This window comes from Liolophura sinensis, chromosome 13 (assembly GCF_032854445.1).
Source record: "Liolophura sinensis isolate JHLJ2023 chromosome 13, CUHK_Ljap_v2, whole genome shotgun sequence".
Classification (NCBI taxonomy): domain Eukaryota; kingdom Metazoa; phylum Mollusca; class Polyplacophora; order Chitonida; family Chitonidae; genus Liolophura; species Liolophura sinensis.
The window spans coordinates 14,809,274-14,939,644 of NC_088307.1; the positions used below are offsets into that span (position 1 = coordinate 14,809,274).

A 130,371-nucleotide genomic window follows, 5' to 3' on the forward strand; every position below is an offset into this window, starting at 1 on the left:
CCTCAGCTGTAAATAAGATACACCTCGGGCATCATATTTTTTACCTATTATTTACAAGGTATAGCTCCACTGTGGTGTACTATAGGTGTAATTGAGGTACTAATTTGCATAATTGGCAGTACCTCGGATACACCTTCAACACACCTCAGATACACCTTAAGTATACCTTAGACACACCTCAGTTCAGATATGCTACACCCCAATGGTACACCTCAAATATACCTCTAGTATACATCTAGTAGACCTAATAAGGGTAATGGAAAGCAGCCTTAGTGACAAGTAAGTGGTAAATGGTTCCGCATTAAACGGAAGCACATTAAAGACTTAGATAAATACGACAAAATTAAGCACTGCGCACGGGGGAAGAGGGGTCACACTATACACTTACGTAACATGACACACGGGGGTCACGCTGAACTCTGACGCTGACATAGCGCACTAAGGTTACAACAAACACTTACGTAGTAAGACACACGATAACTCACTCAATACACTTACTTAACAAGACACACGGAAGTCACATTATACACTTGATTAGCAAGACACAAGGATGTCACATTATACCCTTAATTAACACGCAAGTCACACTATACGCTTAGGTAACAAAACACACAGATGTCACACTATACACTTACTTAACAAGACACGCAAGTCACTCTATACACATAGCTAACAAGACACAAGGATGTTACACTATACACTTACTTAAGAGACACGCGAATCACATTATATACTTAATTAACAAAACACAATGATGTCACACTATACAGTTACTCAACAAGACAGTCAAGTCACACCATACGCTTACGAAACAAGAGACACGCAAGTCACATTATACACTTAATTAACAAGACACACGGATGTCACACTATACACTTATTTAAGAAGACACACGCGAGTCACATTATACACTTAATTAACAAGACACAATTATGTCACACTATGCACTTACGTAACAAGACAAACGGAAGTCACACTATACACTTACGTGACAAGACACACGAAAGTCACATTATACACTTAATTAGCAAGACACAAGGATGTCACATTATACACTTAATTAACAAGGCACGCAAGTCACACTATACACTTAGGTAACAAAACACACAGATGCCACACTATACACTTACTTAGCAAGACACGCAAGTCACTCTATACACTTACTTAAGAAGACACACGGATGTCACACTATACACTTACTTAAGAAGACACATGCGAGTCACATTATACCCTTAATGAACAACACATAATGATGTCACACTATGCACTTACTTAACAAGACAGTCAAGTCACACTATACACTTACATAACAAGACACACGGATGTCACACTATATAGTTACTTAACAAGAGACACACAGGTCAAATTATACACTTAATTAACAGGACAAACGGATGTCACACTATACACTTACGTAACAAGACAAACGGAAGTCGCATTATACACTTGATTAGCAAGACACAAGGGTGTCACACTATACACTTACTTAACAAGACACGCAAGTCACTCTATACGCTTAGGTAACAAAACACACAGATGTCACACTATACACTTACGTAACAAGACACGCAAATCACTATATACACTTAATTAACAAGACACGAGGATGTCAGACTATACACTTAACAAGACACCCAAGTCACTCTATACACTTAGTTAACAAGACACACGGATGTCACACTATGCACTTAATGGACAAGACACAATTATGTCACACTATGCACTTACTTAACAAGGCAGTCAAGTCACGCCATGCACTTACGTCACAAGACAAACGGAAGTCACATTATACACTTGATTAGCAAGACACAAAGTTGTCACACTATACACTTAATTAACAAGTCACACAGGTCACACTATACGCTTAGGTAGCAAAACACACAGATGCCACACTATACACTTACTTAACGAGACACGCAAGTCACTCTATACACTTAGTTTACAAGACACACGGATGTTACACTATACACTTATTTAACAAGAGACACGCAAGTCACATTATACACTTAATTAACAAGACAAACGGATGTCACACCATACACTTACGTAACAAGGCAGGCAAGTCACACTATACACTTACGTAACAAGACACACGGATGTCACACTATACACGTACTTAACAAGACACACGCAGGTCACATTATATACTTAATTACCAAGACACAATGATGTAACACCATACACTTAATTAACAAGATACATGGAGGCCACACTATACACTGGTTCCACTAAACACACACTTCACATTCTACACTTACTTAAGAAGACACGCAAATCCCATTATACACATACTTAAGAAGACACACGCAAGTCACCCTATACATTTACTTAACAAGACACCTGGATGTCACACTATACACTTACTTAACAAGACACACAAATCACACTATGCAATGACGTGAACACCACACTCGGGAGCACACTAATCTACACACATCTGAATACGTCAGAACAGATATATTTATTTATTTGATTGGTGTTTAACACCTTACTCAAGAATAGTTCATTTATACGACGGCGGCCAGTTTTATCGTGGGAGGAAATGGTCAGAGCCCGGAAAAAAAACAGACCTTGTGACAGACCTTCCCACGTACGGCCGGAGAGGAAGTCAACATGAATTGAACTTGAACTTACAGTGACCACATTGTTGAGAAGCTCCTGAGCCGTTGCACCGCGCTAGTGTGTTACCCACCTTTGCCACGGCGCAAAAGGTTGGACTAATACATACGTGATGGTACTATTATAACTAATAATGCAAGCAGTCGCAGAAAAACAAAAATAATTATGTCACTGTCTGCGTCAGGCAGGACTTGCCTTGTTAAAACCAATACCCCAAGCAGACCCCGGCCATTTACTTATACCTTAGATGTTCCTCAGATACACCTTGAAAACTTTAAAAGTTAAAAAAAATTAATAATATACTTCAGGCACACCTTATAAACTCTGCGAGTTTTTTAGCGGTTTTTGAACACGAAATAATGTACCTAGCTCAAATACACCTTAGGAAAAAAAATCAGCACTTAGAAATTTTGAAAGTTAAAAAAAGTAAATAAAAGTGAAGGTACACTTCAGGCACTTTTTTAAAGTTTTAAAACAAGAGATCAGATTTACACTTCAGACAAAATGTTTAGTACAAAACTATTTTTCTTATGCACAAAAATGTTTACTAAATAAATATAAGCCTATATCTCACCCAAGAATGACTTGCCGTTCAGCTCGCAAATACTGATCGGTCACAGAGCATGGATATATTTCAACCTGATTATGCCAAGATGGCTGCCCTGAACAAGGTGCATACATATTACAGCCTTTGGGAAACCAACCCAATTATGCACTGAATGATGCTTCCTGGAACAGAACTTGTAACATTTTTAGGCACATAAACAGTGCTGAAAGGCAAAGAAAAGGGGTAGCACTGTTGTCGATGTGAATCCGCTATTTACAGATACTGTAAATAAAGAGCATCAGGTACTTACAAACTTACTTAAATTTATCTATAATTTATGCAACCAATATTTAAGTGTTTTGAGCATGTTTTCTGTCAAAACAAAAATGACAACAGTTTACACCCACCTTGCCTATAAGCATCTACCTCAGCTGTAAATAAGATACACCTCGGGCATCATATTTTTTAGCTATTATTTACAAGGTATAGCTCCACTGTGGTGTACTATAGGTGTAATTGAGGTACTAATTTGCATAATTGGCAGTACCTCGGATACACCTTCAACACACCTCAGATACACCTTAAGTATACCTTAGACACACCTCAGTTCAGATATGCTACACCCCAATGGTACACCTCAAATATACCTCTAGTATACATCTAGTAGACCTAATAAGGGTAATGGAAAGCAGCCTTAGTGACAAGTAAGTGGTAAATGTTTCCGCATTAAACGGAAGCACATTAAAGACTTAGATAAATACGACAAAATTAAGCACTGCGCACGGGGGAAGAGGGGTCACACTATATACTTACGTAACATGACACACGGGGGTCACGCTGAACTCTGACGCTGACATAGCGCACTAAGGTTACAACAAACACTTACGTAGTAAGACACACGATAACTCACACAATACACTTACTTAACAAGACACACGGAAGTCACATTATACACTTGATTAGCAAGACACAAGGATGTCACATTATACCCTTAATAAACACGCAAGTCACACTATACGCTTAGGTAACAAAACACACAGATTTCACACTATACACTTACTTAACAAGACACGCAAGTCACTCTATACACATAGCTAACAAGACACAAGGATGTTACACTATACACTTACTTAAGAGACACGCGAATCACATTATATACTTAATTAACAAAACACAATGATGTCACACTATACAGTTACTCAACAAGACAGTCAAGTCACACCATACGCTTACGAAACAAGAGACACGCAAGTCACATTATACACTTAATTAACAAGACACACGGATGTCACACTATACACTTATTTAAGAAGACACACGCGAGTCACATTATACACTTAATTAACAAGACACAATTATGTCACACTATGCACTTACATAACAAGACAAACGGAAGTCACACTATACACTTACGTGACAAGACACACGAAAGTCACATTATACACTTAATTAGCAAGACACAAGGATGTCACATTATACACTTGATTAACAAGACACGCAAGTCACACTATACACTTAGGTAACAAAACACACAGATGCCACACTATACATTTACTTAACAAGACACGCGGATGTCAGACTATACACTTACTTAAGAAGACACATGCGAGTCACATTATACACTTAATTAACAACACATAATGATGTCACACTATGCACTTACTTAACAAGACAGTCAAGTCACACTATACACTTACATAACAAGACACACGGATGTCACACTATACACTTACTTAACAAGAGACACACAAGTCAAATTTTACACTTAATTAACAGGACAAACGGATGTCACACTATACACTTACGTAACAAGACACGCAAGTCACTCTATACGCTTAGGTAACAAAACACACAGATGTCACACTATACACTTACGTAACAAGACACGCAAATCACTATATACACTTAATTAACAAGACACGAGGATGTCAGACTATATACTTAACAAGACACCCAAGTCACTCTATACACTTAGTTAACAAGACACACGGATGTCACACTATGCACTTAATGGACAAGACACAATTATGTCACACTATGCACTTACTTAACAAGACAGTCAAGTCACACCATGCACTTACGTCACAAGACAAACGGAAGTCACATTATACACTTGATTAGCAAGACACAAGGATGTCACACTATACACTTAATTAACAAGTCACGCAGGTCACACTATACGCTTAGGTAGCAAAACACACAGATGCCACACTATACACTTACTTAACGAGACACACAAGTCACTCTATACACTTAGTTTACAAGACACACGGATGTTACACTATACACTTATTTAACAAGAGACACGCAAGTCACATTATACACTTAATTAACAAGACAAACGGATGTCACACCATACACTTACGTAACAAGGCAGGCAAGTCACACTATACACTTACGTAACAAGACACACGGATGTCACACTATACACGTACTTAACAAGACACACGCAGGTCACATTATATACTTAATTACCAAGACACAAGGATGTAACACCATACACTTAATTAACAAGATACATGGAGGCCACACTATACACTGATTCCACTAAACACACACTTCACATTCTACACTTACTTAAGAAGACACGCAAATCCCATTATACACATACTTAAGAAGACACGCGCAAGTCACCCTATACATTTACTTAACAAGACACCTGGATATCACACTATACACTTACTTAACAAGACACACAAATCACACTATGCAATGACGTGAACACCACACTCGGGAGCACACTAATCTACACACATCTGAATACGTCAGAACAGATATATTTATTTATTTGATTGGTGTTTAACACCTTACTCAAGAATAGTTCATTTATACGACGGCGGCCAGGTTTACCGTGGGAGGAAATGGTCAGAGCCCGGAAAAAAACAGGCCTTGTGACAGACCTTCCCACGTACGGCCGGAGACGAAGTCAACATGAATTGAACTTGAACTCACAGTGACCACATTGTTGAGAAGCTCCTGAGCCGTTGCGCCGCGCTAGCGTGTTACCCACCTTTGCCACGGCGCAAAAGGTTGGACTAATACATACGTGATGGTACTATTATAACTAATAATGCAAGCAGTCGCAGAAAAACAAAAATAATTATGTCACTGTCTGCGTCAGGCAGGACTTGCCTTGTTAAAACCAAATGCCCTATTTGTTTTGATAGGATATATTGTTAATTTGACCAAAAAAAATGTTTACAGTTGGCTTGTAACGAACGGAGTCTAGCAGCAGCAGGGTGAAAGTAAACGTAATAATGTGTTGTAAATTAGCAAAAGAAAATAAAGTGCATTCCACTAGCCACTAAATTACGGTCCTCCAGATTCTCCCGACGACCACATTGTGTCAGCTTACGGCCTGATCGTCTACGGACCCTCAGACACCTTACTGCATATCTCAGACATCCATGTCGTGTCAGATGACGGCCTGACCGTCTACAAACCACCAAACTGCCCCGACTGCATGTGCCAGATGTCCAAATCGCGTCAGCTCATGGCCTGATCGTCAACAGACCGCCAGATTCGCCCTACTCCATGTTTCAGACGTCCTCATCTAGTCAGCTCACAGCCTGACCGTCAACAGACCGCCAGGTTCCCCGGACCCCATGTTTCAGACGTCCTCATCTAGTCAGCTCACAACCTAACCGTCAACAGACCGCCAGATTTCCCCGACTCCATGTTTCAGACGTCCTCATCTAGTCAGCTCACGGCCTGACCGTCAACAGACCGCCAGATTTCCCCGACTCCATGTTTCAGACGTCCTCATCTAGTCAGCTCACGACCTGACCGTCAACAGACCACCAGATTTCCCCTACTCCATGTTTCAGACGTCCTCGTCTAGTCAGCTCACGACCTAACCGTCAACAGACCGCCAGATTCCCCCGACTCCATGTTTCAGACGTCCTCATCTCCCTGACCGTCAACAGATCGCCAAATTCGCCCTACTCCATGTTTCAGACGTCCTCGTCTAGTCAGCTCACGGCCTTACCGTCAATCATGGGCCCTTGACACATTGTCTAAGATCTTTTAGCCAGGCATGGGACCTCTAAAGTATGCATGTTTCAGACGTCCTCATCTAGTCAGCTTACGGCCTCATTTAGCCAAACATGTGACATCTAAAGTATCCATGTTTCAGACGTCCTCATCTAGTCAGCTCACGGCCTGATCGTCAACAGACCGCCAGAATCCCCCGATTCGATGTTTCAGACGTCCTCATCTAGTCAGCTTACAGCCTGACCGTCCACAGACCGCCAGATTCCCCCCGATCCCATGTTTCAGACGTCCTCATCTAGTCAGCTCACAGCATGACCGTCAACAGACCGCCAGATTCCCCCCGATCCCATGTTTCAGACGTCCTCATCTAGTCAGCTCACAGCCTGACCGTCAACAGACCGCCAGATTCGCCTGACTCCATGTTTCAGACGTCCTCATCTAGTCAGCTAACATCCTGACCGTCAACAGACCGCCAGATTCGCCCTACTCCATGTTTCAGACGTCCTCATCTAGTCAGCTCACGGCCTGACCGTCAACAGACCTCCAGATTCGCCCTACTCCATGTTTCAGACGTCCTCATCTAGTCAGCTTACAACCTAACCGTCAACAGACCGCCAGATTCCCCCGACTCCATATTTCAGACGTCCTCATCTAGTCAGCTCAAGGCCTAACCGTCAACAGACCGCCAGATTCCCCCGACTCCATGTTTCAAACGTCCTCATCTAGTCAGCTCACAGCCTGACCGTCAACAGACCACCAGATTCCCCGGACTCGATGTTTCAGACGCCCTCATCTAGTTAGCTTACGACTTGACCATCAACTGGCAGCCAGAATTCCCCCTACCCTATGTTTCGGACGACCTTATCAATTCAGCTCACGGCGTGACCGTCAACTGGCAGCCAGAATCCTCCTACTCTGCGGGGTGGTTTGTCTAAGCTGGTGTATAAAATTCAACACATTAAGAAGTACCAGAGCCCAGGTACAAACAAAGCCCACAGTATTTTACCTTGGACCTCGAGTAAAAAGAAAAAAACGGAAATGAATAAACTAGGTAGGATTACAAATATTGATCCAAACTAACGAAGTAAAATGAAAATATTCAGGTGATTTGTTATAGACGACAATGTAATTAGGACTGTAGTGGCATCGTGGGAATCATGGGCCCTTGAAGGTCTAAGATCTTTTAGCCAGACATGTGACATCTAAAGTATCCATGTTTCAGACGTCCTCATCTAGTCAGCTTACGGCCTGCGTCAACAGGCCGCCAGAATCCCCCGACTCGATGTTTCAGACGTCCTCATCTAGTCAGCACACGGCCTGACCGCCCACAGACCGCCAGATTCGCCCTACTCCATGTTTCAGACATCCTCATCTAGTCAGCTCACAGCCTGACCGTCAACAGACAGCCAGATTCGCCCTACTCCATGTTTCAGACGTCCTCATCTAGTCAGCTCACGACCTAACCGTCAACAGACCGCCAGATTCGCCCGACTCCATGTTTCAGACGTCCTCATCTATTCAGCTCACGGCCTGACCGTCCACAGACCGCCAGATTCGCCCTACTCCATGTTTCAGACGTCCTCATCTAGTCAGCTCACGGCCTGACCGTCAACAGACCACCAGATTCGCCCTACTCCATGTTTCAGACGTCCTCATCTATTCAACTCACGACCTAACCGTCAACAGACCGCCAGATTTCCCCGACTCCATGTTTCAGACGTCCTCATCTAGTCAGCTCACAACCTGACCGTCAACAGACCGCCAGATTTGCCCTACTCCATGTTTCAGACGTACTCATCTAGTCATCTTACGGCCTCATTTAGCCAGACATGTGACATCTAAAGTATCCATGTTTCAGACGTCCTCATCTAGTCAGCTTACGGCCTCATTTAGCCAGACATGTGACCTCTGAAGTATTACTTCCATGGGGAACAATTGTGTTCAGGGAGATAAAATACGCTTGTCTTAGGAGTTTGTTTTATAGATAGAATTTACTGTACAACAAGATATATGATCAGTTACATGACACCAACTCTGCGAAAGGATTTCGTATGTTTGTGATAGAATCCCTGTCATGAGTGATGTTTACATTTTAGTACCATAATAATGGAAGTTGTCATTAATCAACGAAAGGTTGTGTAGAGCAGCAACATCGAGGTATTCCGTCCAAACACTGAAAGGTTCAGCATTTCGTGCGCCAGAGGCCCGCACCTTTTCCGGTGGGCCACGTCCCGCTGCCCTAGAGGATGTCTGCCTTCACACACGTAATTACTGCGTGTCCAGTTCGAGTCATCGTTGTCACGTCACAGCGGATCGGCGAGTCTCAGCAGGATGTCAACGCTTGAGCGAGGTGAGTCATGTGGATCAGACAGCTAGGTGGTCTTGGTAGACAAAATAATTATATAGCTGATTGATTATGCTGACATCTGTTGTTGGCTGTCTGGACAATAGCAAGTGGAAGTGAATGTCTATACCATGGGTGGTTAAACAGTTGACGGAGTAGTCAGAGAGTCGTTTACCTTTTGTTTAGATTGCGGTGAACAGATACTCTAGCTACTTTACTAGATCTTTGGGCCATATTGAGTTTTTGTTTTTGTTTAACTGGTTGCTTTACCGCACATGTAAATTATTCGACGATACATGAGCAAATTCCTAGACTGACTGTCAAAGACTATTGTGTTGTTTGTATGTAACTTTAAAATTAAAATCCGTGGCTCAGTTGGTTAGCGCGCTAGCGCAGCGTAATGACCCAGGAGTCTCTCACCAATGCTGTCGCTGTGAGTTCAAGTCCAGCTCATGCTGGCTTCCTCTCCAGCCATACGTGGGAAGGTCTGCCAGTAACCTGCGAATGGTCGTGGGTTTCCCCGGGGCCCTGCCCGGTTTCCATCCACCATAATTCTGGCCGCCGTCGTATAAGTGAAATATTCTTGAGTACGGCGTAAAACACCAATCAAATAAATAATAAATATAAATAAAATTAACGCACTAGTAAGGCAAATGTAAAATTCAAAGATGAAACTAAAACGCCTTTGTCAATATAAAAGCATTCACTTCTTATTTCGACGGGAAATGTGTAAAAAGCAATGTGATAGCCTTGTCTTGCACTTAGATTCCTCAGATATATGAAACTACGTAATGATTTGCGGAATTGTTACGTGTCAAGTCATCTTTGTTTATTTGATTATTAATTTCATTGGTGTTTTACGCCAATGAAGACATTTCATTAAGACATTTCACTTATACGACGGCGACTAGATATATGGTGGACATTCGTGTATTTGCAACACTATGTATGTCGCTGGCGACATTACACAGTACGCGTGTCGGAACAGCTTTGTGGCTTCCCAGTAAGTCATATCCATGTATCCCACGGCCTTATATGCATCTTCAGCCTAGGGTGTATCCTTACAACTCGTCCTCAGTTAAAGTCATTGGATGGTGAAGTCTGGTGTAATATAATGACTCGCTCTTTCACGCACAATTCTCAAGACTCTCAACAGCCTTGTTCAATTTCACGGTGATGTGGACATTGGAATTGGCTGTTGATCATTTTGTAACATAACCTGGAAACTAATAAAAAAGTAGTCTAAGTTGATTTCTGTAAATAATAATGATGAAGCCCGAGGATGTATTGATTTTATGGAAAGTGATACCCGCCATCAAGGTTGAGGGGTTTCCTTTCATCAGAGAAGTAAAGCTGGGGTACGTGACGTGACGGTCTTTAAATTGTCTGTACACGTGCCGTGCGGATTGGTTACATAGCTTTATCTGGTGTCTTTGGCGGCATAAAAAAACACAATAGGTGTCACACATATTTCTACTGAAGATGATGATTTCTTTTTTCAAAGCAAGATAATAAATCAAATATCACCTTAGATGTGTCGAGTGTGATTTCTCTCATGGGAAAGATTTCGGCGCCTTCGCCTTCTACCCTTTGTGATGACGTTTTGTGGGATAACTGGTGACGCAATACTAGCAGCACCATATGTCTTACAACAAAACATTTGTGAATTTGGCTTGGCTCGCCATTGCGAGAGAAATCGTATTTCATTCCACGTACTGCCAGATCATGAGCTGTGCTAAAGAATAAGTGGATGGTGCGGTGAGAACGAGACAATATCAATTGCAAATGACTGTGGTAAACTACAACCATATGCGAATGAAAACCACTAGCATAAGATTGTACAGATTTACTCCTGACACCAAAGTAATCGACGTGCATCACTTGACCATGTCCTGCACGTGGGAAGGTCTTCCAGCAACCTGCAGATGGTTGTGGAATTCCGCAAGGCTCTCCCCCACCATGATTCTGTACTGCGTAAAACACTAATGAAATAAATAAATAAACTAACCACTTTTCTGGGGAACTAAGGTCACTAAACAGGCCAATACTCTCTTAGTGCCTTCGCAAACCACAATTCTTGAACTCCTGGCCTTCACAGGACGCGCGGGAATTTTACGCGTCGGCTGTTAACGTTCAGCGACGAACGATTTGACAGATGAAAAAAAATATATATGAGGTGTCTTTCCAGCAAATTACAACAGTTAATCTGATACAAAAAATGGTTCGTTGTATCAAATACTCGACCATTTAACAGTAAGCACCTTGAGATCCTGACGTCTCTGTATCTCTGTTATTACTCCCTTGGAGCATCTATGGAATGATAGTACACTAGTGGCGTAGACGGGAAATTCTACTCCTATGCAGCATCTGAAAAAAGTGATGTAATACCTTATAGCGTATGAAAAAAAATGTTACACCTCTCAGAGCTAATAATGACATCATCACCATTACATGATATCACAGTATGTATCCTCTGTGTCAGATACTTTCACACTGGCAGACTTACAGCACTCATAGTCAAATGACGTGAAGGAAAAAAGTTAGATATTCTTGCATCTTGTCTTTTCCGAGGGACAACTGTGTCCATTGTGAGAGCATGTCTTCTAAATTTAAATAGAGTTCTCTTCGTACATATTCATTCATTTATTTATTTTGTGTTTTATGCAGTACACAAGAATGTTTCACTTACAGGAGGGTGGCCAGCATTATGGTTGGAAGAAACCAGGTAGGGCCCTGGAGAGACCAACATTCCACGTACGAGCAAAGAGGAAGCCAGTATGAGCTGGGTCACACCGACCGCATTGGTGTGAGGCTTCTGTTCGTCATCATGTTCTTTTTACATAACTTCATCAGATACAGGAAACCCCCTGTTTGGGTTCCACTCTTTTGTAATGGCAACTGCATAGTAGCTTAAAAGGTAAGAATACAAAATTAAAGCATGCATAGGCTCTCCGTTGTTCTCTGTACATTGTAATTTAAAGAAAATGTTCAGAAATGGAACCTTTTTGTCTCATCTAGGCTCACGACATCAATGAGTGTACTTAGATGAAAAAAAAGGTTGACACGCTATCGTTGCCTAGGACAGACACACAGACATCGGCATATCAAAAGTTATTGTCAAAACCGTATCTATTCTCTCCGTGCACATTTACCAGAAGCATGTTCATACCTATTTAATAAACCTCATACATAACTGCTTTCCTTGTATTCTTTAACGGTAAAACGATCTTGAGATACGCGGGAAATAAAATGGTTTTTACTCTGTGGCAGAATGTATTTTCTCCTTTCACATAACTGTTTTGACGCTTTTAGAGCTATTTACGTCTTTGGACGGGTTTATTAATACTACATGGTTAAAAAGCTCCAAACTGACAAATCCCTGCGACATTTAGAATCTGGAAATTGAAGAGATTGTAAATACATGCAATTTGTTTTTATATTCTTAACAACGAACACACACATTATTTATTTATTTATTTGATTTATGTTTTACGCCGTACTCAAGAATATTTCCCTTATACGACGGTGGCCAGCATTATGGTGGGTGGAAACCGGGCACAGCCCGGGGGAAACCCACGACCATCCACAGGTTGCTGGCAGGCCTTCCCACATAAGGCCGGAGAGGAAGCCAGCATGAGTTGGACTTGAATTCACAGCGACCGCATTGGTGAGAGACTCCTGGGTCATTACGCTGCGTTAGCGAGCTAACCAATTGAGCCACGGAGGCCCCTAACACACACATTAGTACAACAGCTTGTTTGATTTGCGTTACACCATGTATTTATATGTAAGAATCGTTCCACTATACGATGACGGTTACAGGTTTACAAGGAATCACGAACTGCTCCAATTATTAGCCAAATTCATATATAAACTCCGAGACAAATTCAATAAGAGAAAACAAAGCGTTAACTTCACAATGCAATTAGTTCAACGCAATGATTTCGATCTATGCGTCGAAACAGACATTCGTATACAAGCCGACATCCAAGATGGACGTTCCGGGTCAATCTCCAGGCCAATTCCCAAAACGACCTTTAACACAAACTATCAAAGAACTAAGAAAGTATATAAAGTACGAAAATTGAACGGAATTATACAGGAAGAACAGACTGTCGTCTGTTAAGATTTTATTGTTAGAATAATGCGGGGGTACAGTTTTGCATTTTTGCATGTATGTATAATTAGTCATTTCTAAGCCATTCTGTTGTACGGTAAAACGACACATACGACAACCTCCAGTGAACGACAAGGACCGTTTTGCCGTATCTCTACATTGTACTCTACATTGCGCATTGTGTACACTGCTACAATCGTTTATTTAATGATCACCGTTCTGGCACAGTCACATTCAGCTAATGGAGTTGACAAAGGTTTAAGTGGATTATTAGCTATGCTCTCCAGTCATGAGCAAATCTGTAGCGACAGAATTCCGTGTAAAGAAAACTGACGCGATTATTCTAAAAGACTGAGCTGCACTTATGCCGGCAGCATGATGTTGTCCTCATTCAAACATTCTTTATATAAAGTTATCGTGTTTTTGAGTACGTCTGTATAACGTGTTCGCCCGTCTTATACAACCTTCAAATTCATTACCGTGTGGCACCTATTTTTTTTTGGGGGGGGGGGGGGGAAGGGGAGCCCAAATTTCTTCGCAATTTGTTTTTCACACTTTCAAAAGTGGTGATGATTTTGACTACAACGTTCCATCATAGTTATCTGCCTGGAGTCAAGCGATGAGTCAAGCTCTCCCGTCTTTCGACTGTTCGTGTATCTATATCATCTATGGACCGAGGTTATCTGAGTCAGATAATAGATTAACATTATAGCACCATTCTACCACTAACGTTTAACAGTCTAGCCCTGTCAACCATGCTTTAACCTGGCGGAAGTTTAGATCGCACTGAAGCGTTCACTGCGCTCCATAAAGATTATGCTCTGAGCAAACATCAAAAAGTCGGCTCTATGGTTTCCTCCACCGCCATGTTGTAATGGAGCGCTGCAAGCCTGAAATTCCGCCAGGCTGAATCATAACGAGTTGGCAAGGCTGTTAAGTATTAAGCCCAACGTTGGAATTGTGGGGATTTGTAGTTTTGGGGAATTTGGCCTTCATAGGTCGCTGTCACCAACCATGTTCGTAGTTTAGGGGGCATGCAATTCGCTATTATTTAACCATTGACGTGAACAGTTAGAAGAAAAGCCTAATTGAGGTAAATTGACAAGAAGACGTATTTCACCTGTTACGCGTGTCCATTAACCAGCTCTGGACTTGCTCTCTATGTTGTATTTCTTTGACTACTTTCACAGGAATGGACTGAACAAGCCGTTCTGGCAGTCTGTATCTCAACATGGATTGAACGGAAGTTTGCTGAATGGTTGAGATTTTGCCCTTATTGGAGGTTGGACAAACCAATGTCGCAATCTATGTTATTGACCTGTGGTTGTCAGGGGCAACCGCAGTCTATGTGGATGGGCCAGTGGTTGTCGGGGATAGACGGAAAATACTTATCGAATTACAAAGCAACAAGCAAGTCGAGTTAGACAAATATTTAAGTTCCAGGGCAAAAACTGTCAATGACAGTAGCGAAACGATACAATGACATGCAATAACAAGTGAATAACTTTAATACGCCATTCCGAGACCATGACATGCCATGACAATCCGTGTTGTCCTCATAACCCATGGTATCGCGATTTTATCTATGGCGAAGTATCCATAATGTCATAACAATCTGCGATGAAGTTTCCATGATCGTAATTATTGGCCGTGAGATATCCTTGGGGTTGCAATTAACCACAATGAAGCATGTAAGGTATCGTAACTATACATGGTGAACTATCCATGGTGCAGTAAATATACAAGTTGAATCACCCATGGGTCATAACTATATATAGTGAAGTATACATGGTGTTGTAATTATACCTGCCTAAGTATTCATGGTGCCGTAACTATACATGTGGGTTTTTCATGGTGTCGTAACTACAAAACACTATGAATACGTCATTCGAGAATGACGTCATAAGAACTTTTGACTTTTCGTCTTCGGGTATATTTCTTTTCAAGTTCGTTTTTATCCGCCTTCAGGAATACTGTGTTGGTGGCTACTGTCTACAAGAGGTCAACTACGTGTTGTTCTTTTCTCAAGCATTAATGATCAGTAACAGGGTGATTCTTCTTGATTCTGCTATTTGTGCTGTTTACCTATTTTTTAACTTTCTGACTGGAATGTGTGGGGTATATTTGATGGCATCTATTACATTGCACCGCTACATTGCCTGCTGCCGACCCTTTCAACATGCCAATGTAGTGACAACTCGCCGCTGCAAAGCTGTGATTGGAACTGTGTGGAACCTTTCCTTTACTTGTTCTCTTTTAATCATTCTAAAGTATGGAGCTTACCGCTATAACGCCTACACACATATCTGCGAGGTAAACTGGTCCGGAAAGTCTCCCAGCAAGCCCCACTCAACGTCATTTCCGTGGTGACACGTGGGACTTCAGGAAACGTGTTTTCATCCACGCACAAAGCAATGGTCACTGTGTCTCTGGTACCTTATGTGTTGGCTTCCTTTTATAGGTGTTCGCACCTCGGCTGTATTTGTGAACTGGCAAAAATCGAAATCCCTTCAAGAGACTCTCTTCATTCTGAGGAAGTTGACTTTTCAGATATTTATAGTGTGTAAGTTTGCCAACCCCATAATTTACGGAATATATATTCGCGAATTCCGGACTGAATACCAAAAGTTACTAAAACGTTTTCTGGATGCCTTCAAAAGGACACCATAATCGCGAAATTAGGACTGAATGCCACATATTTCCCAAAAGAATTTATGAAGCCCTTTCGGATGACCTTCTTCCATATCCCCGCTTTGTATTTTTGCAAAATACTGGTATCCCTGTCAATATATGCTTTCTACTTCCTCAATAGAGAACACCGTGCCGAAGACACCGGACACGACACAATATTCAGCCTGAGCGCACGGACACTGGCTTGACGAGTACAAGACCTATCTGTTTAGGCTGAGCACCAAACGATAAAGCTACCAGTTCTTCTCAGCATTTAGTGTTTCGAATGTTTTGGGCACTAGACACGAGCGTGAACTCCTACTTTATCAGCGGCGGTAGCTTCGAAATCCCAGCAGGGTAATGTAGTGCAGTCAGTTTATCCAGGTTTATAATCTGTGGCAAGCCAGGTGTATTGCTTTAGCCAAATGAAAACATCGACAAAACTGTGTTTTGTGAAAATAGTGACTAGCGCTTTCTATCTTTGATACGGCCAAAGTTAGTACTAAGAATATTTCGCGATTCCAGTTTTGAAAATGACACGTTTTTACAGGATTAAATGGGTATGATTTATCTTGGGCTAGAGAATATCTATTCATCGTGTTAAATTAGACCGTATCTTTGGATATATGCAATCAAACAGCGACTGAAAAACATGTTTCATTATCAACAACTGATATTCTAGCATAGTGCTCGGTTTTAATACTGATTCAGTCGCCTAGAACATACCTTGCCCGCAATACTGAAAACTGTTGATTGCTTCTTTGCATGATTCCGTCCTTTTTTCGTACCTTGTATACTTTCTTAGTTCTTTGATCGTTTGTGTCAAACTTCGTTTTGGGAATTGGCCATGTCATTATTGGCCCGGAACGTCCATTTTGGTTAAAGGCTGGTATATAAATGTCTGTTTCGGTGCTTAGATTGCAAATAACACACGACGAAGAGGCCATAAACAACTTGAAGCAAATATGGATTACTTTCAATGGCAATGGCTCTAGTGTGCCTAAAGTCTCATCGGTGAACAGTGAGGTGTCTTTTACGGAAAGCGTTTTACAGACAAATTTTTAAAAACAAATCGAAGGAATTTTTCTGCTAAATAATACCCACTATGATATCCACGGGAATGGGCATGGTACAGTAATGCGGAGAATCGGCCCCAGAGAGGTACGATATCCAGCATGATACCCACGGGAAAAGGCTTGGCACTTTATGCGGAGAATAGGCCCTAGAGAGGTACAATATCCAATATGATATCTACGGGAAAAGGCCTGTCATTGTATTGCGGAGAATCGGCCAATAAAATTTACATCACCATTAAAAAGAGACGGCTACTTAGTAATTACCAGCCGAGAACGTACTCTCGACCAAACTTTTGGGTTCAAGCGAGTCTCTGTGTGTTTAATTTAGTGTTTAATTTAGTGAAGATCGACGTTAACCAGAATTTTTTTCAATGAAAACTTTCACGTATGTATTCCTACACGTGTGCTGACTGAGTTTCACGTCTGTTAACGTTTTGTCGTCATGCGTAAAACATAAACTTATGATGTGATCAGCTTTGTCATATTTTGGCAAGTTTAAAATCCGTATATGTGCTAAAGTCTGTGTGGCATCCTTCGTAGTACGGTCGACTATCTGAGTTCTCATCAAATTTTCAGAAGGTTACAGTTTTGGTGCAGTTATCTATCCCTCTTTTCAGTGTGCAATACCACTCCAGTGTGACTGGAGTAGGCTACAATTTTCTTTTTATGACATATACATCTCTAAGATGGATACATGTTTAGACTCCCTTTAGTGCATGTCTTGAGCCTTATAACTCGCGCGCTGCCCATTTAATGGCCAGCCGCTGTCAAGTACAGCTGTAGTCCGGAATAATACACATTTTTTAGCACTTGGGGCCGTTTCCCGCTTTATCACACCATCTCCTTAAGTAAATGACTAATTGTTGGAAAGAACCGTTCGCTTGTCTTCAAGGACTCGTCATGAAACAACGATAGAAATGTAAACATCGTTAGTTAAGTTTTCCAGACTGATAAATAAGAAATAACTCGCAAAGGAGTAATGGGGAATTTTTCATTTAAGCGTTTATTTTGAATTTTAATTAAAGCGTTGTCCTTTTAACAGTATGTACCTTACATAGGTATACATTGAGATAAACGGACATTTGTTCATAGACTTGTTGGTAAAAGCACACATGTCAATGTCACCATCATAGCAATAAGCAATGTTAGTTTACCTGTTTAGGCACTGTTGAAATGAAGACGTACGTGCACGTCACTGTGTAAGCGCTATTGAGGCTTGGTAACTGTGTACATTAGCTTGTATCAGCCGATAGTTGACCTCAAACATTGACCGTTTAATGGAGGGACAAATGTGCACGAAAACCACGCACGTTCGTCATGGCACTTGAGCAAAATCCAATATTTGGTTTAGGCTCGAAATTATACCAGATGAAGAAGCACTTACAGCACTCGTCCAAGAAAACCGATAAAGCATTAAATATGTTCCACAGATGTGGACATTTCATCGTCCAAACAAACCCGTAGCATTATGTAATCAACTTTACTGCACTCATGTAGGAAAGGGCTCAGGTAAAAGACAGGTAAAATAAGAGTAATATATTATCAACAATTATTTACTGATAATTGAAAAATTGAAATTGAAAAAAACCTATTCTGAGCCTTGCATTTTAATTGACGTGTTTCACGCCAACCTACTGCGTACATTTGTAATATTACGTACATCTTCTGTTGAAATATTTCGTCTTAGACAGGTCAATTCCAATGCCGACAGATTCGTCACATGAAACTTTCTATTGAGTGAGTTTAACGTCGTACTTAATAATTTTTCAGTCATGTGAAAGAATCCCTAGACTGCATGTAATGTGCCTCTGTGTTGCAGGACGGATTTCCACCGCTCTTTTATCTAGTGCTGCTTCACTGAGACGCCTCACCGAAGGCAAGTAAGCCGCCTGCCCAAGCCATTATAGTGATACAGGTCAACCAGTCGTTGCACTGTGCCCTTCATGCTGAACGCCAAGCGAGGAAGTTACCACTTCCTCTTTTAAAGTCTTAAGGTGTGACTCGACCCAGGATTGACCCAGATCTACCGCTCCCGAGGCGATCTTTACGTTGAAGATAACATGATATTCCATTCAGAAAGCATATCATCACTGAGTGCTAATCTCTCTCAGCTAACCGTAATCTAAATTTTTTAAAATGATAGACCCCAAAACGGGAAATCAACACGGGGCATTATGAACATCACATTGTTTCATTTTTATCGTTAATCTCAACAAAAAAGGCAAAATGCGGATGATCCAGAGGATGATGTCTCTGCATGAGAGGGAAAATAAAGTAAAAAAAACCATACAACAAAGCAAAATAATTTTAGAAGATCAAAATGATATTGGCCCTGTGTATGATTTTGTACGAAGTTTTGGAAGACACAATGACAAAGCAGAATAGTATGTAAAGTTGCCATGTATGTTTCTCTCAGTTTGCTATCGAGATGTCCTCGTTCTACAACCTTTTGACCGGCCTGCAGAAAGATTTCTTGACATTGCGTGCTAAGAGCGTCCTGCATGAGAGTGCTGAAAACGTGGATTTTTCGTGAAATATAACGGTATTTTATAGTTTCGATGACTTACACAATGGAAGCATTACGTTTCCCTGGTGTTACGTAACGCAAGAAAAGCGTCGTCCCTCGGCACAGACAAACTTTCTACGAGCCCTGGGCGCCTACACAGTTCTAGATTCTCTAAACGTTGTTCCTCCGTGGCCTAGTGGTTAGCGTGTTAGTGCAGCACAATGTCTTAGGAGCTTCTTACCATTACAGTCAGTGAAACATTCTTCAGCCAAGCTTAAATCACCAATCAAATAAATAAATAAATCTTCAAACGTGCTTTCAATGTCCGCACACAACAAGTTTTATCTGCAAGACCATCCCAAATGCGTTCACGATTTTTACGAACTTTTTGCTCAAGTGTGGAATTTTTGATAAATTATGGAACTTTTGCTGTCAAAGGTACAAACGAAGTATATTTAACATAGATGGTACGTTTTCAAATAGCATTGCATTCCCCCAGTCATTTAGCTTCAAGAAGAATACATCAGGTTAATTTGATCAGAACTGACTTAACATCCATTTGCCAAGGAAATAATCTAAACCCCACAAGAAAATGATATGACATCATTTTATTTCATTGGTCTTTTACACTCTACTGAAGAATATTTCACTTATACGACGGCGGCCAGATATATGGTGGTAGGAAACTGGGCAGAGCCCGGGAGAAACCCACGGCGATCCGCAGGTTGCTGCAGACCCTCCGACTTACTCCCGGACAGGAAACCATCAGGAGCTGGACTTGAGCTCACAGCGACTGCAATGGTGGGAGGCTAATGGGTCATTGCGTGGGGCTGCCGAGCTATCCCCCTCGGCCACGGAGGCCCCATAGTACACTTAATCGTAAAGAGACAATATTTATAAATCACGATGAAATCTTTGGTGTGGTCGTTCTAGCTAAAAGCCTCACAGTTGATTAATTTATTTTTTTGATCAGTGTTTTACGCCGTACTCAAGAATATTTCACTTGCACGACCGCGGTGAGGATTAAGGTAGGATCATAGTTAATGTTTAGATAATAAAAGCAAACAAAGTTTTTTCAGAGCTAGTCACGTAAAGCCGTAAATTAACTCAGCTGTCCAGTTTATCCCAAAAATTATCGGCCGCACAAATAAAAACCGTGAATGAGGTAGACATAAAGAGGGGCTTGGATTAGTCGCCCTTGACACACTGATCATGGCATATATTGGGTTAAGTTTATTTTCTGGACTTCATTCAACCGGAAACTACCGCAAAATGTCTCAAGAAAGCTTGTTTCCTGATGCTACCTAATAATTTCTAGGCTCCTGGCATGGTAACAGTAACACTTACTTGCCGAATATGACATCAGCACTATTGAACTGGAAAGTGTCCACCGTGGTAACCAAATGACGCGTGAAGTCAGACAATTCAAACAGACTTTATTCACCAGTCGCCCAGTTATGGGATATTGTAACATAAATATTTCACCTGTTCGACGGCAAAGCATTAATAAAGGAAGCCAGTTAGACTATTAAGGTCTACTGAATTTCAAGTGACGTTATTGCATCCCTTACCTGATTCTGCTTAAGCGGTGGTACTGCGGGGTGTTGCTTTAAATTGCTTTATGTGGTGCTGAAAATCTGATAAATATATTAGTGTAACGCTCACAAAAGGGGGAATTGTGCCCTGAAGCAGAATACAGCAGAATCCTTACACTATTGGAAACATTTGCTACCCATAGTTTAATAATGCTACATTACGAGCAGATGCTACCAAAAGGAACGTTTCGGTGGCCGAGTGGTTAGATCGTCTGCCTCGCGTGCATTATTTTAATGTTATTGTATTTTAAATGTGATCACAATACAGTGACAACTAATAAATCGTAATTAACATCACTGCAATTGTTTTTTTTTATCTAATTCTGCTTAAGCCAAGGCGCTCGGGGACGTGTAATTTGCTGCTATTTATGCATTTACATGAACAGTTAGAGTAGAAACTCTAGCTTAGGTAAATTGACAAGAGGTCGAATTTCACCGGCTATTTGCCAGCTATCACACTGTCGTCGCTGTTCTGTTTTTTTTTTTTTTTTTTTTGGTCTGTATATGCTCTACATCTTAATTACATCGAAACCGGGGGAACAGTTTTAAAGACTTTAAAAATGGTTCTTGTTGCCGCCTCCCTTGGCCCTCAACACCCAATGTCAGTATAATCTGACTGGGAGAGGTGTCATATCTGGTGTCTTTGGCATGATAAGGTCTCGCACTACCATAAAAAAAAAACACAGTATATGTACACACACACCTAGTAACTCATCGTCGTCACATGACTGAAAAATTCTTAAATACGATGTAAAATTCCAAGCATCCACACATTCTAGCAATAGTGTGCTAAATGGCACAATTTCGACTTGATCTCCATCAGAGCATTAGGTGGCAAATTTGGCTTTTGTCATCCAGGAGGCTTAGAGCAATGGCTATGTTCACAAGTGAAAGAGAATTTATGTCAACAAACGAATTCAAATGAGTTATTTATGTAATAATCGAATTGGTGTTTTACGCCATATTCAAGAATATTTCACTTATACGACGGTGGTCAAAACTATGGTGGGAGGAAACCGGGCAGAACCCGGAGGAGACCTACGACTACCTGAAGGTTGATTGCAGACCTTATCACGTACGACCAGAGAGAAAGCCAGCAATAGCTGGACTTGAACTCGCGGCGACTGCATTGGTGGGAGGCTCCTGGTTTGTGCGCCGCTCTCCCTCGGCCACAGAGGCCCCCCGAATTCAAGTGAAAACGTCGATGGAAGTGGGAGGTCTCGAGAGAAAGTAAGGAAAATTTTCCTTCTATATAGCGACTGATCTCAGTCATCCATAGCCACAGAATAAAAATATTTCGCGTGTAAACCCAGTCTGTCTAAAATATCCCAAAGCAGGGTATCGATATTATTCAGTTGCCCGTATTCATTACCTTGATCCTTTATATGCGCGTGCTGAATGAATATCAGTACTAAAATACGTAATATTTTATGAAATTTTGTTAGCCAATAGCCACTTACAAGTTCAGTGATTCAAAAAAACAACGGGAACCGGCCTGAGGGAAGGAGGAAGAAAATCGGCATCTGACGGAGAGTTTTAACAACCTCCACGTAACAACTCACAGTAGGGTATCACAGGGTACTTACTTTATTCCACAACAACTTATAAAGGACTAAAGAAAACTACACAGAATCAGAAGAAAACCATCCCATTTGCACGAAGCCTCAGAAACGTGGCAGAAAACCGCGATCGATTCATTGGCAGCTGGAGTCGAACCTTGCTTCCTTGATCGTAGTCTTTTTATCTGTGTTGACTCTCTAAGCCAAAACCATTTGGTGAACAGAAAGTGCAGTATGAAATAAGTATAGTCTTATTTAATGCCATGCTTTCTTGTTCCTCTTTAATGCCTTCTGAAGAAACGACAAGGTATGATCACGGGTGTCTTTTAGAGGCATCAGCAAACATCAGACGATGCCCAAAGGGAATGTTATCGACATGCTAAAATAACCAACCTAGACAGCTTGAAAGTAAGAGAACGTTGTTTACGCTTCCAAATAAAGTTCCTGCTGGGTCGTCTATTTGCAACACGATCGTAACTGTATTGCCCAACCTAACACTGCTTTCTTGATTTCTAAAAATAGGCTTCCAGACACATTTCCTTTATTGCTATTCCTTTTTTTTGACTGTTTCTAATAGACAGTGTGTAAACTTAGGACGCCTTTCGTACAAAGACAACAAGACTCATCATAAGAACGTTGGACGGCATGCCCCCGGGGCCTTACACTATTTCCTTTCTGGGGGTTGCCACGTTGACAATGTCCTCATGTCCTTAAATCCACGCTATATTTCCCAAGTGTGGTAACTGTGGAAATAACCGATTAGGCGGAAGCTAAATTTCAAATGCGCACCTGCTAATTGTTACTCTATGATATCCCAGTACAAACTGTTGGTGGAGTTGGGTTCACAAGCATTTGTTAAATTCAGTCGATGCCATCTGTATAGTGTACGAGTGAGCAAAACAAATCCAAACAAACAATATTTGTAATGATTCTTGGAAACGTTTCGCTTTGGTTTCTCAACTCAGGTTTGACTTTGCTCGTGTCATTATAGTGTCTAAAAATAAGCGGACAAACACTTTGCTGAATTGGAAGATCAATAAATGATCCAGCTTTTGTATGTGTTAATATCGATGGACGACAAGCGATCTGAGATGAGTGTTATTCCATAAAAGGCTGTTGTTCTTACCGGCTTCTAACCCCGAGCTATTTTTAGACTGAGAGTTGTGTTATTGTGCTAATTAATCCGCTTCGCTCACGCGGTGTTGCACCGGACGAAGCTAATGAGCGAGTCCGTGTTGTTGTAGTTTCGTTCTCACGGGAGAATTAATGATCCTCCTAATATAGCTACCATGTGGACAACAATGGCAGGTGTTCCAGGTCTTCTTGAAGCCACATACGCCTTTCCTCAAAATAACACCGTTTCCGGGAATAGTCTGGGATCTATGATAATTCACTTAGCCGAGACAATGGCGTTGAGGCTGAGAATTTTGCTCGTTTAATCCCTTCCGCCTTTTCCCCCGAGGGTCTGGGGTAAAGAGACCGTTGGACAGGTACAGTCTGCCTGTTGGATATCGTGTTTACACCAAGGCAATGGTAATCTCTCGGCTCATTGGGCCTGTGATACATGAGCCGACCAAATGCCTATGTCCCGTGCGAACGTCTACGGAGAAATGCTGTTTTAAATTCTCCTGAGTTGATTGTTATTCGAGAGGAAAATTAATGGCCCGTGAAAGTCTACGGTTGTTCTTAGTGTGTATTGGTGTGTAGCATAAGCACGAATTTTAAGGATTGCTTTGTAAGAGCTCAAACCTAAATATTAACTATATCTGTAGAATGCTTCTGTATCTTTTTTTCTTGTGCTTTTTTTCTATAAGAATTATTCTTCGGTGACTTTTTGAATTCAGATCAGCTTGCAGACGAATCGGTTACACAAAAGCTTACCTCCCGCTGAATGATCGCTCTTGTGATAGATAAATATAGCCAAGCTGCTGGGTGACCAGAATTACTTGCAGTCTACATGTGCAAGAATTTGGTAGGGGCAGTAGGTGATCGACAAATGGGGCGGGTAATGACGTTACAGGTTCAGATCTCTCAGGGCCTAGTATTTAGCGTCCTTGTCCAGTACAATGACTAGGCCATTCTGGTGCTTTGAATTCAGCTGATGCTGGATTCCTCTGGTCGTTCGTGGGACGATCTTCCAGCAACATGCGGAAGGTCATGGGTTTCCCACGGGCTCGATTTCCTTCCAGTATTATGCTGACCGCGGTCGTGTGAGTGAAATATTCATAAGTACGGCATAAAACCCCCACCAAATAAATAAATAAACAAATCAAATCCAGCTCACAACTTCGACCGCGGCTTTGTTTGTCGAGGTAAATAACGAAGTGCAGTGGTTTACTCCGCGCAATTCAGATTCGCCACCAACGATATGGTTTCGACATTAAAATCAATCAAAATAAACTCTCCCGGTAGTTCTGAGTAGTGTTTGCAGTGTCTTTTTGTGACAAGGCGAGTCCATCCCGCCGAATTACTGTCACCACGAAAATCTCATGCCGACGACAGCAGGCCCAATCACATTATAGTGACTCCGGACCAATCAGTCCTGTTTCATTGCGTCGTGTGAAGCGAGGCAGCAACACGTCATGCGTATAATCCCAACCATGTTCAATCCCACATCTTCCAACATCTGAAGCTTGTGTTTGATTGCAGCTTAGAGAAGCGGAAGTGTATGGCTTCAGGCCGTCAGTATAGATTTGAATTAGCACAGCTTCAAACCTTTTCATTGGTCGAGTGTCTGAAAGACCAACTGCGCAATTGGAGACAAGTTAGAATAGTTGGTTTATTTCTTCAGTCGTTTGTCGGTCTTCGGAAGGTTAATTCCACGTGTGTCAAGTTGTGAAAAGTGCTGTCAGGCATAAAGTCGTAGCACAGTAAGACTTAAAGCCCGTTCCGAAATTCGGACTCAAATGCCAGGGAATTTCCCAAATACCTGTCTTCACTCGCTTGAAATCACACAGGATCGTGTCAGGGACTGGTAATTTGCTGTCACTTTTATACACATAAAAATTTTTAATAATAAAAAAGATGTAGGAATTGAAAATGTTAATACTCAAATATTACATACTATGAGGAACTCTTTTGCCCTGAGCAATTATCCTGAATTATTATTCTGGCATTAGCAGCTTCTGCCATCTACAGGAGTGATAATCGCCTTGATTTCTGATTCTTCACTCTGGCTGCCAGTGATATACCAATCCGTGTCGCTTCTAGCAACATATCTCACACATGCTCTCAGTAACGCAAGACTTTCTGGGGTTAGCGTGTCTAATCAAAGTCTAGACTCTCGGTTTACGGGCTAATTTCCATGTGGTAGCCGTGTGACTGGGCAAACCTGAACACCTTATTAAGTAGACACGCAGCCAATGATTCACATCGTAGCCAAGAGGACCAGCCCCTAACACATCCAGCTCGACTTTATAGTTTGATACACAGTGTTGTGGCATAAATTCTTATGCACATAAACCTTTGTACCATGGCAGAATCGCATCCAGAAAGGTTTTCAAAATCTCATTTGTGTAAAACGCCGATTCAGTTTATTTATTTATTTTTTTTTTCTTTATTTATTTTTTTTCTTTATTTATTATTGATTTATTTATTGATTTTTTTTTACATGTTTTATTAATTAGTTTATTTATTTAATTATTTATTTATTTGTTTGTTTGTTTCTTGTCTTACGCCGTATTCAAGAATATTTCCCTTATTCAAAGGCTGCCAGCATAATGGTGAGAGGAAATCGGGCATAGCCCCGGGGGAAAGCTACGGCCATCTGCATGTTGTTGAATACCTACCCATCTACGGCTGGAGAGGAACCCAGCATGAACTGCACTTGTACTCACACCGACCGCATTTGTGAGAGGCTCCTGGGTCATTGTGCCGTGCTGGCGTGCTTTAATCCACGGAGGCTCCTCATCGAATCAGAAGTATAAAGCTTAGACAAAGCGGCCAAAAATGTTCTAATGCAATGGGAGCGATAGCCATCCAAAAAGACGGTATCCATCAAAACTGATAATTTTTTTCTCCGAAATTAGGCGTTATGCAGCTAATTTACTGTACGAAGGGCGACATTAATGAGAAAAAAGTTTTTCTGAAATTTTCACGTTTTTCTCCATGCTGTTAACATTTCTTTTTGGTAACTTAATTCCTCACGCAGATCTGAGAAAAGTGACAGTTACATTTGTGATATATTGATTCCCCTCACTGAATAACAAAAGTTGAAAGAAAAAGTAGTCTTACCAGTGTGTTAGCAGGTGGTGTCGGTGACAGCTCAAGTCATTTTTGCTTTTTCAGGTGTTTCATGCTTTGTGGCCTACACAGCAGGCCCTTTGTAACAAAGAGTGCTATGACTGCCATCGCGACTTTCCTACTCGCGATGGCAGGTAGATGTAAGATTGTCCAGTGTAAACCACCTACCTGACGTTACTGACGATGCCACTAACATGATTCAATGTGTATGTATGTTACCATAATATCTGGGGTACTATATGTAGATTCACTTTACGCAAGTTAAGACTAACTCAGACTTATTTTGTCTGTCTTGTTGCTTTCTAAAAAAAAGCCTTTAGCCAACATATGGTTTTCTAGTTACCTTCATTCGTCGCGTGATTTTCCAATGTAGCCAAGACATGTACAATAATAATTTGTCCATATCCTGCGAGTTTTCAAGAAATACTATATGTGGACATATGCATCTGTTTATATCGTGCAAGCCGTAATACTGAAGGGGTTTTTTTGTTGATTTTGAGCCCACATCAAAGGGAAATGAATTTCTAACAGTCACATTACTTGTTTGTTGTTATCACTTATTTGGCGTAAAGCCACAATTGTCATTTGACTGATATTTAGTGTCCTGCAGTATTTCAGTTGCTGTACAGTCCAAGGGAGATCACTCAAAGTTTAAGACAAAGGAAGCTGTCAAGGAAATCCGTAGTAGTTATAACCCTGAGTGCACGATGGCATATGATGACTTCTACCTAATTCAGAGCTAGAGCAACTAAGACAATGATTCTTTTCGTAACATCACTTTACCTGTCTTAAAGGGTGCCACTATCAAAGGGATAAGATGAGAAAGAAATGGGTTGTTTAACTGTCATGTCAGCGATAGGCCCTACACAAGATGAAACAAGATAAACGAAGACGCTTGAATAAGTTCAATAAACATATTGTAGCAAAATAGAGAAATAATACAAATCATTACAAATACATACATATAGTCTCTTACTGAAGATGGCGACCAAATCCTGATGGAATATTTCGGGTTTGAAAGGCGAGTTAGCCCCTGAAAATATAGAAGTTAAGAGGAATTCTTCAATCTACGGTAGACAGTCCGATAAATGGCTTCTTCCCCAAAGCCTGTGGATGTTTAAGTTCTCAGGACAGACGGGTTGACAGCATCGTCCGCGGTGCCGAGCTCCAGATGTATGTTTCACTTATCGCAAATATTCACATTTCCAGGGTAAACTGGGATGACATGTACGTATTCACACAAAAAGACCATGAACGATACAAGCTGCAAAAAAAAGTCCCCAAAAACAGCAATGGGCGAAACACAAGCTCACATAGTGCTCTGTACAGAAAATGGACTACAAATGACGAATGTCGAATGGCGTGTAAGCCGATATCTCCAAACCCAGCAAAATCCTTCATAGTGGATGATTGTAAATGTGACTGCTCTCAACTGGACTTGATTAAATGACTGCTCTCCAGTGGACTTTGATCGGCATAGGACCCGATCATCATCCGCGTAGAACTTTTACGACATACACTAACATTCACACATAAACTCATCTAGCTTATAATAAATGTCGCTTTGTTCGACACTATACCTTGTTTGTTCTCCCGGATAGAAGAATATTCACAAATGGTCCAGTTCTCGACATGGTTACTAATTTGCATATAATCATGATATTACGAAGATCGAGTTTTGACTGTTTCCACAGTTATTCGGTAAACGCAAAACAGTACAATACACGATTTTTTCCAGTGCAAAGTTTCAAGGGAAGTTAAGTGAAGTACAAAAATATTGTGTATAGTTATAACAGAACTTATTCATGATAATTTAGGCAAAACGATTTGATAATTTGGTACAGCATTTAATAAGAGCTTATGTCATTTCTGGCTGTCAAGGAAATGCAGTTATAATTTTACATTTCCATTGACACAAATAAAGTTCATCGAGGAATGGGAAAGCAAAACTCGGGAGTCATACATTGGGTTAGCTCACCCTTTTACTGGCTTGAATATATGACAGTTAGGTGAACGATAAACCATTCACTAATATTTTTCTCGTCACCACGCCATCCTTACCGGGTAAGCAAACTGAAGATACATTGTGTCATGTTACAGCTAGCATGTAGGCAAAGGCTAAAATGTATAACGGTCTAAACGAAACTACATGCACCGACCGATTAAGATCCCATCAGGATGGTGCAAACATTCGCGCGTGGGCGGCCCGTCATGGCTGTATGATCCGCGTGAGACCCGTGAGAAGATCAAGATGCGCGTAAGATGAATGCTTCCTTGATCGTAGTCTTTTTATCTGTGTTGACTCTCTAAGCCAAAACCATTTGGTGAACAGAAGGTGCAGTATGAAATAAGTATAGTCTTATTTAATGCCATGCTTTCTTGTTCCTCTTTAATGCCTTCTGAAGAAACGACAAGGTATGATCACGGGTGTCTTTTAGAGGCATCAGCAAACATCAGACGATGCCCAAAGGGAATGTTATCGACATGCTAAAATAACCAACCTAGACAGCTTGAAAGTAAGAGAACGTTGTTTACGCTTCCAAATAAAGTTCCTGCTGGGTCGTCTATTTGCAACACGATCGTAACTGTATTGCCCAACCTAACACTGCTTTCTTGATTTCTAAAAATAGGCTTCCAGACACATTTCCTTTATTGCTATTCCTTTTTTTTGACTGTTTCTAATAGACAGTGTGTAAACTTAGGACGCCTTTCGTACAAAGACAACAAGACTCATCATAAGAACGTTGGACGGCATGCCCCCGGGGCCTTACACTATTTCCTTTCTGGGGGTTGCCACGTTGACAATGTCCTCATGTCCTTAAATCCACGCTATATTTCCCAAGTGTGGTAACTGTGGAAATAACCGATTAGGCGGAAGCTAAATTTCAAATGCGCACCTGCTAATTGTTACTCTATGATATCCCAGTACAAACTGTTGGTGGAGTTGGGTTCACAAGCATTTGCTAAATTCAGTCGATGCCATCTGTATAGTGTACGAGTGAGCAAAACAAATCCAAACAAACAATATTTGTAATGATTCTTGGAAACGTTTCGCTTTGGTTTCTCAACTCAGGTTTGACTTTGCTCGTGTCATTATAGTGTCTAAAAATAAGCGGACAAACACTTTGCTGAATTGGAAGATCAATAAATGATCCAGCTTTTGTATGTGTTAATATCGATGGACGACAAGCGATCTGAGATGAGTGTTATTCCATAAAAGGCTGTTGTTCTTACCGGCTTCTAACCCCGAGCTATTTTTAGACTGAGAGTTGTGTTATTGTGCTAATTAATCCGCTTCGCTCACGCGGTGTTGCACCGGACGAAGCTAATGAGCGAGTCCGTGTTGTTGTAGTTTCGTTCTCACGGGAGAATTAATGATCCTCCTAATATAGCTACCATGTGGACAACAATGGCAGGTGTTCCAGGTCTTCTTGAAGCCACATACGCCTTTCCTCAAAATAACACCGTTTCCGGGAATAGTCTGGGATCTATGATAATTCACTTAGCCGAGACAATGGCGTTGAGGCTGAGAATTTTGCTCGTTTAATCCCTTCCGCCTTTTCCCCCGAGGGTCTGGGGTAAAGAGACCGTTGGACAGGTACAGTCTGCCTGTTGGATATCGTGTTTACACCAAGGCAATGGTAATCTCTCGGCTCATTGGGCCTGTGATACATGAGCCGACCAAATGCCTATGTCCCGTGCGAACGTCTACGGAGAAATGCTGTTTTAAATTCTCCTGAGTTGATTGTTATTCGAGAGGAAAATTAATGGCCCGTGAAAGTCTACGGTTGTTCTTAGTGTGTATTGGTGTGTAGCATAAGCACGAATTTTAAGGATTGCTTTGTAAGAGCTCAAACCTAAATATTAACTATATCTGTAGAATGCTTCTGTATCTTTTTTTCTTGTGCTTTTTTTCTATAAGAATTATTCTTCGGTGACTTTTTGAATTCAGATCAGCTTGCAGACGAATCGGTTACACAAAAGCTTACCTCCCGCTGAATGATCGCTCTTGTGATAGATAAATATAGCCAAGCTGCTGGGTGACCAGAATTACTTGCAGTCTACATGTGCAAGAATTTGGTAGGGGCAGTAGGTGATCGACAAATGGGGCGGGTAATGACGTTACAGGTTCAGATCTCTCAGGGCCTAGTATTTAGCGTCCTTGTCCAGTACAATGACTAGGCCATTCTGGTGCTTTGAATTCAGCTGATGCTGGATTCCTCTGGTCGTTCGTGGGACGATCTTCCAGCAACATGCGGATGGTCATGGTTTTCCCACGGGCTCGATTTCCTTCCAGTATTATGCTGACCGCGGTCGTGTGAGTGAAATATTCATAAGTACGGCATAAAACCCCCACCAAATAAATAAATAAACAAATCAAATCCAGCTCACAACTTCGACCGCGGCTTTGTTTGTCGAGGTAAATAACGAAGTGCAGTGGTTTACTCCGCGCAATTCAGATTCGCCACCAACGATATGGTTTCGACATTAAAATCAATCAAAATAAACTCTCCCGGTAGTTCTGAGTAGTGTTTGCAGTGTCTTTTTGTGACAAGGCGAGTCCATCCCGCCGAATTACTGTCACCACGAAAATCTCATGCCGACGACAGCAGGCCCAATCACATTATAGTGACTCCGGACCAATCAGTCCTGTTTCATTGCGTCGTGTGAAGCGAGGCAGCAACACGTCATGCGTATAATCCCAACCATGTTCAATCCCACATCTTCCAACATCTGAAGCTTGTGTTTGATTGCAGCTTAGAGAAGCGGAAGTGTATGGCTTCAGGCCGTCAGTATAGATTTGAATTAGCACAGCTTCAAACCTTTTCATTGGTCGAGTGTCTGAAAGACCAACTGCGCAATTGGAGACAAGTTAGAATAGTTGGTTTATTTCTTCAGTCGTTTGTCGGTCTTCGGAAGGTTAATTCCACGTGTGTCAAGTTGTGAAAAGTGCTGTCAGGCATAAAGTCGTAGCACAGTAAGACTTAAAGCCCGTTCCGAAATTCGGACTCAAATGCCAGGGAATTTCCCAAATACCTGTCTTCACTCGCTTGAAATCACACAGGATCGTGTCAGGGACTGGTAATTTGCTGTCACTTTTATACACATAAAAATTTTTAATAATAAAAAAGATGTAGGAATTGAAAATGTTAATACTCAAATATTACATACTATGAGGAACTCTTTTGCCCTGAGCAATTATCCTGAATTATTATTCTGGCATTAGCAGCTTCTGCCATCTACAGGAGTGATAATCGCCTTGATTTCTGATTCTTCACTCTGGCTGCCAGTGATATACCAATCCGTGTCGCTTCTAGCAACATATCTCACACATGCTCTCAGTAACGCAAGACTTTCTGGGGTTAGCGTGTCTAATCAAAGTCTAGACTCTCGGTTTACGGGCTAATTTCCATGTGGTAGCCGTGTGACTGGGCAAACCTGAACACCTTATTAAGTAGACACGCAGCCAATGATTCACATCGTAGCCAAGAGGACCAGCCCCTAACACATCCAGCTCGACTTTATAGTTTGATACACAGTGTTGTGGCATAAATTCTTATGCACATAAACCTTTGTACCATGGCAGAATCGCATCCAGAAAGGTTTTCAAAATCTCATTTGTGTAAAACGCCGATTCAGTTTATTTATTTATTTTTTTTTTCTTTATTTATTTTTTTTCTTTATTTATTATTGATTTATTTATTGATTTTTTTTTACATGTTTTATTAATTAGTTTATTTATTTAATTATTTATTTATTTGTTTGTTTGTTTCTTGTCTTACGCCGTATTCAAGAATATTTCCCTTATTCAAAGGCTGCCAGCATAATGGTGAGAGGAAATCGGGCATAGCCCCGGGGGAAAGCTACGGCCATCTGCATGTTGTTGAATACCTACCCATCTACGGCTGGAGAGGAACCCAGCATGAACTGCACTTGTACTCACACCGACCGCATTTGTGAGAGGCTCCTGGGTCATTGTGCCGTGCTGGCGTGCTTTAATCCACGGAGGCTCCTCATCGAATCAGAAGTATAAAGCTTAGACAAAGCGGCCAAAAATGTTCTAATGCAATGGGAGCGATAGCCATCCAAAAAGACGGTATCCATCAAAACTGATAATTTTTTTCTCCGAAATTAGGCGTTATGCAGCTAATTTACTGTACGAAGGGCGACATTAATGAGAAAAAAGTTTTTCTGAAATTTTCACGTTTTTCTCCATGCTGTTAACATTTCTTTTTGGTAACTTAATTCCTCACGCAGATCTGAGAAAAGTGACAGTTACATTTGTGATATATTGATTCCCCTCACTGAATAACAAAAGTTGAAAGAAAAAGTAGTCTTACCAGTGTGTTAGCAGGTGGTGTCGGTGACAGCTCAAGTCATTTTTGCTTTTTCAGGTGTTTCATGCTTTGTGGCCTACACAGCAGGCCCTTTGTAACAAAGAGTGCTATGATTTAGGGAATCTGTGGCCGCTAGTTAATAATCGGGAAAGCCAGATTTTATTTGTATATTTTTTGATCAAAGTGTTCATTTATATACGTGTGCGTACATACATGCGACTTTCCTACTCGCGATGGCAGGTAGATGTAAGATTGTCCAGTGTAAACCACCTACCTGACGTTACTGACGATGCCACTAACATGATTCAATGTGTATGTATGTTACCATAATATCTGGGGTACTATATGTAGATTCACTTTACGCAAGTTAAGACTAACTCAGACTTATTTTGTCTGTCTTGTTGCTTTCTAAAAAAAAGCCTTTAGCCAACATATGGTTTTCTAGTTACCTTCATTCGTCGCGTGATTTTCCAATGTAGCCAAGACATGTACAATAATAATTTGTCCATATCCTGCGAGTTTTCAAGAAATACTATATGTGGACATATGCATCTGTTTATATCGTGCAAGCCGTAATACTGAAGGGGTTTTTTTGTTGATTTTGAGCCCACATCAAAGGGAAATGAATTTCTAACAGTCACATTACTTGTTTGTTGTTATCACTTATTTGGCGTAAAGCCACAATTGTCATTTGACTGATATTTAGTGTCCTGCAGTATTTCAGTTGCTGTACAGTCCAAGGGAGATCACTCAAAGTTTAAGACAAAGGAAGCTGTCAAGGAAATCCGTAGTAGTTATAACCCTGAGTGCACGATGGCATATGATGACTTCTACCTAATTCAGAGCTAGAGCAACTAAGACAATGATTCTTTTCGTAACATCACTTTACCTGTCTTAAAGGGTGCCACTATCAAAGGGATAAGATGAGAAAGAAATGGGTTGTTTAACTGTCATGTCAGCGATAGGCCCTACACAAGATGAAACAAGATAAACGAAGACGCTTGAATAAGTTCAATAAACATATTGTAGCAAAATAGAGAAATAATACAAATCATTACAAATACATACATATAGTCTCTTACTGAAGATGGCGACCAAATCCTGATGGAATATTTCGGGTTTGAAAGGCGAGTTAGCCCCTGAAAATATAGAAGTTAAGAGGAATTCTTCAATCTACGGTAGACAGTCCGATAAATGGCTTCTTCCCCAAAGCCTGTGGATGTTTAAGTTCTCAGGACAGACGGGTTGACAGCATCGTCCGCGGTGCCGAGCTCCAGATGTATGTTTCACTTATCGCAAATATTCACATTTCCAGGGTAAACTGGGATGACATGTACGTATTCACACAAAAAGACCATGAACGATACAAGCTGCAAAAAAAAGTCCCCAAAAACAGCAATGGGCGAAACACAAGCTCACATAGTGCTCTGTACAGAAAATGGACTACAAATGACGAATGTCGAATGGCGTGTAAGCCGATATCTCCAAACCCAGCAAAATCCTTCACAGTGGATGATTGTAAATGTGACTGCTCTCAACTGGACTTGATTAAATGACTGCTCTCCAGTGGACTTTGATCGGCATAGGACCCGATCATCATCCGCGTAGAACTTTTACGACATACACTAACATTCACACATAAACTCATCTAGCTTATAATAAATGTCGCTTTGTTCGACACTATACCTTGTTTGTTCTCCCGGATAGAAGAATATTCACAAATGGTCCAGTTCTCGACATGGTTACTAATTTGCATATAATCATGATATTACGAAGATCGAGTTTTGACTGTTTCCACAGTTATTCGGTAAACGCAAAACAGTACAATACACGATTTTTTCCAGTGCAAAGTTTCAAGGGAAGTTAAGTGAAGTACAAAAATATTGTGTATAGTTATAACAGAACTTATTCATGATAATTTAGGCAAAACGATTTGATAATTTGGTACAGCATTTAATAAGAGCTTATGTCATTTCTGGCTGTCAAGGAAATGCAGTTATAATTTTACATTTCCATTGACACAAATAAAGTTCATCGAGGAATGGGAAAGCAAAACTCGGGAGTCATACATTGGGTTAGCTCACCCTTTTACTGGCTTGAATATATGACAGTTAGGTGAACGATAAACCATTCACTAATATTTTTCTCGTCACCACGCCATCCTTACCGGGTAAGCAAACTGAAGATACATTGTGTCATGTTACAGCTAGCATGTAGGCAAAGGCTAAAATGTATAACGGTCTAAACGAAACTACATGCACCGACCGATTAAGATCCCATCAGGATGGTGCAAACATTCGCGCGTGGGCGGCCCGTCATGGCTGTATGATCCGCGTGAGACCCGTGAGAAGATCAAGATGCGCGTAAGATGAACGGATGATGCGCGTAGAGTATATCGTTAAGATCGGGCAGTACTATATATAAAAAAAAAAAATTAAAAAAAAAATGCCTTCAATTAATCGCCGTTTGAACAGTAACCATCGGACTGACTGCTCACCTGTCAAGAGCACTTGTGGGAACGGAAGCTGCAGTGGTCGTTTCCGGACGCCCCTCAGTTTAGAAGTACAGGGCTGGTCCGACAAAAAAGTAACCTCTTACTGTGATCTTCGTGGAAATCAGTACGTAAAGGTAACAGAGCACATTGTGTTCAAATGATAATTTGGACAAAAACTACGAACAAGTCGGTAAAATTCAACTTTTGCACCGTATTAATCCTTCAGTAGAGAGAGTAGAATTTTTTTCAGGTATCGTCTTTTTTATCACTCTTTAGGACAGAATAGGTTTCGTTTCAGTACTGTAAATTATCACTTTTTATTGTTTTGAGGACCGTTAAATATCGTCAAAAACGGCTGTTCACTTTTTGTGTGAAGATCGTAGTTAAACTATGACTTAAAAAACCACTCATCGTCTTCCCAAGATGATCAAGACGTCTTCGGCTTTGTTTATCAGATGTGTGTAGTCAAGTTTGATACGAACAAAATTTTATGTACAAAAATTGCAGAGTTTCGCTTAGCCCACTGACAGTTCCTGCAAATATCATTATTCAAACGCAGCCTTCAGGTACTGAGCATGAGGTATACAATTCTGCTCCTGAGGATTTTCATTGTGTTGCCGCGGTCACGAATTTACTAAAACGAGGCACAATCAAGCGCAATGACCCAACAGCCTCTCAGAAATGCGGTCGCTGAGATTTTAAGTCCAGCTTGTGCCCGGCTTCCCCTTTGCCAGCAAGCTGCAGATGATGGTGAGTTTCCCTGAACCTGGTTTGCTCCCATCATGATATTGGCCGCCGTCGTAACATCTATCAGTGAAATATTCTTGAGAACGTCATAAAACACCAGAAAAATAAATAAATAATTGAAATGTGTGTCAAGATACGGAGTTTGTGTTGGAAATCCTGATTCTGACTTTTAGAACCTCAACTCAAGGGTGAATGTTTTTTTTTGTATAGGACATTTGCGGAAATCTGAACTATGGACAGACGGTTTCTCATACAAAATGTGAACTTTTTGGACTACTTCACGGTGCTTAAAGTGTCAGTATAATAAGGGGAACGCTGAACAAGAAATACTATTTAGAAAACATACACTGGTTGACTCTGAGCTTGTGTTTTAAACTCACTCTTCACTGTACCGTGGCAAATTACCAATTGTGTCTTCAAGTGAGTCCAAGGGCAAAAGGGGACACTCTCTGACAACTGAGTCAACTCTTTGAGAAAGAATTTACAACTTGATATAGACAAATCTGCTAAAACGACAGAAAATACCAGTCAAAAGTTTAGCAAACTGGTACAGGAGCGTGGCACAGAAATTCAAAGGGAATTTCCTAACTAAAATTCATTCCAGGGACTGTTCTGTGAGGAACAGAGAAGCTACAGCAGCTTAAAACCTCCGTCTTTCGCTAAGTGGCACCCAGTAATTAAAAAGATGTGCTTGTGGGTAAAAGGTTGCTCAGCCAAGGCAAATAAAACAATACGAGATATTGGTTTTCATAAAATGGCAAGTAATAGAACGTTATACAAATGCATACATTTCATGGAAAGCAAGTCTTACATAAGCACTAGATTTGTGAATTACCTTACTTTAGAGTGTAAAACAATAGGCATACTTAAAATTGAACTTAAAGCGCATGCTAGCCAGCTATAGGAAAAATCAGAGTGAAGGAAGATTTGGTGTATGACCACCATACGGGTAATAATTATTCTTCACGGATTTAGGTACGACCAGCAATCAGTTTACCAATATCAAAAATCAACTCAGTGACAACTCAGCTCTTCTGGCCGCCTCTATATTAAACATTCAGCTGTAAGTAAAGTGCAGTTCGGTAGGCCAGAACATCTCAGATTTTTTGTCCAAGGCTATTTTAGTAACCCAGTAATTGTGTTTCCTAAAAACCTAACGGCCACATGTACATGTACTCTTATCTCATAACGTTTGTATTTGGGAAACATATCATATCTGCTGTCGTCTGTTCAAAACAAGACTACTTCACACTAAACTCCATACTTATCGTGCCAGTCGATGCGAAATTTCAAATTCCACATAGTTTTAACGAGTACAAACTGTTACTGGGCACTCCATTATGACGTCATCAGTGTTTAAAAGTTCGCCACAACTACAACTAAAGATCGGAGAGCAAGTCGATTTGTATCATTCGAATTCCCGTCGCAAACTACGTCAGACAGGCTCCTTCTGGACTGTATTGTATCAGTTTTACACAGTTTTTATGATTTCTCGTCTCCGACTATGTCGGATAGGCTACTTTTGGACCACGTTTTATCAATTTTACACAGTTTGACTTTTTGTCGTATGACTTTGGTAATTTACATGAGCTACAGACATGGTGTAATGTCTTTACATGTACCATGTACGACGAGGACTGGTCGCTTCAATATTAAACATTCCAGTGTAAGTAATGTGCAGTTCGGTAGGCCAGAACATCTCATATCTTTACCCCAAGGCTTTTTAGTAACCCAGCAATTGTGTTACCTCCAAGTGCAAGCCTAACGGCGACCTGTGCATGTACTAAGATCCCACAGCGTTTCTGTATGGGTAACATAGCATATCCGATACCGTCTGTTCTAAACAAAATAATTTCACACTATACCCCATCATTAAGGTACTAATCGATGCGCACCAACTCAAGTAATCGGCACGAGTTGAGAAAATTTTAAATTTCACATGGTTTCTTTGCTATAAAGTACATGGAAGAGGGTTTGGATGCTAGCCTGAGGTAAAGCATGGGAGTTCAACTTTGCAACAGCTAAGACAGAAGCCGTAATTTTCACAAACAAGAGGTAACTACCTTCCATGTCGGTATATCTGATTGGTAGTGAGGTTAAGGCTGTCATTTCGTTATTTGGGTGTTTTGTTTGACTCTAAACTTACTTGGAATGCTCATGTAACTTCCATTGTAGCAAAATGTCAGAAATCTCTCAATCTGATGAGAGCTGTATCTGGGAAATGTCTGCTGACACTTATTGTCTATTGTTCATGAATCGAGCGCTTATTCGTTCACGGTTAGATTATGGGTGTAAAGCCTACGATTCTGCCTGTGCTTCAGTTAAAGCTAAGCTTGACAGTATTCAATGTTTAACGCTCCGTATTGCAACAGGTAGGCTTAAAACAATAAATGTACTTCAACATATATGTAATGAATGGCCTCCTTTTGTTCGAAGACAATTTCGATCACTGCAATTTGGAGTGGAGTTGAAGGCTTCACATGGAATCTCAGCAACTGACATTTTCAGACCATTCTATTATGATATTCTGTTTGAAGGTACAAGCAGAAAAAGAGAGCCCTTTAGTGTACGACGAAATGTATGTACGACACAATGCAGATCGACGGCATTCAATCTATGTATATATACAACTTTATTCCTGCATTTCCTCCATGGATGTTACGTCTACCGAATATTTCACAAGCGTTAGACAGTGAAGTGAAAAAATCAGATAACTCAGAGTTTGTCTCCCTTTACTCTAGGGATTATATTGCCAGAACGTGGAGCAACTATCTACACATTTTTACAGATGCCTCAAAATGCCCGGATACTGACAAAACCGGCTGCGCATTTTGTATCCCAGAAATTCACCATAGTAAGGCGTTTAGACTTACGGATGCAGTATCGGTATTTACTGCTGAATTGACTGGGATTCTGTGTGCGTTGCATTTTTTAGCAGATTTTAAGCAAGCAAGAGCCGCTATCTACACGGATTCTTAAAGTGCGATACTTGCTTTACAGAATTTTACCCCAAGGAAATGCTCTCCAATCATTTTTGATGTAGTTCATTTATGTACCTGTTTATTTTACCAAGGTGTGGAAATCTGTCTTGAGTGGGTCCCAGGCCATTCTAGTATGCAGGTATTGCGGACAAGCTAGCGAAACAAGCGCTGTCTCATTTACATATTGCTCAACATGTGTGTGTGTCTGTTTCAGAAGCAATGTATATATTTAAGCGGAATTTTATTTCAGTTTGGCGGGAAGATTGGGACTCCTCCACTAAAAGGAGATATTATTAAAATTTTAATAACAGTGTTTCTAATTCTCACCTTGTTAGTCTTTCTTCCAGGCGAGCAGAAATCCTATGCAACAGATTGAGGACTGGGAACATTCAAACGAATTCTTATTTAAGCAGATTTGATTTACATGATACGGGTGTTTGTGATCATTGCCAGGTTGAGGAAACAACTGAGCATATGTTGTTCCGATGCCCACAATATATTTTCCAGAGACATCGCTATTATGCGGAACTACTCTGTGCTGGCATTACAGACAATGTTTTAAGGCCTGGCAAGAAATCTGGTAGAGTCTTCGAAGGTACAGTAAGGTTCCTGCTTCCATGTGCTTCGAGAAAATTGAGAATATAGTTCTCATCTCTGTGTCGTGGCGTGCATCATTCATAAGAATGGAAACGCCATTAAACAAACTAACACTACCACCCTTGCAGGGAAAAGATCATCGCCTCTCTGTGTTTGAAAGATCATCACTATTTAATGTGTATTTTTCCACACGGCCCGCAACTATCAGCGGGTTAGAATTAGAATCTTCTATATGCGTTGTTGTTTACGAAGTGTCACGGCGGCAGTTTTTGTCACTACTTACCCATACATATTTATAATCTATCATCCATAATCCGCACCCACTTGTTATCCATAATGTCCTCTTTAATAATTCATCTGCAGCTTGTGCCTGTTAGAATTCATCCCAAAACTCAACCCACCTCGGATCAGTCCGCCATGTTATTCCTTTGGGGTTTAACAGTTTTTCAGTCATATGACGACGAAGGAATCCTTAGAGTGCATGTAATGTGCGTCCTTGTTGCAGGACGGATCTACTACTACTGTAATGAGACGCCTTACCGAAAGCAGTATACTGATACGGGTCAACCAGTCGTTGCACTATCCTCTTCATGCTGAACGCCGAGTGAGGAAGATATAACTTCCTCTTTCAAGGTCTTAGGTGTGACTCGACTCAGTGCTGACCCTGGATCTACCGCTCCCGAAGCGGGCGCTCTACCAACTGTTGGGGCCGCTTGTCACCTTTAGCACATGACTTTTGCGGAAGTTTAAAAATATTTTCTCTTAATACCTGAGCTTTACTTCTTTTTATGTATATAATATATAGAAAGGCTTTATATTAAGACATTATTGTGGCTTAAAGGATTATGTACATCTAGTAAAAAACAAAAAAAAACATTGGTGCAACATTTTTGTAATGGGTGTAGTGTTTGGAAACCTATCGACCTGTGATGGGTATAAATAATCTAGGTTTTGAGGTCTGTTCTTCTACGAAGGACCATAGAGTTTATTTTACCTGGTTTCATGGCAACAAAAAAGGAATTTAGCTGGTACTTCACTTTAACAAGTACTGGTTGAGAATATCTTTTAATGGGATGAGTTTAGTAGGAGCCTGTTGAGCCTTGGAGAACACCAATACTCTAGTTCTGACATGATGTTTTGCTGTGGTTGATTTTATCTGGTAGCACAGGGGCATAATGGGAAAAGGTAATGGTTCAGTATATTTTTCTCATTAACTGATATTAAGGGGTCTGTCAGATACCCCTAATGTTCCAGATTTCAAGGGTAGTTATGCTAAGGAAAAAAAACTTTCATTTGATTTTACCTATAGTTCTATGTTAGGCGCAAAGATATATGGCCAGTAATGCAACTTTAATGAAAAGGTCCATATATTTTTTTTATATTCGCTTATGTTTATGGGTGTTCTGACTCCTAAACATAATTAAAATTTAGTCTTCAAAGAAAAGGCAATACCAGACTAAATGCATATATGCATCGATAAATTATCCCGCTTGATGCTCAAAAAGTATACTTTTTTATTTTTGTGATGTTGTATAATGGAGATATCGAATTTCAAAGTGAGTCAAATAGCACAGATTGAGAAAATCGAAAGCACCGCCATGCATGTTACCGGTTTCAATCAATCAGTTGCATCTATAACCCGAGAACGCAGCTGTTTCCGCTGAAGTCACCCGATCCTTTGCTTGCCTTTTAACCATGTGTGTGGAGTACGAGTAACACAACATTTTGTTTCCGGTTTCTTCAACATGGTGCATCCCATGGCCTGGTAAAATTTCGAGATTAGAAATTGATTCATTCAGTTACCAAGCACACATCAGCATAAAATGACTGCGGCCGTTTAGGTCTGTTTCTTTCCGTTTTTGTGAATAACTCAGGTTATATCATCTGTTGTCTTTTCTTTTATACGACTGTCATGGTAAGAGAAACCAATTCAGAGTGGAGTTAGGCAGAGGATAAATACCATGACATAACACGGAAGACTGGCAGTTAGTTTTCTCATCTGCCCTTTATCGATGGTTTAAGTCGCTTGACATCAAATAATGTGACGAGTAGTTAACCTCCGATCTGTAATTGTGTTCTGTATATCCAATAAAATATCCTAAAGCACCACTGTGAATGTTATCGGAAATTAGGTTGCTTTTCCTAAATGTGAGGTACTCTGGCGTATTTTGGGGGTGGTCTGATCACCCGCTGAACTCTCCATGTACCGTTGTGGAACCAGCCACAGCATGGAACTTCTGGCAGGCTTTCGGAAGGCGGTACCATTTGATACAGGACCAGACCTACCAGTGGGACACCGTGCTCAACAACAGAAGTCACTGCACCAAAACCAGTGCGTCAAGTTTATGGGTAAAGGAAAGCATGAAAACCCACGTGGATAAACTCTTGGCCTACCTGCCAGAGCCAGAATCTTTCATTTGACAATATTTAGCGTTCATCCGGCAAATGATACCATGAAATAACTGACATAAATGATACCATGAAATAACTGACACAAATGATACCATGAAATAACTGACACAAATGATACCGTGAAATAAATGACACAAATGATACCGTGAAATAAATGACACAGATGATACCGTGAAATAACTGACACATATTCAGTAGCATACTGTATTTTTATTCGCTCATGATAAAATGTCACAGCAACAGATATTCTCTGATAATAACATTTGTTTTGTTTTTTAAAGATTACAGCAAAAGCCATGAATCATTCCTACTCAAATACCCTGACGGAAGATATTTCAGATCTTTACAAGGAACTTTATTTTAGACCGATCTTACTTTTTACGTGTTGTACTTTTAGAATGAATTATTATTCATTTTCCGTCCACAAATTTCTTATTTACTTTTTTTGCTAAGGGCAAAGATAATCGACTTTGACTGGCTGAAAACGAATGAAGGTAAGCCGTGATCACATAGAGTGTATTTTTGACAACAATTATGACTAGCTTACAATTCGGTACCTCTCATGCTCAGCGGCTAATCTGTACAAACTGTAGGGTTTTACTTTGACTAGGTTATAAAACTTAGATTTGGTAACAGGGCTATCAAAGAACTAGGTTATATGAGACGGATGAATGAAACACCCGAAACTTCAGCCAAATACATAATAAAATTAATATGCTCACTGTGCATCAAGAGTAGACCAGCATAGTTGAGCTATTATGCTCTGCACGTATGCATCACATCAGCTCAATACATACAGTACTTTTTGAGATATCACCCCTGATATGTACTTTAACAATGATTGTAATAAGTAATACACTAAGTCAAGAGTTTTGTAATTTACAGTAATTATTATGAACACAGCGCATCAACGATGTAGCATCTATCTCGTGTTACTGTGTTCTGCACGTGAGCTCAACACGTGACGTCGCTTTCAGTAATTATTATGAACACAGCGCATTAACGATGTAGCATCTATCTCGTGTTATTGTGTTCTGCACGTGAGCTCAACACGTGACGTCGCTATCAGTAATTATTATGAACACAGCGCATTAACGATGTAGCATCTATCTCGTGTTACTGTGTTCTGCACATTTACATCAACATCGCCTTCCTTGTCATTGGACGCCGACGCTCGGGGTATGGCAGAAGCTTATAACAGAAGCTAAAATATTAATGACATCAACAACTGTGAGAAAAAAATAAATAACAGCGCGTAAAAAGTTTCTTGTAATGATTTTGGAATTTGTAAACCACGCACTCTGGAAAATGAACTAAAAGAGGTCAACCTGATCGTCGTTATTTGGCTGTACACTTTGCTCCGGGTTAGGTGTCGCTGTAAAGCAAACGGAAAATCATAGTACTGATTTAGATATTGGGTGTTGAAGAGCTTTGAAGAGCCTGTGATATTTGATATAGATTCCACATATTTTACCAACTGTATCCCAAAACTAAGAACCAAAAGTCTACAAGTATTCATGAGACTATAAATTATTCATTAATATTTTTGATTGGCGTTTGCACCCTAATCTAGAATATCACGAAACCGACCACGGCGAGTTGGATAGCGAGACACGGAAGAGAACCTTACAAATCCTCTAACGCGAATTAAAGCTGCAGACAAATCATCTGGAGCTGGAATCGAACTCTCAGCTACATTCTTGTCATATTATTGCATGCAAAACGAATGACACCATATATCTAGGATCAAGATATGGTCCAAAGCAAAATTAAAACACACTTCTGAACATTTTATTTAAAAATATTGTATAGAATTAAAAACCTTTACAAAGGCACAACTCGAGCCTTCATGATCATATTACTTGTGTTTTCTGATTTCATAACGTTGAAGTCATGTGAATAGCATTTAATTTTTAAAAAATGAATATATCTTGAAGGACAATTTTCAGTGTGATGCTTAGTGAAGAAAAATACACTTTTTGTGTTGCACAACATTCAGTGTATGCAGTTGGTACATATGCTGGTTTACAGCCAGACAACTAGACATTCGTTCCTTTACTCCCACAGTTAATTTTATCATTCCAAGCACAATCAAATAAGCAATCATCCACTTTAAATATGTTTAGTGAGGAAATGAAGAAAATTTAAATACCAAATGAATACTGACGACATCAAAACTGTCACAAAACAACTTTAATATCTATATACATATAATCTATACGACATGCTTCAGCTTGGCATAGCAGTCTCTATACATCAGACATACGCTCCAGAAAGCATAATCTGCAATCAAGCGGTATACAATCTTCACTACTTACGGATGTCTATCCCACTCTGGGCGAGCCAGTGGTGCGGGCATCTCATCTTTGGGAGCAGTCTGACTCGTACGCCTGGAGTGTGACGCCAAAGGCTCCGTGCCTATGATTAAGTCAGCGACCACTTTACAGCGCACGCCGGAGTACTCAGTACACGCTTTTACCTAGGAAGAACGGAACATCTATCACGATTGTCTCGGCTGTTTATTAGTCTTATGTAGAGATTGCTACTCTTTTAAACTATATTTATGCGAGCACTTAATACCGACAATACAGTGATTTCCTGCACGACCGTCTTCGTCGGATCGCGCATTGAAATGGGAAACCTTGACCGCCTGAAGAAACCCGGGCCTAAGCTACGCAGTCTGTTGGTTATTCCTGCTTTTGCGATGATGAATTAAGAGCAAACATCGGGAGGCCGCTTTTCCTTAGCTTTTCCCGCCTTTTTTTAGCAGAATAAAAACTTAGTGTAGATCATACAAGTGATGAGAAACACTGTACTTTTTCACTACACTGAGGAGGTGGCCTCGTTGGCTCATTGGTGTATAACTTTTTTGTCCTCGTCGCCAATCACACCATGACCAATCAGGTTGCAGGCTGGATTTCAGCTTTGGCTGGTTCATCCGTGACCATGAGTCAAGACGTTTACCCAGTATATCTGCCGAAGGGCGGTCGTTAAATTCAGATATCCCTGTTAGGTCTGCTGACATATAAACGAAAAATGTACCTAGATGTACTCATTATACGCACTAACAAAATATCCGGAAGTAAATATTTAATTAAATAAATCAAACAAGTGAGGGCTTTATGGTGGAGAGCAGGCCGAGCGGTCTTCAGCAAGTCCGCCAAATATCCCACCCCACGACCACAGAGGCCTGAGAACCTACCATTAAATAGTAGGACACTGTGATTAGGTTGCATCCTAGAAGGCATGAAGCAGGAATGGAAGGCACTTCTATTTTCTCTCGGTTGAAAACGTATTTGTTGTGCGGCTCTAGCTCAAAATCGGGAATCTGGTTCACGACATGTTTAGAAACTTTTGTTCTGTCGGCTTCCGGTGAGGTATACGTGACCTTCTGTGACAAAATAAACAAATAATAAAATGAAAACAATAATTTATAAAAATAACAAGATATTTTCCAGAACAAAACAGTTAGTAAATGTAGTTCTGTTAGCCCTTGATTACATTATCACCTTACTCCTCCAAAAAAAGACAAATGCAATAATTTCGTACTGAAATATTTAGAACAAAAAATGTAAGTTGCAGATGTGTATATGACCAACACTGTGTGTATTCAATTTAAAAGGTTCAACTACATAAATCCTAGAAAGTCAATTCTATAACTGGAAAATGCGTTCTTTGAAATACAGTATTATACCCTTCACTAAGAAAGAGATGATGTTATATTATGAGTGAGTGAGTGCTTAGGGTATAACACCGTGCAATTTTTTCAGTCATATGACGACGAAAGGCCCTAAGAGTGCATGTGCGTGTAAGCCTTGTTGCAGACGCCTCCTTGTTGCAGGACAGGTTTCCACCGCTGTTTTATCTAGTATTGCTAGTAAGCTGCCCCACCCGAGCCATTACACTGGTACGGGTCAACCAGTCGTTGCACTATCTCCTTAATGCTGAACGACGAAAGAGAAAGTAACAGCTTTCTCTTGTAAAGGTTTTAAGTGTGACCGAACCGCCCCCAAACGGAAGCTCTACTAACTGGGCCGGTGAGTAATATTATGATAATAATAGTTCATTGAATAAGTACAGGTTGATATGGGCAAGTTCCATATTTGAGTGGCGCTGAAGCGTGAAGGAGCTTGGTTAAAAATAGAACTTGTACAAATAAGCCTGTGTTCATCCAATAATCCATTGATTATACACCAAACATTAACCAGATCAAGTAAGGATTAAACTTTAAGTTGCCGAAAATGAAAATTTGACACAAAAACTGAAGATAGTAGAACTCGTAGGGTTTTTTTTATGAATGGCGCCAGAAAATGTACTCAAGAGAAAATGTGCGTGATCGAAAGAAGTAACAACGGTTACGTTACATTGCTTATGGCGATTTACAATCTGGACATTGCTAGTGGTGAACTGCAATATGAAACATAGACCACATGCTAACCACATCGTTAAAACATAAGTAAACGTGGAAGGTGTGATATGAATAAGGCAAAGTCTAAGACCGAAAGTAGCGTGTAAACCTGTTTATACATCCTTTAGGCGAATTACTAACTGATCTATTATACATTTAGGCCATCTATAAAGTAGCTGAAACAGTTAACAAAGTTTTTGTCAAGTATATATTTGTGTTCCAGTTTTTGAACATGGCGTATTTCTCGTTCTTCACAAGTACTTTAAACGCTGTCTGGCTGTGTACAATCAAAGAAGTGTCTTCTACTTGCTTGTTCCATATAGTCTCGCACTCTCCTACAACAGTGGCAGTTAACATAGTGTGGACAAAATGATAATTTGAGAGTACAAGCAAGTCATAAGTATGTGATGCTAGATTTGTAGCACATGTATGGCGTGAACGAAATAAACCCAGTGAACACAAGGTTCCTAATGGTTTGAAATCAGATTTTGTGGCAGGTTGTGAAATTATACTGGTAACACCCATGTTAAATTACCACCTCCAGATCTATCTGACCTTATTTCTTGAAACTTCTGTGCCTGATACTTTTTCTGACATACATGTTTATCATCACGTGACTTTATTTTTGCACTAAATATTCCCTATAGACAACATATGTGCTATGTTAGTCTGTAAACTGCATTTAAAAATATTATCTTAGCTGGTTTTATTTTTAAAATTCCACTTAAATTTGGACCCTCTGTCTTTAATGTCGACCGCGGAGAGCTGGCGGGGTGACGTCATGCCAGTAACACCTGTGTCTTGATTATGTCTTGAAAAGCCCTGCAAACATTGCCGAATCCATGCCTACCTGCTGTGTTAAATTGTGAATCCATGCCTACCTGTTGTGTTAAATTGTGAATCCATGCCTACCTGTTGTGTGCTATTCCAGAATTAGCCATCACATGACTTAATATATAATTAACCATACATGTACACCTCTGATTTAGCACCTGAAACTGATATAAGGAAAACAGTTTTACAACAAAAATTGAAAGATACCGGCCACGACCCCACGACCATCCGCACGTTGCTGACAGACATTCCCACTTACGGCCGGGAGGAAGAGGAAGTCAGTATGAGCTGGACTTGAACTCACAGCGACCGCATTGGTGAGAGGCTTCTGGGTCATCACGCTGCGCTAGCGCGCTAACCGACTGAGCCATGGAGGCCCCGCCGGTGAAAGTAACAATCGCGTTTATATTTTATGTTTAATTATTAAAAGTATCACCGGCAAAGATAAATAAGGCTTGAACTATATTAAAGAGAAACAGCTATTGGTTAGACATCTAAATGGCAATTTAAACTTTGTCTGAGTTCCGTTACGGCCATCAAGGCAGGGCATGCTGTGCGCGTGGTGAACAGGAGGCCTCGCTGAAGCGTCGTGAACATTGTTGGGCAATGGCGAGCGGCTCCCTACAGTCCGTGTATCTTAAACACAGGTGTCACAGCCTGCTGTTTCCAACAAGCAAATAACTAAAAAACTTCTGCATTCCGGATGTGAAAATCTTCTTTTCTTTTCTCATTTGGCTTTTTGGTGGGATATAACCTAGTCCTTCGGACTTTTGTTTTAGTACAGGCATGGCACAATTAGCAGGTCTCATCATACACGTACGACTACGATCGGTCAAGTCCTCGGCCGTCATCAAAGGGTGTTTACGATGAGAAATCTGGTCCATATTTTCTCAATCTGTGGCATTTTTAGGCCATATATGTCACTTTACAGTATTCTACGTTGTGTTACTACAGTCGAAAGCCACACTTGGGCATGTCATAATCTAGAAATTAATTGTCTCCCTTGGTCTGTGATGTACACATAGAGAAGCCTCCATGACTGCAGCTCCGCGACTGCAGCGACGGTCAAAGGTGGCTCGATCGTAGTGGAGGTAGATTTTCTGATGTTTGATCACAAAATTCTACCGTTTTTCTTCCCTTTTCAACTTTCTAAACGATTAAAATGGATTCAGGGGATATCTATATGCATTTTGGAAGGCCCATCATTGGGGTTCTACATGAACAGTTATTAATTTGCATTTTCATAGCTACCAAGAAAATGTGGTATCACCTGCACGTTACTTTCATCTTAAGATGCTGATAATATACCTGTATCATGAATAAAAGTGAAGAACATGCTACAAAGCCTATAACGGACTTCGATTTGATGGGTAATTGTGTTACAGGTTTAATTCAAAATACAAAGTGTCAGGCTCCCCGCCTGGGGAGGTATGGTACGTAGCTTTCTCCGTATTCTATCGGGTTTGATATAGACCGATAAAATTGATTGACTCTATAATATTGTAAGTGGAAATATTTTGTGGGCTGCTTAAAAACGATGGAATAACTTTAAAAGGGGCTGAACTAGAGGTATCACATAAATTAGCTCTATGTGCCAAAATATCCATTACCAAAAGAGCTCATAGTAAGAATATGGGGGAAAACCCACGACCATCCGCACTTTGCTGGCAGACATTTCCACTTACGGCTGGAGAGGAAGCCAGCATGAGCTGGACTTGAGCTCACCGCGACCGCATTGGTGAGAGGCTTCTGGGTCATTACGCTGCGCTAGCCCGCTAACCAACTGAGCAACGAGGGCACCCCCGTCTCATTGATATTATATACACTTTGGTACACTTTGTATTATTCATTGTAAGCCTACAAGTACAAAGACTTTCTAATTCTTTCCACTGTATTTGTCCTTATATTTAATCGAGTGTGACGTTTAGTTAAAAAAAACATCGGCAGTGAAATATAAGGTTATTGAATACACTTCGTAGTAAAAGTGAAAAACAATTCGGTTTTTATACCGTTCTGTAACCGATAGCATCGCTGTTGTAGACCTACAGCATAGACAGCGGCACATGGCATGCGCTGTAAGAGGAAGGTGAAGCTTTAAGAGATGTATGGTGTGTGCTGTTTTCAGCTTACACATTGATTTGCGCGTGATACCTATGATTCCTTGATACTGAACTTTGTCACGCCTTCACCTTTGGCCACTTACGCCAACTACGTCTTGAAGTCAGCAAAAAAAAAAATCTGTTCCAGATTAATGGTGATATGTGCCATCAGGCAGTGATAATCAAAGTAGACCAGTGCAGATAAATTTTAGATTCTGGAGCGGTAGACACTTCTTGATATTTTGCCGATAAGCTTTTAATATGGCAGCCATCATAAAAACCGGAAGTTCGGTGGCCATATTTACCGTGTCTCAGGAATACGACGGGTAAATGAATTTTACTTACCCATTACCTATAAGCCTCTCTTTGCTCATCAAGATGAAAAAATATAATAACAATGCAACACAAGTATCTGACAAGCATCCTCGGGCCGCGTGTTCAAAAGTGTATCAAATGTTAATAAACCAGGCTTAAATCTTAATATCAGTTTTGGTCCAGTACAAAACCAGTTAAAACTGGAAGCTAGAATAATTGCCACAGACGAAGACAAATAAGACACTGGCGGCAGAAAGCGTCCATAGAAAACTGTGCCTTACTTTAATAAAGTGGACTGATGTTGTGACAAATTCGGAGGTGTTGTTCTTGATTTCGGCCGTGACGGGGATGTACTCTCCGGGCACAAAGCCTCGTCTGGGCAAGTCCAAACACACGCTCACATCGACATTATCATAACAAAAACAGCAGGCGTCCGCTCGCTTCACCTCTTTATGATATGGCTCCTGAAACGGTGAAAAATACCAGTTAAAATCTCTTGAATACACACTGCACGCTTTTGGTCGAAACAACCAGGAAAATTAAGGCATTAGAGAAGTTGCGCGAAAAAAAATGGAAAGGGCTGATAAACGCTGCTTGTCGCGTGAAGCCTTATCAAATAAATTAATAAACAAAAATCTACAGGGTGAAAAAATGAGATCGCACGCCTAAGTTGATTGTAAATCACTAGGGTATCGAACTTATCCTTAGTTAACAGTCGGCAGCCATCTTACACGAAGGGATTGTAAGCTACATCAGTAATAATTTACAATCAGAATTTACAATTGGGTCCTACCCAATTTAAATATTCACAAATTTAACGTTAAGTACAAATACTTGCTTTAGTATATTTCGACTCGGTTTGCAGAGATGCGCAATGCAATTGTCTCAAAACGATGTTACGAGCATGTTTTCCAATGTAGTTGTTAGCTGCTGCATCATTATGATGTAGAACTCTTTTGAAAATGAAGGCAAGGAAAGTAATTCACTTGTACATTGCGCATTTACAAAGGCCACCTTTATGTAGGAGTCAAATTTGCATTACGATCGCGATTGTAACTTCAAGCATTCACAATCGCCTTAAAATGCTTTTGCGTAACGGTTGTAACTTATTTTTACAATTACTTGTAAACTCAGTTGGAGGATCTATAATCGATTGTAGACACAATCTCTTTGTGCAAGCTGGCCCTGGCCAATAATCAGTTGGATTTTTATTTTGTTATATAGCTCTATGCTGAATGTGAAGTATTAAACACTGGGCCAAAAAAAATGCTGAAGTCACAGAATAGACACCGTGGAATTCAACATCGTGGAGCTAACTTAAATGGAGGTGGAAGGGTTGGCCAGGTTAAGTTACGTTCAGACAGAGCCACATGTTAATTATCCAGTGCCAACCCTCGAATACATACTCCTATAATTAAGCCAAGCCAAATTTCTGATTATTTGTTCAGGCATGCTCCAATTATATCATTATACGTGTAAAATGAAGTCCAGGTGATTAGGAACTTTGCAAGTGTTATATTTTTTTCTAATCTGACACATCACTGTAATAAACGAAAAGAATGAATGTCGAGTATTTCCAAAGTCTGAATGGGTTTGTCCAGGGGAAACCAACCACCATCCGCAGGTTTCTGACAGACCTTCCCACGTACGGCGGGAGAGGAAGCCAGTATGAGCTGGACTTGAACTCACAGCGACCGTATTGGTGAGAGACTCCTGGGTCATTGCGCTGCGCTAGCGCTCTAACCGACTGAGCCACGGAGGCCTTTCCGCCCCCCCCCCCGCCCCCCATCCCTATAATATGAAGATGTCAGTCTGATATTTTGGTACATATCTGAGCTACTTTTACACAGAGCGCATTTACAGCTCTGGGGCGACTTTCACAAAGCTGCATACGACATTTATTCATCGTACAATTGTCGTACCATATTTTATACGTCACTATTAAAATGACCATTGTCCTATATGTACGATATCGTATAAGTACAACATCTTTGTGAAAGTGGCCCCTGATCACTGCGTATACCTATCTCATTCCTCATACCTTATTGCCTATATATCAGAATACCACCTTCTATTATCACTTAGAGAGTACAATATTTTGTTTATAATTCTGTTTTATGCATTGGCAAGATTGTCCACCCCGGTTTGTGTATTTCATTTAGTTCTTTGTCACAGAATATCTCGGATCTGACCCTGTACATAAATTGCAGATCTATGTACATACATACATCCACTTCTTACCTCGGCTTCTTTCTCCAGGTTCAGATCAAGGTGGTTCATAACTTGAAAGTTGTCTTTAAGTAAGTAATCAGATTTCCAGGGCTTTTCAATCCTGCATTCCAACGAATACCTCACCCATCCGAATTTCCCTTCAAAACTTGGCGGTGATGAATCCGGAATGTTAAACTGGAAATCGAAGGAATGCGGGCCTTCCTTCAAAGTTATAACTTCCTCTATGGAGGCTGCTGACGCCGATGAAAAGAAGGCGAAATACATTTTACAGCAAATATTGTATTTTTAATCAACATTTCGTGGTCTACAATTATTGGCATATTTGGGAATTGATGTCTGAATTTCTACTGTAATGTAATTTTTAAACGCATTTATGGGGCTCATGAATTCAATCAGATAAGGAAAATGGATCAAAGGCTTACAGATTTTGGTACCATCCTGTTCTGGAAGGTTAACGTTAACGTTCAAAACTGATACGGTAGAATCTACACGACTTCCAAATTTGGATGTATATGACGATCCTCCTGATCAGTACGCAGGCGCAGGACTAATGCTACAAATACTTGTAGTTGCCTTACCTCTGGGTATATACATGTATACAGAAGGCCTACCGTTTCTACCGTTATTATGCTTGTCATCAACATGGTTTCCCCTTATTGTGCGAACCATTGTTACGTTGGTACTAAAACTGACATAACTAGAGTGAATGATTATGGCTTCACGCCATTTCGGAAATATTTCAGCCATATCGTGGCGACATAACTAGATAAAATGTACATATGGATCAATATCCCACAGTATCCCACAGGGAGTTTGCGGGAGATTTGGTTGCGCGCTCGTCGTCCTGCGGTACGTCCGATGGTTGCAATGATGCAGACAGCACGTCAGACGTCCTGCACACCGGTGGCAGACACCGGTGGCAGACCGGTTCCACGAAATGTACTGTTTACAGACAAGAGAAACCATTTTGGATGCAAGTCAGTGATGGTGTGGGGATGTTTCACATTTCGTTGTTTCGAAGCCTCCAATGCGGTCGCTGAGAGTTCAAGTCCAGCTCGTGCTCGAATCCTCTATGGCAGTACGTGGAAAGGTCTGTCAGTCACCTGCGGATGGTCGTGGGTTTCACCCCAAGCTCTGATCGATTTTTCTCTCACCAAAGTGCTGGCCGCCGGCTTATAAGTGAAACATTCTGGAGTACGGCGTAAAAAACACCAATCAAAAAATAAGTGATAATATAGTTAACAATCCTTCAGTCCTTCAACCCAGTGTCGTCCTTTTCCTGCAACGCCACTGGTACGGGATCACATTTCAGCAGGATAATGCTTCTTCCCTTATGGTTCGGGTGACAGAAGCATATATGGATGCACACAACTTCCATATGGACCCTTAACGATGTGAGGCGATGTGATCCTATTTAAATTCTCCATGTGAGAGCCAGACAAGAGAACTTTGAAGGGGATGAATCGAGAAATTTCAACATTTAAATAGTGAGCTGTAATTAAGCTTTTCATAAAGTTGGTCAAGTAAATATGGCGGCTTTGAAAAAAGATCATTTTATACACGTATGTGTGTCGACTGGTATTAGAAAAAAACAGTGCTTCGAAGCGGCTCGCGTTGTCCATCGACTCAAGGTTAAGACTGCTACACCAGCCGATCAAGCAGTGCGTCGAAATGTTAGAAGGGTATGTTTCCTCAACATGAAAGAGGATAAACTTACTAGTGAGTAGCGGGACGTATAATGGGGAATTTACTCAAGGATGTCACTGCCACTGTTGTGGCAAACATTCTTCGTACGACAGCCGATGTCTGCTTTTCATTGATTGATACAATTTTTAAAAATTGATGTTTTAAAAATTCCTCAAGAGTAAAAGGAGGACTGAATGTACTTAGAATAATGTTGTAGATATTTTACATAGAGAGAATGCTGGCATATCAAGTTTTAAAACACAAGAGACGGAGATTTATGTTTTCTGACATCATTTTCTGGATTTCCAAGATTTTAAACCAGTTGCTGGTAGTGTCAGTAAAGCAAACGTAAAAAGCGCCACATAGGGTTGGGAGAATGCCCTCTACCTGCTTCATGTGATTGTTTTCCCTGGAACAGTTCATTTCTGCCCTGGACCTACTTTCAACAAAACGCTCATTACCGGGCGAAAACAGGCACATGTTTTCCTCAAAGTAAATCTCGCTTCCCTGAAACGTTGTGGTGCCTTCATCCCCTGGTTCACTAAACGAGACGTGGGCTTCTCCTCTGATACGCAGACTGATACCTACGGCATGAAAGAAACCGGAAAGTATTAAACAGAAGGAGAGTATGAACTAAAACAGTGTAGAACAGAAAAGTATGAAACATAAGAGTATCAGTTAGAAGAGTGTGAAACAGTAGAATGTGAAGCTGAAGAGTATGAAAAAGCAGAGTATGAAGCAGAAGAGTATGAAACAGCAGAGTGTGAGTGTGAAAGAGTGTGAAACAGAAGATTATCAGATAAAAGAGTGTAAAACAGAAAAGTGTGAAACAGCAGAGTGTGAGTGTGAAAGAGTGTGAAACAGAAGATTATCAGATAAAAGCAGAGTGTGAAAAAGAAGAGTGACAATCAGAAGAGTATAAAAGAGAAAAGTGTAAAACAGAAGAGTATCAAACAGCAGCGTGTGAACCAGAGGAGTATGAAACAGAAAAGTATGAAATACCGGAGTGGGAAACAGAAAAGTGTGTAACAGAAGGGTATACACTCGAAAAGTATGAAACAGCAGAGTGTGAACCAGAGGAGTATGAAACAGAAGAGTATGAAACAGAAGATTATGAAACAACAAAGTATCAAAAAGCAGAGTGTGAAACAGAAATGTGTGAGACAGCAAAGTGTGAACTAGAAGAGTCTGAAACAGCCAAGTGTGAACCAGAAGAGTCTGAAACAGCAGAGTATGAATCAGAAGAGTATGAAACAGCCAAGTGTGAACCAGAAGAGCATGAAACAACAAGGTATCAAAAAGCAGAGTGTGAAACAGAAATATGTGAAACAGCAGAGTGTGAACTAGAAGAGTCTGAAACATCCAAGAGTGAACCAGAAATGTCTGAAACAGCAGAGTATGAATCAGAAGAGTATGAAACAGCAAAGTATCAAACAGTAGACTGTGAACCAGAACAGGGTGAAACAGCAGAATTCGAAACAGAAGAGTGTGAAACAGCAGACTGTGAACCAGAGGAGTGTGAAACAGAAGGGTGCGAACCAGAATTAAGGTAATTGTTTAATGATTCATACCAGAGTACGGCGTTAAACCCCAAGCACTCACCCACTCACTGTTTGGGGTTTTACGTCGTACTTAACAATATTCCAGCCATATGACGACGACGAGTCATCAGGTGTTTGAAGACATACGTGTCTTCTTATGGCAGGGCGAGCCGATGCCGCCAAAGTTTTGCCGCCACTGAAACATCACATCGGCATGGCCTCTCACCCAGTCATATTATACTCAAGGCGGACCAACCAGTCCTGTTTCTATGCTCTAACCTCTCGGTGCTGAACACCAAGCGAGACAACAAGAAGTACCATTCTTAACGATTCTGACATTTTGAGATGGACGCTGTAACCATTAGGTCATCGAAACGGTCAAAGTATGAAACAGTAGAGTGTGTAAAAGATGAGTGTGAAACAGGCGTTTATGAAGAAAAAAGTATGAAAAAGAAAAATATAAAGCAAAAAACTTTTTACCAGGGTCCTGTTTCGCGAAGCAGACGTAAAGAGCCTAGCATAACTTCCAAGACAATACATAATGCAGAGGTACGTCACCATGATAAATGCGCTTGGCGTTGCAACAGCTTTGTAAAACGGGTCCCAGTAAATTATGAAATAAAAACGTATGAAACAGAAAAGTGTGAAAACGAAACGGATGAAACATATTTACAACAGTCCAGTACCTTTTCTTGGAATGTGAATTCGCTTCTTAAGTATGAGTAAATTTCGAAAACTTGTTATCACGTCACTTCGCAGCCATCTTGGATTTTGTGGAAAGCCAAAAAAATCTTCTTCTCCAGCACGACTGATGTTATTAAATTGAAATTTAAACTGCAGTTACTCTAAACCTAGATATCTTTAATTTTAATAACTTAAGCTCGATATTGACTGAAAATGTCATGTGACCAAAAAACTGTATCTGGTGCAGCTTTCGACGCTGATTTCGACTATGCAGTTGTTTGCAATACCTGAAATGATATCCGCAAAACTGGAAATAGGTAGAGACGAAGTGGAAAGGCCTAACATCATCCCAAGGAAAGGAGACAAATTTCACATAACCGGAAGTGAAGTCTCTAAACCGGAAATGCCAAAAAAATCGCACGTTTTTGCATTTTTACAAATTTTAAAATCTTTTCCATCTGAAATACGTAAAACTTAGGTAACAGACCTTGAGGTGAAATTTGGTGAGTAAGAATTTGGGTGTCTTTAATAACGTTATCTGGCAGTCATGTTGTTTCGATATGAAAACATTTGAAAGTCATTTTTAGCCCCAACGCCATGTTCGATTGTCTTGAAATTTAGCACAAGTAATAAGCGTTTCCTAGAAGCTGTTTGGAAAGAAAAAGTATGCAATATGTGAGCAAATTAGGTTTTAGCTAAAACAGCGGAAGTGATGTCAGGTGAAAACCATAAATTTGAAGACTCTAAACATGTTACCCGACGTTTGATGTCCTGGTTACAAACCTGGTCTTGTTTTTTCCATGCGATGTATAATGTTTTGTCGCAAAATGCGATCGATGTAGGAAAAGTGTACTTTCCACAATATTTTCAGGTCACAAAACAGAAAACTGTTACAGTTGTAAAGCTGAAATCGCTGATTTATTTGATTGATTGGTGTTTTACGCAGTACTCAAGAATATTACGCTGCGCTAGCGTGCTAACCAACTAAGCCATGGAGGCCCCCGAAAATCGCTGAGCAACACATGCTATATAGTGTAGATACAATTTATTGATGGCTGGGAAGGATGTACACTTTCTAATTAAACCGTTTATATCCCAATGCATAAAGAAACCATTCAGTTTAAAGGAAGTGAGGTCGCATATGCAGGAAATACGGGCTTGAAGCCCGGCATCAGGTCTGAAGTCAAATGTTTCTATACTATATCATGATCTACTTTTCCACGGGAAAACGAGACAGAACCTTTTGAAAGCATTACAAGACTGCTATTGCTCACAGTGTATAATGATGTGTCAGATCTCACCTTTCATTTTCATTGGTTTATTGAGATCCACAGCAATGTAACCTTTTAAGGTCTCCCCGGCATGACACAAGCCATCCGTGTTGTTGAGGTGGATACTAAAATCGTCCAGCTTTCGCATTGTTCCAGCCCGGGCGAATATGCTCAAACAAGGTAGGACATGGCACAGTAACAGGTTGCTACAATAATTCGGACAATGACCCAGTTTATTGCATTTTACAAACTGTGTCTTCCTGCGTGAACAGTTCGGAGCCTGACCTTTATCTGAGCTCTTTACCGCGAAACATTGACCGTTGGAACATTCCAGTCCACAATCGAAACACTCGGGTACAACAGCGGATTTTCACTCATCAATATTTGATCACGGGCACAAGAATAGGTCATGAACTGTCAAGCCTTGGTAATTGCTAGACATCAAAACCTGCGACCACTTAAGCCAGGGGGCGTCAGTGCTAGCGTCCGCTACATCCAGTACAGCCATTCCTCGGAAACCATGGTATCCATGTATCCTGATCGACCTTGTATCTGTATGACAAAGGCACATACACCGGTGCTTCTCTGTGAACTTTCTATTCAGGTTAGATTACGTGGTGTTGGAAAGCTAATCATAGATATGTGCTGCAATAAAAATCACATGTATAAGCAGACATTTTCTTATATATACTTAATTATTTATTTATTTGATTGGTGTTTTACGCCGTACTCAAGAATATTTCACTTATTTCGGCTGCCAGCATTATGGTTGGTGGAAACCGGGCAGAGCCCGGGGGAAACCCACGACCACCCGGAGGTTGCTGGAAAATCTTCCCACGTACTCTTATATATACAGCATGTCTCAAAACTACCCTCTCTACTTAATAAATATGTAAAATTTATAACTATAGATAATACTGTTTTTCATCCTGGTTTCACATGATTCAACATATTTTTTCGTACAATTAATATTCTACTGAGGTCGTCTGTACATATCGAGCTTCCATTAACCCGATTCTGCACGTATCTGTTAATAACGGATTGTGAATTTTCATACACATGAACTGTCGGCCAAAGCGTGTCACTCAATGATGTAGTGTTCTCAAAGCTAACTGAGGGTCTACTGATGTCAGATGTATGCACATTGGTATTCGATCATGTTAACATGTACAGGGATGTTGTCGAGTTGCCTAGAGCGGAAGACGACCCTATTTGGGTCAATAAATTTTTAGTTGTGCTGTTTAAAATAGGGACAAAGATAGAGTGTTGTACAGATCTGCGCATTGTTTGCCAAACCTTACATAAGCATACCCTTAATAATCACTGGCTTACCCTGCGGCTTTTTAAGGGTGCCTGGTAAAGTGCAGTAGCTTTCCATGCTTTCCACGTGGTAAAGTGCAGTGGCTTTCTACGCTTTCTACGTGGTAAACTGCAGTGGCTTAATTTCCACGTGGTAAAGTGCAGTGGCTTTCCACGCTTTCTACGTGGTAAAGTGCAGTGGCTTTCCACGCTTTCCACGTGGTAAACTGCAGTGGCTTTCCACACTATCCTCGTAGTAAAGTGCAGTGGCTTGCCGCGCTTTCCACGTGATAAAGTGCTGTGGCTTTCCACGCTTTCCACGTGGTAAAGTGCTGTGGCTTTCCACGCTTTCCCTGGGGACATTTTCAGTCCAATAACCTGACTTTTGTCATATACAATGTAACTGAAACATTTTCCGGAATGACGCTAAATTTTACAGATATAAACGAACATATTAAGTGGAAGAAAACGCGGAGAGGCATTCTGCATTCCACTACATTTAACTTACTACATTTATGCTTACTGCATATATATTACCATTTATTTATTTGGACTTAATGCTCTTTGACAAACGATCATGGTCAATGAAGGAATGCCCGGGGAAAACCACTGATCATTGGCAAGTTACTGTAGAACTCGAATATACGCACACCATTATGGTGGAAGATAAGTGGTCTTCAACGAACGTTAGACTGGTTAAACGGCCACCGAGTTCAAGGTCCATTTTAAACCCAAAATAAGTTTAACTAACCCCTGTATTCTTGAGTACGCCGTGAAACACCAATCAAATAAATAAACAACAAACAAATAAATAACTAAATAAATAAGCCCTGAAAACCAAATAAAATGAGATAATTGATTGATGCATATAGTAATTCGTGGTAATTACATCTATTTATATACCAACCAATTAAAGACAACCTATTATAAAGAATATCACCACCAAATGAGCCTTTAAAATTGATTTTGCATACAAATATTCCCTGTTAACGTTGTTTCACTGATGAACATGTTTCAACTCTACGATGATCTGCGATAGGGAATGTATTGACAGAGGTACCAATATAAACGGAAACTAAATACTAAATAACTTTTTCGAATATGGGTAATTTCACAGCATGTATATGGTTGCCTTCCATGCGGGAAAATACATGTGAAAAACAGTGTGACTGCACTGAAGTCTATATAAGATTAACAATATTACACAAAAAACCACATTAAAATTCAAACATTAAGTTTAAGTACTTAGTTATGTAAAAGCAAACCGTGTGGACACAAATGCATCATCTAAACCTGCAGTTTTTGGATCTTTCCGCAGTCAGCATTATAACTATGAGACTTAAATTTCAAATCGCCTCACGGATCTGCTGAATAGAACCACGAATATCTAATTCTGATGTCTCCTCTCACTGACAAGAACTCACGAGACATATTCAAGTGTATGGGATCGCAACCATTTGAATTTTAAATAGGCCTACACCAGACATTGGAGTTTGTAATGGACAGCGAGGAATGGTATTGAGTAGCATTCGGTGTCCAATTTACAATAACCCATTGAAAAACTTTTGTGTAGCCGTACCTACGACCCATGAGAATTGTAGTGCCAAACCAACAGCTATTGTAGCTCAATCAAATTAAACCACGGAAATCAGCGCTTTGCTGCTTCCTATCCACACCTACATAAAAGAGCTAACAACGTAGGTCATTTTCTTTTCGGAGCTAACGTCATTCTCTTATCGGTTGCATTTTGTCGACATTTTGCTTCACATATCTATTAACTTAAGCAATGCATAAAATATTACTCACCTCAAGCGCAGGTCATTATCAAGGTGTGAAAGAATTACTTCACGGCCTGAATCCGATCCAACAGTAGCACTCAATAAATGAACAGTGTTCAGTCAGTGAGATGTAAATAAGTCCGGGAAAAAGATGGGACAACCAAGTGGCTTCGGCAAGATATCAGTAGCAATCTGCCAATCAGCAGTTTCCATCACTTGAATGCTGGTCTACGACAATCTACCAAGGTGCTCACACACAAGGCGAACAAATTATCGATCAGAAAGCTAAGGGTGTATGCACGGAATGGTGCGTCAAACTGCCCAATTCAGGACAACATTGAGAAGAATGCTTCTCTGTTCACAGATTGGCAAAATTCAGGCTAATATCATCGCATTAGTAAACCGAAAGCTGGATTTATCGTATTCAATATCACAAACTCATTGGAAGATGAGAGCCCCCTTTGCTCAAGCCGTTACAGCACCAGTTATACTGTACATGGACAAAATTTCAGTTTTTGTCAGCTTTATCTAAACGCATCCTAGTTCGAATCGAACGGAAGAGCTGTTGTCGGCTTTATCTGTAATCATCTATTCCAATGAAAAGCCCATTGAGGGAGTTGGTATCAACTTGTTAAACGTTACCTCGCTGCCGGGACAAAAACTCCCCAGGGATTGTCACAATGTACACGGTAAGAGCCGTCTGTTAAAACCAGTAAATGTCCGATCGACAAGGTTCTCGGCTTTAAACCTCATCGAGTGTATTGCATACTGGCAATTTGTAAAGTTGACATACGGGGTCCGACTGAGCCACTATGTAGCTGATATACATGTGGGAACACTGGTTAGGGTATACCATTCTTTACGCCTTATGACTCATTCATAAGTATTAGCATTAATAGAAACACAGGTCATAGGAGACACGGCATTTCTGATACTCCTCCGTGTTCCTAAATATCACATCCTTTACGCATCACTGAAAATACCATTTCCAGACCCCTGGGTGTATTACTCATAACAAAGCTATCTGTACCGGGCAAAACATTCCTCAGCTGATTTATCAGCGAGTATTAACAGATCAAGCATTACAAAAACGACTCCCTCAATTTCATAAAGATCGCTAAACAAACTGTTTTGTTTTTAATCATTTGTCGCCACCAAGAGAATGTAAATCGAAACTCTGGAAAGGTCTGTCCAAAAGGCATTAAGTTGTACTAGAGCTTTCACGCGTTAGTCTCTATAACTTATGCAAAAGACAAGTTGTTGTAGATCTATTGTGCTTGTCTTTGGTTACCTACTCCGTGGATAAACTGTTAAAAATCTCGTAGGTTTCTCAGTCTGCTACCCTGTAAAGAATGATGTAGACATCGTAAGTCTTCCGTCACCTACGCTGTAGAGAATGGTGCAGACCTCGTGTGTCCTCCGTCATCTACTCTGTGAAGAATGATGTAGAGTTCGTGTGCCCTCCGTCACCTGCTCTGTAGAGAATGATGTAGACATCGTGAGTCTGCCGTCACCTACTCTGTAAAGAATGGTGTAGACCTCGTGTGTCCTCTGTCACCTACTCTGTAGAGAATGATGTAGACATCGTGAGTCTTCCGTCACCTACTCTGTAAAGAATGATGTAGACCTCGTGTGTCCTCAGTCACCTACTCTGTAGAGAATGATGTAGCCCTCGTTTGTCCTCCGTAACCTACTCTGTAGGGAATGATGTAGACATCGTTTGTCTTCCGTCACCTACTCTGTAGAGAATGATGTAGACCTCGTTTGCCCTCCGTCACCTACTCTGTAGAGAATGATGTAGACCTCGTTTGTCTTCCGTCACCTACTCTGTAAAGAATGATGTAGACCTCGCTTGTCCTCCATCACCTACTCTGTAGAGAATGGTGTATACCTCGTGTGTCCTCCGTCACCTACTCGTGTGTCCTCCGTCACCTACTCTGTAGAGAATGATGTAGACCTCGTGTGTCCTCCGCCACCTACTCGGTTGAGAAGCTGTTGTAGATCTCAAGTGTTCGTTCTTCGTGAACTACTCTGTAGACAAGACTTTATAGATCTAGTGTATCCTCCGTCACCTACTGTGTAGAACAGCTGTTCTCGTGCATTCTCCATCACCTATTCTGTAGAAAAGATGTTGCAGACCTCGTATGTCCTCCATCATCTGTTCTGTAGAGAAGATGTTGTAAACCTCGTGTGTCCTCTATAACTTATTCTCTAGACCAGCTGTTGTCCTCTATCACCTACGCCGAAGACAAGCTGTTGTAGATCTCGTGTGTCCTCTATCACCTACGCCGAAGACAAGCTGTTGTAGATCTCGTGTGTCCTCTATCACCTACGCTGAAGACAAGCTGTTGTAGATCTCGTGTGTCCTCTATCACCTACGCCGAAGACCAGCTGTTGTAGATCTCGTGTGTCCTCTATCACCTACGCAGAAGACCAGCTGTTGTAGATCTCGTGTGTCCTCTATCACCTACGCCGAAGACCAGCTGTTGTAGATCTCGTGTGTCCTCTATCACCTACGCCGAAGACCAGCTGTTGTGGATCTCGTGTGTCCTCTATCACCTACGCCGAAGACCAGCTGTTGTAACCCCCGAATGTTCTCCTTCAGTTACTATAGACAAGCTGATGTAAATCCCGTCCGCCCTCCGTCAAGCTGATTAGGCGTCTTCCGTCACCTAATATGTAGAGAAGCTGTTGTAGATATCAGATCTTTATCCTCGGTCACAAGCTGTTACAGACAACGTGTATCCTTCACCAACTGCTCTGTAAACAAGTTCTCATCCGTCACCTACTCTGTAGAGAGGCTGTCGAAGATCTCGTGTGTCCTCCACCTATTTTGTAGAGCTGTCGAAGATCCCTTGTGTCCTCCATGACCTATTTTGTAGAGCTGTTGAAGATCTCGTGTGTACTTCATCACCTATTCTGTAGAGCTGATGAAGATTTCGTGTGTCCTCCATCACCTATTCTGTAGAGCTGTTGAAGATCTCGTGTGTCCTCCATCACCTATTCTGTAGAGCTGTTGAAGATCTCGTGTGTCCTCCATCGCCTATTCTGTAGAGCTGTTGAAGATCTCGTGTGTCCTCCATCACCTATTCTGTAGAGCTGTTGAAGATCTCTTGTGTTCTTCATCGCCTATTCTGTAGAGAAGCTGTTGACGATCTTATTCGTCCTGCGTCAGCTACTGTGTAGAGAAGCTGCTGTAGATCTCGTGTGTCCTCCCTCACGTACTCCGTAGAGAAGCTGTTTTAGATTTCGTGTATCCCCCGTCACCTACTCTGCAGAGAAGTTGCTGTAGATCTCGTGTGTCCTCCCTCACGTACTCCGTAGAGAAGCTGTTTTAGATTTCGTGTATCCTCCGTCACCTACTCTGCAGAGAAGCTGTTGAATATCTCGTGTGTACTCCGTCACCTATTCTGTAGAGAAGCTGTTGTAGATCTCGTGTATCTTGCTTCACCTACTCTGCAGAGAAGCTGTTGAATATTTCGTGTATACTCCATCACCTATTCTGTAGAGAAGCAGTTGTAGATCTCGTGTACCCTCCATCGTCTACTCTGTAGAGAAGTTGTTGCAACTCTCGACGATACTTTACACTTCATTGAAAAGAAAGCTTGCAACTAGATAGTTTATTTTCCCACTTTGGTGCAGCAGTGATGTGTAAATTGTTCCTAGAGAAGGACTTGAAGGACGACTGAGAGACAGTCGTATCGGGTTGTGTAGCTGTCATGCAGCTAGGTTGAGAGGATGGCAAAAAATCTTGCCTTCCGGTAATGGAGGATGGCTAGTCAGCTGTGTGTGAAGGACCCCTCCCTATAAAGTTCTAAATGTTGTTCTTTATTTATTCCATATTATCACCAAAGACTCTCTGATGTCGACTACGTATTTTCCGTTATATTTGTGGGAAAAGATTGGTACTATGACTTCAAGAAAACGAGATCTGGACAAAATGGGTGGTGAATGCGATATCGATGAAAATCGCTGTTCACCGGTTGTTGGTGAAGTAAGAGAGAATCTACTTTTCCAAGCTATTCATAGACTGCCAATTGATAAAAAACATAATATTGCGTTTGATCTGACTCTGAATGCCGCGAGGAAACTACCACGTGTAACAGCGTAATTCCAGACCTACCACCACTAACACAGAAGCATAGTATACAAACAATAATTTCTTTATATAATAAATGGATGCACCGTATCTTCTCCAAACCTCTCAAAGTTATTTAACTCTACCCTTGTTTCTCTACTCTCGCCTCTTCATTTTACTACAATATAGCAAATGTGCCAACTTCTACCTTACATTTTGTACTCGATATTTGTAAATATCATTTTACTGTATTGTATTGTATGTATACTGTATTGCTGTACTGAAGGTGATTTGTAAGGTTATAATTTGTTTTCTAGTATTTGGTAATGAGAGGTGCCCTTTGCACACTGAACAGACAACGAATGAAAATGTTCATATGCTGTATTTGTTTGGTTGATGTACATATATATATATATATATATATATATATATATATATATATATATATATATATATATATATATATATATATATATATATATTTATATTTATATATATATATACATAAGTAGACTTTAAATATATATATATTCATATATATATATATATATTTAAAGTCTACTTATGTTTATTTGACTTGCACTGTTACATTTTATGTACTGTATAAACCAACATATCAAATGTATCTTTACGCTATCATTTGCAGACAAAATGTCTGCTGAAAAGTATGCAACGGTCTATAATCAATAATTTTTTTTCATTTTGTAATGAATCTGGCCTGCCCTTTCCAACCTCCCAAAAGCAGTTTGATACTAACAATTCTTTACTTGTACGATTTGAGAACATGTGCTTGAATCCCCTTAATATAAATTCTGTTTATTTCACGACCTATACACTTGAGTGCGATATTATGTATCACATGTAACGCATCACTTTCCCGCTTTCCATATTGACCACCAAAATACCCTCATCCCAAGGAGGGAATGCGATATTATGTATCACATATAACCCATCACTTTCCTGTTTTCCATATCGACCACCAAAATATCCTCACCCCATGGAGGGAATGCTAAGAGGACTATAAGCTCACATAAAGCTGATTATTACTCAATAGAAAACTTAAATTCAGACATTGATCAACAATCTGATACTGGCAGCCAATCACATTTCAACGCGCGAAGCTTAAAGGAACACTATCCAGATATAGTAGAAACAATACATTGTCTAACTTTTGATTTTTCAGCTGCCGGCCTAAATGAAAGCTGGTCAGATCCAGTAACTTTTAAACTCTTTGAAATTAATGGATATGAAATCTTTACTTTAATGTTAATAGTAGCAACCGATAGGGTGGAGGTGTTGTTTTGTATTTGAACAAACAGTGTACTAATTCTGTTGTTCGTGACGATCTTCCTCTGGTAGACGATAATGGGGAATATGAATCCTTGCTTGTGAAAACCTACATCTGCAGAGAGAAACACACCTGTCATTTATCGAGCCTCAAAGAAATCAACTGAATTCCTTAATCCATACTTGAAAGTAGCTCTCAAAACTATGCGGTTGAAAACGCCAAATGTGTGATCATTGGGGACTTAAATATCGACCTATTCAAAACCGACAAACTCTGCCCATCTAAACAGTTTCTAGAAATTATGAAATCCTACTACTATTTCCCCAAAATTACAAAGCCAACAAGAATAAAATCTAACAACGTCACCGTAACTGACAATAATTTTATCAACTTTCATGAAATCAATTACTTGTCAGGAATTGTCCTCCGCGATGTTACCCATCACTTTCCTCTTTTCCATACTGACCACCAAAATATCCTCACCCCACGGAGCGAATGCGGTATTATGTATCACATGTAACGCATCACTTTCCTCTTTTCCATATCGACCACCAAAATATCCTCACCCCTGCGGAGGGAATGCGATATTATGTATCACATGTCACGCATCACTTTCCTCTTTTCCATATCGACCACCAAAATATTCTCACCACTATGGAGGGAATGTGATATTATGTATCACATGTAACGCATCACTTTCCTGTTTTCCATATTGGCCACTAAAATATCCTCACCCCACGGAGCGAATGCGGTATTATGTATCACATGTAACGCATCACTTTCCTCTTTTCCATACTGACCCCCAAAATATCCTCACCCCTGCGGAGGGAATGCGACATTATGTATCACATGTAACGCATCACTTTCCTCTTTTCCATATCGACCACCAAAATATTCTCACCGCTGTGGATGGAATGCGATATTATGTATCACATGTAACGCATCACTTTCCTGTTTTCCATATCGACCATCAAAATATTCTCACCACTATGGAGGGAATGTGATATTATGTATCACATGTAACGCACCACTTTCCTCTTTTCCATATCGACCACCAAAATATCCTCACCCCATGGAGGGAATGCGGTATTATGTATCACATGTCACGCATCACTTTCCTCTTTTCCATATCGACCACCAAATATTCTCACCGCTATGGAGGGAATGCGATATTATGTGTCACATGTAACGCATCACTTTCCTGTTTTCCATATCGACCACCAAAATATCCTCACCCCACGGAGCGAATGCGGTATTATGTATCACATGTAACGCATCACTTTCCTCTTTTCCATACTGACCACCAAATTATCCTCACCGCTATGGAGGAAATGCGATATTATGTATCACATGTAACGCATCACTTTCCTGTTTTCCATATTGACCACCAAAATATCCTCACCCCATGGAGCGAATGCGGTATTATGTATCACATGTCACGCATCACTTTCCTGTTTTCCATATTGGCCACTAAAATATCCTCACCCCACGGAGCGAATGCGGTATTATGTATCACATGTAACGCATCACTTTCCTGTTTTCCATATTGGCCACTTAAATATCCTCACCCCACGGAGCGAATGCGATATTATGTATCACATGTAACGCATCACTTTCCTGTTTTCCATATTGACCACTAAAATATCCTCACCCCACGGAGCGAATGTGGTAGTATGTAGAATAGGATGACTCCCGAACAAAAATTACAACATCAAGGAAGTTTTAGAATACTTTTAAAATTAACAAAGGAGGCGTACTTCTTAATAACAAATTTAATTTGACTATACACATTAATGAAATATCAAAAATAATTTCTAGAACCATCGGCTTATTATATCATATTAAAGAATGTCTGAGTATAAAAGCCCTGCATATCTTGTATTATTCCTTGATAAAACCTTACTAGTGCATATGAAAACCTTGCATGTCTTCTATTATTCCTTCATATATCCTTACTGGTGAATATAAAAAGCCTGCATTTCTTGTATTATTCCTTGATAAAACCTTACTGGTGAATATAAAAACCCTCCATTTCTTGTATTATTCCTTGATAAAACCTTACTGGTGAATATAAAAACCCTCCATTTTTTGTATTATTCCTTGATAAAACCTTACTGGTGAATATGAAATCCCTGCATGTCTTGTATTTTTCCTTGATATATCCTTACTTGTGAATTTAAATATCCTACACACTTTGATCTATTCTTAGTGGTCTTATTGTAATCTTGTCTGGGGAAAGACGTTTCCTTCTCATTTACTTACATTAATTTCTCCTCAGACGTGAGCTATTCAGTTAATATCTAATGCTAAACATAACGCGCACACAGCATCTTTGTTTAGGTCGCATGACAACTTAGCTATTTATTCAATAAAAGATTTCCTTACAATCCTTTCTGTGCATAAGCATTTTTATCAGCCACATCTACTCCCTGTAAATTTCCACTCGATACTTGAAAGGATTCAAAACGTTCATCATCACACAATCAGACATTCTACACTAAACCTATCTAGGCCATTTCACACACCAAATCTTTCTTACTGTTCCCTGTGCGCCAAAGGCTTTCCCCACTGGAATAAATTTCCTCACAGTCTTTAAGTGTGCCCATCCATATCTCCTTACAAAAAGAGCCATAATCTACACTTGAAATGGTGGTTAGCCTACAAATATTTTTTCTCAAAGGCTACAGACGGTAATATTTGTATAAGCATAACATTTCTACTGATTTTCACCTTTACCTCAAATCCATTAAAACAAATTTTATTGAAGTTTCAACAGGGGTAAAACAAGTCCCAGAGGTTTTATTCCCGCCCTTCCAACTGTCATCTAATGTAAATATGTTTGTAAATATCCGGTGTAATAAAAAAAATCAAAATAATAAGTAAAACTTACTTAAACTAAATTACAGTTACTGAAAAATATGTGTGTGAAAAGTTAGAGTGATGCGATTTATACTTTTTGTTCTTCAAAAGACATAAAGAAGGGTCAAACTCAAACTTTGCTGTTTGAAGGTTGTTTGACCACACAAGAAATTCTTTCTTTGTGTTTCTTCATATATTATCCAGATATATGTTAAATAAGTCTAAATAGTTTAATGTAAATCTATAGATTATATACAGTATTCTTCCAATGAAATCTCAACGCTATTTACTTCAGCCAACTGAGCATATCGTAAAATTACATTGAGAAAAGAGGCATCGGTTTGTCAGTTTAACTTCGTAATAAATGTCCTTTAAAAACACCTTTAGAAATTCCTGCACATCAAAAGTATTAAAGTTGTGAATGGAAAAGATTAATGGACATCTTTTCAGTATCAAAATACAATATTTCAAAGTCAAGAAGTATATGCTTTGTAAAGACGAAGTTTATGATTGTTTCACGTTCTGATCCTCTTAATTTCAGATAGCAGATAGTACAATAAGATATAAACCCGTGAAAAAGAGATACAGACAAGTCACTATGTTTCCCAAGCAGTCTGAATGATTAAATGCCAAAGAGCGTTGACCTATAATTATATCAGAATTATGACCCTAAGTCGTGCATGTCGTTGTGATCCTTAATAATTCAGCTTAGAAATCAACAGAAAATGTTATGTATCTGTCAATAGTCGTTAGAGTCTTATTTCCGGACAATTACAAAAACACACTTACGCATATTTGATAAGGTCATTGCATAACAACAGAGCATAATTATACATTTCAACGTCCCTGGTAATCTGGTCCATAATCAAATGCGAATTCCTGATTAAGTGTCCGAAAAAAGGCAATTAACGCCCCGGGTGTTTAGATTTATTAATTTATTCACTTATTTATTTATTTGGAGGTTTACGCCATTCTCAAAAATATTTCACTTAGAAGACGGTGCCCCAACAGTATGATTGGAGGAAATCCAAGACCACCCGCAGGTTGTTGGCTGACCCTTTCACGCACCAGCTGTTTTGAAAGATTTTTAGAAAGCCATACGCCAAATATTATTAAATGATTTCAATTTCATGGATAACAGGTGTCTTTGGGTATTTGTCTTTCAACACTGTTTTATTCAAAACTGAGCTGATCGAAGTAAGAGTAAATGAAATCTGACACGGAGGATATAACGTTTAATATTTTCTTGTAGCATAATCCTCTACCTCTCAGCCTATAACGTGTCCCTCAATCACAGTATTTACGAAGGTCTACTCCAGGTACCTTGATAATACCCTTTTCCAAGTAAAAATCGTCCAATTACGCAGCTTATCATCACCTATAGTTTACACTTCTCTTTTACATATTTAATTACAAATGCAACAGTCCTGAGTTTCATTCTTTTCAACATTTGCACATACACACAAGAACGTCTATAGCCATACTGTTCCATACACAAGTCATAGGATGGGAATATAGAATAAACCACAGGATATTCTATGGTTTATACACAACAATACATAAATCCGAAAGGGAACGTTCATGGAGGAATTCTAATCCTAAACAGGACTATATTTAAAACAAACCTCAACTTGACTTTTCATGCCATCTATGACAATAACTAATTCGGACTAAAGGGTTTGAGCAGGTCAGCAAACAACCATAGTCGTGCTGATAACACCTTCTTTTATAAAATGTGACGATTGGGTTGACCAAGACTCGATCAGAACCGATCATCTGACCTCGAAGTACAGTAATGCTGCCAACAATAGTAATGCTTCCAACAATAATTATGCTGCTTCTTTTTAAACAAAACAAAAACACCTACCCCCCAATCCTCGACCCATTCGTTACACACACGCACCGCTCTAACACACATTCACACGCGCGCCCCTCTAAATCAACCCATACGAGCCAAAATGTCCAAGATTGAGAATAATATCAGTTCGACTAGAATGGTCCATTTGCTGGTAATCTATCTTACACATATGGTCACGATTCTTAATGCTAATTTGGACCAATTATTCTTTAAAGTCACATATGCATTTCTTACTGATGCCCGACTCCTTTACAAGAGTAAAAACATGTACAAGAAGTAAAAAGTGAGCAAGTAAAAACCGTGTACTCATAAAAAACGTGTTACAAGTAAAAAACGTGTACAAGTATATAATCAAGGTTGGGTTATGTGCACACCATACTCATGGTATACTCCAGGCACTGCGGTTTCCTGCACCCATAAACCCAAATGTCAAAAGTAATGCTTCTTTTCAAGCCAAACTATTTTTTGAAAATATACCCCACTCTTAAAAATGCATCAAACAGATGTGGAAAATTCTTGAGTGTAATTTTAATTGTGACGAGATGATGGGGTCATGATAAGCTATATCTCACAATACCAAAATATACTACCCCAGGCTTTGGACCGGTTTCCTCCTACCTTAATGCTGGCCGCCGTCGTATAAGTGAAATATTCTTGGATATGGCGTAAAACACCAATCAAATAAATAAATAAATAAATAAAATAAAATATATAAAACTTATACATGGCTCAAGCTGGTTTTCCAAACTTGGTCTAAGGAGCCACAAAAGGAATTTTCGTGCAAATTTTATAGACATCGGACAACATTTGGTGTAGTTTTAGCATGGAAAGGGATATTAAATATTCAAAAACATACCCATAAATCACGCCAGTTGACAGTTTCTAGAGTTTGCGATTTCATAATCTGACAATATTTCAAAGAGCTATTGCAAGAAAATCATAGGCCAGAAAAAACAACAACAACAAAAGATTCGGTAGCATGGTTCGAAAGGAGTTCACCTGAAACAAATTCATGAATGCAAAACTTTAGCTCAATACATAGAACAATTAAACATTTACCTTAGCATGGACCCTAACACACAAGAGATACTCGAATGTCATGATTTTTGATGTCATGGCTTGTTCGAAATACACGACAGTTTAGCCGCACAAAAAAGTAACCAAAACCAGCATTTATTTTACAATTTTATTTTATTTACAACAATTTATTAGCTTAACAAGAACAGATAATAAGACTTATACAAGTACTAAAGTACTTAAGTTGAACATGAAAGGATAGCAGTATCTATACAAATACTAAAGTACTAACGGTGTCAAGTCCAAACGGACGCATATATTCCACAATATATATACCACACAGGCATAAATGCTCAGAGGCAAATTCACAAGAGGGAGAATCCACAGTATAACTGAGTGTATGACGAAATACACAAAATTCCACAGGGTCCGTGTACTAATAAGCACTGTGTATACAAGAGCACAAATTAAACATACAAGTTCAGACTGAACAAGTGCTCGGTGGAGATAGGATATAACAAAGCCAGAGGCTATAGAGACACCAAAATTCAGCACAAATGGCCTACTAAAGTAATACACAGCAACAGCATCCAAGCTCTCAATAATTCTCCTTTCTCCGTTTCTCTGTTCTCTCCTCTCTCTGCTTTCGTAGGTCTTATATAGCCTGGTGGAATTGTCCAGAATAAGAAAATTCCTGAACACTTGATGTAAACAAACCGAACTGCGCGCATTCTGGATATTCTAAGGTAGAGGCAGGCAGCATTCCCTGAACTTAGCATATGTAAACAGTGGCAAGCTACTTTAGAAACTGACGGCAGTCGTGCACATAACACACCCACCCTTCAAGAAAAAAAAAAGTTTTCCTAACTTTTTTTTTACTTACAATATACGTTAAACAATATATGTTAAACAATAATATATACAACATTATAAAACCACATGTAATTAAACATTTATACACAACTTATACACGAGACAAGCAATCTGCAATAACATTATCTTTTCCCTTACACGTTTGATTTCAAGATTGTATTCCCGCAACAATAAACTCCACCGTAACAATCTCTGATTCTTTCCCTTAACTTTCCTGCAGAAACACAAGTGGATTGTGATCAGTATTTACAATCACAGGTTGTCTCGAAGCTGTTACATAAACTTCAAAATGTTGCAGAGCTAAAATAACAGACAAACATTCTTTTTCAACAGGTTGAATAATTTCTCTGAAACTTGTTAAGTTTACGAGAAAAGAAACAAACTGGATGATCAACACCAAGATTGTTCCTCCTGAAGCAAAACTGCACCTTGACTTTCTGGGTGGTAGGCAGACGACTTGTATTGTTTAATGCCTAACTGGTACATAACTTGGGTGTCAAGTCCAAAACTTTTTAGGCCACTCTAAATTTTGAGCAATCTTCTCAAACCGTAGAAAATATTTATCTACATCAGTTTCACGAAATTGTGGCACCAATCTTATGTTTCTAGCGACGTCAAATTTTGGAGGCATATCAGAAAAACTTAAGCCAGACCTATCTCCTTCTAGTTTCCTTGCTTCAATTTCGCTCTGAAGTCTCAATTTCTCCAATTCGAACAACCTTTCATTTTCACTTTCCTTAAACAATCTTTCTTTTTCATTTTAACTTACCTTAAACAATCTTTCTTTTTCCTTTTCTTTCTCTTTAAACAATCTTTCATTTTCCTTTTCCTTCAGTTCTAACTCCTTCAGTTTTATTACAGTGGAATCATCGCCCTCAGGCCTGTACGCATCTAATGCACTTTCATCAAACTCCTGTAATTCTACCAAACACTTAGCAATACTAAACTGCATATCTTTCTTGCGTAAGGATCTTTTGATATTAAGATTCAGGTACTTGCTTAAAGCATACAAATCATTCTTATTTAACACATCAAAAATATCCTGATCTTGCGCTTCCATAAACTCGTCGGGCTTAAAATCCGACATGATGAATAAAATCTGCTGGCAAAATTTACTACAAAGTCAAAGACTAGAAAAATGACACAACTTACACAAAATCCTTTCAATTCCAATTCAAATTCACTTCCCGAACAAGCCCCCAATTTGTTACGACCCAAACTGCCTGTATTATAAAGAGATAGCTTGTTCGAAATACACGACAGTTTAGCCGCACAAAAAAGTAACCAAAACCAGCAGATTTTATTTTACAACAATTTATTAGCTTAACAAGAACAGATAATAAGACTTATACAAATACTAAAGTACTTAAGTTGAACAAGAAAGGATAGCAGTATCTATACAAATACTAAAGCAAATTCACCAGAGGGAAAATCCACAGTATAACTGAGTGTATGACGAAATACACAAAATTCCACAGACAGGGTCCGTGTACTAATAAGCACTGTGTATACAAGAGCACAAATTAAACATACAAGTTCAGACTGAACAAGTGCTCGGTGGAGATAGGATATAACAAAGCCAGAGGCTATAGAGACACCAAAATTCAGCACAATTGGCCTACTAAAGTAATACACAACAAAAGCATCCAAGCTCTCAATAATTCTCCTTTCTCTCCGTTCTCTGTTCTCTCCTCTTGACGTGCTTTCATAGGTCTTATATAGCCTGGTGGGATTGTGCAGAATAAGAAAATTCCTGAACACTTGATGTAAACAAACTGCGCGCATTCTAGAATATTCTAAGGTAGAGGCAGACAGCACTCCCTGAACTTAGCATATGTAAGCAGTGGCAAGCTATTTTTAGAAACTGACGGCAGTCGTGCACATAACACCTCCTACATGTGTACAAAAGCCTGGTCATTCATGCCGCATTTCTTAAGATGTTACCCTTAACATTTACCTTAGCATTGCTTAAACTACATGTTTTTGGAACGATAACTGGGTCATGATATTTATCACCACTGATGTCAGCCTTGCATTAGTTAAACTGGGAAGACTTGACACTAGACGCACCTTGTACGTGGTGACAACTGAAAGGGTAACTATAATACAGATACTCGGAGTACACTGTAAATTACGTAACTGTCAACAACCACCGTGGCAGACTTAAACACTGCACACATGAAAGTCCCGTGTACGAGGGATATACGCCAGAGAGACCACACAAGCGATGTCGTATCGGCAAAATCCCTCCAATACATAAGCATTTCTCGCCCATATGTGAAGCAGCAGAAGTGCCCTAATATCAGGATCAGATCTCATTTCAATGAAGGCGACAGCAAAATTCACAATTACAACACAATATGAATTTTAAAATAATGCAAACAAATACTTGTAAATAAATTTAAAAAAAGAACTGATGATTCCGCAAGTGCAAATCTTATTTTGAGAAGGTCCAAAACCAGTGAACCAGTGAATTCAAAATGATGCCAGTTGTATATAAGGCCAGATGTATATAAGGCCAGATGTATATAAGGCCAGTATCTCCGATCGGGTTTAAGTCCATTTGTAGTACGTGTATTTGGGCGCGTAAGTCGCAGAACCGAAAGTGAAGTCCGTGTCGTCAGTGTCCCGAATATTTGTGGTTCCAAAAACACACTCTTCATACGACGGGGGTGCTGGAATATAAGATGTTAGATTGATTGACTGATTTATTTATTTGATTCAACCATTGGCTATATAATTACAAGAGAAAAATCACATTCTTACATATTATATTTGTATACAAGTACATGTATATTGGGAGCGGGGTCATGACAGAGTGATTATACCGGGAGCGGGGTCATGGCCGAGTCGTTAACCTTGGAGCGGGGTCATGGCAGAGTGGTTATACTGGGAGCGGGGTCATGGCCGAGTGGTTATACTGAGAGCGGGGTCATGGCAGAGTGGTTATACTGGGAACAGGGTCACGGCAGAGTGGTTATACTGAGAGCGGGGTCATGGCAGAGTGATTATACTGGGAGCGGGGTCATAGCAGAGTGGCTAACCTTGGAGCGGGGTCATGGCAGAGTGTTTAACCTCGGAGCGGGGTCATGGCAGAGTGTTTAACCTCGGAGCGGGGTCATGGCAGCTCGGAGCAGGGTCATGGCACAGTGGTTAACCTCGGAGCGGGGTCATGACAGAGTGGTTATACTGGGAGCGGGGTCATGGCAGAGTGGTTATACTGGGAGCGGGGTAATGGCAGAGTGGCTAACCTTGGAGTGGGGTCATGGCAGAGTGGTTAACCTCGGAGCGGGGTCATGGCAGAGTGGTTATACTGGTAGCGGGGTCATAGCAGAATTGTTATCAAGACAATTGGTGGCACCAACATATGTACACTTTTTTCCAATCTTGTGGTATTTAGAAATTCCACAGTTTTTACTGCTGCATATATTACCTAAGCTCGTGTAACTAAAAATAAACAATGCAATCTGAATGACTGTTAGTGTCAGAAACTTCCAAAAAACGGTAGGATACCCAGGAGGTAAACATAATACTTGCTTTGGGACGTACTCTGTGTAACTATGTAGGAAAATGAAACCTACAAAGAGGTGGTGTAGAAAACTGTCTGACTGTGTGAGCTTGTACTTACGCATCTCAAACGCTGCAGCATTTGGGGGCGGTTGTGGAGAATGCACTGCTGGTGGAAATGGACCGGGAGGTGCACTGGGTTCCAACGCAATGCTGTTTAAATCTGGCATAGGCGGAGTTCTGTAAGCATCCACCACTGAACGGAGAGGGATAGTTCCAATAATGATTTTTCCTTTACACTTTACCTCGAACCAGCCTGCAATCGCTTTTACCTGAAATCAGTTGGTTCCATTAAATCTATTTAAAAATTGCACTGGTGCTTAAAGTTGTGGTCAAATGCAGGAAAGTAGTAAATCTGAGGTGTATATAAAATACACGAACATTTGCTATTCCCATATAGGTGTTAGAATGAATGAATACAGGGGTTTTTACGTCGTATTTTTTATTTAGTCATATGGTAACAAGGAGTCATGAGCTGTGTGTACATATACTGTCTTGTGGCAAGGCAAGTTCATGCCGCCAAAGTGCTGCCACCACTGAAGTATCATGACACCCCACACAGACACATTATAACGACACTGGGCCAACCAGTTCTGTTTCCTTGCTCTAACCTCTCAGTGCTGAGCGCCAAGGCAGCAACAAGTACAAAGTCCTTGGCACAACCCATTCCCGTACTGATCACAGGTCAGCGGCTTGACCTCGCAAAGTTCACAAATCGAAGGACAAACGGTATTACTCGGACCCCGATGTGAAGACAACAAAACTAGCATTAGAGAAAATCTGCGGTGTGTTTGCCATGGATGAAAAACCTGTGCCCTACATGTCGTTCTGGGTTGAAGCTGTATAATCACTTCAACAAATAAAGTAACAAGATTTCGAAATCTAAAGATACGCCCGCCGGGACCCAATAGACGCCAATGGGGCAATGGTCGGTACATACATGTAGACACGTCAAGCCTAAAAGCTCCACTAGGAGTGGTTATGCGGGTGTAGCCTTAATGAGATGAAAGCGCATTTATCAACAACGGGCACATAACCTGGTCAATTCTTTGTCGTTTTTAACATTACATCAACCATATCATTCTCCTTATAGAAGGACGGACCCAATATCGACACATTTATGGTGCTTCCTCAATGGCGTGAAATGAAGACACAAGACATAACGCTGGACCCTCCAAACTGTAGATAGATAGTTTAATATCCTCAGGATCAATTCCGGCCGTTTAAAACGTCGAAAACGGGGGGAAAAAACGGTTAAATTTGGCGATCAAACATCAGAAAATTTGCTCCACAATGACCGAGACCTGGCCTACAGGCCCCTGCGCGGGATATCCCACAACATGCCGTACCCTGAAGCCCGTAAACTTGAATGCAGACAGACTTTAAATTGACATATCTGTAAGTTACCAATCACTGTTTCCATTCAACATAATTCAAGCCTTATTTATTTTTGCCAGTGATATGTTTTTAAAACATAAAAGGTTAGCTCGAATGTTACTTTCACCTGTGTGGAGCGACAGACTGTTCTCGTCACTGCAACTCACAATTAGCTGGCCCGACTGCATGGATTCTCGTGTCGCCATCGGTATTGCTCGAATTGGCTATAAAAGTTCACACACTATGAAGTTCTGTAATAATGTTGTAAATAACATACTACGTCGATGTATTTTCTTCTTTCTTTCTTACTTGCATCTGTATTTCAATTTTTATTTATTTGACTGATGTTTTAAGCCGCACTCAAGTATATTTCCCTCACACGACGACGGCCAGCATTATGCTGGGAGGACACTGGACAGAGCCCGGGGGAAACAAACGACCATCCGCAGGCTGCTGAAGACCTTCCCACGTACATCTTCAATTTTTAGAATACATAGCCGTTCGGATTGGGAGCCCTACTGAAATTTCTCCGATTTTACATGATTATTCTTCATACACATAAACGTAATGGATACCGTTCGAGTGAATTTAAATAAAATTTAATCAACCTATGATCTTGGTTGGAAGCCCATTGAACAGTCTGAATAATGTAGGTCACATGACTTGGCGTCCATGATGGATTTTTATGAAAAAGGCACAGTGTTACTGTACATGTGGCAATGGGAGGTTCTTCCTTTACTGCAAGACTGATATCTTGAAATGTATGTATACTAGAAATCTAAACATTTAACCTCATGTAAAGTTCAAACAAACTTTTTTGACTGTATTACGGTTATGAGTACCCGGTATGGCTGTAAGAAAAGTAACAGCTTTAATTTGGCATCTATGCAGGAAGTTGGAAGCCCACTAGTTTTGCTAAAATCATAAGGCTTCCAAGCTGACGGTTTTTAACTTTTTACAAACTTTATCATCAAATTACCAACTGCTGTTGTACAAAACTTAGCCCAGTTGTGACCCACTAAGCCGATATATAGGAAAAATACGGAAATCTAAAAAAAAACAAGTCTTACCCAGACCCACTAATCCGATTGCCTTAAAAACTGATATGCACTGACAAGACTACTCGAGGTATCAGATGTGCATGTGTATATGCAAATTTTTTTCAAATCGGTCCAGTAGTGTGTAAGCTCTTCTCAGATACTCTATCCATGCAGAGGCCTGTAGCTTCCATCTACTACCTCTGCTGAAAGAGCTCACATATGGATAATTAACGTAATCCAGAAGGAAACATGCATGAACATGCAGTTGTTGTAAACTTACTCTGACTGAATAAACGAGTAGAGAGACCAAAAATCATCAAATCCATTGATAGGGATTGGGTTAGTGTATTAACACTTTATTTGTGGGCAATCGTGACATCAGATATTGCTGAGGTACTTTTTTCTTTGGAAATGCAACACTTGGTATTCGACACGCGGCCCCTGTGTAAAATGTGAATATTAATGGAGACACATCTTCATTTCGATCAATCGATATTTCTACTCGACCGCCAGGGTACATATTGCTGGTATGGAGACTTCACTGTCTTACACAGATTACTTTTCACTCTTATTAGAAATCGTGTGGTCTTTGGACGGAGCAAAGAATTCATCCATTCGAATGATCTGCCGTGGAGAGAGCTTAACACAGATTTGGTCTGACGTAGTCCGTAAAACCCATGTGGAAAGATGGCTTTGAAGACCGTTTAACTGCTAACACCTCTAGTTTACACTTGTATTTCAATGTATATGGAATTATCGTTTGATTTATTTATTTTAATTATTAGGGTTTTACGCCATACCCAAGAACGTTTCACTTACACGACAGTGGCCAGTATTTACCCATGACCATCCGCATACTGGAAGTAAAGATATTATTGTTACAATAAATGGTCGACAAAGTTGTGGTGACCTCACCTTGAGCGCATACTGGACATCTATGATGTCACATCCATCAAGCCGTGAAGGTGGGATGGCCGGGATGTGGAGTGGTTGCTGGTTGGCAAAATAGTCACCGGCTATTTTCACCGGCTCGAATTGTGATACGACATTCCGCAACTCTTTTGTATGACTCCCAGCTTTAAAAGTGAGATACTAGAACAGGAAAAAAGAATAAATGGATAAGTGGCCATAAAAATGACTAGTAGTATTAATTAATTTATTTATTTATTTGATTGGTGGTTTACGTCGTACTCAAGAATATTTCACTTATACGACAGCGGCCAGCATTATGGTGGGAGGACAACAGGTAGAGCCCTGGGGAAACCAACGACCATCCGCAGGTTTCTGCCAGACCTTCCCATAGTAGTATTAATACTGTCCCGAAATGAAGCAATATCCGCAACACCTACATTTAGGTTAGGTATCGGTGATTCCTACGATATACATATATTCACAGCTTCGAGGTTTACATCTATATTTAACGCTAATGCAAGTGATGTTAAGATTTATTTATTTATTTATTTGATTTGTGTTTTACACCGTACTCAAGAATATTTCACTTATACGACGGCGGCCAGCATTATGGTGGGTGGAAACCGGGCAGAGCCCTGGGGAAACCCACGACCATCCGAAGGTTGCTGGCAGACCTTCCCACATACGGCCGGAGAGGAAGCCAGCATGAGCTGGACTTGAACTCACAGCGGCGGCATTGGTGAGAGACTCCTGGGTCATTGCGCTGCGCTAGCGTGCTAACCAACATGATGTTAAGAAAGAATGATACTGTAAATGAGAAGTCAGAATCTAGTCAGAGCACTGTCCAGAGCGTGAGGGAAAATGGTATCACTCTCTACCTTCCCTTATGGCTGGGGTAAAAACTTAAGGCTGTAAGGTAGTTCTGCTTCACCTGTCTAAGTTCCACTGTTAAGGTGAGTATCTCTGGCACGCTGCTGGACACCTCTGCCGTGATAGGGATGGACTCTCCTGGCACGTAGCCTGTTCGGGGTATGTTTAGGGTTAATTTTGCAGCACCGTCCTCCACACAACAGCAGTTATACGAATTCTTCGAATCTTCCAGGTGCTGTGGCATCTACAAGTGTGCACGAAAATGTTATTCATGCACTGTGCATAACTGTAAGAAAGACGTATAGGCTAAAACAAAGAACCGAAAAAAAAAAAAAAACGATCTGCGTATACCCATTAAACTTTTTGCCATTATTTTCGAATCCAGGCATCGAAACAGTCAGCTATTCACCGTGTCAAATTGTCCCTAATCACAAGATCTCATTCAAAACCAATGTTTCACAATTATATTTGAGAAACCTTAAACTAGTGTTATGGAATAGCCTTCTTCCAAATTCAAAATGCGAAAATGCTCTTTCTTCCAGAATTAAATACTAGTTGGGTCTGCATGTGACTTACATCCGCACCCGGTTCAGAATTAAGATCCAGCTTGCCTAGAACACTGAAGGCCTCTTTCACACAATGATCAAACTTCCATGGCCTGTCTATCCTACATTTGACGTAATATCTGACATATCCAAATTCCCCTTCGAAGGTACCGGGTAGTGCGGGTGGCAACTGAAACTGAAAGCTGAATCGGTGCTCGCCTTGGTGCAGATATTTGGTACCATCAGCTGCAATCGCAACCGAAAGAAAAAGTACTGTACACCATAAATCCTTATTTTTTTTTTCTCAGGTTGCTGTGCTGACGTAAGTAATACCTCTAAAGTCAGGAATAATTTAATATATTTAATATTTTAGTCTTAAAATATTCAGTACCTCGAAAAAGAGTTTGGACCTCTGTCGATGTTACTTCCACTCTAAACTATATATAGTGATCTCAAGAAGCTACGCGAAAAGCCTGTCAATTGCCTAAGGTTTACATAAATTGTTTTTAATATACTTAACCAAGATTAAAAGTCTGTTCCACCCTAGAATATCAATTTCACAATAGTTTTAAAAGTTGTTGTGAAAGCCACCATTACCTAGTTTAAATAAAGTATACGTGTGGTCCAAGTAGTCTTCATTTGCTTTATAGGTGTCGGTTGATTCTGACGTCTTCTTTTCAAACTTAACGAGGCTGTTTCCTTTGAAGGAAATCAGGATACCTGCAACAGAAGAAAGGATATGTATATGTACCGGCACTTGGACAAATCAAATACAAAAACAGATTCTTCACCCACGGAACAATTAACCCATTTTTTCCTCAACCACAATATTTCCTATAGTTCATCTGTATGTAAAACCTCTGAGACAGATCCACCAAAACCAGCTCTATCAGGGCATACACGTTAGTTGCCACAAAATGTTCGAAGGTCAAAGGTAGGTTGTGGTGATATGGTTAAAGGCACAGGCCAATCAATCACAGCTTCCGGCTTTGGTTTAAACCAGTTTAAACCCGGCTTTGAACAAGTAATTCCACCTTTCTCATTGCGAGTCGGGGTTGTTGACGTCGATCGACGACAATCGTCTATATAGCCGTTCAAACAGTCCAACGTTCGTTGATGACAACTTGCCTTTCACAAATATGGTGTGCATAGAGGTATCTGTACATCAAATGTAGGAGAAATCGTCAGTAACTTGCCAAAGATCGACGTTTGGCGTCAGGCACTCCCGTTCCCTAACTCCACAAAACTGACAACCATCATAGAAGAGAGGATTTCCATTTAAAAACATGGTTAAAAAAAAATGGTAAAGGGGCCAGATGTCAAGTAATCCGAGTCAATCATTAACTGGTTTATTTCGCGCATGTGCGTCCGTTGAACACCGCGTGATGAAATATTCTTCTATGATATCAGAGCCTTGTGTGAATCGGTGGTAACACAACTAGCTGCAGGCCATGTAGAAATAATATTTATATTATTTCTTTACTTTATTATTTCTTTTTTTATTTTTTTTTCTTTGTGGGGACAGGAGCTTACTTTATAAAGTAAGCAGGTCATTTCCTCGGGTCTCCAGTAGGTCGCTTGTCTACATGTACTCGTGCAGCACGCTTCACGTTGTTCATTCTATTTTATAGAAATAAGTGTATTGTAAGTAACGTCAGTCAAGTGTGTCAAGGGTCATTAAGGCTCCAGGGTCAGAAACACCAGTCCCGCCAGAAAATATCAGAAGCCAAATTTTGCTTCTTTGATAGCTGTTATTAGATTATGTATCCAACAAGTTGCAGTGTGAATGTAGCAATCTATCTAAAGACGACGACGCAATCAATCGCTGAAATTATGCCGGTAACTCCTATACAAACTGCAGATGAGCCTGATATATGAAATATCACGGCTGCTGCAGGTCTCTATTCACCGATGCTAAATTGGTGATAAATTGATGTTGATTGTGGTGTCATAGCCTTTATTATACATATTATACATGTATTTCTGAAAAACAAGCTGGGAATAATGGAAATGGTGCCCACAATCTGCAGTTCCTCGGTCAAACTGTGCCGAGTGAAAGCTGTGTAGGTCACTATACACAACATGTAACTAGATGTAAAATACCCACGTCTTACAAACTTCATTCGAAGCTGATTACTTTCTCCATGTGGGCCTAATTCCCAGCTTACACATAGCTGGTAACGGTGCAGGGTCTGTTCATCTGTGTGGGCAGGGCCTTGTGTAGGCAGGGTTTTGCGTAGGTAAGGTTTTGTGTGGGCAGGCACTTGTGAAGGCAGAATATTGTGTAGGCAGGGTATTGTGTACAGACTGGTGTGAGCAGAGCTGAGCCTTGAGCTGATATACTCTTGTGTGGGCCGGGTCTTGTGTTGGCCGGGTCTTTGGTGGGCACGGTATTGGGTGGGCAGGATATTGTGTGGACAAAGACTTGTGTGTACACAGACTTGTATGGGCAGGGATTTGTGTTGGCAGGGTATTGTGTGGGTTTGGACTTGTTTGGGCTGGGTATTGTTTGGGCATGGGATTGTTTAGGGTCTTGTGTGGGCATGGTATTGTGTACACAAAGTATTGTGTGGATGGGGTATTGTGTGGACAGGAACTTGTGTGATAGGGTAAGCCTAGTATTGTGTGGACAGGGTATTGTGGGGACAGGAACTTGTGTGGCCAGGGTATTGGGTGAGCAGGGTATTGGGTGAGCAGGATATTGTTTGGGCAGGGTATATTGTGGGTAGGGTATTGTGTGGACAGGGTATTGTGTGAGGATTGTATTGTGTGGATAGAGACTTTTCTGGACAGGGTATTATGTGGACAGGAACTTGTGTGGGCAGGGTATTGTGTGGGCAGGGTATTGTGTGAGCATGGCATGGTGTGGAAAGGGTATTGTGTGGATAGAGACTTGTGTGGGCAGGGTATTGTGTGGGCAGGGACTTGTGTGGACAGGGTATTGTGTGGGCAGGGTATTGTGTGGGCAAGGTTTTGCAGAGTGGGCAGCGCATTGTGTGCACAGAGACTTTTGTGCGCAGGATATTGTGTAGGCTGGGTAATGTGTGGACATGGTCTCGTGTGAACAAGGTATTGTGTGGGCAGAGTATTGTGTGGACTGGGTACTGTGTGGGCAGGGACTTGTGTGGGCAGGGTATTGTGTCGGTAGGGACTTGTGTGGACATGGTGTTGTGTGGGCATGGAATTAATTAGGGGCTTGTGTGGGCATGGTATTGTGTGCACATAGTATTGTGTGGACAGGGTATTGTGTGGCCAGGAACTTGTGTGGGTAGGGTATGGTGTAAGCAGGGTATTGTGTGGGCAGGGTATTATGTGAGCGGGGCCTCCATGGCTCAGTTGGTTAGCGCACTAGCGCAGCGTAATGACCCAGGAGTCTCTCACCAATGCGGTCGCTGTGAGTTCAAGTCCATCTCATGCTGGCTTCCTCTCCGGCCGTACGTGGGAAGGTTTGCCAGTATCCTGCGGATGGGTGTGGGTTTCCCCCGGGCTCTGCCCGGTTTCCACCCACTTTAAGCTGGCAGTCGTCGTATAAGTGAAATATTCTTAAGTACAGTGTAAAACACCAGTCAAATAAATAAGTAAATATTGGGTGAGCAGGGTATTGTGTGGGCAGGGTACTGAATGGATAAATTATTGTGTGACCAGGGTATTGGGTGAGCAGAGTATTGTGTGAGCAGGGTATCGTGTGGCCAGGAACTTGTGTGGGTAGGGTATGGTGTAAGCAGGGTATTGTGTGGGCAGGGTATTATGTGAGCGGGGCCTCCATGGCTCAGTTGGTTAGCGCACTAGCGCAGCATAATGACCCAGGAGTCTCTCACCAATGCGGTCGCTGTGAGTTCAAGTCCATCTCATGCTGGCTTCCTCTCCGGCCGTACGTGGGAAGGTTTGCCAGTATCCTGCGGATGGGTGTGGGTTTCCCCCGGGCTCTGCCCGGTTTCCACCCACTATAAGCTGGCAGTCGTCGTATAAGTGAAATATTCTTAAGTACAGTGTAAAACACCAGTCAAATAAATAAGTAAATATTGGGTGAGCAGGGTATTGTGTGGGCAGGGTACTGAATGGATAAATTATTGTGTGACCAGGGTATTGGGTGAGCAGAGTATTGTGTGAGCAGGGTATCGTGTGAGCGGGGTACTGTGTGGACAAGTTATTGTGTGACCAGGGTACAGGGTGAGCAGAGTATTGTGTGAGCAGGGTATTGTGTGGGCAGTGTACTGTGTGGACAAGTTATTGTGTGAGCAGGGTATTGGGTGAGCAGAGTATTGTGTGAGCAGGGTATCGTGTGGGCAAGGTATTGTGTGAGCAGGGTATTGGGTGAGCAGGGTATTGTGTGGACAGGGTATTGTGTTGGCAAGGTATTGTGTGGAATGTTTGACCTCAGAGGAACTCAAAATGTTTGATATTTTTACAGTTCTTCACTGTAATTTCTCTTCCTCTGAAAACATCTTTTCTAAATTAAGACATTGTAAAAGAAAAGACAAGAGTAGACCAAATGTATACACACTTACATGCATCCATGAAGTTTCCCACACAAAGTTAAACACCATACCTTTCTATTTTCGTGAGGTTGCATAAAACCAATTGATCACTGTTCAAAAACTACAAAATCGCTGAGAAAATCAAAAGCTTCACTTTCTCAAAAACTGGGCCTTCCTATGCTAGCAGCTGGGAGGGTGCCTAGCAACAACCCAGGAACGTCACTCGCCGCGGCATCAACACCTGTCTCCATGTTCCCTGTCACCCAGAATTTCAAACTTCCATCTTTAAAACTCATCCCTGCCCAAAGTCTAGACAATTTCCACCATTTTGATACCACGCATGCACCTGTACACCGAAAATGGCAAGCTAACAGCGAAAAAAGACTTCACACCCTAAAATACACAGAAATACATTAGTGATTCCACATACATGTCACTGACAGGACTGGATTTGAGCCTGTTAGGCTTCACGTTGCCTAAGCCTACAATTCACCATATGGGAAATCAGTGCACATGTGCGACTCTTCAGCCATTAGTACATCAGATAGCCTACCCAGCTGGACACAGACCCCCATTACAACTTCCGTTTTTCGGTAGGGACGATTGTAGTTCTGTGAATTTTAGGGTATAAAAGTCTTTTTTTGCTCCCAGGCGTCCATTTTTGGTGCACAGGTGCATGCTTGGTATTAAAATGGTGGAAACTGTCTAAACTTTGAGGAGGTATGAGCTTTATTGATGAAAGTTTGAAATTATGGGTGAGAGGACACAAGGTGTGAGGTAGTGATGAGGCTGCGAGTGACGTCCCCTTGGCGTTGCTAGGCACGTCTCCCAGCTGCCGGCATGGAAAGGTCCAGATTTTGATGGTCAACCTATGTCAAGATTTTTATGGCTTCTTTCTCACAGGCTGGGCCAGGTATGCACCAAAGCTTATTGGCCACGGAATGTTTGGGACTGAGCTACAGCGCTAGATGTTAACATTGTCACTTATGGAAAATTAATGGGGGTCCGAGGCCTGTACTGACGAAGTCACCAAAATGTGAAAAATGTCACTATGCGCTTAGATTTTGCAGCAGCCTGATAATTTTTGGTGGGTATGTCTGTGATGTGTTTTGCATTGATTGAGCTGTTTTATAGCTTCCTGGGGCTATTTATTTTTTGAAAATATCCATTTTGATGAAAAATCAGTAAAATGCTGTTCAGTGTAGGGTAGCATGTGTATAGGCATCCTGAAATGAACAACATGCAACGTTCTAGTATTCCTACGCTTGAAAATGGAGACGTTCAGAGCAGAAATTGCTGCAAAAATTAAAAGTTTCAGTGTTTATAGCAAAAACGGAGCTTGTCGAGTGTGGACTGGACCATTGACGAGGGATGGTCGATATGGCCTTGCCTCCTACAAAGACCCCGTCACACATCGATGGAAGAAGAAACACATCAGTAGACTTGTTTATATGGCCAGACAGGGGCTGTCACATTTAGATCCCAAGCTTGATTGTTCACACGTGTGCCACAACACACGCTGTGTAAATGTGGACAACATAAGCTTGGAATAAATAACAGATTGTTTCAGATTTTGCTCAATTTCTGTTATCATTTTTTAATTTATTTCATAAGCAACAACAGCAGTGACAAATTACGTACAAAACTGGCAGTTACAAATATCTAGTGTATGTGTGATCTGTTGGGGTGTTGTCCAGTTGTCCCTTGGCATAGTCAGTTTTCTCTTCTGGATTTGAAAGCCTGTGCTCAATGTGCTCTCGAAGTTTTCTGGCTGTATTGCGGAGTGATCTCCCTTTAACTGTCTGTCGCTTCTTATAAACCTTGTGGTACTGGTTCACCCTTTCAATCTGTTGTACTGTTTTCTCGCTCCTAGGTGAAATACTGGCGCCGACAGCTTGGAGTTTGGCAGCCGTGGACTTGTCCTGGTCATTGTTAAGTCTGTGGATTGTGAACGCCGCCCTTCCCTCCATATTTCTGCTGTAGTTTACATTCTTGGGCAAGGAGACGCTGAGTGATCTGTTGACAGCTTCACACTTTTGAGTGCTGGTGTTCATCCTGAGACTGGTGGCGGCTGTCTCGCTCAACCTCATGTGCAGTACTTCGGTCAGTAGTTTCCTGTCGTTGTCATCCATGTTGAAAGGGCAGAGTTTACTGGTGGATAAAAACAGGGACCTCTCCCACCAGCTGCTGGTTTCCCCTCCAGAGCAAACCACACTGTTCCTGCGGCATTTGGAACAGTCCCCACCATAACACCTGACCGTTGCATCCACAACCCTGGGTAGGTAAGTTTTTATTTTCCTCATGTCACCAATGTGCTCAGACATAAGTTGAGAAAATATCAAGCTACACCTGGCCTTAACATCTGACTCAACACCTTCTGTGCTTTCTTCCTGGCTTCCCTCGTTCGGCCCTGTCCTTCGAACATGGCATCACTGAACTTAGCCTGGTTACATTTCTTGAACTGGGATCTACTAAGGTGCGTGGGGTCTGCTAACCGTTCGACCTCCCACAGTGGCTCAACCAGTCGGATGCCGTCCTCCACTCCCTTGGCTGATTTTGACGGTCAACCTATGTCAAGATTTTTATGGCTTCTTTTTCACAGGCTGGGCCAGGTATGCACCAAAGCTTATTGGCCACGGAATGTTTGGAACTGAGCTACAGCGCTAGACGTTAACATTGTCGCTTATGGAAAATTAATGGGGGTCCGAGGCCAGCTAGAAAATGATCAGCAGGATAAGCCCAGCTCTCACAAGCAGAATCCCTGTAACCATGACGATTAGGCATAATAATCCAGGAAAGTGGAGTCATCTAAAATTCCCAGGTCAAACTCGAAACAATATGCAGTTGTGAGAGGCCCACTCACCACATTGAGTAGGTTACTATAGACTAACATGTTAGGGAACAACTTACGCATGATTGTTGGCCCTCCAGCCAATGTTGAGGATACAGGCCTATAACCAGTCAAGCACAGCTAACCAGTGAGGCCTTGATTTACTAAGACATTAAGAGCTATTTTTATTACATGTGCAGGCTCCAGAACAAACAGGGGGAGGCTTCCGTGGCTGAGGTGGTGAGCACGCCAACAAGGCACAATGTTCCTGGAGTATCTCACCAATTTGGCCGCTGTGAGTTCAAGTCCTGCTTATCCTTGCTTCCTCTTCCACCATACATGGGAAGGTACCAGCCTGCGGATGGTCGTAGCCATCATGAGCTGGCCACCGTAGCAGTAGCGGTACTGTGCAAAACACCAATCAAGTCAAATAAATAAACACATACATATAGGCACTAGTCTAATGAATTAGACGTTGTGTGCTAACGAAACAACGTCTAACAGAGGTCCATTCACAAAATCATTGGTACTTCCCTGTCCGCATTTGAAGCTTCTATAGCGTTCCCTACCTGTTATTTTCTCCATCAGCAATCCCTAGCCGAGGGGATCGCACTTTTATTGTACAATAATCGGCTTCAGTTACGATCATATGGAGTATTTCTAGTCCACGACCCAGCAAACATTCGAACTGACAAGAAGAGGTGTAAAACTGACGCCATTGCTTTTACCACATACCGTATGACCATAGGAGAAACCTCAAGTTTACAACTGCCCACAAGCGAACTGACCTACCTCTCATTCGCATCTTTTCGTTAAGCTGAACTACAACGTTCCCAGCTATGAGTTCGCCCGCTGTATACACCCTCTCCGGCTTGGAGAACGTCAGAGTGAAAGCGCTCAGCTTCCCCATCTTCCCTTGTTGGACGGCAGGGGAACTCCCAACTTGATAATGCCCCTTCAAGGAGTAGCACTGGGCAGCCTACATCCTTGAGCAGAACGTCCACGAGGAGAACGGACATCCATGAGCAGAACGGAACATGTAACTTGTTCGTTTCGCGCTATATGAGTGGTCATGCGCACTACACCGTCCTCCTGATGGATGTCCGTTCTCCTGGTGGATGTACTTCCGTTCCCCTCGTGGATGTAGGCTGACGAGTACTGTTGCCCTCAAGAGGCTATCTGCGTGTCGTTTATGTACAGTTCCACTCACGGGCAGTACTGAGATTACACCCAGCTCAATTAAAACCAGTGAAATTAGTCACCTGGTCATAGCTTCGGGTCGCCATTCGGCGCGGCAGAATAGCCGCACACTGTGTGTTCGGCCTTTTCACACCCAGTTAATATAAATATCGGACTTGATTTTAGGATTATTAAAAAAACGACACGAATGTTTTCCAATTTAACCGACGCTTCTGAATTCTTCGTGTATATTACGTTTACGTTGGCAATATTTGATACGTTATACTTAGCAAGGGAATGTGCCAGTGACATGTTCTAAACGAAGTGAATCAATTTCCTAAAAAAAAAAAAATCATGGAGAGTCTCCACATTCTCTGTTTATCATACATTTTGCGTGTGTACATTATTTAGTTCAGTTGAAATGTAAGTTAAAACGTAACTTATAGTGTTTGCTTTTTTTAACAAAATTCGTGAACCCGGTGTTAACCACCACTGAAATAAACAAATAATCTAAAAGGCACATTAAGTTGTCTTGTTTGATTGACTGTCTATATACTGACCCAAATATCCTGAAAATAAAACGCGCGCGCGCGCACACTTACACTATACATATACCGTTAGAAAGTTCACATTCCTGTCGCATAAACACTGAGACAGACATTTAAACAAGCGTAAACTTAAAACAATTTGGTAGAATCCAGGGAAATATAGCATGTCTCTGATATATCAAATATATACACTGAATACCAGAACTTAATGTCACGCAGCATTATCTGTTCACTGAAACGGACAATTTAATTCTATATCATACAACTTGAAACTCTTTGAATATAGCATCCTCCTGGATGCTTCACAATGTTTTCCTCGATGTTGTCCCTGTTTTGAAATCGAAAGGAATGTTTCCAATCCGAAGTGTATTCAACAAGGTTATTGTTGAATATATTTGCAACAACACCGACACATTTCACAGGTGAACAACTGCTACACCCGTACACCCCTCTTCTGTTGAATGTCCAATAAATCTATCTAACAAAAGCTGACGATTGAAAAGATTGTTTTCATTTTTTATCACATTGGTAAATTCAGGTTCATTTGAGTTACTGGACACAGTAAAAGTGTCCCACAAAATGAGAGAGTAACACTTAGTACCATAACCAGGACGCTGGTAAATCTGGTAAATGGACCCTCTTTTTCAGAGATTGTTACTTAAAATATTAAATTCAGTTTTCTGAATACAGAATAGTTGTGGCTTCAGTCTAGGTCTTTGTTTAGCTATAAAATAATGGTGTAAAATTTTCCATATGTCATCTTGAATGCAACCCTTCGTGAGGAAATGGCCTGGTCATTAGGGATCCCGTTCTTCCGGAACGGGATCCCTATTGTAATCGTTCTGTTTTTTCTTATTATTAGGGATCCCGTTCTCCCGAACGGGATCCCTTTTGTAATTGTTCGGTTTTTTCTTATTATTAGGGATCCCGTTCTCCCGAACGGGATCCCTATTGTAATCGTTCTGTTTTTTCTTATTATTATTATTATTATTTTTTTTTCACCGACATTGTTCGCATGGAAACTTTTTTACCGTTCAACATACAGGTCTGAAATTTTGCACACATAATCTGGCGGTGAATATCTCGGGACAAATTCTCCACTTTTTTGCTATGTCACGTGGTTCGGCCGCCATATTGGATTTTGTGTAAAATCTTTAAAAATCTTCTTCTCCAGAACCACTGAACCGATCGTTTTCAAACTTCACATACAGCTAGTAAGTCACGAGTTCTTTAAAGTTTGCGAAAATGGTTCTCTTCCGGTCAAAATTCTGGAAGCTCGCTATTGGTCGAATTTGTGACGTCACAAAAAGTTCTCAAAGTTCATTTGTTCTGAACGTATTCTGGTGTATCTTGAGCTGCTGATTCTGAATCTGCTTGTGTTTTTTGCATATCTGTGTAACTTTTTGAGATATTAGCAAAAAACCTAAAAAAGTTACGTAATTTGAATGACCTGTAACTCGAGAACTATGACAGCTAGAAATGTGCAACCTGCACGAAATTGTAGCCCAAGACATGCTCTTTCGAGCACTCGTCAATGGATTTGAGCTGCGATCGATAGATTTTTCGCTACAAGCGTTTAAATGACAACACCGTTTTTTGTTTAGAAAAAGGTGGGAATCCCATTGCTTTAACATGGAGTTAGATGGGGTCTGGACTGGGTTTGTAGTATTTGACCTGATGCTTTCGGCTACACTGTCCGTGATTTCCCGAAACGGTTGTAGGATGACATTGATTCCAGTTCCCATCTATCTCCAGTACTCTATTAGAAGGCGTAGAGATCTAACTACAACAGCAAATGACATGGACCTGTAAAAGTTAGCTTTGTTTTGCGCAGACCTCGTGCTCTTTACTATACGTTAAACAGTTCAGGGTGATTGACAGATATGGACATGTGCCGTGGTCCAAGTGCTGACTTTCTAACGCTGGCCAAGCTATCAGTGGAGCTGTGAGTCTGTACAAACTTTGTGTTGCACTAGTCGTGTTTTTGCATTATTTCTTACAATTAATGGGCTAAGTCTGCAAAGGAACGACCGTTTTTCACTGGGCATAGCGTAGCATCATCAAGGTCGCCGATCTATTCGAGGGATTGGAAATGACCGGCCGACTGCCTCAGTGACAAACGGTGTAAGGTCGCATAGAAACTTTGAAAGCCGTGTATGTGGAACATGGGTCCTTCGAACACAGATCATGAAGGGGAAAACGTCATCGATCCGATCCGGGATCCCGGCCTAGGATCTGCTATTCGCAGATCCATTCTAGTTAGGGATCCCGTTCTCCCGAACGGGATCCCTATTGTAATCGTTCTGTTTTTTCTTATTATTATTAGGGATCCCGTTCTTCCGGAACGGGATCCCTATTGTTATCGTTCTGTTTTTTCTTATTATTATTATTTTTTTTTCACCGACTTTGTTAGCAAGGAAACTTTTTTACTGTTCAACATACAGATTTCAAATTTTGCACACATATTTTGGCGGTGATTTTCCAGGGATAAATTCTCCATTTTTTTTTCATGTCACGTGGTTCGGCCGCCATATTGGATTTTGTGTAAAACCTTTAAAAATCTTCTTCTCCAGAACCATTGAACCGATCTTTTTTAAATTTAACATGCAGCTAGTAAGTTACGAGTTCTTTAAAGTTTGAGAAAACAGTTTACTTCCGGTCAAAATTCTGGAAGTTCGCTATTGGTCGAATTTGTGACGTCACAAAAAGTTCTCAAAGTTCAATTGTTCTCAACGTATTCTGGTGTATCTTGAGCTGCTGATTCTGAATCTGCATGTATTTTTTGTATATCTGTGTAACTTTTTGAGATATTAGGAAAAAACTCAAAAAAGTTACGTAACTTCAATGACCTGTAACTCGAGATCTCTGGGAGCTAGAAATGTGCAACCTGCACGAAATTGTAGCCCAAGACATGTTCTTTCGAGCATTCGTCAATGGATTTGAGCTCCGATCAATATTTTTTTCGCTACAAGCGTTTAAATCACAACACCGTTTTTTGTTTACAAAAAGATGGGAATTCTATTGCTTTAACATGGAGTTAGATGGGGACTGGACTGGGTTTGTAGTATTTGACCTGATGCTTTCAGCTACACTGTCCGTGATCTCCCGAAACGGTTGTAGGATGACATTGATTCCAGTTCCCATCTAACTCCAGTACTCTATTAGAAGGCGTAGAGATCTAAGAACAACAGCAAATGACATGGACCTGTAAAAGTTAGCTTTGTTTTGCGCAGACCTCGTGCTCTTTACTATACGTTAAACAGTCCAGGGTGATTAACAGATATGGACATGTGCCGTGGTCTAAGTGCTGACTTTCTAACGATGGCCGAGCTATCAGTGGAGCTGTGAGTCTGTGCATGGCAGGTCGTAGATTGAGATGTGAATCTACAAACTTGCTGTTACACTGGTCGTGTTTTTGCCTTATTTCTTACAAATAGCGGACTAAGTCTGCCAAGGAACGACCGTTTTTCACTTGGCATAGCGTAGCATCATTAAGGTCGCCGATCTATTCGAGGGATTGCAAATGACCGGCCGACTGACTAAGTGACAAACGGTGTAAGGTTGCATGGAAACTTTGAAAGCCGTGTATGTGGAACATGTGTCCTTCGAACACAGAACATGAAGGGGAAAACGTCATCGATCCGATCCGGGATCCCGGCCCAGGATCTGCTATTTGCAGATCCATTCTAGTTATTATTAGGGATCCCGTTCTCCCGAACGGGATCCCTATTGTAATCGTTCTGTTTTTTCTTATTATTATTATTAGGGATCCCGTTCTCCCGAACGGGATCCCTTTTGTAATTGTTCGGTTTTTTCTTATTATTATTATTATTATTATTATTATTATTTTTTTTTCACCGACTTTGTTAGCAAGGAAACTTTTTTACCGTTCAACATAGAGGTCTCAATTTTTGCACAAAAATTCTGGCGGAGATTTTCCAGGGATAAATTCTCCATTTTTTTTTCATGTCACGTGGTTCGGCCGCCATATTGGATTTTGTGTAAAACTTTTAAAAATCTTCTTCTCCAGAACCACTGAACCGATCGTTTTCAAATTTGACATGCAGCTAGTAGGTCACGAGTTCTTTAAAGTTTGCGAAAATGGTTTACTTTCGCTTAAAATTCTGGAAGTTCGCCATTGGTCGAATTTGTGACGTCACAAAAAGTTCTTAAAGTTCAATTGTTCTGAACGTATTCTGATGTATCTTGAGCTGCTGATTCTGAATCTGGTTGTGTTTTTTGCATATCTGTGTAACTTTTTACGATATCAGCAAAAAACTGAAAAAAGTGACGTAACCTCAATGACCTGTAACTCGAGAACTATGGCAGCTAGAAACGTGAAACCTGCACGAAATTGTAGCCCAAGACATGCTCTTTCGAGCATTCGTCAACGGATTTCAGCTACGATCAATAGTTTTCTCGCTAGAAGCGTTTAAATCACAACACCGTTTTTTGTTTAGAAAAAGATGGGAATCCCATTGCTTTAACATGGAGTTAGATGGGGACTGGACTGGGTTCATAGTATTTGACCTGATGCTTTCGCCTACACTGTCCGTGATCTCCCGAAACGGTTGTAGGATGACATTGATTCCAGTTCCCATCTAACTCCAGTACTCCATTAGATCGCGTAGAGATCTAACTACAACAGCAAACGACATGGACCTGTAAAAGTTAGCTTTGTTTTGCGCAGACCTCGTGCTCTTTACTATACGTTAAACAATCCAGGGTGATTAACAAATATGGATATGTGAACTGGTCCAAGTGCTGACTTTCTAACGATGGCCGAGCTATGAGTGGAGCAGTTAGTCTGTGCATGGCATGTCGTGGATTGAGATGTGAATGTACAAACTTGCTGTTACACTGGTCGTGTTTTTGCCTTATTTCTTACAATTAGCGGGCTAAGTCTGCCAAGGAACGACCGTTTTTCTCTGGGCATAGCGTAGCATCATTAAGGTCGCCAATCTATTCGAGGGAATGCAAATAACCGGCCGACTGCCTCAATGGCGAAAGGTGTAAGGTCGCATGGAAACTTTGAAAGCCGTGTATGTGAAACATGTGTCCTTCGAACACAGAACATGAAGGGGAAAACTTCATCGATCCGATCCGGGATCCCGGCCTAGGATCTGCTATTCGCAGATCCATTCTAGTTATTAGGGATCCCGTTCTCCCGAACGGGATCCCTATTGTTTTCGTTCTGTTTTTTCTTATTATTATTATTATTATTATTATTATTTTTTTTTCACCGACTTTGTTAGCAAGGAAACTTTTTTACTGTTCAACATAGAGGTCTGAAATTTTGCACACATATTCTGGCGGACATTTTCCAGGGATAAATTCTCCATTTTTTTTTCATGTCACGTGGTTCGGCCGCCATATTGGATTTTGTGTAAAACTTTTAAAAAACTTCTTCTCCAGAATTACTGAACCGATCGTTTTCAAATTTGACATGCAGCTAGTAGGTCACGAGTTCTTTAAAGTTTGCGAAAATGGTTCACTTCCGGTCAAAATTCTGGAAGCTCGCTATTGGTCGAATTTGTGACGTCACAAAAAGTTCTCAAAGTTCAAATGTTCTGAACGTATTTTGATGTATCTTGAGCTGCTGATTCCGAATCTGGTTGTATTTTTTCTATATCTGTGTAACTTTTTGAGATATGGGCAAAAAACTAAAAAAATTACGTAATTTTAATGGCCTTTTAATCGAGAACTATGACAGCTAGAAATGTGCAGTCTGCATGAAAATGTAGTTCAAGACATGCTCTTTCGATCATTCGTCAACGGATTTGAGCTCCGATTAATAGTTTTCTCGCTAGTGGCGTTTAAATAACAACACCGTTTTTGTTTAGAAAAAGATGGGAATCCTATTGATTTAACATGGATTTAGATGGGGACTGGACTGGGTTTGTAGTATTTGACCTGATGCTTTCGGCTACACTGTCCGTGATCTCAAGAAACGGTTGTAGGATGACATTGATTCCAGTTCAAACTTGTACAAACTTGCTGTTACACTGGTCGTGTTTTTGTCTTATTTCTTACAAATAGCGTTCTAAGTATGGCCAGAAACGACAGTTTTTCACTGGGCATAGCGTAGCATCATTAAGGTCGCCGATCTATTCTAGGGATTGCAAATGACCGGCCGACTGACTAAGTGATAAACGGTGTAAGGTCGCATGGAAACATTGAACGCCGTGTATGTGAAACATGTGTCCTTCGAACACAGAACATGAAGGGGAAAACGTCATCGATCAGATCCGGGATCCCGGCCTAGGATCTGCTATTCGCAGATCCATTCTAGTTATTATTATTATTATTTTTTCACCGACCTTGTTAGCAAGGAAACTTTTTTACCGTTCAACATAGAGGTCTCAAATTTTGCACACAAATTCTGGCGGAGATTTTCCAGGGATAAATTCTCCATTTTTTTTTCATGTCACGTAGTTTTGCCGCCATGTTGGATTTTGTGTAAAACTTTTGAAAATCTTCTTCTCCAGAACCACTGAACCGATTCTTTTCAAATTTGACATGCAGCAAGTAAGTCACGAGTTCTTTAAAGTTTGCGAAAATGGTTCACTTCTGGTCAAAATTCTGGAAGTTCGCCATTGGTCGAATTTGTGACGTCACAAAAAATTCTCAAAGTTCAATTGTTCTCAACGTATTCTGATGTGTCTTGAGCTGCTGATTCCGAATCTGATTGTATTTTCTGTATATCTGTGTAAGTTTTTGAGATATAAGCAAAAAACTCAAAAAAGTGACGTAACTTCAATGAACTGTAACTCGAGAACTATGGCAGTTAGAAATGTGCAACCTGCACGAAATTGTAGCCCAAGACATGCTCTTTTGAGCATTCGTCAACGGATTTGAGCTCCGATCAAGAGTTTTTTCGCTACAAGCGTTTTAATGACAAGACCGTTTTTTGTTTAGAAAAAGATGGGAATCCTATAGCTTTAACATGGAGTTAGATGGGGACTGGACTGGGTTTGTAGTATTTGACCTGATGCTTTCGGCTACACTGTCCGTGATCTCCCGAAACGGTTGTAGGATGACATTGATTCCAGTTCCCATCTAACTCCAGTATTCTATTAGAAGGCGTAGAGATCTAACTACAACAGCAAACGAAGTGGACCTGCAAAAGTTAGCTTTGTTTTGCGCAGGCCTTGTCTTCTTTACTATACGCTAACCAGGCCAGGGTGATTGACAGACATCGCCATGTGCTCTGGTCCAGGCGTGGATTTTCAAACAACGGCCTAGATATCAGTAGAGCTGCATGGCAGGTCGCGGATTGAGATATAAGAGTACAAACTATGATTTTTCTTCTTTCTTTCTTTTTTCTTACCGCTGATGCCTGTCAGTCATGTCAGAGTTCGATCCCAGCTTAGCCAATTTGTCAGGCGATGAAAATGTTGTCAATTTCAAGGTTTTAAGTAGGCTGCTAGGCGTAGTTGGATGTTCTGATGACGAATCTGGTGTTTTTTTTCTTTCTCCGACGCACTGTTTTTTTCGCCAGTTGCTATGAAAGTGCGAAAAAGTACAATTCTAGACCATGTTTGGAGGTCACGTGACACAAAATTGCTGCAGCTGTGGAGCTGAAAATGACTGAGTGTAAAGGGCTATATGGTTACAGTAGGCGTACTGAAAATCGTTGAACTGTCGTAATGGATGTGGGAGTTGCAGGGCTTGAAAAATTGTCGAAAGGCCGATTGGCTATGTTTGGCACTTTGACGTCCCCATGTTATATGATGCATTTTAAATGCATTTGCGACTAGGATGAACACACGAACATTGTAAGCATGCCACCAGACGTAGTTTGACGTGCTAATCATGAATTTGGACATATTTCTTGATGGCGACGTACAGTTTTGCCGCAAATTGCGATCAAAAGGCGAAAAAGCGCAATTTTTCACTACACTGGCCGTGATCTCCCGAAACGGTTGTGGGATGACATTTAGCTATACAGTACTCTATTAGATGACGTAGTGATCTAACTACAACAGCAAACGACGTGAACATGTCAAAGTTAGCTTTGTTTTGCGCAGGCTTTGTTTTGCGCAGGCTTTGTGTTCTTTACTATACGCTAACCAGGCCAGGGTGATTGACAGACATCGCCATGTGCTGTGGTCCAGGTGTTGACTTTCTAACAACGGCCTAGATATCAGTAGAGCAGTGTGTCTGTGCATGGCAGGTCGTGGATTGAGACATGAAAGTACAAACTTTAATTGTTCTTTTGTCTATGTTTTCTCCTTCCCGTGACGCCTGTCAGTCATGTCAGAATTCGATCCCAGCTTCGGCAATTTGTCAGGCGATGAAAATGTTGTCAATTTCAATGTTTTAAATTGGCTGCTAGGCGTAGTTCGATGTTCTGATGACGAATCTGGTGGTTTTTTCCCACGCACGGTTTTGTCGCCAATTGCTATGAAAGTGTGAAAAAGTGGAATTTTCACCCATATTTGGAGGTCACGTGACAAAAAACTGCTGCAGCTGTGGAGCTGAAAATGACTAAGTGCAAAGGGTTATATGTGTACTGTAGGCGTGCGGAAAATCATGGAAGTGTGTCAATAGATGAGGGAGTTGCAGTGCTTCAAATATTGTCCAAAGGCCGACTTGTTATATCTGGCACTTTGACGCCCCCATGTTATACGATGCATTTTAAATGCATTTGCGTCTAGGATGAAGGCACAAACATTGTAAGCATGCTACCCGACGTAGTTTGACGTCCTGATCATGAATCTGCACTTTCTGGCGACGTGTAGTTTTACCTCAAATTGTGTTGAAAACGCGAAAAAGCGCAATTCCCACCATATTTGAAGGTCTGTTAAGAGAAAACCGTTACAGCTGTAAAGCTGAAAATTACTGAGTGCAAAGCGCTACCCATGTACTCTATGTGTGCTGAAAATCTGTGATCTGTTTCAACAAACACAGGACATATACGTTTTCAAGTAATGTCCAAAGGCATATTTACCACATTTGGGACAGTTACAAGCTATGTAGTGTAATACAATGTATCGATGGGTGCGAAGAGTATGCATCATATATATGTTCTCCTATCTGTCTGGTTTGCACTGCAATAGCGATTGGCTCAACCAGTGTATCTTGTATATGTATTTCCAAAAGTTATCTTTGTTTTGCGCATGCCCATTTTTCTTTACTGTGGCCACGTTATACGTTAACTTAGTCATGTTATACGGTCCGTGTATTATTGGATCGGCAGGGCGAATACGGTCAAAGTGCTGCCGCCACTGAAATACCATACCGAAGACACCAGACACTTCAGCCAATCATTTTATAAGCTGACATCGGGCTGACGAGTCCGGTCTCCCCGCTCGAAGCTCTTAGCGCTGTGCACCATTGGAGCCAACAAGTGCTATTTTAATGCCTTTGGTACATTTTGACCTCGGGATGTACACTCTAACCAATAGGCCACCGAGGCGGTCCATATATGTTTGATAATGTGGGCACAAATTGAAAGTACATGTATTGTTTGTACACACTTTATTTAACCTAACCGCACAAGCCTCTGTCACTGTGCTGTGTAGAAATCGAAATATTTTCCAGTATATATGTGTGTGTGTTAATGCTAGTCAAGAAAGTAAACTGTTTACTTGGTGGGGATTGTTGAAAATATACAGCAACTGAATAACACCAAAGTGAAAAGTACATTTTCTTTATTCAGGTAAAGTTACATATATAGCACAACTAGTGCCGAAAAAAAGGAGTGGGGGTGGGGGACCCGTGAACGGTTAGAAAATCGACAGAATTGAAATAGATAAATGACCATTCGAAAATGTGAGACGACCCCGTAAGGGTGAAGTCGCATTTGAGCGCCCGCGTGACTCGCTCGGCGGGAAAGCCAGGATTGCATGCATGTCCTCAAAAGTGCAGTCTTTCCATGGTCGAACTTTCCTTGGGAGAAACAATCACTGATTAAGAGTTCTGCCCTTTGGATTTACTTTGCCATAACACAGTTATACCAATCGTACATAAACAAGCTAAATGAAAATGACGCTTACTGAGGCTCGACGGAAAAGAACTCTTCACAGTACATGATAAAAATTAAAATGCTTCGTACTGTATAATCGCTCAATAACGACCTTTCTCTTGGTTTATATCTTCTGTTACAAAACTTAATTCATCCTACAGTGTCGTCTCACAGAACAACAAAATATAACATCAAATATTACATTCACGGTCGAATATACCGTACAAAACATACTTGACTAATCTGCTACTACATATACGATATAAGCCGTCTTCTGTATCATCCAGGAAATATGTCGGCTATATTCGGATAAAGTGTACATTTCATTCATGAATCGACCGTGCTTTGAATTTGGTCAAAAAATACATGTCCGAAAAATTCTGTTCACAAAAATGTAATTTGGCTGTCACCCAATCCGTACATCAATGAAAATGAATATGGCTGCCTAAAAATTTAGTTTCATACTTTTCAAAAGGGTATTCAAAGGCAACATAACTGATGGATCAAAACGTATTTAACCATTTCAGCACCAATCACAAAATCACTTTTATCAGATATTTTTTATGTCATTGCATTTTATTGTACTGTACGTTAAATGATCATATACCAAAATGTCACAAAAAGTGGGTGGCAACCATGGTGAGAGGGGTGAACCAGAGTTGAACGCCTTGGTTGCCCGCCAGAGCGACTAAAAAAATCCACTGTAATTGTACTTACAAAAATCAGAGATGTCCATACTTTGGGGTATGTCTTTATTTACTTATTCGATTGGTGTTTACGCCGTGCTAAAGAATATTTCACTTATACGACGGCAGCCAGCATTATGGTGGGAGGAAACCGGGCTCTAGGGAAACCCACGACCTTCTGCAGGTTGCTGTCGGACCTTTCCACTTATAGCCAGAGCTTTCCACTTACAAACAGAGAAGAAGATAGCATAAGCTGGAGTTGAACTCACAGAGATTTGTGGTATGTAAGGCGAATATATATATTACCTCAATTTTGAATTACAGTTTCAGTTTCGCATACATGATGGTGTTACGGTACAGTTAGTGAAGTATCTACAAGACAGTTCATTCAGGTGTTACCACCAATAAATGTTACTATCATAAAGGGCTTGTTACACGTGGCTCACATCCGGAATGGTTAATACCTGAATTAGAAATAGCGAAAGTTTTCTGTAGCTGTTATAGGTCATCATTTAATTCAATCTAGATGTTGTATCTTCAACTTTCCAGCCAGCCGATAGCTTCTGTGATCTGGCGATTTTCTTGATTTGCCACACGAATTATGCTTCCCAGCACACCTAACATTTTACCATCCTTCTCAGCAGATCTAACCATATAAGATAGATTTGTCAAGTTGTCATAAAAAGAAACCACATGCGCAAGTTCTTCGCAGTATTAGTGTTCTAGAGGTAACATTTGTTTAGATGGAAGTGTTACTCTCCATCACCCACAGTGATACTGACTTAAGATGGCATATACGACTTTTGAGTTCTTTGCTGCCATTTTGTTCCATTTTTGCGGGATATACTGGTCCATTCCATAAGGTCCTGAGCCGCCAGTGTCTATCCGAAGATAAACGCAGAGTGGTAATGGTGAGAGGAGGAGAGCACCTGAAAATAGTCATATTTTAACATTAACATGAAACCAGTGAAGACAATTCAATCAAACACAGTGTCACTTTAAGAGACTTTCAGTCTGATGAACTAGCTTTATAAACAAGCGATTCCCTGAAGTCATCTTAACGCCCACAATATTCTATTCATAAGACTGTTACAGCTGTACCTGGATATATCTACTCTGCCTTTGCACGTGTGTTATTTTAGCTAATATATATTTTCTCCTGTCTTTTAAGTTACATGTAATGGGGTTAATCAAAGCTGGTTTTGAGACATTCATTTATATTACATGAAAGTTCCAGATCACAAATTCATTCACGAGATTAAGATTTTGAACGAAGATTTATCCAGTAGTTTTACAGGAATAGTGGCAAGTCACTGATAACTTCTCACTTGTATTATACTGCGGTGGACTGCAGGAGGTGTCCAACAAATGATGTCCAATAGCATGTTTCTGCCATAATCGTCCACCTTGCCACCAAGACCCTCAGAAATTGATCACTGAAGTGCCTGTTATGCACAAAATTCTGTCATTAATTTCTTTCTTTCTGACCAACGTTTTAAATGGGTTGGCTGTAGAAATAAATTTAGGAAACATAGGTTTATTTTCAACACAATAATCAGCAGAGATGAATTAATCAATCTAAAATTCTTTCATAATCTGATCTCCCATCAAATCTAATGTTAAAGAGGCCCCGTCAGAGGCATGTGTTTACACCTAATGGCTAGTGAGCGTAATATGTTATAGTCCGAGCATAACATTACAAGTGTAAATTAGCATGTCAAATACCAAAGAGGAAGATGTCATAAACATTTTAAACTACATACACGACATACTTACATTAACTAGAAGACAACTGGGATACAATTTGAGCTGCATCGATAAGCACTGAATTTCTGGGATTCACTTCACAGGAAGTTGCAGTTGCAGATATCAAAAGTTTTTTTCTCCCACAAGCTCCAGTGCCAACAATTACTGAGATTTCCATGACCTAAGCTCCTGTAAAAGAACAAATCAAGTACACTAAACACAACTATGTACATTACCCGATTAAGCTATGTACAAAAGTTTTTTCCCATTTTAACGGTTTTTAAGTGGGTTCTTTTTTTTTGAGGATGACTGAATGAGTGAGTAATTTGTGTTCGATGTAATGTTTAGAACATCATTTCAGTCATTGGACAAAGCGATCTCCAAATATCTTTAGGGGGCTGACTTATTGAGCGACACTGGTTCATATGAATGATAATATTTCCTACAAAGATACTTACCTTTAGTTACAGCACACTGGCCCACACTGCTTGGGATTCAGGCAGTATGATAGTCAGTAATGCATTTGCTCCAGGCAGCACAATAGCCTGTATTCCGTCAGTTTAATGCCTCAAGTTCAATATGGCCAAGCAGTAATATATTTGGTACTACTTTAAAATAACCTGTAATGCTTTCATTTTAGCATAGCCACCCATTACAATAGCCGGTACTACTTTACTTGTAATATAAGCCGGCAGTACAATAGCCGGTACTGTATTAGTTTTAGAATAGGTAGGCACTACAATATCTGGTACTGCTTCCCTTTCAGTACAGCCAGGCAGAACGATAGCTGGCACTGCTTTTAGTTTCACTTTAAGTATAGCCAGGCGGTACAATAGCCAGTATTGCTTTAGCTTAGGTATAGCCAAGCAGTACAATAGCCGATACTGTTTCAGTAAAGTCAGGCAGTACGATAGCCAGTACTGTTTCAGTTTCAGTATAGCCAGGCAGTACGACAGCTGGTACTGCTTTAGTTTCAGTATAGCCAGGCAGTATAATATCCGGTACATCTTCAGTTTCAGTGAAGCCAGGCAATACAATAGCCAGTACTGCTTTAGTTTCAGTATAGCCAGGCAGTACAACAGCCGGTACAGCTTTAGTTTCTGTATAGCCAGGCAGTACAATAACCTGAATTGCTTCAGTTTCAGTAAAGTCTGGCAGTACGATAGCTGGTACTGTTTCAGTTTCAGTAAAGCCATGCAGTACCACAGCCAGTACTGCTTTAGTTTCAGTATAGCCAGGCAGTACAATATCCGGTACATCTTCAGTTTCAGTAAAGTCAGGCAGTATGATAGCCGGTACTGCTTCAGTTTCAGTAAAGCCAGGCAGTACAATAGCCGGTACTGGTTTAGTTTCAGTATAGCCAAACAGTACAATAGCCGGTACTGCTTTAGTTTCAGTAAAGTCAGGCAGTACGATAGCCGGTACTGCTTTAGTTTCAGTATAGCCAGACAGTACAATAGCCGGTACTGGTTTAGTTTCAGTAAAGTCAGGCAGTACGATAGCCGGTACTGCTTTAGTTTCAGTAAAGTCAGGCAGTACGATAGCCGGTACTGCTTTAGTTTCAGTATAGCCAGACAGTACAATAGCCGGTACTGGTTTAGTTTCAGTAAAGTCAGGCAGTACGATAGCCGGTACTGCTTTAGTTTCAGTAAAGCCAGGCAGTATGATAGCCGGTAATGCTTTAGTTTCAGTATAGCCAGACAGAACGATAGCCAGTACTGCTTTAGTTTCAGTATAGCCAGACAGTACAATAGTCAGTACTGCTTTAGTTTCAGGAAAGCCAGTCAGTACAACAGCCGGTGCTGGTTTAGTTTCAGTAAAGTCAGGCAGTACGATAGCCGGTACTGCTTTAGTTTCAGTATAGCCAGACAGTACAATAGCTGGTACTGGTTTAGTTTCAGTATAGCCAGCCAGTACGATAGCCGGTACAGTTTTAGTTTCAGTATAGCCAGACAGTACAATAGCCGGTACTGCTTTAGTTTCAGTATAGCCAGACAGTACAACAGCCGGTACTGGTTTAGTTTCAGTAAAGTCAGGCAGTACGATAGCCGGTACTGGTTTAGTTTCAGTGAAGTCAGGCAGTACGATAGAAGGTACTGCTTTAGTTTCAGTAAAGTCAGGCAGTACGATAGCCGGTACTGGTTTAGTTTCAGTATAACCAGATAGTACAATAGCCGGTACTGCTTTAGTTTCAGTAAAGCCAGGCAGTATGATAGCCGGTAATGCTTTAGTTTCAGTATAGCCAGGCAGTACGATAGCCGGTACTACTTTAGTTTCAATATGGCCAAGCAGTATGATAGCTGGTATTGTTTCAGTCAAGTCAGGCAGCACGTTAGCCGGTACTGCTTTAGCTTCAGTAAAGGCAGGCAGTACAATAGCTGGTACTGCTTCAGTTTCAGTATAGTCAAGTAGCACGATAGCCGGTACTGCCTTAGTTTCAGTAGAGGCAGGCAGTACAATAGCTGGTATTGCTTCAGTTTCAGAATAGCCAAGCAGTACAATAGCCGGTACTGTTTCAGTCAAGTCAGGCAGTACGATATGCGGTACTGTTTCAGTCAAGTCAGGCACTACGATATGCAGTACTGTTTCACTTTCACTATAGCCAGGCAGTACAATAGCCGGTACTGTTTCAGTATAACCAGATAGTACGATAGCCGGTATTGCTTTAGTTTCAGTAAATCCAGGCAATACGATAGCCGGTACTGCTTTAGTTTCAGTAAAGTCAGACAGTACGATAGCCGGTACTGGTTTAGTTTCAGTAAAGTCAGACAGTACGATAGCCGGTACTGCTTTAGTTTCAGTATAGCCATGCAGTACGATAGCCGGTACTGCTTTAGTCTCTGTATAGCCAGACAGTATGATAGCCAGTACTGCTTTAGTTTCGGTATAGCCAGGCAGTACGATAGCCGGTACTGCTTTATTTTCAGTATAGCCAAACAGTACAATAGCCGGTACTGGTTTAGTTTCAGTAAAGTCAGGCAGTACGAAAGCCGGTACTGCTTTAGTTTCAGTATAGCCAGACAGTACAATAGCCGGTACTGCGTTAGTTTCAGTATAGCCAGACAGTACGATAGCCGGTACTGCTTTAGTTTCGGTATAGCCAGGCAGTACGATAGCCGGTACTGCTTTATTTTCAGTATAGCCGGACAGTACGATAGCCGGTACTGCTTTAGTTTTTAGTATAGCCAAACAGTACAATAGCCGGTACTGGTTTAGTTTCAGTAAAGTCAGGCAGTACAATAGCCGGTACTGCTTTAGTTTCAGTATAGCCAGACAGTACAATAGCCGGTACTGGTTTAGTTTCAGTATAGCCAGATAGTATGATAGCCAGTACTGGTTTAGTTTTTAGTATAGCCAAACAGTACAATAGCCGTTACTGGTTTAGTTTCAGTAAAGTCAAGCAGTACGATAGCCGGTACTGCTTTAGTTTTTAGTATAGCCAAACAGTACGATAGCCGTTACTGGTTTAGTTTCAGTAAATTCATGCAGTACGATAGCCGGTACTGCTTTAGTTTCAGTATAGCCAGACAGTACGATAGTCGGTACTGCTTTAGTTTCAGTATAGCCAGACAGTACGATAGCCGGTACTGCTTTAGTTTTTAGTATAGCCAAACAGTACAATAGCCGGTACTGGTTTAGTTTCAGTAAAGTCAGGCAGTACGAAAGCCGGTACTGCTTTAGTTTCAGTATAGCCAGACAGTACAATAGCCGGTACTGCGTTAGTTTCAGTATAGCCAGACAGTACGATAGCCGGTACTGCTTTAGTTTCGGTATAGCCAGGCAGTACGATAGCCGGTACTGCTTTAGTTTCAGTATAGCCAGACAGTACGATAGCCGGTACTGCTTTAGTTTTTAGTATAGCCAAACAGTACAATAGCCGGTACTGGTTTAGTTTCAGTAAAGTCAAGCAGTACGATAGCCAGTACTGCTTTAGTTTCAGTATAGCCAGATAGTACAATAGCTGGTACTGGTTTAGTTTCAGTATAGCAAGGCAGTACGATAGCCGGTACTGGTTTAGTTTCAGTATAGCCAGACAGTACAATAGCCGGTACTGGTTTAGTTTCAGTAAAGTCAGGCAGTACGATAGCCGGTACTGCTTTAGTTTCAGTAAAGTCAGGCAGTACGATAGCCGGTACTGGTTTGGTTTCAGTATAGCCAGACAGTACAATAGCCGGTACTGCTTTAGTTTCAGTATAGCCAGATAGTACGATAGCCGGTACTGCTTTAGTTCCAGTATAGTCAGGCAGTATGATAGCCGGTACTGCTTTAGTTTCAGTATAGCCAGATAGTACAATAGCCGGTACTGCTTTAGTTTCAGTATAGCCAGATAGTATGATAGCCGGTAGTGGTATAGTTTCAGTATAGGCAGACAGTACAATAGCCGGTACTGTTTTAGTTTCAGTATAGCCAAACAGTACAATAGCCGGTATTGGTTTGGTTTCAGTAAAGTCAGGCAGTACGACAGCCGGTACTGCTTTAGTTTCAGTATAGCCAGACAGTACAATAGCCGGTAGTGCTTTAGTTTCAGTATAGCCAGATAGTACGATAGCCGGTACTGGTTTAGTTTTTAGTATAGCCAAACAGTACAATAGCCGGTACTGGTTTAGTTTCAGTAAAGTCAAGCAGTATGATAGCCAGTACTGCTTTAGTTTCAGTATAGCCAGGCAGTACGACAGCCGGTACTGCTTTAGTTTCAGTATAGCCAGACAGTACAATAGCCGGTACTGGTTTAGTTTCAGTAAAGTCAGGCAGTACAATAGCCGGTACTGCTTTACTTTCGGTATAGCCAGGGAGTACGATAGCCGGTACTGCTTTAGTTTCAGTATAGCCAGATAGTACGATAGCCGGTACTGTTTTTGTTTCAGTATAGCCAGGCAGTATGATAGCCGGTACTGCGTTAGTTTCAGTATAGCCAGACAGTACGATAGCCGGTACTGCTTTAGTTTCGGTATAGCCAGGCAGTACGATAGCCGGTACTGCTTTATTTTCAGTATAGCCAGACAGTACGATAGCCGGTACTGGTTTAGTTTTTAGTATAGCCAAACAGTACAATAGCCGGTACTGGTTTAGTTTCAGTAAAGTCAGGCAGTACGATAGCCGGTACTGCTTTAGTTTCAGTATAGCCAGACAGTACAATAGCCGGTACTGGTTTAGTTTCAGTATAGCCAGATAGTATGATAGCCAGTACTGGTTTAGTTTTTAGTATAGCCAAACAGTACAATAGCCGTTACTGGTTTAGTTTCAGTAAAGTCAAGCAGTACGATAGCCAGTACTGCTTTAGTTTCAGTATAGCCAGATAGTACAATAGCTGGTACTGGTTTAGTTTCAGTATAGCAAGGCAGTACGATAGCCGGTACTGGTTTAGTTTTAGTATAGCCAGACAGTACAATAGCCGGTACTGGTTTAGTTTCAGTAAAGTCAGGCAGTACGATAGCCGGTACTGGTTTAGTTTCAGTAAAGTCAGGCAGTACGATAGCCGGTACTGGTTTGGTTTCAGTATAGCCAGACAGTACAATAGCCGGTACTGCTTTAGTTTCAGTATAGCCAGATAGTACGATAGCCAGTGCTGGTTTAGTTTCAGTATAGCCAGATAGTATGATAGCCGGTAGTGGTATAGTTTCAGTATAGCCAGACAGTACAATAGCCGGTACTGGTTTAGTTTCAGTATAGCCAGATAGTACGATAGCCGGTACTGCTTTTGTTTCAGTATAGCCAGGCAGTACGATAGCCGGTACTGCTTTAGTTTCAGTATAGCCAGATAGTACGATAGCCGGTACTGCTTTAGTTCCAGTATAGTCAGGCAGTATGATAGCCGGTACTGCTTTAGTTTCAGTATAGCCAGATAGTACAATAGCCGGTACTGCTTTAGTTTCAGTATAGCCAGACAGTACGATAGCCGGTACTGCTTTAGTTTCAGTATAGCCAGATAGTACGATAGCCGGTACTGCTTTAGTTTCAGTATAGCCAGATAGTACGATAGCCGGTACTGCTTTAGTTTCAGTATAGCCAGACAGTACGATAGCCAGTACTGTTTTAGTTTCAGTAAAGTCAGGTAGTACAATAGCCGGTACTGCTTTAGTTTCAGTATAGCCAGATAGTATGATAGCCGGTAGTGGTATAGTTTCAGTATAGCCAGACAGTACAATAGCCGGTACTGCTTTAGTTTCAGTATAGCCAGATAGTATGATAGCCGGTAGTGGTACAGTTTCAGTATAGCCAGACAGTACGATAGCCGGTACTGCTTTAGTTTCAGTATAGCCAGATAGTACGATAGCCGGTACTGCTTTTGTTTCAGTATAGCCAGGCAGTACGATAGCCGGTACTGCTTTAGTTTCAGTATAGCCAGATAGTACGATAGCCGGTACTGCTTTAGATAGTACACATGGGTAGTAGAATAGGGTAGTGTTCAGCTTCAGTGAGTATAGGCAGGCAGTATGATAGCTGTGTACTGCTTTATTCTGAGTATAGCATGGAAGGACAGTATTCAAACTATTGCTCTACGTGTAGTATAGCCAGAAGTTGGACATCCATATATCACTTTAGCACCAGAATACAATTGCAGCATAGCCATTACTGCTTTGTTACAGAATACAATATTCATAAAGTATGTAGCCTTTGTGCAACATGGAGTTTCTGAATTTTCAGGTCAATCGGTAGGCCCGTTGTCAGCAAAACAAGTCATCATTAAGGTCCATATTTTACCTATCATTTACCTGCTCTTCTTATAATATGGACATAATGGCATCGTGGTAGCTAAAATAAGTTGGGATGACTTTGACTGTTTTCAAATGGACATGTCTGACATAAACATGATCAATCAGTGTCCCGTTTTCTGTGGTTGGTTCTTTCACAAGCTGCTGAAAATGGTAAGAGGCAAACAGTTTTGAAATGACATTCGACTTCAATATGTTCTCATTGAAATCTCCAACTATTGCACAACCATATGGAAGATTCGCCAGTTTTTTCAATAGTTTATCTATATTTTGTATGAAAATAGGAAGACTATAAGACAATGGCCTGTAAATGACAATGACAGCAAAGTTTGGATCATTAAAGTAGAATGCTATACTCTCCAGGTTAGGAATAGCGAGATCCAACATTTCACATTTTATATTAGATTTGTGGAAAATGCCAACCCCTCCATGAGCTTGTTGTTTTAACTCCTTGAACAACGGATTGCTTTGATCATAGCTTTGAAATCTCGTCTTATGGTTAAATGTGAATCCCTCTAAGTACTGTCCTTCTCTTGATTCATCAGAAGACAGCCAAGTTTCTGTAATACAGATCGCATGTGATGTTGTAAATCTTTTGTCCCCTTTGATGTCATGAATATGAGATCTTAATCCTTGTACATTATGAAGAATAAACTTGAATTCCACGAAACCAGCTTCTTGGTCATTGTTGTGTTCAGATGTGAAGTTCAGGAAAGGCGACATGGACAAGAGTGCTTCAGTAATACTATCATTACAATAAATAACAGACTCTTTGAAATCCTGAATGGTCAACCCCTCCAGTGATCTCACACGACTTAATGCCACATAAGCTTGGCCTGCAGCAAATATTTTGTCCAGGGAAACAACTGCTCTGTCAAGAGTGACACCTTGTAGCTTGTGTACAGTACAAGCATAACTTAACTTCAGAGGAAACTGTCTTCTGATTCCACCACGTGCACTCACTCTATCTTCTACCCGGTGAATTGGTGTACTGCTGGATGGTACACAATCAGGCATTTGACTTTCTCTCCTCATCTTAGTACCAACTCTGTCACTGTCAAATACAACATAAATCACATTTGGTACATCATCTCTCGCAGGACATGGTATATGCGAGACTGTGCCAAAGACTCCATTCACAAGACCATCAGAAACATCAATATTTTTCATAAGTAACACTCGTGCTCCTACTGTTAAAGACAGTTTTCTGGGCAAATTAGAATACACCGTACTTATGAACTGATTGTCTCTTTTCTTAAGTTTTCCAGTCCTTTGATCCTTCTCAAAGTCTTCAGCATCAAAAGCAATAATTTCCTCTTCACTTTGAGACAATTTAGAGAGATTGAATTCTGTAACTTGTTGATTTGTTGCAAATATATGAATATCACCTTCTTCTTCTCCGGTCTCGTGCTCAGTCAACATACAAATATCTGAAGCTGTGATTCTCTCAGTCTTTTTACGGATACGAAGACGGTTTAACATATTTGCAAATCTTTGATCTTTCTGTCTCATCACTTCAGTTAGTTCCACTATTTTGAACTCAGACCAGAGATTAAATCCAATGTTGTCTTTGTATAAAGGCTTCCCTTTTACTGGTGGCAATTGATAGAAATCTCCAACAGCAATCACAGACACTTTTCCAAATGGAGAGTAATCTTTACACTGCTTGATCTGTCGTAACCTTCCATGGATGTAAGCAAGTAACTTATGATCCACCATAGAGATTTCATCTATAATTAAAATTTGAAGGCTGTTATACTTTAAACGTAACGTGTTTAGTTTTTCCTCTCCCAATGGCTGATAGGGTAATTTTACATCTACAGGAATACCAAACGTACTGTGAATGGTTGAAGCACTAATGTTAAAAGCTGCAACACCTGTCGGAGCTGTTATTAAAATCGATGTGTCATCTGGCTTTGACAAACACCGTGCTAAAAGCCTGTTGGCTTCAAAATGCAAAGACCTAATCAAATGGGTTTTGCCAGTTCCTGCACCTCCTGTGATGAAAAGATAGAAAGGTTCTGTGTCCAGATCACGGAGTTTTTCTAAACACCACTTTCGAACTTTGTAGAAGACCTCCAGTTGTCGTTCATTCAGTGATCGCAGAAGATCTTTTGCCTCACTCCCAGACAGAACTCCCTGTTGGGGCTCAATAGTGTAATCAGACTTCTGATTCTGTACTAAATCTGGTATGTCTTTTGCCTCACAAGGGATGTCGTCAAGCTCTACAATTTCTTCAAAACAAGAAATCCTTTCTGCTTCAGTTTCAGGATACATCTGTGCCCATGCATCTTCTAAGTGTCCACCCATTTCAAGGATTTCCGCTGCTCTGGTGACTTGATCAGCATCTGTTTCAAATGATGCCTTGTTTCTGTTAACTATATCCTTGACAAGCTCAACACTAGTGTTATTCAGCAAACTTATAGCACCGGTCTCAAAAAAGCATTCAAATGAATTAAACCCATCAGGTTTCAGCTGCGAGTCTGTTCTGTATGGCAAAAACAGTTGTAAAATGCTCTGGAAATATTTCTCTGATTGATTCTCTGGTGAAAACCTTGGATATCTTACCACAGCTGGTTTGGTTCGTGTTCTTCTTCGAATGTACCCCATGTTACTCCTCAGTTTATGTACCAATCCCTCATTTTGAGCTTTACTTGAAATTTTCTCTGACTTGGACAGAACTCGGAATTCGGAGCAAAATGTTGCCAAGCACATAGCTTCAAATTCATCACTATCTGGTCTGTTCTTGTAACGGTCAATTATGCTTGTCATCCACATATCATCTACATTTAAATCACCACCACTGAGCTTGTTTTGGATCACGTTCAGGGGCAGACTCATCTTTATGGCGTCACCAACAGGAATAAACTGAACAAATCTTGAACATTCCTTCAAGTGCAGGTTACAGACTCGAAACACGGCCTCTTGAGCACTTACTTCCCTACTCTGAAGATACACTGCTCCAAGTTTCTTCAATGCCTGTTTAGTGTCTTCATTGCCATTCAAAGTTTCCTTTCTTGCCTGTTCCAGAAGAAGACCCATTTCTCTTTCTGACTTAGAAATATATGATATAATGTAAACAATGCAAGAGTAAGCATCGAGCACAAACTGAATATCCATATTCCCATTCCATGCGCGCAGAAGGTCAGGATTATACTGATTCAACCATACATCATCCATGCCACGTCTGAGCACAACACTGGCCCTCTTTGACAGCATCGTGTATGCTTCCTGAAACTGATCTTGGTTTATTCCAACAGCACTGAACAAATCTTCTGTGTTTCCAAAAGCATGTTCTTGATTTGAGAGAGCCTCCCACAACGCTTCAAGGATTCGCTTAGCTTCTTCACAATTCATTTCCCTTTCTATCGATGCTTCATTACAATCATTGTTGTGAACATCTGAAGAGCTTGGCCTAGAGATGAATGTGCACTTACTTGGTGGTCTTGGAAAGTTAAACCTGCAGTTCGTACCTTTTTTCCGACAGCTCTTTGAATGAAGGCTACTATGCTTCTGTACAGAGGACACGATCTCTTGAAGCACTTCATCATCTGATGGTGGCATTTCACATGTCACATACTTGTCAATGAAGGCAGTCACCTCTTCATCCGAGTTATGGTCAAGTTTGGGAGCGTTTTCAACCCAAAATAAACAATGAGTATGTGGTGATCCACGGTGTTGAAACTCTACCCTGTAAAAGTAGTCTATTATCTTCCCAACAGGGTTTGCAGGGGACAGCAGAAATTCCTTCAAAAAGCACTGAAATCGATGTTCAAACATCCGTGCTGCCATAACAGGGTTCTCTCTGATCAATTCACATTTAGCTGACCAGTCCATATCAGTAATGTCAATGTCACGGCCTTCTTCCACCAGCAGTGCTTGAATAAACTCAGACCATCTCATATCTGCAGCAGAAAATGAACAAAACCACGTTGGAATGCCAAGTTGTCTCAGCATAGCAAATAAATCCTTCTGTGCAGATTGCCAGTATGCTGGGGTTCCTCGGATTGGCTTTAAGAACTTGAATCCAGAGTCAGTCTTTAGGATTTCTCTCAAGGAGTCATAATCAGTGAGTTTATTTATCGTTTGTTCAGTGTCTGGTTGACGACTTTTCCTCAGTGCAATAGAGACAGTTGAAAGTACCTGCTGAACTTCTGAAAGATACTGAGCATAAAATATATACTCAGTACTTTTGGCAAATCTGGAGTCTGCATGCATCAGCCTGGTATTCAGATAGCGTGAAACAGTTATTTTCTTTTCTCTTTTGTCGTAGTATGTCGGTGATCCTTTAGGGAACAAGACAGGGAATGCCTTTGCTTCATTTTCTTCATTCATCAGAAGTCTAATTGGATCATTGCCTTCACTCGGTGCTAAACAAAGTACATTATCTGCGAACTGATCAAGTATTTCTTGTCCTATGTCAACTGGTTGCAAACAACTGTCTATCATCAGCCCCTGATCTCCTGTATGGCTTGAGTCGAGGTATTCAACATCATTTCCCAGATCAGCCTTTTTGCCCTCATTACTGCCAGGTTGTTCATGATCGCATAAATCTGGTAGACTATCATTATCACTCTCTTTGTCATCTCCTGCTGATGAAGAGGACAAGTTGTTAACCCAATTGTTGTTGAAATTAACATCCTGATAGTGTGGGTTATTTTCTTTCAAATATTCGAGTGCCTTTTCAATTTGCGCCGTGTTTACAAATTGATACCTATAATGCCCTTTATATGATAATTTTCGCTTGAGTTTTACCCTTATCAGCTGATCATCTGACTCTGGTCGTGGGAGAGAGGAAATTGTTGTGTCAATGTTGGATGGCACACAAACAACTGGACCATGGACACTTCTCTGACCACCTCTAGGAAGGGCTGCCACCTTAGCAAAGGGAATATGTTTTGCTATTAAATGTTGCTCTAGTTGGTTCAAACAAGACAATTCATACGGGACATGTTCTACCTGTAGACTGTTAACAGATGCTTCAGCTGGTAAAATGCCTGATCTGATCTTCCTATGGCATGTGTAACAAATCCAGAGCTTGGAATACGGAGATAGATAAATAATACAGGGAACATTGCAATCTGAAGAGCATGTGTGGACGTATCTTGTTGATATACATTTGGCAGCAAGTTTTCCAGCCACTTGACCTATTTGTGAGTAAGATTCCCTTTTACATATAACAACCTGTCCTCTGAAAAAACGACGATGGCAAACTGCACATATGTGGTGTGGTGAATCACTTATTAAGTGTTGAAAAACAGATGTTACTGTATCAATACAAGAAAGGTCTGCTATCCTCTGTCGTCTGCGTTCCAACTGTCTATTCATTACATCTTTCCTGTATGACTTTGATTCTGAATACTTTTTCTTCAGCTGTGATTGCTTGTTTTTCCTAAACTCGTCATCCATATACTTCCTCTTGCTGTACGTTTTCACCTTCTCTTTGTGTCTGGTGTCCATCAAATACTTCCTCTTGCTGTACATTTTCACCTTCTCTTTGTGTCTGGTGTCCATCATATACTTTCTCTTGCTGTACATTTTCACCTTCTCTTTGTGTCTGGTGTCCACCAAATACTTCGTCTTGCTGTACATTTTCACCTTCTCTTTGTGTCTGGTGTCCATCATATACTTTCTCTTGCTGTACATTTTCACCTTCTGTTTATGTCTGGAGTCTGACAAATACTTCTCTTTGCTATACGCTTTCACCTTCTGTTTATGAATGGTGTCTGACAAGTACCTCTCCTTGCTGTACGCTTTCACCTTCTGTTTATGCCTGGTGTCTGATAAATATCTCTCCTTGCTGTATGCTTTGACCTTCTGTTTATGTTTGGTATCTGATAAATATCTCTCCTTGCTGTATGCTTTGACCTTTTGCTTATGTTTGGTGTCTGACAAATACCTCTCCTTGCTATATGCTTTGACCTTCTGTTTATGCCTGGTGTCCGACAAATATTTCGCATTGCTGTACGCCTTTATCCTATTTTGGTACAATTCATCACTACTGTATCTCTGCTTGCCCTGTCGGATTGCCGATTCCCTGTATTCTGGTTTGGCATATTTCTCCTTATAAGCTGCCAAAACACGTCTCCTGTATGACACATTTGCAGCATATGTGTTTCGGTCTTTCTTGGTGTTTTGTAGTTCTGCGGATGGCTTCTTCATCACATCAGTACAGTCATGCACTGTTTTGAGCCTTTTCTGCTGGATATGTTCACGATGTATCTTCTTCTTCAACTCTTTTCCAAGGAAGCATTTGTTCCCGATGTCTTTTCGTGAACTAACTGCATCACCTATGACAATATTGTCATCTTCCTCACATTTCACATGTGTTATGCTTTGTATTCCTTCAGTACTGTAGTTACTACACAGTAAACAATTTCCAGTACAAAGATCTAATGACTGATTTTTTACACAAATAACCACATCATAATGACAACCTGAAACATGATGTAAATAAATAGCCCTAGTTGAATTGTTCATCTGCTCCCGTGCCTGAGACTTGGAAAACAACAACCATGATTCACTGTAGGTGTAGATGTCAGTCTGGAGCATGTCTGACGCTGCAAGAATTTCTACTTCAGTGGCCCATGTATGTAAGTACTTCATCCTCGATGACTGTACATATCTTTCTACAGTGACACATCCATCTCGAAGGTATGGGGAGAAGAGCCTTGAGTTTTCCAGAAGATGTTTTACTGTTAATAGTCGCAGTCGTCTATGGTTCTCCTCTGTGCCAGATATTGCAAAAGACAATGCTCTAAAAAAACAGTTCCCATCCATTTTAATCTTCTTTGTCCTGCATGGTTGACCAAGGAAGGAGGATGATGATCCAAGAGCATCAAGTTCTGGTAATTTCTGCAATTCTAGCTTCCTACACATTAGACTTTGGTCTTTGTCTGTCAGTGGGTTAAATGATGAAGATGTCCATGTAGTCTGTACATGCATGACATCACCAGAATCAGCACAATCCCCATGAGTAACTACATCAATGCCAGTAATCTCAAACTGTTCATACTCACCAGTGTTAAGTGAAATAGCCAGACGAGTACAGTGTTGAAACACCGCTTCTATACCTGTGTATCTGATGCTTACAGCAGTCCCATCAACAACTTGTACACCTTCTACATTCCTGGAATGAGAATCAATGACATATAAGTACTGGTCTCGTTTAATGATAGCAAATGTAGAAGAATTGAAGGTTATAAGGCACGAAGTAAACACAGATAGTGTTCTATCAAGAGCATCTCTCAGTGGCATGAAAATATCAGACTGCAGATCTGCATGAACAATACCAAGTACATAACCTGTCAAAGATTCACCTGCCCTTATACTGAAAGTACCATTGTGCATGTCCATCACATCTGGAATGTCTGAAATGAGCAAATGGGTCTCACCAGCAGGAAGATTAGGTTTAACACTAGAGTACAATTCATCACCAGAAATCAATACAGCATCAAGATCATTACTAGTCCACATAGAAACTGGCTTTACTTTATCATACAGAATAGCTGAGCAACTATTAGCCACACATTGTGCTCCACTGTTTGGCATAAATTGTGGATGTCCTTGATGAAAATGTCCAGAAACTGTACTTATCTCTGTAAAAACAACAGTCCCAGACTCGTCACTGTCATTGTTTTTTGACACGTTTCCATCCCCTTTTGTCTCCTTAAAAAGAAAGATATACAATCAAGAAATGAACTTCAGCCATCCATGCTATTATTGTCTACATAATTTGCTGTGCGCGGGAGCTGCCCCATTATTTGAGGCTTTGGGCACACGGTTTGATATGAGGAGTTTACTTGTATTGCTTGTGAGTAACAAAGGCTACCAGTTTATCCAAAACATCAATACAGACAGTCCCAAATACAACTGTAAAGCCAAGAAAAAGTGAAGTTTTGCAATATTTAATTACCTTAACACAGAAGGTGTTATTTCATTTTTGTAATAAAAAAAAAAGTGCAGACAACTTTCAATACACATCACCATTACCTGGCAGCTTTTGTTAAACTGGTAATGCAATACCATATGACATACACACTTATGTGCGTCTGTTGTAAGCTCTGCCGTGCATTGTACTAAATTTATTTATTTATTTATCTGATTGGTGTCTTACAACGTACTCAAGAATATTTCACTTATACGACAGCGGTAAGCATTATGGTGGGTGGAACCCGCGGGAAATCCACGACCATCCGCCGTGTACAAAATCATAGCACGCTGCTGTTGCTTATGGTTTCCATGTTAAAAACTACGTTTACACATTAGAATTGCTGTTAACCAATAAACCATCCAGGAAAATACTCAGATGGGTAAAGATTTTATGGAGAAAACGATACAGGTAATGCTGATAATGTCAAATTGTCTATTCCACGCCATACTTAATCAAAGTAATGGATTGTCATAAATACGTTTCTTGAGTCATTACATCTGTAGAAATCTGGTCACAGACAGAATAAGATCAGTCCAATTTCATCCCTTCTGGACTCATATGGACAAATCCTGGATATTGGAGCTATGTTCTGTTTCAGGCAAAAAGTGTGAATGTCAGCATATTTCTCGATATGCAAACACATCACAGCTCAAAAAGTCAAACCAAAACAGGGCGACAGAATGGTTAGTCCCACCCATCCATGTCAGCCACAGATTTCAGCAGGTGAGCTTCAAAGTGCTGACAAGTTCATATGTCAAGTCGTGTTTCCTGATGTCCAGGATTTCATGGATGTGTCCATTTTAGAGATAACATGTTATCTTCCAGAGCTCATTACGAATGATTAATTCGTGTCAAATTATAGCTTTTTACAAACTTTACTGCTTTTTTAAAACGGTAAACAGTACAAAAATGGGGGTGGTATTTTCTGAGAAGTCATAATTTTGCTTATTCAGGAAGAATAGCTAAGTTTGATTTGATTAGCCATTACCGATTGTTTGTACCAAATCTAAGGCATAGTCTCTCAACAGAAGAAACTATGACAACCAGCAATTAATTTGCAATCTGTGACCATAACCAATCTGTGACCATGACCAAACAAGTACATCTTCATGAGTAAAGAAAAAAACATATCTCTGCAAAGAAACACCGTCTTATAATATCCCAGATTAGAAAATATCACCATTTATTACAGGTGTGCTGCATAACTTACTGGGAGAAAACTCCGTCTAACTATTGTATCGTTACAGTGAGAGTCCACAGTGAGAGTCCACAGTAAAACAGTTCCAGTGTACATGTATAAGGGATATCTTGGTCCAATTAGGTGCATCTGATGATTCCCCCCCCTTCTCCCCCCACACCCACCCACCCGCATTGTAGTAAGCATAAAACAGCAGTTAAAAACCATGCAAGCCCTATCCAATGTCATTTGTAAACTCCTGTTTCCCCATGATCATGCAGTCAGTACAAGAGTTGAACATTCCTGAACTTTAGCTCCATTTTTCCCTAAAACATAAAAATGTCCCTTTTATTAGTGTTAAATACACCCTTTTTCTGCAGACTGTCAAATATAATCACTAATAAGAATTCAGTTCACGTACCAATGCTTGTAAAAACTAAACAGACATGATATTATGCACATAATATATTGAGCCCACCTTACCTTATGGAATCTTGTTTTTCTCCAGTACTTTTTCCGTGGCATGTTGCACTGCAAATGAAAACAAGAGGTCAGGTGAACTCATGATACGCGTATAACAAACAAGTGCAACAAGCAGCATTAAACTAGTAACAATAATCCATAGGCTAACATGCATGTAGAATGCCCACCCTTTATAATACATTCATGAGACAAGCCCATATAAACACCAAACTATACCTAATAATCTAAACAGAACAAGCAAAACAATTGTCTTTGTAGCGAGGACACGAGACCATACTTAATAGCAAACCATTATAGGGGAAAATGGCTAAACGGTAACCATGGATAAGCACAAACTTGAATCGACTGTCATTACATATCACCATCCCTCTATCTATGCCTCCACTAAAAACTGCACTAGCAAAACCAAACGAGCTATCTCCTTGACAGTAAACCCTACCAAGTTGATGGCATTATGTAGGAAAATAGATACCAGATAAACATGGCAACCACAGAAGAAATCGAACGAAGTGATGTTCCTGCAATGAAAAGGCACATCTAATCGATCAGTTCATTCTAATTGACACTTCTGTTCAAGATACTGCCCTGAAATGTAACCCATCATCTACCGAAATAGCGTGTGAATGTATGTTGCTCTAAGCTAAGCTTGTCCAAAAAGACGGGGGAAAAACGGGAGGCCTGGGTTTGAGTTCTCATACACTACCACTGTAGTTTTGATGACCCCTACCCACTCTATCTATCAATACCCGTATGTCTATTAGAAGACCAGCAAATCGCTTTTGATAATAATCCAAGCTACTAAGAACATTCACTGTAACTTACAATCAAGTCTAACAGGACTTTGTCTCAAAATAGTTGTTAGTATGTAACTGCTTGTCTTTCTCTGAATTTTGAGAAAAACCGTTAGAGGGTATTAGTAAATGACTGTAACGGCTGTTTTGAGACGAATGCATGTGGTGTAATGTACGCCTGTTGTTGTTGCACCACACGCACGGCATACCAGTCAACATCAGCAGTACCGTATCGTTTTAAGTTCATCGGTAATACACATGAATTCTACCCCAACAGCAAAATTCCAAATAAGTGAGAACATGTAAGAGTAACTTACACTATGCTCTGTCAATCCAATGAAACAGCAAACTCTGTTTTCGTCGAACACTTGCAAAAGAAATACCGATACACAAAATCTTTCACCAGCTAGCTGAAAACAAGCAGAAAGAGGGATTGGCCGACGTTCATTGGTCACATATAATGATGTCATGCGCTAAAAATAGACTGACACTTCGCAGTTGCCATGTAGGCCGGAAAAGCAAATGCAAACCAAATCCCCCCACCCCCCACCTCTTCCTCCGCAGTTGCCACCAAACATCCACACAAAGTTACCTTCTATATAAGTTGTACTTTCAGATAATGCTATTAAAGTAAATCCTTCTATTAACTTTTTACAAAGAAATTTTTCTACTTACTGTGTTTTATAATAGACAAGACAACAATTCAACTTTTGCCTGCCCACTTGAACCACCTGTCCGAATTTAATGAAACTTGGCTTGTGTGTTCAATTGTGGATACTAAGCCATATCTGCTTATCAAAGTCGGATAATCAGAGAGAATGGTCGATCTCCATTTATCGACAGTCTGATCCGCTAAGGAACTGACATTTTACGTATTTATAAGCCAAAATCATTTTATAAAAAATTATGCTATCAAGCACAAACAGTTGAAAAGAGTCAGTAACATGAATTACTTAGAGTTTAATATGTCTGTATAAATGTCTGAGAAATACACTTGATTATTATTTTTTTTTGATTGGTGTTTTACGCCGTACTCAAGAATATTTCACTTATACGACGGCGGCCAGCATTATGGTGGGTAGAAACCGGGCACAGCCCGATTGATACGTAAAAGTATAAACTTTCTGTGATAAGGACCGTGTATTATTGGGTGCTGAAAACGTCATCGATCCGATCCGGGATCCCGGCCTAGGATCTGCTATTCGCAGATCCATTCTAGTTATTAGGGATCCCGTTCTCCCGAACGGGATCCCTATTGTTATTGTTCTGTTTTTTCTTATTATTAGGGATCCCGTTCTCCCGAACGGGATCCCTATTGTAATCGTTCTGTTTTTTAGGGATCCCGTTCTCCCGAACGGGATCCCTATTGTAATCGTTCTGTTTTTTCTTATTAGGGATCCCGTTCTCCCGAACGGGATCCCTTTTGTAATTGTTCGGTTTTTTTAGGGATCCCGTTCTTCCGGAACGGGATCCCTATTGTAATCGTTCTGTTTTTTCTTATTATTATTATTTTTTTTTCACAGAGTTTGTTAGCAAGGAAACTTTTTCACCGTTCAACATACAGGTCCCAAATTTTGCACACATTGTCTGGCGGTGAATATCTCGGGACAAATTCTCCACTTTTTTGCTATGTCACGTGGTTCGGCCGCCATATTGGATTTTGTGTAAAATCTTTAAAAATCTTCTTCTCCAGAACCACTGAACCGATCGTTTTCAAATTTGACATGCCGCTAGTAAGTCACGAGTTCTTTAAAGTTTGCGAAAATAGTTTACTTCCGGTCAAAATTCTGGAAGTTCGCCATTGGTCGAATTTGTGACGTCACAAAAAGTTCTCAAAGTTCAATTGTTCTCAACGTATTCTGGTGTATCTTGAGCTGCTGATTCCGAATCTGTATGTATTTTTTGCATATCTGTGTAACTTTTTGAGATATGAGCAAAAAACTAAAAAAATTACGTAATTTCAATGGCGTTTTAATCGAGAACTATGACAGCTAGAAATGTGCAACCTGCATGAAATTGTAGTTCAAGACACGCTCTTTCGATCATTCGTCAACAGATTTGAGGTCCGATTAATAGTTTTTTCGCTAGAAGCGTTTAAAAAACAACACCGTTTTTGTTCAGAAAAAGGTGGGAATCCTATTGCTTTAACATGGAGTTAGATGGGGATTGGACTGGGTTTATAGTATTTGACCTGATGCTTTCGGCTACACTGTTCGTGATCTCCCGAAATTGTTGTAGGATGACATTCAGCTATACAGTACTTTATTAGACGGCGTAGAATTCTAACTACAACAGCAAACGACGTGGACATGTAAAAGTTAGCTTTGTTTTGCGCAGGCCTCGTCTTCTTTACTGTACGCTAACCAGGCCAGAGTGATTGACAGATATGGACATGTGCCGTGCCGTGGTCCAGGTGTTGACTTTCTGACAACGGCCTAGATATCAGTAGAGCACTGAGTCTGTACATTGCAGGTCGTGGATTGAGACATAAAAGTACAGACTATGATTTTTCTTCTTTCTTTCTTTTCTCTTACCGCTGACGCCTGCCTGTGATATCAGAGTTCGATCCCAGCTTAGCCAATTTGTCAGATAATAAAAATGTTCTGAATTTTAAGGTTTTAAGTAGGTTGCTAGGCATAGTTGGATGTTCCGATCACGAGTCTGGTGTTTTTTTCTTTCTCCGACGCACGTTTTTGTCGCCAATTACCATGAAATTGCAAAAAAGTGCAATTTTGTCTTAAAACAGATTTACCACATTCGGCACATTTACATCAACTTGTCGTTACAAGGGCCGTGTAGTATTGGTTGGGGAAAACGTCATCGATCAGATCCGGGATCCCGGCCTAGGATCTGCTTTTCGCAGATCCATTCTAGTCTTATTATTATTATTATTATTATTATTATTATTTTTTTTTCACCGACCTTGTTAGCAAGGAAACTTTTTTACCGTTCAACATAGAGGTCTCAAATTTTGCACACAAATTCTGGCGGAGATTTTCCAGGGATAAATTCTCCATTTTTTTTTCATGTCACGTAGTTTTGCCGCCATGTTGGATTTTGTGTAAAACATTTGAAAATCTTCTTCTCCAGAACCACTGAACCGATTCTTTTCAAATTTGACATGCAGCAAGTAAGTCACGAGTTCTTTAAAGTTTGCGAAAATGGTTCACTTCTGGTCAAAATTCTGGAAGTTCGCCATTGGTCGAATTTGTGACGTCACAAAAAGTTCTCAAAGTTCAATTGTTCTCAACGTATTCTGATGTGTCTTGAGCTGCTGATTCCGAATCTGATTGTATTTTCTGTATATCTGTGTAAGTTTTTGAGATATAAGCAAAAAACTCAAAAAAGTGACGTAACTTCAATGAACTGTAACTCGAGAACTATGGCAGTTAGAAATGTGCAACCTGCACGAAATTGTAGCCCAAGACATGCTCTTTTGAGCATTCGTCAACGGATTTGAGCTCCGATCAAGAGTTTTTTCGCTACAAGCGTTTTAATGACAAGACCGTTTTTTGTTTAGAAAAAGATGGGAATCCTATAGCTTTAACATGGAGTTAGATGGGGACTGGACTGGGTTTGTAGTATTTGACCTGATGCTTTCGGCTACACTGTCCGTGATCTCCCGAAACGGTTGTAGGATGACATTGATTCCAGTTCCCATCTAACTCCAGTATTCTATTAGAAGGCGTAGAGATCTAACTACAACAGCAAACGAAGTGGACCTGCAAAAGTTAGCTTTGTTTTGCGCAGGCCTTGTCTTCTTTACTATACGCTAACCAGGCCAGGGTGATTGACAGACATCGCCATGTGCTCTGGTCCAGGCGTGGATTTTCAAACAACGGCCTAGATATCAGTAGAGCTGCATGGCAGGTCGCGGATTGAGATATAAGAGTACAAACTATGATTTTTCTTCTTTCTTTCTTTTTTCTTACCGCTGATGCCTGTCAGTCATGTCAGAGTTCGATCCCAGCTTAGCCAATTTGTCAGGCGATGAAAATGTTGTCAATTTCAAGGTTTTAAGTAGGCTGCTAGGCGTAGTTGGATGTTCTGATGACGAATCTGGTGTTTTTTTTCTTTCTCCGACGCACTGTTTTTTTCGCCAGTTGCTATGAAAGTGCGAAAAAGTACAATTCTAGACCATGTTTGGAGGTCACGTGACACAAAATTGCTGCAGCTGTGGAGCTGAAAATGACTGAGTGTAAAGGGCTATATGGTTACAGTAGGCGTACTGAAAATCGTTGAACTGTCGTAATGGATGTGGGAGTTGCAGGGCTTGAAAAATTGTCGAAAGGCCGATTCGCTATGTTTGGCACTTTGACGTCCCCATGTTATATGATGCATTTTAAATGCATTTGCGACTAGGATGAACACACGAACATTGTAAGCATGCCACCAGACGTAGTTTGACGTGCTAATCATGAATTTGGACATATTTCTTGATGGAGACGTACAGTTTTGCCGCAAATTGCGATCAAAAGGCGAAAAAGCGCAATTTTTCACTACACTGGCCGTGATCTCCCGAAACGGTTGTGGGATGACATTTAGCTATACAGTACTCTATTAGATGACGTAGTGATCTAACTACAACAGCAAACGACGTGAACATGTCAAAGTTAGCTTTGTTTTGCGCAGGCTTTGTTTTGCGCAGGCTTTGTGTTCTTTACTATACGCTAACCAGGCCAGGGTGATTGACAGACATCGCCATGTGCTGTGGTCCAGGTGTTGACTTTCTAACAACGGCCTAGATATCAGTGGAGCAGTGAGTCTGTGCATGGCATGTCGTGGATTGAGATGTGAATGTACAAACAGGCTGTTACACTGGTCGTGTTTTTGCCTGATTTCTTACAATTAGCGGGCTAAATCTGCCAAGGAACGACTGTTTTTCACTGGGCATAGCGTAGCATCATTAAGGTCGCCGATCTATATGAGGGAATGCAAATGACCGGCTGACTGCATCAGTGACAAACGGTGTAAGGTCGCAAGGTAACTTTGAAAGCCGTGTTTGTGGAACATGTATCCTTCGAACAAAGATCATAAAGGGAAAAACGTCATCGATCCGATCCGGGATCCCGGCCTAGGATCTGCTATTCGCAGATCCATTCTAGTTATTATTATTATTATTAGGGATCCCGTTCTCCCGAACGGGATCCCTATTGTAATCGTTCTGTTTTTTCTTATTATTATTATTATTATTATTATTATTTTTTTTTCACCGACTTTGTTAGCAAGGAAACTTTTTTACTGTTCAACATAGAGGTCTGAAATTTTGCACACGTATTCTGACGGAGATTTTCCAGGGATAAATTCTCCATTTATTTTTCATGTCACGTGGTTCGGCCGCCATATTGGATTTTGTGTAAAACCTTTAAAAATCTTCTTCTCCAGAACCACTCAACCGATCGTTTTCAAATTTGACATGCAGCTAGTAAGTCACGAGTTCTTTAAAGTTTGCGAAAATGGTTGACTTCCGGTCAAAATTCTGGAAGCTCGCTATTGGTCGAATTTGTGACGTCACAAAAAGTTCTCAAAGTTCAAATGTTCTGAGCGTATTCTGATGTATCTTGAGCTGCTCATTCTGAATCTGGTTGTATTTTTTCTATATCTGTGTAACTTTTTAAGATATAAGTAAAAAACTCAAAAAAGTGACGTAACTTCAATGACCTGTAACTCGAGAACTATGACAGCTAGAAATGTGCAACCTGCACCAAATTGTAGCCCAAGACATGCTCTTTTGAGCATTCGTCAACGGATTTGAGCTCCGATCAATAGTTTTTTCGCTAGAAGCGTTTCAATCACAACACCGTTTTTTGTTCAGAAAAAGACGGGAATCCTATTGCTTTAACATGGAGTTAGATGGGGACTGGACTGGGTTTGTAGTATTTGACCTGATGCTTTCGGCTACACTGTCCGTGATCTCCCGAAACGGTTGTGGGATGACATTTATTCCAGTTCCCATCTAACTCCAGTACTCTATTAGATGGCGTAGAGATCTAACTACAACAGCAAACGACATGGACCTGTAAAAGTTAGCTTTGTTTTGCGCTGACCTCGTCCTCTTTACTATACGTTAAACAGGCCAGGGTGATTAACTGATATGGACATGTGCCGTGGTCCAAGTGCTGACTTTCCAACGATGGCCGAGCTATCAGTGGAGCAGTGAGTCTGTGCATGTCATGTGTTGGATTGAGATGTGAATGTACAAACTTGCCGTTACACTGGTCGTGTTTTTGCCTTATTTCTTACAAATAGCGGGCTAAGTCTGCCAAGAAACGACCGTTTTTCACTGGGCATAGCGTAGCATCATTAAGGTCGCCGATCTATTCGAGGGATTGCAAATGACCGGCCGACTGCCTCAGTGACAAACGGTGTAAGATCGCATGGAAACTTTGAAAGCCGTGTATATGGAACATGTGTCCTTCGAACACTGAACATGAAGGGGAAAACGTCATCGATCAGATCCGGGATCCCGGCCTAGGATCTGCTATTCGCAGATCCATTCTAGTTATTAGGGATCCCGTTCTCCCGAACGGGATCCCTATTGTAATCGTTCTGTTTTTTCTTATTATTATTATTATTATTATTATTATTTTTTTTTCACCGACTTTGTTAGCAAGGAAACTTTTTTACTGTTCAACATAGAGGTCTGAAATTTTGCACACTTATTCTGGCGGAGATTTTCCAGGGATAAATTCTCCATTTTTTTTTCATGTCACGTGGTTCGGCCGCCATATTGGATTTTGTGTAAAACCTTTAAAAATCTTCTTCTCCAGAACCACTCAACCGATCGTTTTCAAATTTAACATGCAGCTAGTAAGTCACGAGTTCTTTAAAGTTTGCGAAAATGGTTCACTTCCGGTTAAAATTCTGGAAGTTCGCCATTGGTCGAATTTGTGACGTCACAAAAAGTTCTCAAAGTTCAAATGTTCTGAACGTATTCTGATGTATCTTGAGCTGCACATTTCGAATCTGCTTGTATTTTTTGCATATCTGTGTAACTTTTTGAGATATTAGCAAAAAACTCAAAAAAGTGACGTAAATTCAATGACCTGTAACTCGAGATCTGTGGGAGGTAGAAATGTGCAACCTGCACGAAATTGTAGAACAAGACATGCTCTTTCGAGCATTCGTCAACGGATTTGAGCTCCGATCAATAGTTTTTTCGCTACAAGCGTTTAAATGACAACACCGTTTTTTGTTCAGAAAAAGATGGGAATCCTATTGATTTAACATGGAGTTAGAAGGGGACTGGACTGGGTTTGTAGTATTGGACCTGATGCTTTCGGCTACACTGTCCGTGATCTCCCGAAACGGTTGTAGGATGACATTGATTCCAGTTCCCATCTAACTCCAGTACTCTATTAGATGGCGTAGAGATCTAACTACAACTGAAAAGGACGTGGACCTGTAAAAGTTAGCTTTGTTTTGCGCAGGCCTCGTTCTCTTAAACAGGCCAGGGTGATTGACAGATATGGACATGTGCCTTGGTCCAAGTGCTGACTATCTAACGATGGCCGAGCTATCAGTGGAGCTGTGAGTCTGTACAAACTTCGTGTTACACTGGTCGTGTTTTTGCGTTATTTCTTACAAATAGCGGGCTAAGTCTGCCAAGGAACGACCGTTTTTCACTGGGAATAGCGTAGCATCATCAAGGTCGCCGATCTTTTCGAAGAAATGCAAATGACCGCCCGACTGCCTCAGTGACAAACGGTGTAATGTCGCATGGAAACTTTGAAAGCCGTGTATGTGGAACATGTGTCCTTCGAACACAGATCATTAAGGGGAAAACGTCATCGATCCGATCCGGGATCCCGGCCTAGGATCTGCTATTCGCAGATCCATTCTAGTTATTATTATTATTATTTTTTTTTCACCGACTTTGTTCGCATGGAAACTTTTTTACCGTTTAACATACAGGTCTGAAATTTTGCACACATATTCTGGCGGTGAATACCTCGGGACAAATTCTCCACTTTTTTGCCATGTCACGTGGTTCGGACGCCATATTGGATTTTGTGTAAAATCTTTAAAAATCTTCTTCTCCAGAACCACTGAACCGATTGAACCGATCGGTTTCAAACTTGACATGCAGCTAGTAAGTTACGAGTTCTTTAAAGTTTGCGAAAATGGTTCACTTCCGGTCAAAATTCTAGAAGTTCGCCATTGGTCGAATTTATGACGTCACAAAAAGTTCTCAAAGTTCAAATGTTCTGAACGTATTCTAATGTATCTTGAGCTCCTGGTTCTGAATCTGGTTGTATTTTTTGCATATCTGTGTAACTTTTTGAGATATTAGCAAAAAAGTAAAAAAAGTGACGTAAATTCAAAGACCTGTAACTCGAGAACTATGACAGCTAGAAATGTGCAACCTGCACGAAATTGTAGCCCAAGACATGCTCTTTCGAGCATTCGTCAACAGATTTGAGCTCCGATCAATAGTTTTTTACCTACAAGCGTTTAAATGACATCACCGTTTTTTGTTTAGAAAAAGCCGGGAATCCCTTCGCTTTAACATGGAGTTAGATGGGGACTGGACTGGGTTTGTAGTATTTGACCTGATGTTTCGGCCACACTGTCCGTGATCTCCCGAAACGGTTGTGGGATGACATTGATTCCAGTTCCCATCTTTCTCCAGTACTCTATTAGATGGCGTAGAGATCTAACTTCAACAGCAAACGACGTGGACCTGTAAAAGTTAGCTTTGTTTTGCGCAGACCTCGTCCTCTTTACTATACGTTAAACAGACCAGGGTGATTGACAGATATGGACATGTGCCCTGGTATAACTGCTGACTTTCTAACGGTGGCCGAGCTATCAGTGGAGCTGTGAGTCTGTGTATGGCAGATCGTGGATTGAGATGTGAATGTACAAACTTGCTGTTACACTGGTCGTGTTTTTGCGTTATTTCTTACAATTAGCGGGCTAAGTCTGCCAAGGGACGACCGTTTTTCACTGGGCATAGCGTAGAATCATCAAGGTCGCTGATCTATTCAAGGGAATGCACATGACCGGACGACTGCGTCAGTGACAAACGGTGTCAGGTCGCATGGAAACTTTGAAAGCCGTGTATATGGAACATGTGTCCTTCGAACACAGAACATGAAGGGGAAAACGTCATCGATCAGATCCGGGATCCCGGCCTAGGATCTGCTATTCGCAGATCCATTCTAGTTATTATTATTATTATTTTTTTTTTCGAATTTGTTAGCAGCAGAACTCAAACACCGTTCAACATAGAAGTTTAAAATTTTGCACACACAATCTAGAGGAAATTTTCTAGGGGTATATTTTTTTTTTTTTTGCTATGTCACGTGGTTCGGCCGCCATATTGGATTTTGAGTAAAACCTTTAAAAATCTTCTTCTCCAGAACCACTGAACCGATCGTTCTCAAATTTGACATGCAACTAGTAGGTCAGGAGTTCTTCAAAGTTTGCGAAAATGGTTCACTTCCGGTCAAAACTCTGGAAGCTCGCCATTGGTCGAATTTGTGACGTCACAAAAAGTTCTCAAAGTTCATATTTTCTGAACGTATTCTGATGTATCTTGAGCTGCTGATTCCGAATCTGGTTGTATTTTTTGCATATCTGTGTAACTTTTTGAGATATCAGCCAAAAAATCAATAAAGTTACGTAACTTCAATGACCTGTAACTCGAGAACTAGGACAGCTAGAAATGTGCAACCTGCACGAAATTGTAGCCCAAGACATGCTCTTTCGAGCATTCGTCAACGGATTTCAGCTCCGATTAATAGTTTTTTCGCTACAAGCGTTTAAATCACAACACCGTTTTTTGTTTAGAAAAAGGTGGGAATCCTATTGCTTTAACATGGAGTTAGATGGGGACTGGACTGGGTTTATAGTATTTGAGCTGATGCTTTCGGACACACTGTCCGTGATCTCCCGAAACAGTTGTAGGATGACATTGATTCCAGTTCCCATCTATCTCCAGTACTCTATTAGAAGGCGTAGAGATCTAACTACAACTGCAAACGACATGGACCTGTAAAAGATAGTTTTGGTTTGCGCAGACCTCGTCCTCTTTACTATACGTTAAACAGGCCAGGGTGATTGGCAGATATGGACATGGTCCAAGTGCTGACTTTCTAACGATGGCCGAGCTATCAGTGGAGCTGTGAGTCTGTGCATGGCAGGTCGTGGATTGAGATGTGAATGTACAAACTTGCTGTTACACTGGTCGTGTTTTTGCGTTATGTCTTACAAATAGAGGTCTAAGTCTGCCAAGGAACGACCGGTTTTTACTGGGCATATCGTAGCATCATTAAGGTCGCCGATCTATTCGAGGAAATGCAAATGACCGGTCGACTGCCTCAATGACAAACGGTGTAAGGTCGCATGGAATCTTTGAAAGCCGTGTATGTGGAACATGTGTCCTTCGAACACAGAATATGAAGGGGAAAACGTCATCGATCCGATCCGGGATCCCGGCCTAGGATCTGCTATTCGCAGATCCATTCTAGTTATAATTATTATTATTATTATTATTATTATTATTATTATTATTATTATTATTATTATGGCTAATCACATTATACTCTCTGAACATCAGATGAC

General features: G+C 40.6%; 3 protein-coding genes and 1 long non-coding RNA gene across 7 annotated transcripts; 1 reads left to right on the top strand and 3 right to left on the bottom strand.

Moving 5' to 3' along the window:
- Positions 1 to 44,136: 44,136 nt before the first annotated feature.
- Positions 44,137 to 52,989, bottom strand: LOC135480903 (arrestin domain-containing protein 17-like). Its single transcript, XM_064760832.1, has 5 exons — positions 52,735 to 52,989; positions 50,775 to 50,957; positions 46,040 to 46,228; positions 45,156 to 45,316; positions 44,137 to 44,212 (listed from the first exon to the last, which is right to left on the bottom strand). Exons 1-5 carry the CDS (start codon positions 52,987 to 52,989, stop codon positions 44,203 to 44,205), a joined length of 798 nt encoding a protein of 265 aa, XP_064616902.1. The 3' UTR covers positions 44,137 to 44,202.
- A 2,140-nt stretch (positions 52,990 to 55,129) lies between these two features.
- LOC135480904 (keratin-associated protein 29-1-like) lies at positions 55,130 to 55,964 on the top strand. Its single transcript, XM_064760833.1, has 2 exons — positions 55,130 to 55,250; positions 55,372 to 55,964. The coding sequence occupies exons 1-2, from the start codon at positions 55,130 to 55,132 to the stop codon at positions 55,962 to 55,964; spliced, it is 714 nt and encodes a 237-aa protein (XP_064616903.1).
- Positions 55,965 to 74,257: 18,293 nt separating this feature from the next.
- On the bottom strand, positions 74,258 to 89,491 carry LOC135480905 (arrestin domain-containing protein 17-like). The gene is made up of 7 exons (XM_064760834.1): positions 89,369 to 89,491; positions 81,866 to 81,988; positions 81,300 to 81,514; positions 80,785 to 80,967; positions 79,857 to 80,033; positions 76,586 to 76,796; positions 74,258 to 75,632 (listed from the first exon to the last, which is right to left on the bottom strand). Exons 1-7 carry the CDS (start codon positions 89,484 to 89,486, stop codon positions 75,511 to 75,513), a joined length of 1,149 nt encoding a protein of 382 aa, XP_064616904.1. The 5' UTR covers positions 89,487 to 89,491; the 3' UTR covers positions 74,258 to 75,510.
- A 10,525-nt stretch (positions 89,492 to 100,016) lies between these two features.
- On the bottom strand, positions 100,017 to 120,235 carry LOC135480161 (uncharacterized). Of its 4 annotated transcripts, XR_010445911.1 has the most exons (8): positions 120,120 to 120,235; positions 119,012 to 119,059; positions 116,438 to 117,086; positions 109,842 to 110,472; positions 109,419 to 109,562; positions 102,736 to 102,894; positions 102,288 to 102,404; positions 100,017 to 101,888 (listed from the first exon to the last, which is right to left on the bottom strand). It is a non-coding gene; the product is annotated as an uncharacterized LOC135480161 (long non-coding RNA). The 4 variants fall into 4 exon arrangements; XR_010445912.1 differs by lacking the exon at positions 109,842 to 110,472 and having other exon boundaries at positions 109,419 to 109,559; XR_010445910.1 differs by lacking the exon at positions 109,842 to 110,472.
- Positions 120,236 to 130,371: the final 10,136 nt, after the last annotated feature.

What these genes read in the sequence shown, in the direction of transcription:
- LOC135480905 (XM_064760834.1), bottom strand. Translation starts at nt 89,486, where the DNA reads ATGGGGAAGCTGAGCGCTTTCACTCTGACGTTCTCCAAGCCGGAGAGG. An exon ending in CGAAAAGATGCGAATGAGAG is followed by an intron (nt 81,989 to 89,368) that starts GTAGGTCAGTTC and finishes CTTCTGTTGCAG; the next exon opens with GTATCCTGATTTCCTTCAAA. An exon ending in TGCTGCAGCGTTTGAGATGC is followed by an intron (nt 75,633 to 76,585) that starts GTAAGTACAAGC and finishes CTTATATTCCAG; the next exon opens with CACCCCCGTCGTATGAAGAG.
- LOC135480904 (XM_064760833.1), top strand. Translation starts at nt 55,130, where the DNA reads ATGAAAAAGCAGAGTATGAAGCAGAAGAGTATGAAACAGCAGAGTGTG. An exon ending in AAAGTGTGAAACAGCAGAGT is followed by an intron (nt 55,251 to 55,371) that starts GTGAGTGTGAAA and finishes ATCAAACAGCAG; the next exon opens with CGTGTGAACCAGAGGAGTAT.
- LOC135480903 (XM_064760832.1), bottom strand. Translation starts at nt 52,989, where the DNA reads ATGTATTTCGCCTTCTTTTCATCGGCGTCAGCAGCCTCCATAGAGGAA. An exon ending in ACCTGGAGAAAGAAGCCGAG is followed by an intron (nt 50,958 to 52,734) that starts GTAAGAAGTGGA and finishes TCACCGTTTCAG; the next exon opens with GAGCCATATCATAAAGAGGT. An exon ending in CATCAGTCCACTTTATTAAA is followed by an intron (nt 46,229 to 50,774) that starts GTAAGGCACAGT and finishes ATTTTGTCACAG; the next exon opens with AAGGTCACGTATACCTCACC.